General features: G+C 33.7%; 9 protein-coding genes and 2 pseudogenes across 19 annotated transcripts; 3 read left to right on the top strand and 8 right to left on the bottom strand.

The window, feature by feature from the left end:
• LOC114725266 (transcription factor bHLH13-like) overlaps positions 1-508 on the bottom strand; it is a 2470-nt pseudogene extending 1962 nt beyond the window's left edge.
• Positions 509-18888: 18380 nt separating this feature from the next.
• LOC114725282 (ethylene-responsive transcription factor ERF023-like) lies at positions 18889-19664 on the top strand. The gene has a single exon (XM_028911779.1). The coding sequence runs from the start codon at positions 18900-18902 to the stop codon at positions 19494-19496; it is 597 nt and encodes a 198-aa protein (XP_028767612.1). The 5' UTR covers positions 18889-18899; the 3' UTR covers positions 19497-19664.
• A 6369-nt stretch (positions 19665-26033) lies between these two features.
• Positions 26034-59805, bottom strand: LOC114725277 (uncharacterized). Of its 4 annotated transcripts, none has more exons than XR_003738406.1 (17): positions 59247-59805; positions 55911-58610; positions 55171-55603; positions 53292-53520; positions 52788-52952; positions 52210-52482; positions 51845-52090; positions 50781-51167; positions 49280-50686; positions 49126-49182; positions 46562-46990; positions 45628-45851; positions 45024-45157; positions 44367-44609; positions 44109-44287; positions 42864-43375; positions 26034-26048 (listed from the first exon to the last, which is right to left on the bottom strand). XR_003738406.1 is itself a non-coding variant. In XM_028911771.1 (17 exons), exons 1-16 carry the CDS (start codon positions 59638-59640, stop codon positions 43259-43261), a joined length of 7617 nt encoding a protein of 2538 aa, XP_028767604.1. In that variant the 5' UTR covers positions 59641-59805; the 3' UTR covers positions 42694-43129; positions 43213-43258. The 4 variants fall into 4 exon arrangements, 3 of the variants coding, with proteins under 3 accessions (XP_028767604.1, XP_028767603.1, XP_028767605.1); XM_028911771.1 differs by lacking the exon at positions 26034-26048 and having other exon boundaries at positions 42694-43129; positions 43213-43375; XM_028911770.1 differs by lacking the exon at positions 26034-26048 and having other exon boundaries at positions 42694-43375.
• LOC114725280 (uncharacterized protein At4g00950-like) lies at positions 30581-31799 on the top strand. Of its 2 annotated transcripts, none has more exons than XM_028911775.1 (2): positions 30581-31227; positions 31433-31799. In XM_028911775.1, exons 1-2 carry the CDS (start codon positions 30619-30621, stop codon positions 31514-31516), a joined length of 693 nt encoding a protein of 230 aa, XP_028767608.1. In that variant the 5' UTR covers positions 30581-30618; the 3' UTR covers positions 31517-31799. The 2 variants fall into 2 exon arrangements, with proteins under 2 accessions (XP_028767608.1, XP_028767609.1); XM_028911776.1 differs by having other exon boundaries at positions 30581-31221.
• LOC114725281 (uncharacterized) lies at positions 33187-35488 on the bottom strand. Its single transcript, XM_028911778.1, has 3 exons — positions 35319-35488; positions 33855-33937; positions 33187-33459 (listed from the first exon to the last, which is right to left on the bottom strand). The coding sequence occupies exons 1-3, from the start codon at positions 35395-35397 to the stop codon at positions 33424-33426; spliced, it is 198 nt and encodes a 65-aa protein (XP_028767611.1). The 5' UTR covers positions 35398-35488; the 3' UTR covers positions 33187-33423.
• Positions 36432-39348, bottom strand: LOC114725279 (uncharacterized). 2 transcript variants are annotated; one of them, XM_028911774.1, is made up of 4 exons: positions 39121-39348; positions 37962-38155; positions 37219-37721; positions 36432-36978 (listed from the first exon to the last, which is right to left on the bottom strand). In XM_028911774.1, exons 2-4 carry the CDS (start codon positions 38124-38126, stop codon positions 36495-36497), a joined length of 1152 nt encoding a protein of 383 aa, XP_028767607.1. In that variant the 5' UTR covers positions 38127-38155; positions 39121-39348; the 3' UTR covers positions 36432-36494. The 2 variants fall into 2 exon arrangements, with proteins under 2 accessions (XP_028767607.1, XP_028767606.1); XM_028911773.1 differs by having other exon boundaries at positions 37219-38155.
• A 5032-nt stretch (positions 59806-64837) lies between the features above and the next one.
• LOC114725275 (LOB domain-containing protein 25-like) lies at positions 64838-65783 on the bottom strand. Its single transcript, XM_028911768.1, has 2 exons — positions 65622-65783; positions 64838-65423 (listed from the first exon to the last, which is right to left on the bottom strand). Exons 1-2 carry the CDS (start codon positions 65781-65783, stop codon positions 65046-65048), a joined length of 540 nt encoding a protein of 179 aa, XP_028767601.1. The 3' UTR covers positions 64838-65045.
• A 1514-nt stretch (positions 65784-67297) lies between these two features.
• On the bottom strand, positions 67298-72684 carry LOC114725274 (protein KINESIN LIGHT CHAIN-RELATED 1). Of its 5 annotated transcripts, none has more exons than XM_028911765.1 (4): positions 71647-72684; positions 69554-70462; positions 68723-68961; positions 67298-67752 (listed from the first exon to the last, which is right to left on the bottom strand). In XM_028911765.1, exons 1-3 carry the CDS (start codon positions 72216-72218, stop codon positions 68727-68729), a joined length of 1716 nt encoding a protein of 571 aa, XP_028767598.1. In that variant the 5' UTR covers positions 72219-72684; the 3' UTR covers positions 67298-67752; positions 68723-68726. The 5 variants fall into 5 exon arrangements, with proteins under 5 accessions (XP_028767598.1, XP_028767596.1, XP_028767599.1 ...); XM_028911763.1 differs by having other exon boundaries at positions 68720-68961; XM_028911766.1 differs by lacking the exon at positions 68723-68961.
• A 10518-nt stretch (positions 72685-83202) lies between these two features.
• LOC114725273 (laccase-6) lies at positions 83203-86201 on the top strand. Its single transcript, XM_028911761.1, has 6 exons — positions 83203-83322; positions 83431-83582; positions 83664-83908; positions 84195-84323; positions 84630-85571; positions 85650-86201. Exons 1-6 carry the CDS (start codon positions 83203-83205, stop codon positions 85778-85780), a joined length of 1719 nt encoding a protein of 572 aa, XP_028767594.1. The 3' UTR covers positions 85781-86201.
• A 795-nt stretch (positions 86202-86996) lies between these two features.
• Positions 86997-89190, bottom strand: LOC114725272 (pyridoxine/pyridoxamine 5'-phosphate oxidase 2). 2 transcript variants are annotated; one of them, XM_028911759.1, is made up of 7 exons: positions 89046-89190; positions 88918-88967; positions 88784-88841; positions 88286-88318; positions 87943-88038; positions 87432-87599; positions 86997-87343 (listed from the first exon to the last, which is right to left on the bottom strand). In XM_028911759.1, the coding sequence occupies exons 1-7, from the start codon at positions 89157-89159 to the stop codon at positions 87242-87244; spliced, it is 621 nt and encodes a 206-aa protein (XP_028767592.1). In that variant the 5' UTR covers positions 89160-89190; the 3' UTR covers positions 86997-87241. The 2 variants fall into 2 exon arrangements, with proteins under 2 accessions (XP_028767592.1, XP_028767593.1); XM_028911760.1 differs by lacking the exon at positions 87943-88038.
• Positions 89191-103644: 14454 nt separating this feature from the next.
• LOC114725269 (myb-related protein Hv1-like) lies at positions 103645-105283 on the bottom strand (annotated as a pseudogene).
• Positions 105284-114461: the final 9178 nt, after the last annotated feature.

A 114461-nucleotide genomic window follows, 5' to 3' on the forward strand; every position in this document is an offset into this window, starting at 1 on the left:
CATCTCCCCAACCCAAAACCCAATCCCCAGATTTCTTCGACTGTGATATTTGCCAGAAAATCGCGTAGTTCCAGCTGAAATTCGACGCGTTTGGACGGTCCACGAGATCCGAAAGCTTGTTCTGCAAACTTTCGTCGCTTCCGACTGTCATTAACAAATTGTCGTTCGCCGCAGGGTTTGTAATCAAGTATTCAAAAGCTCGATTTCCCAGAACCGATGCAACCATGCCTTTTTCTTCATCATTCCACAACACGCCTCCTAAACCCAACTCAAGCTTCATATCTAATCTCCAAAAATAAATCACCCAGGAAATAAAAAAATACTCGTAATCTCCAACTTTTCAACTCTCATTCAAATCTCAAATCATCAGAGAAATCTTTCATCAGCTCCTTAAATTCAATAAAATTACATCCACGAATGAGAAACCCTCGTAAAATACTGAACAGCGCCTCCAGTTTCAGTTTCAGATCTTACAAGTATAAACTCTGGGTTGCCGAGAAAACCCAGGATAAAAAACAAAGAAAAAAGCAAACAATCGTAAAAAGAAGCCCGAACAACAATTCAAACCAACCAGGCAAAAGACGAGGACGAGGCTATGTTGGAAGAAGAGAACAGAGCGAAAACCACAGTCCGAGGAGAAACAGACATTCGAAGTAGGTTGGAGAGTTCAAGGAAGCTAAAGGGAAGCCTCCGAATCAGGTTTCTCAAATCAAAATGAAGGGAAAAGGCGGTCTTGCGTCGTTTATGCAGAGTGAAGAAGGGCAGTGTGTGAAAATTGAAGAGACGGAGAAAGAAGAGAGAGAGTTTTGAGAGAGAAACGAAACGGACCAAACGGGCATGCGACATACTCTCTTTCTAACTTCTAACTGCAAACAATAAACCATGGTTAGGTTAATCGTGAACTAGGGTTGTTTTTGTGAGTGAGGAGGAGGAGGCGTCATTGGCTTCTTCACATTTTGTTATACGAAACACCTGAAATATTAATTGTGCCGCGCCCACTCCCGTGTTTTGCCTTTTTTTAAAAAACAAAATGTGTTTAAAATCGTGTGTTGACTCGGTATCCAATATTTTAAAATATTTTTATATTAACATTTATTATTTTAAACTATTTTTGTGCATCGATGCTCTAAAATATTTGTTCCCTAATACTAACTGTCTTAAACTAAATTGAAGTGCATCATGCACACTTTTTTTTTTTTTCAGGAGCACTCTATATAAGATGCTGATTACTATTGAAAAAATATTTTAAAGATAAAATGTCAAAATTATATCAAACATTATTTTAAAATGATGAGCATTATTCAAAAAATATTTTAAAATGTTAAATTTAGCAGAGATTAGTTTAAATACTGAGTGCTGTTAAATAAATTTCATGAACAATACTCCCTCCGTCTCTTATTATAAGGTATAATTTTTTCAATAGGTCTATTCCTTTTTATAAGATCCTCTTTGAATTTGTCCGAGTATTTAATATATTATTACTTATTTTACCTCTAATTTAATTCGTTTAATATATTTTTTCATTTATCTCACTATTATCCTATCACATTTACCCATTTATATATAAGGATATAATTGGAAAAAAATTGTATTTGCTACATATTAATTGTTTTAACTAATTTTAACTGTTTTCTTAAACCACGTAATTAGTTAAAAAGATCTTATAATAAGGGACGAGAGAGAAAATGTATTTTAACTCTAAAATCTTTGGCTCTATATAACTTCTACTAAACCTAACTCTTATTGCTAAAATTAAAGGGGTGTTTGGGTAATCCCAAAATCACTTTTCAGAAGTACTTTTCCACAAATCAAGGCAAACTCCTACACATATTTACTTTGTACACCGTAAAAGCACTTCTGAAACTATGATTTTGTTCTTACCCAAACACCCCCTAAATTACTCCCTCCGTTCCTTATTATAAGAGACATTTGATGCTTATGGTATGTTTCTATATATAAGAGACACTTAAAAGTTGTCTCTACTTTTTTGTGTTGATTTCCTATTTTACCCATATTTATTATCTCCAACTCACACTCTCTCTCCCTCCCACTTCTCTTTCTTTTAATATTTTAATTATTCTCTCTCTTGCTCTTTCCTTATTAATGAGGGCATTTTTGGAAAACAAATTATACTTTTTACACATTAATTGTTCTTAACTAATTTTAACTGTTTTTTTGATCAACGTATTTCGTTATTTGTCTCTTATAATAAGGAATGGAGGGAGTATTTTGCTAAACTTAAATGTGCTGAGGGATAAACTATTTTTGTACGTATCAAAAAGGTTACCTCATATATTACCCAAAAAAAAAAAAAGGCGACCCCATGGGATGAGAGTTGGGTCACATGGGCGTTGTGGATAGGATTGGTTTTTTTTTCCCCTTTTACTTTTGATAATATATTATCAAGAAAAAATTCATCAACGGTGGAAAAAAAAAATAAATAGAGATAGGTTTTCTAAATTTTGTTTAAAACTAATAGAAATTTAAATATTTAATATTTATAAATCTTAAGGTAAAAATATTTACAAATTGACATGCAAATTAGTAGTATAAGGTAATGATGATGACTGAGAAAGTGTTATCTTAAAATTTATGAAGGATTACATTAAAATATATAGACATGCAATGAGATTAATAATTGTATATGATACAACCTAAACATAATTTGGATGATGTGAATCTTTTCTGCCCACTCGAGAAGTTACCTCGAATAACGAGCCCTTGAAAAATAAATAATAATATAATAAATTAGTGAGTGAGAAGCAAAGTAGTAGTATTTGTGTATTCTTTGGCCTTCGTGTGATTCACAGCTACGCGTGAATTTCCTCATGTCATGTGCATGAACCCATTCAGCTTCTGAATTCACTCCGCGCCATCCAACTCCAACCTGTTCCACCAAAAACAATTCTTCAACGTCATACATATTCATTTTTCGTAAAGTTTGGGAATCTAGTTTTTTCTTTATCTTTGTTAAGTAAGTATCAAAATGCATTAATACATATGCTCTAAAAAGTAACAAAATCAAGCCCCTTTGCCTAAAAATATAGGACAAGAGTTGAGTAATATAAAATATTGGAACTCTATCCTGTGTGCTAATTTAACATAAGAGGCGGAGAGGAAAAGAGTAAGAAAGAAAAGAAATATTCTTCTGGTCCTATTTATAAGTCATTTACACAGATAAATTTTTTTTTAAAGTTTATTAACTCTCATTTAAAATTCAATAACTTCCATTTAATATACATTATATCTCATGTAAACAAAGTCAATACACTAATAAAAGAGAGATAAAATTATACATCTATATAAAAAATGTCTTATCTCTGTCCCGTAAATAGGACCAAAAAAGTATCTTGATGCAATATGTTGGGTGAAAGCTTACTGGCATCATATCTTAGAATGAATTGCTTCTTTAAACAGTAAATTTGCAAAACTTGCAAGCTTTGTAGTTTTGCAGTGTAAGTTTGATCTGAAATATTGGACATGAAAGTAAGAGTTGTGATTAGATGGTTTTGTCCAAAGAATTTTTATATTGGTCCTTATCCTTGGGAATCTAGTCTTATCGGCGGAGACTGGAAAGGATAAATTAGGAAAAACATTTTTTTTTAGATATAAGGAGTGTATTTTATCGACAACCGAGTGTGATGTTTTCCCATGATACTAACGATAAAATATAGATCCCTCTTATAAAGTCTTCCTCAAATGTGAATATTGTTGTTGGCCGGGAAAAAAAAAAGGTGAATACTGCCCAGAAAATTCTATCTTCTGTTTTCCGAATGTTGACGAATTCATAACTCTCTCATCCAACATTTGGTGTAATATATGAGTTAGTTGAAAAATTAAATTTAATTCTAAATAAAATATTTAAATTTATTTTGTTTCTCATATTTAATTATTGTTTTTCCTGACTAATTCATCTCTAATTTAATTATAAAATGATATATAATTTAATATTATATATGAATATTATTTAGAGGAGATTATGTCATAATTATTATGATTAGTTTATTGATCTTACTTTCCTATTTATTAAAATTAGTTATGAATGTGTTGTGCTGCCTCTAGTTCTTATTATCAGATATAGGTTGTACATTATAAACTACATTTTGTTGTATATTAAGCATAGGAAGTACAGAATTATATGAATTGGATAGGAGAAAGCATTAGGGATAATGGATATAAAAGCAAAATGGTAAGGTTTTGGATGTAATGGGAAATTGATTGTGTTAAGAGGCAGGTGTATCTTTTGTTCACATGCGGTGTTAGCTGTTAATAATGAGGTGGGAGGACAAGTAAAAAGAGAACAGGGTACGACAAGAAGAAAGTGAAAGTTGGATTTGACCACCAGGCTTTGTTGGTGGGTTGCAACTGCACTGGAAACCTTAATCAATCCTAAACGTTTCTTAATTAATTAAAAGGACAAGCAAATCACTCTGTACAGCTCATCATGATTATTACTACAATATGAACAGCTAATAATAATAATAATAAAGAGGACAGGGATTCCTTCCCAGGGAACCAAGCACACTTTGATTTGTTTGAGGTTTATGAGGCTTTAATTAATCGTTAAATTAGGGGATAAGAAAGCAGAGAGATGCTTAAGCCTGAATGGATGATGAGTCATCATTTACAATTAGACATGGGGTGGCCTGGTTAACTGGAGTGTAACCTAAGCCAAATCAAATTCTCAAAGTGATTATTCGTTACCCTTACTTGCCACTTTGGTGGATCCTTAATCTCTCACACCCCCGTCTTTTAGGTCTTCTAATTTGCTGTCATGCGTGCATGTTTTTATCAAATTCATATGTAGTTATACCTGCAATGCGTCATTATATATATATAGAGAGAGAGAGAGAGAGAGAAACTTGGATATTAATCATGTATAGCATACCACATGCTACAGTGATTTTTGATATTATATTTTAATATTATATCATGTTTAATATTGTTACAAATTTTTACAAAAAGGATAAAAATTATTGCTAGAAGAGCTCCCGTAATAAGGAGCACAAGAGTATACTGCTAGGAAGACAATGCAGAGCCAGAGACCCATATTTAACGCAGGAAAAAAAGCAAGAAGGCTGAAAGGATATAGGATAGGAAGAATTACAATCAAGTTCCAAAAAAATAAATAATTACTTAAAAATCTTAATAATAACATGAGTAGTAGGGCTGCATAATAGATAGACCAGAGTCCAATCCGAAGTCTAGTCTGATTTTGGTCGGGTTTGGTTTGACAGTCTATAGTCTGATTTAGTTTAGTGGTGACCCGAGGTCGAGTTGGATTGGACTTGATCCACCAAATCGGTAGAGTGGTCCGAGACAATCCAAGTTTCTTTTTTTAAAAAAAAATTTATGAGAACTAAGGTTTCAATATGGTAAATACAATTTAAGACAATAAAATCATATAAAACTCATCCTAAAATAGTAAGACTCATCACACATACATAAAAATCTCTAAAAATATTTTTTTAAAAAAATTAAATGTAACATCTATATTACAAATTATTGAAAAATAAAAAATTCATCTAGATTGGACTGGGTCAGTCCAGATGGTCTGATCACTTGGTCCGAAACCCAGACCAACCAGTCTAGGTGAATTTTTATTCCAGTCCAAATAGTCTGACCACTTGGTTTCAAATCTAGGCCAACCCGACCAACCAGTCCAGTATGGTCTAATTTCATTATATAGTTTATTTGCACTGGATTGAATAGGACTAGACCACTTCTGGTTGGATTGGATTGAACCAAATCACTAGGTTTTGACATACCTCTACTGAGTAGCATGTAATAACAAGTTGTAAAGTGGAGAATTACTCGAGTAACCAGAGATCAAAAGAAGATCAAAAATTTTGTGAACAACGCGAGTCTCCCCTCTTTCTAGTATTTTCAGTATTCCAAAAATCAGGAATAGAACATCCACATCAAAGAAAGTTCTAAAATTTATTTTGTATTTTTTTTTTTTGGGACCGCGTTATAATACTCCTTATGTCATATGTTAGGAAACACGTAGATGATACTTGAGCATTGATATCATCGCCATTAACTAATCATAACGTGCGTGAATCGGGTTAATGTTAGGACGCGCGGAAGCGCGTGATAACAGATTTAAAAAACAAAACAAAAAGGCACGCTCACGGATGGAGGGCCAGCTGGAAGTTCACACATTATGTGCAGCTCACGTCATTAGCCTCTTCCAAAACGAACACGTTTTGGCATAGCACATGTCGTATTTCCACGCGTCGCCGTATCGAGCTGAGACTGAGAGATTTATAATTATGAGAGGCGAGGGTGTCGCGTGACGTTCACGTGGACCGGGGTCCGAGGAGCGGCATGTGAAGCGCATTGCTTCGTCCGTCTGCCCTTTCTTTCTTTTTGACAAGGAGCCGAATGGTTGAAAAAGAGAAATTTGGTTGGCAACGTGTCCCGCGTGCGCGTTCTGTTTTCAGAGACAATAAATAAATAAATAAATAAGCCACCTTCATAGTGGGACCCACGTGTGTCTTTTTTTTTTTTTAAAATATATACTCCTACATCAATTTAAAATAAAGATTTCAATTTTTCAAATTTTTACCATTTTTGATACTACCAATAATTAATTATTTGTTAGGCAGGATATATTTAATGCAGGATTTTACGAAACATGCATTGTATTTAAAATGAAAGGAGTAATTAGGAAAATATATAACAAACTACAAAATTGATTGATACTCCTCCGGTCTTTAATATAAGACCTATTTAACTAATTTGATTAGATTAAGGAAGTTAGGTAAGTTAGTTAATTATAAAAATGTGACATATTTTTCCTAAAACACCATAATTATCTTTCTTAATACCCCCTCCCTCTTCTACACTTGATTATGATTGAGGGAGTATCTATAGGGGTAATTTAGAGAAAATTGATAAATATGAGAAATGGGTCTTATATTTAGGACCAAAACCAACTCACCAATTGGGTCTTATATTTAGGACCGGAGGAGTATTATTTATCAAGTAAAATTTCTTGATAGAAAAGACAAGTTTTAAATGATGAAGTATTTTGAGAGGATCAGTCTTTTTTCAGTTGCTGATTATTTTGTTTTGTAAGCATTTTTTCCCTCTTGGTTTGAAATAGCACTCTCTCGTGTTGTTATTATAGGGACACACTAACTACTTTACTTGAATGTATCGGAAGACCCGCGCAAGGAGATTGGTTAAAAATAACCAAGTGTCAATGAGCCAGAGACTTTTATAGTTCTACAAAATCACAGTCGAGGATGATATTTAGATTACATGCATCATGACAGTGGTGATGAAATGACAATTTTAGGAAAGTCGTCTTGTTTTAACTACTACTTTCGGTATTTAATATAAAAATTAGTTTGATATTTAAGTTAATTATGAATATAAGATTCGAATCCACTTTATATTTTTTATTTTTTAAAGTAGTTTTTGTAATAGTTACGCATACTAAAGGTTCCATGAAATGATAATTATAACCAATACGCATAATTAGTAAGGATATTCTAAAGAAGACAACACTCGCTAATAATAAATAATTAACTTAACTAATTCTTTTAATTTAACTAAGTCTTATTAAAGACCAAAAATAGTACTGTTTATAAAAGAGTTTCGTGTTAAGAAACATAATTTTATCAGGATGGGTCTTATAAATATGAACTAAGGGAGAATAACATAGTTAATAACCAGATCCTTCCCAGGTTCACTTCATTAACTTTTTCAACCTTCGTTTCGATCCGTGCATGCGTACGCTGGGGTATATCTTTTGGCTGTCTTTAAGGGGGAAATTGCTATTTTCTCGTAGAAGGTTAAGAATAAAATTTCCGGAGGCTTTAGTTGCTTAAACATGGGGTATTGAGTTTGAGTTTATGGGAATAAAAAAAAATTTAGAAAAGCCGCCTTTTATTGGGCGAACACTGCTCAAATTTAAGCTAACCAAGGCCTGTTTGGAATGGCCAATTAGGTATAAATTAAATCAAGCGGAATTAATTTTGATGTTGTATTATCAAGGGGGTTGGGTCTAACAAAAAGAGTAATCTTTTATAGTGTGGCAAATTAAGGTTTAAATTCCTGTTAAAAGAGGTATCATATTAATATCTGATAGTACTTTGAATAGGATTGTTTATAAGAGGATGCTGCTTAAGCTCAAAATGTTAGCTATTGGCTCACAATTGGAACTGAAAACCCTTCACGCAGATACCCGATGGGCCACGATATGGTTATTTATTTAACTTGAGCCCAATATGAGTCAGCCGACAATGACCCAAGAACAAACGAAGAGGACCAAGACCAAAATTTTCATTATTGAAAGAAATCAACAGACGAGAGCCCAATTTGATGATGTGATGCATGGTGGGCTGGGCCGGGTTGTCAGAGACTCATTAGCCCAATGGATACAGGTAATGAAAAGCAGAAGATTATGGGCTTTCTTGGCACCAAATTTGAGTCTTACTTTGTTTTAGAGATGACGGGTTTTTGTCTTAGCGGGGTGGAAGATATTTTATGTGTTTTGAGGGACCGTACTTATGCTACAAAGTGCGTGGAATTCTTTTGTTGATCCAAAATCTGTGAATATATTTTTTGCCCCGCCTCTAAAAAGAGTGTATTTCGATGAATCTTCGGAAAATATAAGCAAAAACGGAAATGCCAATTGGGATTTGCTGTGGGGAGTTACGGTCTGGAAGCTCTGACTTCGGAGAAATGAGGCAGTTTTTAATGATAATTTGTTGAAAACCCGAAACCCAGCTACTCTGATTAACTATAGTTGGAAGAGTATTGTTGATATTCCTGAAATGACGAAGCATGATGCAGCAGCAAAGTGTTCGGAAAACTCAACCATTTGGGCTCTTTCTCCTGAAGGTTGAGTGAAAATAAATGTTGATGGAGTTGTGGCAAAACATTCTAAGAAAGCTGGATGCCGTGGTGTTATTCACCTGTTTAATTAGGGGGTGTGTGCGTGTGTCCATCATTTGGGTCTTACGAAAGTGTAAATTTGTCTCAAAAATTTTCACTTAGGAGTGTTAGGTTTTGAAATTTTTTTTGATACAAATTTATTTCCAAAGTTCAAAATTGTAATAATATTGTCATCCACTCTTAAAAAATTAATATTGACTATTAAAATGATGATATTGATTATTAACATTTTTAACTGTAAGAGACAATGTTACTAGAATGTTAAACAACAGGGTAAATTTACATCTTAATTTTTTTTCCTCCCAACACACGTTAACCTTGTTTATTTTCATAAGATTTGTATAAAAGACTAAAGAATCAAGGGGAGAAAAAATAAGGCGGAGATTTTTGTGGGGAAACAATAGGCAGTGGGAAGGGAACAGTTGGGGGGGGGGGGATTGGAATCACATAGGCAAAGGAGCCACGACAAATGAAGCAGCTGGAGTGCATCCACGTATATATATATGTACGTACTCCTCCGATCCTAAATATAATACCCTTATACACGTGAATAAGAGTATTATATTTAGGATCGGATGCGTATTATAAAATGAATACAAATGCCAACACTTCTTTTTTTTTTTTTTTCTGTTTTAAATAACGAGTGGTTCTGAATAAAATGAGGTACAAATAATTAAAAGGTGAAGGCGAATAGTACCAATAATTGAGGCAAGGTACTCCCACGAGTCCTTCTCTCTTCATTTCATTTTGAGGACCCATTTTAGTTGCGAACGGTCCATCTCTGCGTGTGTGAGTCTATGGAGTCCTTTTTTGTATCATTCCTTAGTTTTACACTTGTACCCTCTCCTTGTTCTGGGCTAACATGTTTGGTTGCTGGAATTTTCAGTGCTGATATATCGAAAAAAGAATGGAATTGCCTGTGCGGTTTTGTTTGGTTCACTCTTTCCATATCCCATTTCTTAATTGGAGCTGCAACGAGGATTTTGGGAGTGAAAAGAATGTGCATTGCATTGACCAACTGATAGAATGGATGTGATCCCGCCGGAATGGGATGGAGGAGAAAGTCTAGAATACCCTTCGCCCCCACCATAAAAAACACCTGTGGTTTAATCAATCAATTAATTACCAAAAGGAAGATATAATAATAATTGAGTGAAATATAATGGAGAAGGTGAAGAGAGGGAAATTGAGTGTGCGTGAATTTATGGCAGGGTACAGAAGGGTGTGATGGAAATGAATGATGTGGACTCCAGCAAAAATAAGAGGTGGATATGTCATTTTAACTCTTTTTGACATGTTTAGCGTTTTCCATGCACATGGTTTCGCCATTTAATTAAATGTGTGAAAGCAGCATACAGCTTTTTTTTTTTTTTTGGGTGGGTGTGTGCTGTAGAAGCTTCTATATTTACCCATAAATGCAATAAGAAATATGATCTTCACTGTAGTTACCTCAGTGACAGCATCATCCGCCACACTTGGATGAAGTCCTTGATTGAAGCCTGGCATTAGCATGTTTGGATGCATGTGTGTTTAATTTTTGTATTTGGGGGGGGGGGGGACATAACATGGGAATTTAGATGCTATTTTTCAGTAACATTTTAATATCTTTATAAGTTAATCTTATTTATGGTGCATCCAATCACCTAATATTATTCTCCTAATGCATTTAGCAATCTTTGATGTTTTTCAGATGCATTTAGCACTCTAATTTTATTTATGGTTCGTGATGCTGAATATATACACTATCAATAAAATGACTGTGCTAGAAGCTGAAAAAAAAAATCATGATGCTAGACGTATCATGAATAAAATCAGCGTATTGAATGCAATTGAAAAATAATACCAGGATTATGGATGTGACTAATCAATAAAATTAGGGTATTGAATGCAATTAAAATTACTATTACGCTGCTTATTAATTTGTTAAAATACTAATCATTTTTCTCATTTAAATTGAAAATTATCTTTATTTTTACACATTTTCAGCATCCACAAAAAAAATGCTACCTCTGGTCCTAATTATAAGACCTCATTTATAGTCTACAAATGAGGTCTTATAATTAGGACCGGCTGTAGTATATATATGATGAATAAGGGTAGTCCACTCTTGATGAGAGGGAGTAACAATTTTAACTTGTTACAAATTGATTACTACATCTAGTCCTAACTATAAGGGCTACTTGGAGGATTGGATTTGTCTTAAATATAAGATTTCAACTCTCCTAATTTTATTCCGGTCAAAAAAAAAAACTCGCCTAATTTTATAATATATTTTTAAAAAAATATTTTTATTGATTATAAGAATTTCTACTAAAAGGTAATTTCAATATACATGATTAAATGTGATAATTTAAAAAAATCAACACGTATTTGTTATAAATAATCAATTTAATTAATTTTTTCAATCTTCTCAGATTAGTTATTTAGATTGGAGCAGTATTTCGACTGGTTGGATGATTTCAATACTGTAGATTGGATCAACCGTAAAAATGACATGCGATGCATCATAAGAATATAATTTGATTGTGTCATTCACTCATTTGGCCTAAGTGAGAAACCGTTAATTAAGCTATGGAGACTGAATAATTAATGGTATGACCAATTCATAACATGGGTTTGGTTGTATTGTCAATTATTGGTGTTTAACTTATATCCTGAAATATATGAACCTGAGAGGTGCCCTAAAGATGTGATAATATTTGCTCAAAGTTAGTTATATATCTTCTAAACACTACCTTTGATCTAATTATAAGATTTCGTTTGTGGACTCATTTATAATCTACAAACAAGTCTTATAATTAGAACCGGAGATAGTATGATTTAAAGAGTTTGATTACTTTCTTTCTTTTTTTGTTGGAGGGGGGTTGTTGGGAGGATGCATGGCGTGGTCCTTGCTGTTATATTGCATAGCCAAAGCTGGCAATTACATCGGGGGAGGCACATCCCATACAGTTTTCATCTCACTAAATCAATGATAGCAACACCAAAACAATAATTCATTTGCAACCTTATTATACACGCAAGTCTTCGAAACAATTTTTTTTAATAAAAAAAAACAACTATAGATAGTTATAATACTACTAGTCCTAAATATAAAACTATCCAGCATTCATACAAAATACTAGCTAGTTTTCCCATCATTATATAAGAAATGATTCAATTAGAAGTTGAGGTATATATCTTCTATTATAATATTGGTTAACGGGTATTAAAAAATGTATGAAAAATAATAAACTGATTGAATGGAGCACTCTTCAATTTTTTTTTGAAATTATAGATAGTTATAATAGCAGTGGTCCTAAATATAAGACTTTCTAGCATTCATACAAAATACTAGCTAGTTTTCCAATCATTATATAAGAAATGATTCAATTAAAAGCTGAGATATATATCTTCTATTATAATATTGGTTAACGGGTCTGCAAAAAATATATGAAAGAAATAATAAACTGATTGAATGGAGCACTCTTTCGTTTTCACCATCTTATAATAAACTGATCTCAATCAATAGAACATTTGGGAGTAAAAGAGTGCGTGTGTCTTTTTAAAAACAACTTTGGAATGTTATATTTGGGTGTGCAGATAACATTAGAAAACAACAAGGGGAAATGTTTTTAAGTGAAAACTGTACGGACAATACTTTAAAGACAGATATACAAGTTTGATGATGGAGTTCCATTGATAATTACTTGTTTAAATGCGCGCACCTAATAAACTTTAGCCTTTGCTTATTTGCGTACGTGTAATTTTATGAAATATTCTTGTTCAATCCTTCTTATGGATGAAAAGAAGGAAAAAATAATTAAAGATCGATTGCTAAACACAATTTGATTTCTTTTTTTTTATTTTTTGTCTATGAAAGCGGTTAAATTTCATGTTCCGCATATACATGCACCAAAGATAACCAAATAGAAATAATAATTACTCACAATCGATGAGTGAATGTCCTTCCATTGAAAAGTGAAAGCAAAAACTATTACACTGCATATTAATTTTTTAAAATACTAATCCTTTTCATTTACATTGAAAATTATCTTTCTTTTTACACATTTTCGGCATCCACAAAAAAAAAATATACAACGAATAAGGATAGTCCATGGAGGGAGTAATAGTTTTAACTCGAATTGATTATTACATCCAGTTCTAAATATAAAAGCTATTTGGAGTGTTGGATTTGTCCTAAATATAAGACATCAACTCTCCCAATTTTATAATTTTTTTTTCAAAATATTCTTATTGATTGTAAGAATTTCTATTAAAAAATAGTTTCAATGTACAAAATTAAATATGATAATTTAGAAAAATCAATACATATTTATTATAAATAATCAATTTAATTAATTTTTTTAATATTTTCAAATTAGTTATCTAGAACTGAGGTAGTATTTTAAATTATTGGACGATTTCAATATTGTAGATTATATTGGATCAACCGTTAATTGATTGTGTCATTCACTCAGTCATAACAATGGTTTGGTTGTATTGTCAATTATTGGTGTTTAACTTATATCCTGATGTGATAATATTTGCTCAAAGTTAGTTATATATGTCCTAAATATATATATATGTATATGTATATGTATATATGGTTGAAATGAGGCAGCGTCCCATACAGTTTTCATCTCACTAAATCGATGATAGCAACACTAAAACAATAATTCATTTGCAACCTTATCGTACACGCAAGTCTTCAACTTTTTTTTTTTTTTAAAGTATGGATAGTTAGAATACCCCTGGTCCTAAATATAAAACGTCTTAGCATCCATACAAAATACTAGCTAGTTTTCCTATCATTATATAAGAAATGATTCAATTAAAAGTTGAGATATATATCTTCTACAATAATATTGGTTAATGGGTCTTCAAAAAATATATGAAAAAGTAATAAACTGATTGAATGGAGCACTCTTTCGTTTTCACCATCTTATAATAAACTGATTTCAATCAATAGAACATTTGGGAGTACAAGAATGTGTGTTCTTTTGGAAACAAGTTTGGAATGTTGTGCTTGGGTGTGTAGAAAACATTAGAAAACAACATAAGGGAATGTTTTTAAGTGAAAATTGAACGGACAATACTTTAAAGACAGATATATGAGTTTGATGATGGAGTTCCATCGATAATTACTTGTTTAAATGCACGCACCTAACAAACAGTTGTTAGTCTATTCTAAAATATTAAACTTTTTCATTAATGCACTGCTAATGATTTTTATCTGTTTGCCGTTGTTTAGGAAGATGGCTCTGTTTGAAATACTACTTCCGGTCCTAATTATAAGACCCAGTTAACTTATTTGAGGAGATTAAGGAAGTAAGTTAAGTTAGTTATTTGTAATAAATAAGTGTTGTCATTCCTAAAATATCCTTGCTAATTAAGTATGTTGGCTATAACTATCATTATTAGAAGGATTATCTTGGAAAAAAATGTATAAACATGAGAGACAAAATGGATTGGGTTCTTATAATTAGGACCAAATAAAAAGTCAAACGGAGTCTTATAATAAGGACCGGAAGTAGTATATCATAGCATTTGATCAAGTTGTGATGGAATATTATATATGTGTGTGTGTTTGTGTGTATATATATGTTTTTCGTTTTGTTAAAATTATATACTTATTTATTTCTAAAAGGTACACGACTTTATCTCGAAAACAAGAGATAAATTAAAAAAATATTAAATTTAGATCTCTCATATTTCAATCTAACAGTAAAATTGGATGATGAAAAGGAAGTGGGTGGAAAGAATAGACGAGAGAAACCATAGTTAAAAAATACTAAGATCCTATTTGGTATGAAACATTAAAAATGAGGGATAGGGATTGAAATTACAATTAAGAAAAATTATTAAAATAAAATTCAGTATAGGTAATTGCTTGTTATATGAGATTCCCAATCCCATAAACATAACTTTTGTCTAATATCATGTAACAAGGAATTTCTCATACTAAACATTTCTTTAATGAATTCCCTCAATACCAATCTCAATTCCTACCCCTTATTTTTAATACTCTGTATCACATAAGACCTAAGGTTTCATTTGGCATGAAGTATTGAAAATAAGGAATGAGGTTTGGGATTGTAATTGAAAAAAAATTAAAATAATATTTAGCATGAATAATTGCTTGTTATATGTGATTAATCAAACCCATGTATGTGGGATTAGGGAATACCACCCGATTAATCCCATATAAAAAGCAATCTCTTATGCTAAATACTCTTTTGATAGATTTTATTAATCTCAATCCCAATATCTATTTTTAATTTTTAATGCTTCCTGCCAAATAAAACAGGACCTAATTGTAAACTTACAGTCTCATAATTAAAACTAAACAAGATTCAGTGGAACTGTTAAGGAGGTTTTAAATGGGAAGCAAAATGACTTGAGTGATGGGAAAAGAGAAGGATAAGATGCTTCGTGGGAGGAATAGAAGAAGTGGTCCTTATCAATTCGCTATCTGGAAGCTCTAAAGCCAATTGGTCGGTCGGATGACACATGACGGGCACAAGGACACTTGGGCCTTTTTTGTCGTTGTTGTCCCTTTCAAACCCACCAACAGGAAAAAAAGCCCACCGAAATTTGGAGTTAAAGGGCAAATCACTCACCCTAATCCCGTGAGCTTACCCACAATCTCACACACCTCAAGCTTCCCCATGTTTTGTTTAGGCCTTTTAAGACCACCTGGATTTTTTGCTCATCTCATTTAATGCTCTTCACCCTCGAGCAGTCGTTTAATATCTTAATTTCCAACTGCTGGTGAAAACTCCTCAGCCAATGCCCAATGGTAGGGTCAAATGAGAGGCCCTCAAATTGCATAAACCAAGAAAATGTGAGCAGGGTTTTGTCTTCTTTAGAGGAATCTTTTACCCACTAAGATTTTATATTTTTAAAACTTTGATTAAACAATACAATCGTATTAAATTACTGTATTGTCCACATCTTTTTTTGTTCTTGCATATATGATTGGATGAAGAGTACCGAGACCACTAAACCTTTTGGAAAAACAACTCATCAATCTATTATTCATTGACGTGATTGTTAATTTTTTAACAACCAAATTATTTTTCAATCAAGTTTATGTATAAATGTACAGAACTTAGACTAATTTATTATGTGATTAGTAGCTCACATGCAATATCATATCAAATATATTTTGAATGTAATTAGAATAATAGTGTACTCATTTTTACCTAATTTTATGCATCGCACGACACCGAAATAACAAATTCAAAAAAAAAAAAAGGATTGTACGGACGTGGAAAATTATAAGTACAATTTTGTCTTTTGATTTTGGATTACAGACATTTGATTGATAGCGAAGTAGAGGGGACGAGTGAGGGGAGGGGGGGTTAAACGGAAGGAAGGGCATGTTGGTCATTTTGATGCCAGCGCATCCACCATCCATCCCCAACCTCTGTTCCCATTGGAGACAGTTTTGACAAAGTTCGGGGCTACGTCACCACGCGTCTATTCACGCTGTGGACCCCACGCCCCTCAGGACGGGTTGATTTTTTAAGAGCTGTCACGTTTTCTGTTGTCATTACGTACTTACATTTACCCTCGTTTGTTAAATCCAATGGTCAAAATCATCCAGCATCGTTTATCAAAATTCCTTTGTTCTTTTATTTTTTTTGGCCCTCCATGTAATTGTCCTCCAACCAATTCCTGGAGTTGAGTCCTATATATTTGACACGTGGCTAAGTTATTTATAGGTTATTTGTATTTCAATTTTTTTAATCTTTTGTCTTTATTAAAAGAATAGTATTAAAAATATGTTTTATATTTTATCCCACATATTTAAGTCAAAATGGGCAAAAATAAAAAAGAAAAACTGAGTAATTACTTTGTAAGTGACTTATATTTAAAAATAAATTTTTTCCCTACAGTAGACTTATACTCCCTTCGGTTTTTTTTATAAGAGTCTGAAATTTGAATTATTTTGGTCTTTTTTATAAGAGCCTATTTGGAATTGTTAGAATATTTAATGTGTTTTTACCATTTTTGTCTCTAATTAATTTTATTTCATACATTGCATTTATTGAAGGGTTAACAATTTCACATATTACCTTCTTTTTTATAGTTTCTCTCAACATTATTCTATTTCTCTTTCTTACTTGTCCCCTTATAAATGAGGATATACTTTAAAAAAATAAAAGTCATTCTTCACATATTTATTATTTTTAACTAATTTTAACTGTTTTATTAAATCACATAATTTAGTTATCAAAGAAGGATTTAGGAATAGAGTACGACAACCTCCATTCATTTCATTTGGTCCCATTTGTAAATTTTTCCAATATATGTTCTATTTATAGAGCATTTTTAGTAAATTTCATATAAATTAAGAAAAATTTTAAGTTATATTAACTCTTTATTAATATATAATAATTTTTCAACTTTATCCCTGTTAACTCTCTATTAACATATTTTTATACCACTATTTAATATATATACTCATCAAGAAAATAACTATATATGCCATAATAAATGAAAAATAAAATAGTAATGAGATAATTTACAAACAAAACAAAGAAAAATAATTTATTTTCTATCTAATAAATAAGATCAGAAGAGTGTTTTATTAAAATAAAAAATTAATTTTATTAACTTTATGTTAAAATTTAATAGCTTATCAAATTTATTTAATAAAATGACTTATATTAACAAAAAATTCTTAAAATCATACAATTCAATAATGATAATTAATCGATTGAGATTATTATGTCAACAGTGGTTGAACGTCGCATGTTTTCACTTGAACTTGATATACCTTTTCTTTCGAAGAATTTAAACCCAAATTAGTAGAATATAACATTGCGGTGTCTTAGCAAATCAACTTTTTTAATGTAATTTTATCCCTTTTGCACAGTAATGGTTGAATCTTATCAAAGCTAACCTTGTTATATATATATATTAAAATGATTTTCTTTCAGTTTTTAAAAAATAATATTTGAATATATATGTATACCTACATATATTTTTTAATGCATTAAGAAAGTTTAGAACATTTAATATCTACTCATCCCCATTTCATCCTTATTACCTAAAGCTGTTATTAGTATTAACAGTATGCTGCCCTAATAATAACGTTATTTGCAATATTTAGATAGGGCCTCGAGTTTAAATTCGATATTAACATATTTGTGTTTAAATTATGCTACTACATAGAGCATTAAAAAAAAGTTAAAATGCTATCTTTAGTAATTAGTAGTGCCCTTTTCCATTGTCTCAGTAATTGTTTCTTGTCATATATTGTGTTCAGCGTGACTCAAATAAACTGTGCGTTTAACGATTATTTTTGTCGTCAGTTGATTTATTTGTTTTACGAAAGTCTTAAATTTCGTCTGTAATTTTAATGTGATGTTTCAAATAATATTACACACACACACACACACGCACCTCCCTCAGTTTTATTTGATATTTAAAAATAGTTCTCTAGGACCACACAATTTAAATTACAATTAATTAGATCATATCTTTAATACATATGCCGTGTTTTTTAACCCTTTTTTCCAACACATCTTTTTACCTACAATGCGGGTTAATTTTTGTTTTAATTTTTAATTTCTACATGCCATTTTTTTGTGAATTAATTTTTATACGTTAATGTGATGTATTTGGTAGCTTCCTGTATCATGCATGACTTCTTCCTAACTTTATGAATATACTAACGTGATATTAATTACAATTAAAAAAAGAGGAGACACAAAGAAACACAATGCTAAGCCCTACTAGATTGTCACTTCAATTTCAGGTGAAATCATTTAAGAGACACTTATTTTATTTTATTTTATTTTCAATGACCAAGAGTCCCTCATTCTTTTATTTTTTGTTAAGAAGAAGAATACCCCCCCTTTCCACTAATCTCCGACGTCTAGGACTAAAGGGACAGTTCCGTAATTTCAAATCCATCGTCATCGTAATAATGTCTGCTACACATTATAAATGTTGAAGATACTCAGCAAATATCGGTTGACGCTGTAACTCTGTGAATGGAGCCAACACCTCCCTGCACTCGCGACGATGACCTAACAGCCGCTGTCTCCTCCGCCGCCATCGAGCCAGTTGACAAATCTGATAACTCAAGAGTCGGAGGCACGCGCCACCCAGTCTACCGGGGTGTTCGTAAGCGGCGTTGGGGAAAATGGGTGTCGGAAATCCGAGAGCCGCGCAAGAAATCGCGAATATGGCTGGGGTCATTTCCGGTGCCGGAGATGGCAGCCAGGGCATATGACGTGGCGGCGTACTGCTTGAAAGGCAGGAAGGCGCAGCTCAATTTCCCCGACGAGGTCGAGCTGTTGCCGCGGCCGTCCACATGTGCCGCGAGAGATATCCAGGAGGCGGCAGCTAAGGCGGCTCATGCAATGAAAGCCTCCAAGAAGAAGAATAGCATCATGTCCGACGGATACGGAGACGGCGACAGCGGGGGAGATGATTTTTGGGGCGAGATTGAATTGCCAGAGCTGATGAACAGCGGGTGTTTCTGGAGCTCTCCGAGTGGGTCATCGTGGGCTCAATCCGGCGACATCACGGCGTGGCCGGAGATGGAGGTTCCGACGCAGCAGCAACCATTCATGGCGTGCTTATAATGTGTATTAATGGTGTTCAGCGGTTGGTATGCTCCGTATATATTTGCCAACTGTTCGTGTTCTCATGAATAATAAATCGTAGTTATTATCATTATTATTATATCATGTTCGCTGCACAGCATAAATAGTTAAAATATTCAATAGCTGCGCTTGGCCACTAATTTGTGTGAATCAGTGATACAATTACAATCGTGTGCTTGCTTCTTACTGTCCAGGGTCCAGTAAATTGCAAGAAGGGTTTCAATTTTACATAATATAATTGTGCTCCAGCCCCATGTAATTAAATTGGTTTTATTTTTTGCAATTCTTATTGGTAAGTTTTAATGTTTTATACAAGAAGCTGTAACTTTTCTTCATCTTCTTTTTCCCAATCGATGTGTTCTTTCCAGAATGCTCACTTCTGAGTTCAATCCTGAAGAATTTGTCCATCAAGTTTGAAAACTTTCTATCTTCCTTTCCTTCTACATGCTTTTCTGGTAAAAAGTAATTAACTTTATTTTGATGAATCTTCCCTTTATTTGCATTTAAAGAGCAATTTTTTCTCCACAGACTAACTAGAAGTCGATAACTCTTTTTTTTAAAGGATTGTATAAATTTTTATTAACTTAGACCCAAAAAAGAGAGTGTAATTTTTTTTTACTATTTATTATTTATTTTATAGATAAAAATGTGGAAATCTTTTTTGCCAGCAAATAAAAATGTGGACATATGGCTGTGTTTGGGTGACACCCCAAACCATGGTTTGGGGAATAAATCACCCAAACACCCACCCAAAAACCAAAACCATGGTTTAAAAAAAAGTAAAAAAATTTTGCTTTTGGAGAAAATGGTTTTGGAAATTTTTTTTTTTTTTTTACTTTTGGAGAAAAAAGGGAGAGTGTGAGAGCCTATATGATATGTATCTTGTAAACAAATTTTTTTATAAACATATTTAATCTTATATTTTATAAATATATATACATATTAATTATATTATCTTATGTATTATTAATTATGTTAATAAAAAATATATTATTAACAATTTTATTCCTTCAAATTAAAATATATCATAAAATCTATTTTTTCTGTAATTATCATATTAACTTATGTCTTTTTTTTAGTAATTTGTATATATAAAAAGTACTTATGATAACAACTATCCAAACACTCTTACTTCTCAAAATCACTTTTTCATAAAATCTATTGTTTCCAGAATCTATTCTTCCCAGAATCTATTCTCCAGAATTACTTTTCCAAACCACGGTTTGGTTTCATCCAAACACACCCATAATCAGTCCTTTTTGTTATGCCAGTTTCATCATCTCACAAGGAGTGGAAGTGTTTATTAGTGTGTACCTAATTATTGCTGAATTTTCCAAAATCATTTATGTGATGAAAAGCTACCCTTTGGTGGCTTCAAACATAATCTAATAACCTAATTAATAATATATATACTTGAATCTTTTATTTTAGGCGATGGTAGGTCAAAACTCTAGCAGTGTCTACCCACTATAACATATTATTATTGTTAAAGGAAATTTAAAAAAATAGGAAGAGTCTAAAATGCTAGGTATAATTTGGGCATGAAATAGCTAAAGCAAGGAAGAGATAAAATAAAGTCAAATTGGATACGTCATGGACTACTATGGGGATTTTCGTGCGGCAATGTGTTGATGTTACGTTTGAACTATTGAGGAATCTTTAATTACATACAGAACAGAACATAGTTACAACAAATTATGATTAATTATGAAGCCAATCAAAATCTACTTAAAAAGGGCAACACATTATTCTTCTTTGGTGACATGACGCTGTCGCCATTGGAGCTTAGTTCCCTTTCGTATCAGGCCCGTAACATTCTTGCTTAACAACAATATGACAAATTATTATTTTTTAATTAAAAAAACCAACCTTCGATTTTTTAATGAATATGAAAAAATTAAAATATTTTTTTTACTCACAAAAATCATAACTTTGTTGAAAAGATTAAAGTTTCGATCATCACTTAGTTAATATAGGTTCTATATAAAAGTCTAATGTAATGTGTTGAGAGCATGAAGAATGTGAAATCCTTATATATTTTGGGTCTCTCTCATAAATCTCTAAAGTTTGAATCTGTGTATCGTCCTTGTGTTACAATGAGATGCGGCCAAGAAAGATTGGTTCCATATTAGGGCTATGATTATTTTCAATAATAATAATACTCATTGTTATAACATATTGCGTATATGTTTTTCCTCCATGCCATAAAATATAAAATAAGTTATGTTATGTTGATGATAAATAAGTCACAAATACTATGTCTCTTGTAAATTCTATATTGAGCGCTGAGTATTTAAATCATCCTCAGACTAGGCAATGCCACTTTTATGTTATACTATCTCCGGTCTTAATTATAAGAACTAATTGACTAATTTGAGGAGATTAAGAAAAGAAGTTAAGTTAGTTATTTGTAATAAATAGGTGTTGTCTTTTATAAAACATCCTTGCTAATTAAGTATGTTGGCCAGAATTATCATTGTTACAAAGACTACCTTGGAAAGAAATATATAAATATGAGAGATAAAATGGATTATTATCTTATATTTAGAACCAAAATAAAAGTCAAACAAGGTCTTATATTAAGGACCAAAGGTATTATCTATTAATTATTAATTAACTCATGGCACATTAATATAAAAAAATTGAATACCTTTTCGTGAACAAGAATAAAAATTTCAAATAATTCTTTTTTATTTTCTGACGACGAACCATTTGGTATCTAAAATTATGTTGAAATTAAATTTGAGTTCGGTCCACTTATGCATACTCAAACTATTGTGTTTTTTTTTTTTACATGAATATTTGGTTGGATTGGATTTGAGCACTGTTAATCCTAATTAGGAGTAACTCTCCCAGATATATTTTCTTTATTTACATAGACTTAAATCAATGAATATTTGTAAAAATAATGTACTCCTCCGGTCCTAAATGTAAGACCCTTATACACACACTAGTATAAGTGTATAAGGGTCTTACATTTAGGACCGGAGGAGTATCTTTTTAGGAATGAAAATTAATCCACTCCAAGTTAGTAGTAAAGAAAGAGGATCTCTATAAGCTAGAATAGCCCCATGAAACAAAATATGTCTGAAAAAGGGATTTCATGGAAAATCCAAAATGATGGGATGTTGGCCAATTTCGGTTTGTATTATTCAGAATCAGGTGACAAAAAATTGACCCTCCACTCACTGTTTTCTCAGTGTTTATTTGTCATTTCACTCAGTAAGGGTGGGCTCAACATGGATCAAAGCACCACTCTATCAAACACAACACATTGTGGTGAAGGTGGATGAATAGATTCTTTTGGCACTAAAGCCTATCAGGTAGGCAATTTCCATGTGGCTGCATCTTATTCTCAATCCCGTTCTTATCACAGCAAGCATCAACAACTCAACACTACACATTGATATCATAAATAATTTGAGAAAACAACTATTTTTTGACAATCATGCCCTGAGATATTGTCATCACTCATCAGTGATTCATGCTGAGAAGTAGGCTGAGAGCTTCCTTGTTCCAACAGATTTGCTGAGACACAAGGCAGAGAAAGATCTGATCAAGTTATGGAGGAAAAGGAAAAGTCGAAAAGATCAGAGAGTGAGCAGTGAAGGTACTTTTGGTCCCATCCTAGTTAATGTCACAGACTATCATGGGGACACAATGTCAGATGTCCCTGGAAAAAGTATAAAGTCATCCTCTTCTTTTCCTTTTGAGGTGGTAAAGTTATGAGCGTCAGGGTCAAACTTTCGTGTCAGCAAAAGTTTCAACCAAATTAATTATAAAGTGGCCCAGAGCCATGAAGAAGGAACTTGCTTGATCAGAGCGGGTTAGCCCTATAGCAAGATGCATTATCTTTACGTGAAGAACAAATACGATTATTTGGAAATTTTCTTTTTTTTACATGTTTAGATCATCAACAAAATGACCTCAACCATCAAAATTTGTTAATAATGACTCATTCTTTTTAGGCAATCATACGAGAGATTGTGGGCAATATGAATTTATGAAATGCTCTTATGAGTTTATCTCTGGTCCAGGGTAGGACTTGTGGCCATTCCGCCCGGTAAAGATGTCACCCAGCCAGACAGAGAAGGGAAAGACTAAAACACAAAACAACACTGTTTTGACTATGAGCAAATTGGAACATGACAAAAAGTTCCAATCCATAGTGAAGACTAATTTACAAGTAATATCATTGTATATCAAGGCCTCCCTCCCTCCTTCCCCCACACAATGTAACCAAGAAATGAATCAAATAGGCTGATAAGAACATGTGAAACTAAGATCTTTACGTAGATAATTAATCATCACTCCTTCGATCCTTAATATAAGACTTTTTTGACTAATTTGATTAGATTAAGGAAGTTAGACAAGTTAGTTAATTATAAAAAATATGACATGTATTTCCTAAAACACCATAATCATCTTTCTTAATATCCTTCCTCCCTCACTTACTTGATTATGATTGAGGGAGTATCTATATGGGTAATTTAGAAAAAAATTGATAAATATGAGAAATATGTCTTATATTTAAGACCAAAATTAACTTAACAATTAGGTCCTATATTAAAGACCGGAAGAGTAATATAAAAAGGGTTTATGTATGGCAGAGAATCAGCAATTTGGTTTTTCATGTCTCACAGTCTAACAGAAACCTCAATCATAATTTTTGCCTTAATTGAAAAATCAATTTTTCTTAGTTCTGGTACCTAAACAGGGTTCATTAGCTTAAGCAGCTGCTGTTGTTCTGGGAACTTTCAAAGCAGAAGAGACAAGTTTTAACACCGATTTGCTCTAAGATTCCTTGAAGAATAACACGAGTGCCCATGCCAGAACTGCAATTTAGATATGCAAAAACATAACAAGAGGTTGCAAAAATTCAATCCATCAACATCTAAGCGGGGGAAGCAAACAAATTGCTCAGCAGGACCACTGTGTATCTTGTCCTTTAAGTTAATGAGGGCAGCAGATAATTGACAAGGTTCGATTTGTGAAGGTTCTAAAACGTTCCTGTCAATCTTTATGTTCCGTGACCTCATTTTAACCCCTTCCTTCTCATGTAGCTTTCAGTGGCCACAGTGGGTCTAGCGGTTATCTGCTGGAAAATATTTTAAACGCATGTCTAGGGTATCTCATATCTGTAAATTGGTCTTTGACAGAAAATCTAACCGATCAAAACATCACAGTAATTGTCCCGTAACGGATTTAGGTGCAGGGCAAACCACAGTCAAATGTGGTGCTTCGAGTGCATTTAAGTATTACAACTAAAGTCATAAATTCGACTTTTAGGGAAACGATTGCCGAGAGAAAGACAAGAGAAACTACTAGGCAAAATATAACTAGACTGGGCCATTGTCAAAATAGTATTCTTCCGGTCCTTAATATATGATCTAATTGTTAAGTTAATTTTAGTCCTAAATATAAGACCTATTTCTCATATTTATCAATTTTTTTCAAATTGCAGTCAAATGTGGTGCTTCGAGTGCATTTAAGTATTACAACTAAAGTCATAAATTCGACTTTTAGGGAAACGATTGCCGAGAGAAAGACAAGAGAAACTACTAGGCAAAATATAACTAGACTGGGCCATTGTCAAAATAGTATTCTTCCGGTCCTTAATATATGATCTAATTGTTAAGTTAATTTTAGTTCTAAATATAAGACCTATTTCTCATATTTATCAATTTTTTTCAAATTGCAGTCAAATGTGGTGCTTCGAGTGCATTTAAGTATTACAACTAAAGTCATAAATTCGACTTTTAGGGAAACGATTGCCGAGAGAAAGACAAGAGAAACTACTAGGCAAAATATAACTAGACTGGGCCATTGTCAAAATAGTATTCTTCCGGTCCTTAATATATGATCTAATTGTTAAGTTAATTTTAGTCCTAAATATAAGACCTATTTCTCATATTTATCAATTTTTTCTAAATTGCCTTTATGAATACTTTCTCAACCATAATTAAGTAAACGAGACAGGAAGGATATTAAAGAAGATAATTATGATGTTTTAGGAAAAATATGTCATATTTTTTATAATTAACTAATTTACCTAACTTTCTTAATCTAATTAAATTAGTTAAATATGTTTTATATTAAGGACCGGAGAGTACTTCACATAATTCGTTGAAGTGAAAAACAAAAAGTAATACCTAAACAGTGCTTTCACCTGCTCGTATATGAAATCACAAGTTCCGACCGCGTATTTGACAGATATGGAGACAAATTCGTCAATCCTAAGCTTGTTGGTTTCAATACCAATTCACAGCAACAGAGCGCCCCTCAGTGCCGGTGGGATATTCTATATTTTATTGGTCTATTTTAGAAAGAATATAATCTGAACTCTCAGAAGATTAAACTTTTGATGAAGTAGCTGAAAGAATTGAAAAATAAAAGTCACCATCTCTATATGCCTCTGATAGTGGGACCAAAAAAAAAAAAAACAACGAACCAACGCAAATGGTTGAGCCTACTATAGAGCCAAGTATGGCCAAGAAAAACATCAGCTTTTTCCATTAAAAAAAACACCAGCTGCTGCAAATTGCGGAAAAGCACGTGTATTACTTGGAACAAGTGTTCATAATAAAAGATTTTTTTCACCATCAAACTAGCGTCAAGGAGCTGCGGGGGAGGGGTTGTTCCTCAGTCACCCTCAGTTTCTTTCACCTTATCTAAGGAATGACGTCTTTTTAAGAATAAGTATCTGTAGTCTGTACATTCATTATTAAAAAAAAAAACCCAAAATGATATGTGGAAAATCTGAATTACTTTCTCCCTACCTATTTACTTGTTTTAATTCGAATTTTTATTCTGTCTTTATATTTATACGTGCGTCTTGTTCTAAATTTCAATGTACAATCATACCATGTAAGTTAGACGAAGGACATTAAATAGAAGTAGGTAAGGGTTACAATAGCATGGCATTCGGTGGAGGCTGAAACTAAAAAAATGATAACTTTGTACATAACACATAAAATTTCTCCTCTTTGGTCTGTGCTAAGTAAATTTTGCATCACTCTGATTTTTATTGTTAGTCATTTCTAGGGAGCATTTTGATCTTAAATATAAGTTACTTGAATTCTATTTAATGCTTCTTTTTCAATTTTGTCCCTATTGTTTTTTTTTTTGGGGTACATTGTCCCTATTGATTATAATAAACAATTAATTAACTCTAACAATGTTTTGGCTCCATATCTCTTTAACAAGGGTAAAAATGAAAGATTTTATCCATTCAATGCTTTTCTTAATATGTGAAAAACTCTTACAAGTGACTAACAATAAATTAAAGACCAGAGTGCTATATGGGATGATTGAATTGACAATCACTCAAATTTCACGTAATAAGCCACTTGTACAAAAGATGCCATTTCTCTTTTCCTTCAAACATATTTTTATCATATCAAACCGGCTCTTAGATTGTGACGTGAATCTTTGAAAAAAGACATAACTCATAAGGCAGAGGAGCTTAGCGTTCTGTTTGGTATAAGCGAATGAAAAGAAGAAAAAATTTCAATGCGTTCAATTTAAAAAACAAAAAATAGGATTAAAAATAGTTTTTAATTAGTTTTTCTTATTCTTTTACTTCTCCGGACTTAAATATAAGACCTATTTTGTGGGAAGAGTATTTTGTATCTTCTATTTATCAAAATTTTATTTTCCCACTTCTCCAATTTCTGAAATTGAACTCATTAAAATTTTGCCACTCCCTCCCCTCCAATTCCTTCACATGCCAAGCATACGGTAACGATTGATATGTCAGTGATCTCAAGTCCAACGGTTTGCAGAATTACACATGGGTCACAACAGTCAAGGAATCTTCTATAGTACTGCATGAACAAATCTCCACTGAGAAATAACATCGAACATATCATGTGCAGGTGGGAGAGGGGGAGCTTGGGGAAAGAACAGTAAGAAAATCTAACCTTTTGAAGACACAGAGACAAGGCATATCCGAGATGGATGAATCAAATCCTGACATGTTGGGATTGGATTGGCAACACGTGCTCCAATTTCGTTGTCGAAAGGCCGTGACTTTGCAAGAGTGAATTGGCATCTGAGAAAGGAGACGAAAGAAGAGCAAGTGGGAGGTGGAAAAGCATAATTCAGTGGTTTTTGTTTGGTAGTTCATATTGATAAAGAGGTCTCCAACATTTCAGCCCTTAATTGGACACCACAGAAAGGGAGAGATTCGCTGATAATTAGTAACAAACGTGACAAAATATTCATACCAACGGCGTCTGTGCATGTATGGAGGGCAATGAAAGGGGGCCATGCTCCTGTTACTGATGGTTTAAGCATGGCATGTGATTGTGCTTCCGCATTTGCCCCTTTCATGTTCATATCAATGTCCCTATGCATAAATTAATCTCTTCCTTATTAAGCTTAGGGTGCTTTCATCATGTGAATGAATAATGAGCATTATTAGGTTTTTTAAATCCTTACTTTTGTGCATGGGCCATTTGGTACGTATATATAAGTGTATAACAAAACGAAAAAGAGAATTAAAGAACATGTTTTCAGATGTGAAATTTCATTCAAGCCTCCGAATAAAAGAAGAGCAGTAAAAAGAGACAAGTACTAACGACAATAATAGTGAATAATAGATATCACAAATTTTGATTTGCATGCAACGAAAAAAGAGTCTTTTTCCACAGCTTATTTTTAAGTCAAGTTCTCTTGATATAATAAAAAATGGATGCATATACATAGATGTGCGAAGCATGTGAGGGAGGAGAGGAGGACAACGAGCAGCTATTTCCAACCACAAGATGAGGATGCGTTGTTTTTTTTCGCCCCCCTTTGGATCATTTCTCATAATTTTTCCACTGGAAAATTCACTTCCCCTGCCAACTAAAAAAAAAACCTAGTTGATTGAAAAAAAAAACAGTGTTTATCATAATTTTGGAGGCAGCTTTCTTTTCCCACACAAAAACCACTTTAAAATTGAAGTAATTTTTTTTTTTGGCTTCCAAATTGTGTTTTTAAGCTTTTCTTAAAATTTAAAGCCTACCAAACGACACTTTATGTCATTGCCTCGAGGAAGTGATAATTCCTAAATCTTGGGATGAATGCAGAACCATTTCGTTGCTTATCGTAATGATGAGTATCATGATGCTTATCAAGTTTTAACTGTTAAAATTTATTATGAACTGCCAAGATTTAAATTTTAAATTTTTTTTTTTGAAAAATGCTTTTATTTAATATATACATAATCCAAAATAAATAAAATTTCTTAACTGTAATTTTTTTCAAAAAATATTTTTTATTAAAAAATTAGTAGTTAAAAATTTTAAAACTTGGTCATTAAAATTGTACTTAAATGGTATAAATTAATGATAAGCACAAAACTGGTTCTGGAGGAATACCCGTTTCCAAAAATATGGGCACGGGACTTGGTGGAGAGGGCTTTTTGTTTTTTCTGGAAAAAACCTATTTGGAAAGGCCCATTTTGCCGATAATGCAGCCCGTAAAGCGGGAAGGGAAAGCATCGAAACAAAGTTGGCCCAAATCATGAGGAGAGGCCCATTTAAAGTTAGTCGAGCCCTTCAATATCGGGCCGGAAAATGGACTCATGTCCACAACTATTACAAGGCGACACGTGTCTTTTCATTGCGGCTCTTTTCGTCGCCGCAGAATAGATTTCACACCACAAGATCCCTCCCCTCTCTCACACTACACTTTTTGCTTTCTATCTTCTTCGTCCTCTTCGTCTTTGCTTCGAGTTTTGATTCAGTTCCATTAGTTTCAGTCCATCCATTTCTATTCTGGGGCTTTTATTTTTCTTCCAAAATTTTAGCTCTGATTTTCACGCGGCAAATAGAAAAATGAATCAAACAAGGGGGTGTTTGGCATTCTCAAAACCGTGGTTTCAGAAGTACTTTTTTACAAAACGAGATAATCTCCTTCACATATTTACTTCGTAATCCGTAAAAGCACTTCTGAAACTATGATTTGATTTATATCCAAACACCCCCAAATCTAAAAGAAGCCCAATAAATGATGTAACATTTTCTGATTTTTAAAAAAAAAAAAGATAGGGAGGGAAATGAAAATGGGTAAGGTCGATCTTGCTTACCCTTTATTTTATGACCTGCTTTTTTTTTTTCCACATTTGTCAATATAATATATTAATTTGTTAAATATTGCATACATATGAATTGGGTTTGTAAGGTGTAATGATTGTTTGTAAGCCGTGATGAGGATTGATGTGGTAAAGTTGACAACTGTGAGGAGCAAAGTGAATGGACTTTAGGTTTCAATTTTGTTTGGATTTGCCTTCATCTCACCGACGCTTTCTTTCTAATTTTTCAGCCATCATGTTGATATATTAATTCAACACTTGAAAGTGGGTGTCGTGATCAAGTGAAATAACTAATAAGCGTGATTTTTATGTTTTTAAGCTTTTAACTGTTTTGTCGGTCAACAAAGCTTTTCTTTATATTTTATTCCCACCATTTTCATTTTCGGCCACTATGTTCCTCCCATCAGGCAACCACCACGTCGCAAGCTGCCAATTCACAGTGACCATCAAATAATGAGCTGTTGGCGCCTTTTTACTTTTCACATGATTCCTTTCGTTTCATTTTCAACTCTCGGATTAAGTGCTGCTAAATTGAAAATGTATTTACTGTGCTCAAATAATTTAGTTACATATATATACATATTGATTCTATTGTAACCAACAATTCCTACCGGTCATAGGAATAAGTTGTACTTCTCTGATCCTAAATATAAAACTTATTTTATCGTGACACTACAAAATGAGTTTTATATTTAAAACCGGAGTAATATTTGATAAACAAATCCTATTTAACATATATAATAAAAGCAGATCCTCCATAAATCTAACTACATATACAATATGAGTGTTATATAAAACAAAATCAATTAAGTAATTAATCATAAAGTATTTACAAATATTAATTTTTAAAGTTAGGGGTGTAAAAATATTTATCTGTAAAAACATTTGTTATCTTATTTTACTATCATTATTCATTGGCCATTTTCAAAAAAATAAAATGAACAGAATAAAAAGCGGGAGGGAGTACAGACAAACCAGCCTAAAAGGCTAAACTAGACGCATGCTCGCAGAGAGACAGCGATGGATTCCGAAGCAGAAGCAGCAGAGCAGAGCTCCACCACCAGTATCCCTGTTCTCCCCTTAATTCTCTTCTCCTCCTCCTCCGTCTCAACACCGCCGTCTCCGGAACCCTCCGGCACCGTCACTTCTCCCCTCCACTCCGCCGCGGCGGCCGTTCCGTTCCGATGGGAAAAAGAGCCTGGAAAGCCCAAACACTCCACCGCCATCGTCCCCTTCTCCAGCTCTTCCCTCTCCACTACGGCCTTGTCCCCAAAATCCTTAGAACTCCCTCCCAGGCTCCTCACTGTAGAGAATCCTCCTCGCGGGTTAGGCAGCAGCAACAGATTTCGCTCTCCCTCTTGGAGAGCGGGTCCCGATTGCTATGGTTCTTTCCGTGCTGACAGAGGCCGGATTCCGGTCCGCGCTGTGGTTCGGAGCAGGAGGTGGGTCGGGTTCGGGGCGAAACAACGGTGGTTTGGTTCTTGGAGGATGAAGAAGAGAGAGGTGAGTGGCGGTAGTTATGTGTTCCCATCATGCGGCGCTGATAACAGAGAGACTAGTGATGTGGATGCCATTGGAGGCACTCGGAAGAACAGAGGGAAGACGAAACGCTCTGGCCTCTGGGTAATAGTGGTCATCTTTATAAAGCATTGTTTTTTTTTTTGCCCGATCAATTTGGATTTGGTAGAGCTGAAAATTCTAGTATGTTATGGTTGGATAAGCGGACCAAATCTATTATTTGAATATATAAAGTTTAATGGATTTGGGTGATGGTGAATAAGATTATTTAATTTGATGTTGGAAGATTTAACTCTGGGGTGACTGAATGTTGCAGAGAAGAATATGGGAGGGGTTGAAGCAGATGGGGGTACGGAGGAGCAAGGCACTGAAGAAAGATGAGTATGCACTGAGCCTCTAACGAAGCATACCAGCTTTCATGGTCACATCCAACTCAATTCTAAATGAGGGGAGGATGTATCCCTCACTGTATTTGTAGTTTTATTTATTTATTTCTCATGAGCAGAGCGTATGTGTAGTTCTTTAGTCTGTGCCATATTTTTCATCATGAGTCAGTATGTATGTATATGGCTGCTTGTGTGGTTTCGGCTATCCAGCTTGACGGCAATGTACGCCCCGATTAAGTCCTAACTTTCCAACCAATCTAATTACAAGGTATCCTTAAGAAAACAGATTGGCAAAAATATACCTTTAATCGTTTAATTTTAGATAAAGTTTCATCTTTGATTCTTTAATTTCATAAGATGCTTCTTTTCTTAACTCCTTTAACCTGAACATCATCAACCAAAAATTGACCATTAAAACTATAATTGTTGAGGAAACAACATATTTAAGTTTTTTTTTTTTGTGGGGCCTGGGAACATATTAAGTTTAATCTTACAAAATAATGATTGCTAAAAAAAAAAAATCATTGTTTTTAAGATTATAAGATAGAGAAATGCCACAGAAAACTTAGAAATTACTAAATTTTAGTTTTAGATTAAGAAATCGATAAAAGTATATTATTATTTGTAAATTAAGTGTAATTAAAATCTGTTAAAGTTTATGAAACAATCCTAATAATCCTAATTTGAGATTTAGTAATTTTCAAGTTTTTTTGAGGGATTTTTGCTTAAAAGATTAAATACATATCTTGCCATTGTTTCTCATCACCTCCACATCTGTGGTGAACCGTGAATGCTGACTCAACAACCACTTGAAACTAGCCACGATGCGCATAAACCCTACCACTCCAAAACACGCCCATTGTCTGAGCAGAGACAAGAGGGAACTTGTCACCGATGAAGCTTGCACGATCGGCGGAGGAAGAAGGAACACAGGCGCTTTCGTCCTTTCACATGACTTTGCCGCTCAGGAACAAAGGCAGTTTTGCGAGCCACGTTTCCATGTTTAAAGGAAAATGGACTGCCACAGGAATCACGGGTATGGCAACCAGACGTGCAACACGAGGGCCATGAAGATTATTTCCTTTTTCATCGCTGGATTTTCTACCCATCAAGCGGCCCTCAGGGAGTGTTTGGTTATATCCAAAAATACTTTCTAAAAACATCTTTCACGAATCAAATAAACTTCTTCACATATTTATTTCATATATCGTAAAATCACTTTTAAAATTATAGTTTACTTTCCTTCCAAACATCCCATTAGTAAAATGAGAATATCCCTACCAATCCTATAAGTGGGCGTGCTCGAAAGACTAACTTTCCGTAAAAGGATGACTAAAATAACGTGATACGTGTTTGGATACTCCTTTTTCAAAAAATCAGTTTTGCATGTAGAGAAGAAAACCAAGAAAAAGTAGCTTCAAACTTTCTTTTTTGGGCCAAACCAAAGTAGCTTCAAACTTAGACTAATGTTTTGGGACCCAAAGTCGTTTGGGTTAACTTCTTTCCAAACAAGAAAAAATAGGCCTCCAATCAGCTTTTGGGTTGCTGACCCAAGTTTTTGGCTTCCAAAAATTAAACCGAACAAACCATTATATCTTCCTAAAATCCACTCCATAAGGAATTAAACGTAAAAGTATCCCTCACGTTGGCGCCATGGAATTGGTAAAAAAGGGGTCAGAAACCGTGCTGGCTAAATAAGACGCAATATTATTGAGGCAAATAAGCTGATCGATATTCAATTCATCCCCTAAACTAAAACCAGTGACAGGGAAACCGCTGAAAATGCTTGTAAAAACAGGAATATGTTCACAATGGAATGCTTTCAATTCATGGATAATATAGTTGTCTTATTCTCTCCATCCCACTCTATGAAAAATGAGTTCGAACAGGAAAGTAGTTAGAAAACCTGCCCGCGAGTGGATCACCCTTGCTTTTTACCAGTCATACCTGCGACCACCTGCAACATGCAAGGCATCAATATCAGATGAAAACCGTCAGATGAAAGGGAAGAAAAAGCAAATGCTAACTCATGGTCATGGTTGGTTGCCATCTATCGGTGGCATCAGTGACAAGGCAGTGCTCTGTGTGAACTAATAAAGTCGAGGGAAGTGGAACATGGAGGTGGCCCTAAAATGCCAGACTGCAACCTTCCTATTGATAGCTCTAGTTACAAGTTGAGCAGGGAATAGCATAGTCATTCTCCCACCAAACAACAGAGTCAACAAATGTTGTATTTCAGTGAAATAACCAAGTACATATTTAGTATGTAATCAGGCAACAGAAATTAGCATCAACATAACAGTTTTGACGAAATAAACGATATTACAGGTTAGTAACAACTAAATCACTCACATCACTTAAAGCAGGTTGGGGGGGTTGCTTGGAAGCTTGATAGGAATCCAGCATTGGCCTCACAACAGCTGGAAGGAATAGGCCTGACAATTTTAAACGGCATAGCAAGTTAATAAACTGTCAGTAGAGAATGAGTAATTTCATAAAAATACGGATAGCAAATCGCATCTAATTTTTTGTGCTAAAGGAGAAAATTTTAAAGAATATCAAGAGAAGAATATAAGTAATCAAAGGTAAACAGCCCGCTAACTTGAACTTCAGCCTTTACCCAGACAGGGTGACCAGTGAGAATCATGAACTTAGACTGAATCCCAGGCTGAAAGAACAAAGAACTATTTCCATCTGCTGTGAACTGAACATTGCAAAGCTAACCTTGGGATCGCTTGAGCCTGGTTTTAATACTGAACCTTTCTCTGATGCAGATTATGAGCCACTTGCAATAATGTTTTAAAAAATGCACTTGTTACTACAATGCTCATAACCTCCCATTTCTTTTTGTCAGAGTGTATTGATTAAGATACCAAGTAACATGTCACAAGTCGACCCTTGCTTGCATAAAATTAGTACCCCTCATGCATGCCAGACAGACAAAAATCCTTCTCTGGGCATCATTTTTTAATGAAAAATTTTATTAAAAAGTTAAGAGAAACATTCAACGTAACTAATGAAGGTCACTGGAATGTGGAATGCCAAATCTATGTTTCCGTGTAGATTCTTTGACGGTACAACACCATAAAGAACAAAGAGATAAAGGCACATTTCATTACACCCCCTCCTCCTAAGAAAAAAAAAGGGAAAGAATGAAGAGGTAAACGACACTCCAATAATCCATTGTCACAAACCACCATATTCATTTAATTTTCGAATTCGAATTGTTTTGTTACGGCACAATCCACAATATAGACAACTTGCTTCATGAGCCAGCATGATGTAGCATGAAAATGTTAGGCAAACATCCACAGGTTTGGAACTTGGGCATCTCAAAGAAAAGGCATTTTTAAATATAAGCAGAGGATTAGGCGTTGGATGAGGCAGATATTTCAACCGGGGGAGAACCATTTCAATTCAACCTACATAGTCCAGATTCCTTTTATGAATCATATTTCTCTTGAAGTATCCTTCTCGATGCTGAACCAAGATTCAATTTTAATAAATCCTTTCTGTAAGATCCAACAATCCTAATGTCACAAGCCATTGCCCAGGAAAGGTTGAACATAAAAGCTCCACCGTTTAACTATAAAATTATTTATTTAAAACCCAGGTGAATCGTTAAAAACAGCTGAAATTTATCAGATAAATCCAGATTCTTGTCAAATCAAACAGAAATAGAGACCACAATCTGAGACAGAGAAAAATTAAAAGAATAAATCGCTCAGCTCCAGAACGGCGAGGGTTAGAATTTTAGAGGGGAATAAGATTCGAAGATTAGGGTTTTCACTGATATGCAAAGAGGTTGAAACATACCAAAGCCAGCGATGAGGCAGGAAGCTGCGACCACTGGTTCCTGAACGACGAACATCTTCAATCTCTCCATGACAGCCATTTTGGCCTCCTATGCCTCTCTTCTTGTGAGACGATGTAGTTCTCTGTCACTCACTCCGTTCTGTTTTCTTGGGGAGGGCTTTTCAGTTTTTAATTTTTGAGATTTTTTGGGGGTGTTTTTTCCTTTGTATTTTTCTAATTAGCCTCCTAGAGCTATATTTGTAGATACTATCTCCCGTCCTTAATATAAGATTCCGTTTGACTTTTAGTTTGGTTCTAATTATAAGATCTCAATTCATTTTGTCTCTTATATTTATGTATTTTTTTTCAAGATAGTCCTTATAATAATGATAATTCTAGCTAATACACTTAATTAGCAAGGATATTTTAGAAATGACAACACTTATTTATTACAAATAACTAACTTAACTTACTTTATTAATTTTTTTAAATTAGTCAACTGACTCTTATAATTAGGACTGGAGGTAGTATATCTTTAGAAAAATTGCACAGTTGCAAAGCTAGGTAAAATGATGTAAGTATAATTGAATATACTTCCTTTATTGGAAAGTGTAACTCCATTCAACAGAAATGAGATACAAAAAAGTTCAGGGTTACCTAATTGTCCTTTTCTTTTCTCTGAATGAATGAGCGAACCTAATTATCCTTATAATTGTATAGTTTTAACTCATGGCTTCTGCCTCATACGACAGGTTTTTATTCTTTTTTTTTTTTTTAATTGAGGACCAAGTCAGGTTTTTAATTGTCAACACTAAATTCGATCATAAAATAAATGCATCAATACATTCACAAAATTGTTCTTTTATGTTACTCACTTTTTATTTTTCCGTACAAGTGAGCTAAAGTGGATAATCTAATTTGCTTGTTTTATCAGGTCAAAAAAAAAAAAATGCTTGTTTTAGGAATCTAAAACCAATGACCAAGAAAAGCTGTTCCACACGAACTTCACTCAAGAAAGATCTATGTACATCATCTCATTGACCCATTCATTACACAAAAACACAGCAACAGAATTTACATTAGGACTCACAAGTCTACAAAAGTAAATACACAATCTGTTAACCAATACCCTCGTTTGCCACCAATGTTCGTGGCAAGAAGGACTATGTACCAAGCCTTAAAAGGGGAAAAAGAAAACTATAAACGAGGTAACATCCAACCGACAGTCCATCCTAGAAGTATTCCAGCCCCAACAAGACTTAATCCTAAGGCAAATGCAACAGCGTATGTTGTAATATCAGGTTTTGCCTGGTCTTGCATTTCTTGACTGTCTGTAACAAAGTTCTGCTTTCTCTTCCGTGGTTTCCTTGACATCGAAGAAAGCGCCATGGGGAAGAGAGTGGAGATCAGCTGATCCTTACTATTTACTTTATTCACCTGAAAATACAGAGTTTCCAGCTGCAACAGTTGAAGCCATTGCTTATATGCAAAAATCTGCGAGGCCTGTTTGAAAAAAAGCTTAACAAGGTCCTCCTTTTCAGCATAAGCTTGCCTTGCCGCCTCTTCGGCTTCCCTTGCACGTTTTTGAGAGTGACATAGTGCTTCCATAAGTTCAGCTCTGCTTGGATCTCCCCCAGGAACTTGTTGCTCCTCCATGATATTATCTTGGATTGCAGTAGTGCTGTCACAAATTTCAGACACATGAATTTAAAAAGACACTAAGGATAGCATGTACCAAACCAAGAACACATCCACAATCCAACAGACGAAAAATTACATAATTTAAACAAGTCTCACTCACTCATCCGGCTAAATTAATTTTCTGGAATCCATGAGATTGGGTGAAAAAAGCCATGAAAAGTTGAACCTATGCAAATTGCAAAACAGCACAATCAATCCTAAAATATTCAAAGGAAAATACCTAGAAGATTTGTTGGAAGCAGAGTGCAAAATTTCTTCTTTGGCCGAAGGTCCCTGTTTGCCATGCATTAGATTAGGATTCAAACATTCTTGCGCGTGAACAGACAAATTGGAGAAGTCCCTTGATTTGGCTTCCCAGTCAAAAGATGTTGTCTTGGTTTTGTGATCATTAGCATTAACACATGGGTGGCTTCTAAGATACTTCTTCTGAGGTGGAGGGAGGTCACAATTCTCAAAATGGTTTAGAGATTTCTGAGAAACAAAGAAAGCTAGTTCATCTCTATCTGTAGTCCGCCACCAAGGCTCAGTCCTGTCACCTTCAATCCAAGAGTAGTCCGAACCCAAGCAGGAATCACTTGTTTTCTTGGACACCGAGCAGCTAACAGGATCCATCTCTACTGTCTCATATTTACTCATCATATCTGATAATTCAGAATATTCTTCAGAATTCTTACTATAAGCATCTTGCATTTTGTTCTTGAGAACTTTCTTCATATCATTGGTCTGGAAGTCACAGTGCATATAATGAGATGAATCATGGCTCTCATCACCAAATTGAGTAACTTCTCCTTTATCAAGAGTTTTCAAGGTTTCCAGTTCATCCATTAATGATGAATTTAAGTTTTCATATGTTGAGCTCTTTTGATACCCGTAATTAGGTTGTGAATGCAACCACCACCTTGAGTCAGGCGATACATTGGAAAATGAAGATTTTCTGTTAAAAGGCATGGCATTAACATTAACCTGATTTGATTCATCAGCTGCACTGGCAGGTCCAGCATCAACTGATTTTGATGTTGCACATGAAGATTGGCAACATGCTAACTTGGGAGCCCTTTTAGCATCTTCTTGAACAAAGCATCGATTAGCAGTTCGCTGCCACAGAGCCCTTGCTTCTGCTGCCGCCATCTCCCTTACCTATTATTTCTTCATAGATTCTGTGTAAAACAGGAAAAAAGGGATAAAAGTTGAATAACGTAAGGATCTAAATATTTTGTACAAAAAGGTGTACACCTCAAAATCACTCAGAAGAATGTGAAATCAATTGACCATCATATGCATTTTTGTTAAAAATACTATGGGGCAAAATAAATAGAAAAGGCAAGATTCAACTATAATGTAGAATGAAAGGGAAGATATGCCATTGTGGAATAAATATCCTAGCAAATACTGACATTTCAGAACACCGAGAACATGATAGTTTATAAGTTCTAGCGGTCATTTAAACAGATCAACGACATAATATAATGATGCATAAGCAGCAATGACAATAAATTGCTCCTGCACCACGATAACTCTTGCCAGTAAAATATCTTTCAGAGTAACATGAGATGAATGCTTGCACTGAGTTTGACACAAATCAGAAAACTATTTAAGATCTTTCATAAATAATAATATTTTCTCCGGCTAGAGTTGATTATCAAACACGAGATGCAGGAAAATATTAAAAACAGAAAATCGAGATCATCTGGAAAAGACAATGTAAAAGCCCACAGCAAGAAAAAAAGTGCTTCACCTTTCACACATCACTCAGTGAAACGATCAGAGAATAAATAACATAGAAGTAGCATAATCCACTTCAGGGCGAAACCTGATGCCCCACTTAATGATTTGATCAAATCTGATCAAAAGGGTCAACGCCAGGACCAATATTCATAACATGCATGAAAATTAAAGCAACAGCCAAAGAAAATAGGAAACAAATACAGAACAAGAGAACACAAAATCACCCAAAAATTGCAATCTCCGAGAACATCATAATCACTCAAACAAGCCCAAATATACATGACAAATACCCGCCATTTACTCAAATAATCACTACAAAGACGCTTAGTGTTACAATCCTTCGATAAAAAGTGAATAACAAAATATAGGAAGAGAAAGAAGGGTTGTAAGAACGAACCAGAAAAGGAAATGGTGGCAAAGTGGAATGAAATTCGGGAAGACATGCAATTGGATAGTCCTAGATCAAGCTGAAGAGAAGCAATTAAAGAAGATGGAGAATATGGAATTGGGATCTAAAAGAATCAGAGGAAAATAGCAAATGAAGCTTGTCAAAGACCACAGCTGTTGTGCCTTTGTTTTCTCGTTATCATCCGACGCTGTCGGTTTCCGGGGGCAGCCTTTTGCTCCAGTCCAGTGACAGTTTTCAGTTTAGAAATGCGACGACGCCGTTTAAAGCCTCCTTCCCCAGCACAGACTGACATGATAATACATGTTACAGTTATTGCAATTTTTAGAATTAATAATAATAAGCGTCATAATTAATTTTTGAAAATAAGGCAATTTAACAATTTAGTATTAAAATTAAGGTGAAGATATGACTAGTGGAAAAAATCCCAACATATTATATAAAAGAACAAATTTATTGCATATCAATTTTTCGTCCATAAACTGGACTTTTTGCTTTTGAAATTGACATCAAAAATTAAAAACGCACTAATTCCAAAAATCTAATCATCTTTCGTTCTCTCGATCGATAATTACTCATCGAATGAGATGTTTTCTTTAGTTCTTTAGCTGCATGTGTTAATTTTTAAGTAACATTTAGGTTAATTAATTTAAATTTATTTTTAATTGAATATTTTAATTTTTTAAATGATAGGGTCAGGAAAAAAAATTAGTTGTTTTTCAAAAACATTTTGTACAAGTAGTATTATTTTGATTAATTTATTAATTATAACGATTTCATAATCATACTTTCGAGTTACTCTTCCGGTCCTTAATATAAGACCTAATTATTGAATTGACTTTAGTCCTAAATATAAGACATATTTCTTATATTTATTAATTTTTTTCTAAATTAACCCTATGGATATTCCCTCAACCATAATCAAGTAGAAGAGGGAAAGAGGATACTCCTCCGGTCCTTAATATAAAACCCATTTAACTAATTTGATTAAATTAAGGAAGTTAGGTAAGTTAGTTAATTATAAGAAATGTGACACGTTTTTCCTAAAATACCATAATCATCTTTCTTAATACCCTTTCTTCCTTTTCTACTTGATTATGGTTGAGGGAGTATCCATAGAGGTAATTTAGAGAAAATTAATAAATATAATAAATATGTTTTATATTTAGGATCAAAACCAATTCAACAATTAGGTCCTATATTAAGGACCGGAAAGTATTAAGAAAGATTATTATGATGTTTTAGGAAATACATGTCATATTTTTATAACTAACTAACTTATCTAACTTTCTTAATCTAATCAAATTAATTAAATAAATATTATATTAAGAATCCAAAGAGTATGTAGTACGAGACTGAGTCATGATCTCGTCAAATCCTCCCAAGTCTTTGTCAAATAGGTGAGCAATTCTTGGCAGCGGTAGGGTCCACAGTAATAGAGATGGAATATTTGAGGTCACTCGAGATTGCTGATCCGTCAGATTTTCGACGTGTAGCAAGAGTAGCCGGGATGAACGGTAGAGTGATCGTCCACGTAATTGTGAGGAGATAAGACTTCAACTCTTGGTGGATGGAAGAGAGATGTCATATGTAAGGGAAGACATCATATATGCAAGGGAAGGAGCACATAGGAAAATCCCATGCTCCCAACCACCACTTCGGCCGCTTTGTCATTTTATCATTTATATTTATTATTAATTATTAATTACTAGCTTCTCTTATTAACATAAAAATTAATTAACTAATTTAAGTATATAAAAAATTAGTTATTTATAATAAATAGGTATTGTCTTTCTTAAAATATTTTTGCTAATTAAATATATTAGTTAGAACTACTATTATTACAAGGACTACTTAAAAAAAAGAATAAATATAAAAAAAATAAGTAGATTGATTTCTTATATTTAGAATCAAAATAAAAATTAAATGAGCTCTTATATTAAGGACATGAGGTAGTATATTCTTTCTTTTAATCATCATGAAAGTTCATAAATTGAAAATATTTATTATGAAGGACTTAATAGACTAAAGAATTTTGCTGGTTAAAAAAAAAAAAGACTAAAGAATTTCATATTTTTTTCCCACGAATTGCGATAGGACAATAATGCATGGATAAACTTGGTAAATTCGGTATCTATTCAAATGTTTTAAAATTACACATAATTTTTATTAGTATTTCTATTTAATACTCCTCCGGTCCTAAATATAAGACCCTTATATACTCTAGTATAAGGGTCTTACATTTAGGACCGGAGGAGTAGTATTTTTATTAAAAAAAACGGGTTAAATAAAATTCACCCTTACATTTATAGCGGCAGAGCTTAAGGTTAGAGAAAGCCTTGGATATGTATAATCCAATGTTTATGTTTTTATTAAGTGCGTATAAACACTTTCATATAAGTTGAGATAAATTCTTTTTATAGGTTTATTTTGTATTTCATAAATCATGATTTAAATGTTGCTTTTAAAAACTACAATCGCCGTTCCAAATAAGTCCAAGACATTAGTCCTAATAAGTGCTGCACACAACATATAAGTTTACTTGGTGAGTTTCCCACAATAAATTTAATTGGTAAGATTCATATAAAACATGATTAGGTGTCAAATCTTGTCAACTTAATGCTCAACCGCAATGATGGAATATGCATGCACAAAAATGATTTCAAATATGAAAAGGTTCCGCATTTTGTTTTGGCAGCGAAGCAAGCAAATGAATACCTGTTTTGATTTTAAAGAGTTAATTAATTTGTAGAGATAAAAACATTCATAAAATTAGTTATTTGTAAAAAATATGTGTTGATTTCTTAAAATAACACGTTTAATTATTTATATTAAAAATTAAATTTGTAATAAAAAAGTTCCCAACATAAGCAGTTGATAGAAAGAGTTTTGGAAAAAAAAAAAATGCTAGCTGGCAATGTCATTATGCCAAATGTATATTTTCTTCGCAAGAAACTAAAACTAAATCCTTGCCTAAGTACAAGATATGACCCATTAGGGTTGCTAGTTAACTCAATTTTCCTCGCAAAAACAAGTTATTTAACCCTTCTTTTCTTTATGATACTAATTCAACGAGTTCTTGCTTGATATCAAGTAATTGTATAAAAAGAATTCAATTTTTACCTGACTAATCGATATCAGTAAAACTTTTAAAATTACTAGAATTTCAAATACAATCTAACACTGCTTATCTTACTCAATTTTTTTTTTATTTTATCATTTTGTTATCGGAAATAGCTTAGCTACGATTCCTCTTACAATGCATCTGAAGAAAAGTTAAAAGAAACAATACAGGGGAGAAAAAAAAAATTTCATATTCATGCTTTCATCTCACTTTCTCGGGGTAAATAATTGGAAAAGGTTCAATCTGTAAGAAACCAATGATGCTAAGATGCAAAATGTACAAGGAAGTTTACTTTAAGATAACCAAAGATAAAGAAAAATGTTTTAGAAGGAACACTGCGCTCAGCTAGGGAGAAGAGCAAACTTACTATAAAGCTTATGCATCGATCAGTGTCACCATCTGGAATTCCACCCCCTCACTTTCAAAGAATTAAGAGTATATAATCAAATACTATAACTTGAAGCAAATGAAAGAATTCCCTTCTATATATGGATCGTAAGGCATGAGTACAAATGTACATAAAACCTAGTCAATTAAGAAGCCTAATAGTCAAAAGGCCAAACTAGAATTCTGTTTCTTTCTACGTATGAGCTCCCTTAACAATGTCAACCAAAACCAACAACAAAAACACCAGCGTTCCCTCAAAATCTCGTCAGGCTCGGGGTTTCCTTACGTTGAGAGAACTCCGGTTTTTCTCAGAAAGGAGGGACTGAAGTCAAAATCAATGTATATTCTGTTCAAAGAAGCAATGCGTTCACATAGATGAGAAGTTCATGATACATGATCCAATGCTCGTCCAAGTTAAGGACTACTTCCTCTTTCTGTAGGAGCTAACGCATCTTTGGTCTCTGAAGTTCTGAATATACTGGAGAATTCCTTCATGCAAAAATGGCAGAATTTAATGCCAAGAGATTGAGTCAGTTATCCATAAAAGTTTAGAAACTTCTCGTTGATGATACCTTTGTGGAATAGATTTGCAGCGTGGGAGCATGTGCCTCAGAAATATCATAATTTGACTTCATGACGAAGCATGTTCCTATTCAAGGGCACCAACTTTACAGTTCCATCCCCACCACACGAAAGGAAACCATGAGAAACGACTTGGATATCTGTAACAGCCGCCTGTAGCATTACAAGCAAAAAGCCTTATTATTGCAAGCATGTAATCAAGAAACTTAATTTTATTGGAAGAAATTTGAAGGAGGCGCAAAACACGATGACTAAAATTTGCAAGATAATGGATTGTTTTAGCTCCAACCAAAGATATTATGTGCTGAGAGTTGCTAGTGCAAGTGTTTCTGGCAAGTGTTCCTAAGTGTTCAGTTGATTAGTGTGGCTGAGCTGAAGTAGAGGTTAGTAAAGTATATACACCCGAACTTGTACTCTATTCTGGTTGTCTGGTGAAATTTCCTGCTTCTTACACTTTCCTTCAACATAATACAATTAGTGGATACCTAATTCCAAGGACCATCGGAAAAAATTGAACCTAGGACATTTTTTTGTTTACAAAGTTTAATCTTAATAATAATTGAACCAACCCTTTTTGTCCCTAGAATAGAGTACTTTTATCTGCAAAGTACCACTTTTTTCTTGGTTTAATTAAAATCGATGCTTGGCACAATTTATATAGCCAGAGGCACTTTTATTAAAGAAATGTGCTAAGTTTGACAATCACCAAAGGAAACAGCTCTGAAGCAGCTATGAATTATGATTCTCACAGCCACCAGGCTCTCTAATGGTATGGTGCCCGTAACATCCAAGAACAAACGGTTTGGTCAGCGTATCGAGTCGAAAAAACGGAGGTTCAAGGGAAAAATGATATAACATATACTTTTATGCAAAAGCAAATCATTACCCGAACAACACCACCAAATCCACGAGAGCTTGGCTGCAGGAAGGTGTGCTTTTCATGTAATTTTGACCACTGACAGACTAACTGAGTGCTCTTGACATCCCAGAGTTTGACATCTCCATCCTTACTTCCAGTCAAAAACAAGCTGGTATTTGGGATGGCAGCTATTTTTGTGATGCTCCCTGTAATTGGAAAAGTTAGCCAGATGATTAGATTGAAGAAAAAAAACATAACTATAGGGGCATAGAAACTCATCTTTACCTGAGTGAGCCTTCGGAATATACCAAAGCATCCCATTTACATTCTTGTCCCTGTCAGAATTCAAGGACCTGGGGGTGCTTTGTTCGCCATTATCAGCATATCTGTGCCTTTTAGCTTTTCCAGTAGCTATATAACGGAAGTCATGAATTCCAACGTCACCATTTTTACCACCAGTCACAATAAGAGGGGAAATAGAACCACTTCCCACGTCATTATCTAATACAGAAAGGGAGCGAGCACCACCTTCACAGGAAAGAGCAAAGTCAGCACCATAAATACACACAAGCTAATCCTTATACATGAAATAAAACAACTAATCTCAAGTCAGTAATTCTTTGCATCCACACTGACAAAAAGACCGTTGCTACCCCTCAAGACCCCCAAAAAAAGAAAGAAAGAAATATTAGTCACATTCAGAGGTAAGCCAAGTTCAGGGCCCATCCAAGTTTATGACTAAGATTTACCTCAGGGCTAAAGATTTGCAGCATATCAACAAAATACAGCTATAAAGAACATGATCAGTTCATTAGTTAAAGTGTTATGACTCTACATATTTGCATGCTTAACCATTTTTATTAAGATTTATGGAAGTTAAACTGTGAAAATTAACACATATAAGACTATAAGAGTTTAGTAACAAAAAAATTCGAGCAAAACCTTCATGACATAAAATTGAAGCTCGAGAGGTTGTTGCAGGAGCAAGAGTATCCCATATAACCACATTGAAATTGTTTGAGCTATATCCAGACACAGCTATTATTGATCCACTTGAAGGAAAGTAAGTTACATCCCTGAAAATACACACGGAATAGAACTTAAGCTTAAGTAAAGAGAAAGGGAAACCTTCTGACAGAAGAACTGGCAAACTTGACGCACCTTAAACTTACAAAAGAGGAATTAAGAGGTTATTCATCACATTCATAGTTGTGAACGAAAATTTATCATTAATCCCATTTCCGATGACAATACAAGTCCTGAATTTGTTGTCATCCCTCGGTTTCAATCAACATATTTGATAACTAACACTACTATAATCATGGCTCAGAGTTTTAAAGCTGAGACAGAAAAGCATTACATAAAGAAAGCAGACTTGGAAAGTTTTCATCATATATATTGGATATTGAAGGATAAAAGGAGTAACTTTATTCACAAGGTTACGTAAGATGTGCAATCCATATTCTCGATTAACCTACTAATCCAAATGCAGCTTCAAGTGGGGCAAAAATTATAAATGGAAGTTCCACAAAAGTAAAGTACATACGATGCATGACAATTGAAGCAGAGGGATGATTCTGTTGGACGAACATTGCTCCTTCCTCCTACCTCCAGCTGCCATGCACAGACGGTTCCATCTAATGCTGCACTTGCAAACCGGTGTCCATAGTGATCAAACTTTAAAGCTGATACAGAAGCTAAAGCATAAGGTGGAGGCACATTAGCAGCAGGCAGAACTCCATATGTAGCTTTAGCTTTATCCTTGTTGAACTGCATTTAGAGCATTCTCCATCAGCCAAATGCTAGGAATATTAATAACAAATGCAACTGGCTTAATGCACCAGAGTAATTCAGAAATTACATGTTCTATTATTGTATCTGTATGCCAGAATGCCTCTAGCACCAACAGAAAAATAGATTTCCTTCCATTTTAAAAAAATTCCCCTCTTTTCCTTCATTTTTTAATGATAGGATCTCAAGCATACCAAATATCATAGTGGGAATAACTGGCACACTTCACACGAAGAACAACTTTTATGTGTGGAGAGCTGCTTCAAAGTGCTCCATACACAAGCACTGAGAGGGAATTTATGATGTTCAGTTAGTTTTTTTCAATGTCTCGGTCAGAAGGACGACCTAGAGCATCATACTATATGTATTCGGCTTATGGCTGGACAGGAGGTACACTTCTTGTGGAAAGGAAAGAGTCCAGAACAAAATAATATTTAGGGGTATGGAAGTTTCATTTTATTTCTTTAGTATACTGTTGCAAGAACATTTAAGGCTGTAATGAAAATGAATTTTGAATCCTAGTTTTCGAACTTACTATTTTGGAAAAGGTAAGTACTAGTCCCTATTTAGGAACCTTATAGAAAAAAGTTAAGGAGGGGAAAAAGGACAAAAAAGATTCACACCTGCTTGTGATAACACATGCACATACAGATTCAGCCACATTAATACATCAACACAATATTTCATACCTCCCACAGGTAAATGTGTGTATTGCTTGAACCAACCAAAAAGAGTGGCCTCAATGGATGATTGGATAACGCCCTTGTACTTATGTTTTCCACAGTTGCTGGTGGATCGACTAAATCTTCAAAATCCTCTTGAATTTCCCAACCTAATCTAGCAGCCCCAGTTCCAGCATATCCGGGAATGCCAAAAGCTCCACCAACTGTCAAGTCTCTGCTAGGCCTTGCTGAAAGGCCCACGCCAACTGTTGCTCCACCCAGCCCAAGGTGTTCCCCTTTCTTGCTCCCAAGACCAACACCAGGGGAAACACACGTTGGAGCTGGGGTGGATTCTGAACCTGCCCACCCATTTTGTGGCCAATCAGCCTCAGACCACAAATGAACTGATTTATTACCAGAAGGTATCCCACCATCCATATGAAAGAATAGTATGCCCTGAATTAGATTTAAAAAGAAAAAACAAAGACACGACAATTATGTACGTTTCACATCATTTTAAGAGAAGGACCACATACATTTGTAAACTTACAGCAATTTTAAATGACAAAGTAAAATAAACATTGCAATAATCATCATTATCTCCACTGGGGAAAAAGTAACTGGGGGAGGATAAGATAACCTCCCAAACAAAAAACATAAACAAAAAATGAGAAAAAAATCATGCAAAATAAAATTGATCAATTTCCTGTATATCAGACAGTAAATATCTGTTAAACAAACTGAGCACCAAACGCAAGCCACTAACACAGGACAATTCAACATAAAAATTGCATGCGAGAATTGCTGGAAATGCCTGCATTTTCTCTCCAACTAGATGCATTAGAGAATCAAATGAATGCGTAGTGCATACTAGCACCAATTATAACAAAAAAGGAGGCAGTTTGCATTGTAATATTCTCCACCTACACAAACACACAGGTTTCTAATATATCCAGCTTGAGTTTCATAACACCCGCATCCATACTCATGAGTATCACCACCATAGGTCACGTGTTTACAGGTGCACATCTGCGGCAGCCAGAGAGCGTTGAGAGGAGACAATTGTTCTCATGACATCTTGATTCCTGAATGCCATTCGGGCCCATGGCTTCTATTTCCTTCTCGAACCCCACTCCCATCCAAGCATAGAGCAACCACACACATCCTGCGGTTGAACTCTCCCACAGTGATGGTATTATAGGAGAGGTCCTACCCAAGTAAATGCTAGCTGAATTTTACCCTAGTTATCTTGTAATTCACACAATTTTTCAAACTAAAAAATTACTAAACCTAATGATTGATTGACTATGGCTGTACTTATTTATGATTATATGCAAGCCTGGTATTTCCTAGAAGCATGTAGAGATATCAAGTAAATTTGAGAAAAAATTGATTCGTTAACCACCAAGTTGATGAAGCGGGCTTGCTTTACAAGAAGTTTTCCAGACTCGCAAAAGCACAGGGGAAATATGGAAAAGGCTTGTGAGGAACTAGCCCCCTTTTATCACATTGTTGAATTGCCACAATGTTATGAAGTAATTCAGTTGAAATTCTTTGAGAATTCTAGGCATGCCCTTTCACCTTAGAGGAAGCTGTTAGCACGTTTTTGGAACTGGACTAAACATTGAACCATTGAGACAATCAGTCATTGGATCATTACTAAATTGGTTGAACCTACTATTTTTAAAATATATATTTAATATTGTAAAAGATTTCAGCTAAAAATGTTCTGAGAGTTCACATGGCATGCAAAAATAAGTAAGCAAATATAAGCCCACATCACTGAAAGCTCAGGCACTTGACTATATAGGATCTCCCATTATGGGGGTATTGGGATAAAAACCAAACCATAGTTTTAGAAGCTATTTTATGGAATTTGAGATAAGCATGTGAAATGAGTTTTGTCTTGACTTGCATGAAAGCACTTTTGCTTCCCCGACCTCCCAAACGCCCCCTAAGTCTACATCAGTCAAAAATAAGATATGCAAAAACCTACACGAATGTGCAAATGCACTAGACTTGCCCATTCCGAGTTACATGGAGGACGTTGTGTCTCACACACTTCCAAATGCATTAATGCTATATACAAAATAGTTAAAGCCTTCAAAATTCAAATGACTTATGGGTAATCAGTGTCACAGACTTCCAAATGTATCGATGCATTGATGCTACATTATGCTTTCATCTCTTTATTCTCTGATAAAATTTCTTCCTTTATAAATTTTAAAAATAAAATGAAAAAGAAATCGGTTGATGACTATTCATGTTACTTTTCAAGTATGATAATATAAATGAAATTTTATTAACACTGTCCATTTATGCCTGTGATAAATAATTATAAGATTTTTTAACATGTTAGTTTACACTACATTACAGGTCACACTAACATTCACAACTGTTAGATAATAACATGTTATTCATTATAAGTTATATATATATAAATTCGAGCTTCAGATGAGAAGGAAATATATAAAATTTCCCGCACATTATTCCAGGATGCATGAAATTCAACAAAAATGCAATTGGACATCTAAAATTTAGGGCTTCAGAGGAAATAAAGAAACTAAAAAGAATAGTGAGCAGGAAATAACCTTCCTATTGGTAGCAAGTGCAGCTTCCCATTGATTAGTGGAGTTTATACACAATGCCTGCTCGAATGTAGCAACATGTCATGTTGTGATCTACATTATTGTGGACAATAAAAAATAAAAAAAAAGCCCCAGAAAGATCAGGGAAAAAAATCACCTCAAACAGTTCCCCATTTCTCTTGTATATTTCTCTAGGGCTCTGGAAAATTGTAATGCTTTTACTACTCGTATCTTTCTGGTGGGAACTTACAGAAGCATGGGCACCTTGAAATACTCTTTTAACAGGTGATACAACTCCATGACCAGAAGAACTATTGCCAACTTTACATCCATAATCATGTGTATCATCAGTTTTATGTAGCTCTGTCAATTTTATATACACGTCATTCCATCCTTTAGCAGGCACATGATCCAAATAATTTGACCAATCAAGTCTTTCATGAGCAAAGCAGTCAGATATCAATTTTGGATCAGCACAATGATCCCATAATAGTTGATAAACCAAGTACTTATCTTTTGTATTCACCAATTCCAAATTGATAATCCCTTGACCTTGATCCTGATTAGATTCTGACAAACTAGGTCTTTTTAACCATTCAAGAGTCATTGTACTCAGATCATTTTCCAATTTCTGCCAGAGAAATGCTGCTAGTTGTTTAGTGTGATAAGAGGAAGTGTGTGTAACAGTTGTCTTCAGTAACTCACATAAGCTCAATGAAACCAACCTCATCTGCTCCAGCAAGTAGGTACCATCAGAACCCATACTCAGGAGAGTTGATGCCTCACAATCATACTTTCTGTGGAAAGAACCAGGCAAATGACCATCTTCAAGTGTATCCAGAATCATATTCAATTTATATATCATGAATCTAGACATTTTCTGCCATAAGCAAGCCCCCAAAATCATCGATTTTTCATCATCAGGAATCAACTGCTTTACATTCACAACTTGTATATCTTGCCCACATTTTGAGGCATGGTCTTTCAAAGAATGTTGAGCCACCAATTCCATAATTTTTGGGATGACTTTCTTCAGATTCAACATATCAACCTCATAAGGGTTGTGGCCATCAACACGTGCAACCAAGAAAGGTTGAAACATTAAGAAAACAGCTTCTAAGTTCTTTTGAAGCCAAGCTAATGAAAAGAGCAAATAATACTCAAACAAATCAAGAATACCAACAATTTTGTCCATAATATTTTTGCTAGAAGAACCAAACCGGATCTTCAAAATGGCTTTTAAATACCAAAGTGAAATCAGGAGACTTTTGACAAAGGGAGACTGCCAAGCACTTGAAAACTTCAATTTATTTTCAATACATACATTGTTCTCAAAAGAGGTTATACTTTGTTGGGAGTTACCCATACTGCAGGCAGAAAAGAATCTTGAAAAAAAATGGGAGATATCTATTGTAGACTTAAAGAGAGGTCTAAGCCAGGAGGAATACAATGCGGAAGCACCAACTGTATCACTATTCTTATGAGATTGATCTCCTGGAACAAAACCACATGCTATATCATATCCTATGCTCAGTAATCCTTGATGGCAAAGGGAGAGTAAAATCTGCAGGATAGGAGGAAAGGTAAGACTCTTCCCAAGAAGAATAAAGTTTACAGTAACCATAAGGTTTAGTCAAGAATAAAGTTGAATCACATACCATTCTTAGTAAACAGAATTGAGCCAATGAAAACCTCTGTTCAAACAGAGCAAGCCCGGAATACAATTTTTGCCTCAAATTTTCAAGTGATTTATCATACTGCACAATTTTTTCGTCAGAATACGCCAATTCCCCACTGCATCCTGCAATGTTATCTGGCCAGCCTGGATGCTCTCTTGTCAATTTTGATAAATACTGAAGCGCCAAGTTCAATTTAGTATGAAATTCCAGATGCACAGACACATCAGCAGATAGCCAGTTAGCAGATTTTCTTGGCAAAGGATTAAAAATATTAAATAGCGCCTCATTTCCAGCACCCAACTCACTCCCTTGATCTGCAGTTTCGACTGTGCTTGGAGAAGACGAGAAGCACTCCAATGCTTCAAGCTTGAAACAAGAAACACATTTCATAAAATTACTAATCAGAAGCATAATAGCATACACATGTAAGTTATAATGCCACTAATAGCATTGGCACTACTGACACACAATATTTCAGGGCCTCAGGCATGACAAAGTCATGATCAATCAAATTTAAACTCAGATACCAAAGGGTCTCAATGATTTACATGAGACATGGAAAGTTTGAAATATTTCAAAAAGTGGGAATTTATGCTTTTGAGAATTTCCAGGATGGTTGGTTTTTTGGCAGGCACTAGGAGCCTCTAGAAGACATCTTCACTATAGAAGCTTTCTAGATTGACTAAACTGATAGATCCATGGATGCACTTGAGAAAGGCATGAAAATCATACAATAAAATGATAAAGAAAGAATTTCTTCTTGAAAGAATTGAATCTATAAAAATAGAACATAACAAACTGGCTTTTATACAATCAGTACTAATAAACCACTTGTTCGAGCAGCAACACATGCAAGGCTACAACAGGTTCAATGAATTGAACAGTGTGACGACTTCCTCAAATGAGGACCATTGTGGAAGAGCACACACGCTGTATATCAACCAGAGCAAGACAAACATAGCTTGAATCTCATTTGACGTGCGACTGAAATTTTAACATGTTAGTTTAAACTGGTAAAAATCAAGTCTCTGGGATGAACTTACAGGAGTACCACATCTGTTTAAGGCAACTGCTGTCATAAGAGTAGCCCATCTTAGAAGCATAGCTGAATTTTGCTCCCCTACAGCATTCTTCATGCTATTCTTTGTCGCAAGCATTTGGCAGTAAAAGCCAACATTTGGGTCCAAAAACGGATCACAGTTGGAGAAAACAGTGGGGTCTTGAGCTTCAGGATTTATTGAAACATCCAGCATTCTCCGAAACGATTGATAGTAATTACCCAGTTCCCACTACATATCATGTAAAACTAGCTGTAGTTGGAATATGTACAAAACAAATATAGATGCAAAATATAAAAGAAAACTTTTAATGATGAAAAATATTAATCAAATTTCTTTATTTTAGGTACCTCCAGTAGGCTTGCAAGCCAGGAGTCCCCCTTTTCAATTGCAGATGGAAGTATATAATTTGATATCAGGTGACGCTCCAATGATCCGCCATGGCCCTCAACAAGTCGACAAATAACTAATGCAAGCTGTTCATCCCCAAGGTTCTTTGCACAAATATTTACAGCAGAAGAATGATCACCTCCAAGCAAAAAGAAAGCAATAGCCAGTTCCAGCTGATGCTTCCCCAATAAGACATAAGCATTTTTTAAAGCAGCTGCCTTATTTTTCTCATCCTGTTATCAACTAACTGTGATTACCGAGATAATTTTTTGGGGTATCAATAATAAAACAAGAGCATGTTTAGAAGGAAGTTTCACACTTATATGATATACATAAATAAAATTGATACAGGGCTCCAAATTAGAAACTAACAAAAAGAAAAATTACAAAAGTAGCTTGGTTCCTTACTATCTAATAAGTAGTCCCTTATTGGCTTTACTGAACAAGAAGAAGAAAGGGACAAAAGTCCCAGACAACCAAAAAGATACTCAAAAGATTACTGTCATTGCAGCTGTTCTTAACAGAAATTACTAAGTACCTGAAAATTGCGCGAGAGAAATCCCACTAAAGGCTTGTCTTTCTCATCCTTACTAATTTTGAAAAGGCCAGCCAATACTTGAGTCCTATTTAGTGCAATATATAGTAGTGCACAGTCCTTCGGATTTTTGTTCTTCAAATACTGTGCCCTTGCCAGTTTCTCCATCTGGAGTTAAAGGGGGTAAAAGGGAAGTATCAGAATTTAGAACTGTTTCTGATGATCTTGGCCTTTGATGTGTACATTAGATATTCAGAACTATTAAAAATAACAGAATTGCAATGGAGCAGGTGAAAATTTATAAGTTAATTAAATATAGAAATCCTGTCAGTGATGCCTTGAGGAAGTGAAACTAAACCGTATTTTCTTTCAATGTCTTTGTGAGCTAGTACCATAATAATAGACACTTAAAAATTTAGTTTCAAAGCTTGTATCAATAAATTTAAAATTTGATTTTCCCCATATAGCAAAGAGAACATTGAAGAAAAGAACAGGACCAAATATTACCTGAGAACGCAGTTGAGGTACATTGGCAAACCAAAAGCCAATACCCAAAGCTCGCATTTCTTTCCAAGATGCTTCACTAGGTATGATAGAACTAAACAAACTTTCTTGGCAATCAGAGTGGTAAGCCCATACAAACAACCTCGAGTTAACTATCAACTCTTCCGCAGTTGCAACTCTACCAGAAGTCTGGACAAACAGCAGTTGCTGAAACCTTAATCCGACCCAAAACCTACAAACACAAAAAATCATTTTTTAGACTGCACCATGACGGACAACTTTCCCAAGCACAGGTTTTCTACATATGCAAGAAGTTAAAAACATCTTTGTTGACAGTGCCAAACACGCCACATTGCTGATTTATTTTCATTTTATACTATATTTAAGTTTATTATCTCTTATTATCTAAAAGTTAGTGGAAGTACTACCTGTGGATTTGCTTGAAGGTAACCCTTAATTCTAGGACTCTCCAAGCTATCTGCATCATCTTAATTGTAACCACAGAGAGAAACCATGAATCTCACTGTTTTTTCACTCTCACTTCTGAAATCTTAGTTTATTGCTCTCATCTATGCAGGGAGCTCTCAAGTTTTGCAGTTCTATCACACAACAATCTCAATTTTAGTAAATTCTTTACATGCGAACACACTACAATTAGATTATTTTGCAGGCAATGTAAAAACTAGTGGACATTATAGTTCCTAAAGGGGCAAAGGATATAAAGCTCTGTTGTCAACAGTTGAGGTTAGAATAATTTTAAGCATAGCATGCAAGCTTTTAATCAAAATTTTCTATTTCCCAGTCCATAACCAAATACTAGAAAAGGAACTACTAATTAAGTTGGTTTTTTCCCCTTCTAGCATCAAGATTAATCATCCTTTATCCTGAATTAAGACTGAAAATGCTGGTTCTTCTTGATAGCCAAAAGAACCTCAGACATCTGATTACCATTCTGCATAGGCCCTACCACAAGTTCCAAAGGTCACAGATAAGTTCAGTTATAAGCTGATAGCTCATTTCTTTATAAATGAATTATTCTTATGCAAATGCAATGGTGCAAAACATATAACTATGCAAATCACTTAGTACTACGAGTTCCTGGAACAAGGTAACGTCAAGAAGGTGCCACAAAAGTTTTAATGCAATAACCAAAATATAAAAAGCGATGCAAAACACCCACGCCACTAATGTCTCAGAATTTAAGCTTGGTGTAGAATTTGAAGGATTGGAGATAGAGGGAAAATAGAGTCTCTGAGTTATTATTAATCCTTGAATTAATAAGAGTACAGATAAGCCTTTATATGGGCAAACCATAAGCTAATAAGCTAAACCTAGAATCTTATCTAATCCAATCTAATCCTAATATCTCAGATTTATTCTTCTAAGATAGATAATATATAATGAGAGATTAATATAGGATATGATATCCATATCTAGTCCTAGGACATAATAAACAAATATCAAAACCTAATAAATAAAATTAATTAATCCTAAGCTAGCTTGTCTCAACGCTTAGTTTGCCAAGAGTATTCCTCTTAATGCACATTGGTTTTCCTCCTTTGAGTAGTACAGGACAAGTAAAACTCCAGGGGCCATAAGACCTGTTACAAGAGATTCGGCGGAGATTAAACTCAATTTACTTTTTCTTCTGCTTAGCTTTCTGTTTCCAAATTGTCCATTGTAGAGTTGGCTGATGCAGGTTATTCCAACTCTTTTTCTTCTGTCAATTCTAGGGTTTCCTTTTTTTCCTTACGTTTAGAATAATTGGGCTATATGCTTCCTTCATGTCATCCAAAGGATTTCACTCGTAAAAAAGAAAATAAAAAAATTTATAGGAAAGCTTAACAGAGAGCTACACATTACTACACTAACTTGGGAATACCTTCGTCCAGACTCATCAAGACTTTGATATGCAGAAGATGAGTGTAGATTATTAACTTCACTGAGCAGATCAATAACTGCAAGAATCTGTGTCTTTTTTATGTTAATAATAGCTTCTAAGCCAGGCAAATTTTCAAGGGATCTGGTGAAGCCATCGAGCTCAGATTTTGTTGAGGATGTATTTTCAACAGTGAAGCCTGAAGGATATGGAAACTGCACGAAGCTACTTTGAGAGAGGGAGATCGAAGCAGCATCCCCACTCCATTGGAATTCCCTATCCTGGGAACCTTTTGAAACAAGTCCTTCTAAATAATTTGACAGTAAGATCACTGGAGGACCAATTTTTTTGGAGATACAACTGTTTTCAGGAGCATAATTAGAATTCAAAAAGTCAAAAAGATGCCTCACTGCCACATATGCACGTTTCCAGTTGCCTGAAAACATTAGAGATAAACAGCATGAATGATTTTATGCAATCTCCATTTGCATGCCTCATAAGCAAATTCTTTCAAACACTATCAAAGCAGATTGGGAACAAAACTTGTCTTGCAAATCGCAGCATTAACTGTAAACAGTAATTAGCAGCAGATAAATTGGAACACCATAAATTACCTACCCAAGGAATCCTTTTATAAAGAAAGCTCTTGATAGCTTTTTTAATTTCATAATTTGGATAAAGTAATCATTCATATACCAAAGAGGAAAGAAAAGGTGGGAGAACAAGAAAGATTCATTCATTACCTGAACTTATATTAATAAGGAGTAAATCAGGGTGATAAATAGGCAAAGATCCATTTAATTTTTCCACAATTTCAAAGATGCTCCATACACCAGTGTGGGTACTAAGTTGAGCTTCCATTTGAGACTTAGCTAGAAGCAAGCTGGTATCTAGCTCATTGGTCTTCATACTACTTTTGATAGGATGCATAGACTCAGGGTCTCCAATACTATCCCCAGTTGACAGCTCACTGAAGGCACCTATGTCACCATCAGAGAAAACTGTAGAAAGCATGTCTTCAAATGCACCGCCCTCATAGTTATAGAGATTTGCCTTTGACTCACATGAATGAGGATTACTTTGTTGCTTCTCATCCACATGGAACAACCAACTACTAAATATAGTAAAGTAATGTCTATGAATTACCACTGCTGTGGTTCTGGGCCCCCACAAGAAGTCATGAATGGGAATGGGGGTATGAGCAGATGCTATGCAAACCCATATATTCATTTTGGAAAAGTTTCCAGAGGTTAAGAAAGCTGAACCATCATAACGCCTCTGAGAATATACTTGCAATTCATTTCGCAAACTTACTCCAAGCAATAACTGGCCAGTTCCCAAAGTGAACCAGTTTAGAGTAACAACATCACTATCAAAGGTTAGCTTATCCTCCAAAATAAAAGTCCCCGCACTGGTCAGGTTTACAGCATGCCATATATGGATGGCACTAACTGCATTTGAATTACTCCTGTTGCAGAATGTAGCGATCTTCTGACCACAATCAGTCAAACCTATACCATTGACGGGACCTTCATGTGCAGCAAACATACCAGCAAGCTCCCATGGCAAGTGCAAGGTTGATCTGTTACCATGCTTACTTTTCCACAGTTTCAAGCTGCCATCAGAGCAGCCTGTGATGAGGATATATGCAGGATAACAGCTACAATGGTCATTTGCAAAACAAAATTTTTGTTGTCTCTGGCTAAGAGTAGCTGGACAAGCCACAGCAAAGCTAGTAACCGGATCATTATTAAGAGTACTAGAAAACTCAGATGAACAAGGATTGACACTAATGCAGTATCTTTTACCAGCAAAAGCACTTTCAAATGCCCAAATACTGTGGTCAGCAAGACTCTTAACATCAAAATTGCATTCACAATAGCTTGTTGACATGTCAAATGAGTGCAAGGTAATTTCCCATGACAAGGCCTGAAATCCCCGCATCCAAATTGCCAAAAGCATAAGCTTATTGTCAGAAAATGTTTTGTTACAAGTGGAGTCCAAAGAAATTGCAAAGATATCAGTAGGGCCATCCTCATAAGGACCATGACCGCTGAAAGGTATAGTGCAAAAGTAGTGGTGTTGTATATTTTCTTCTTCAGTTTGACAAAACTTGACAATAAAGCAATCAATCCCTCTGGCATGTCCCATGAAAAGAACCTGTTCATCATCCAATACTGAAGGTGCCCACCTCAAGCTTGTATACATGGAACAACGGTCATGTGTTACAAGCTTTCCACACAGTTGCCAAGTGGGAATCAAGGTTGGACATCCCACAGTGCAGTTTGGAATCCTAGAAAGTGACCAAAAAAGGAGCAGTCCATTAGAATCCAGAGAAGCAGCAATTTGAACTTCACATGCAGAAGGATGAATAGAAACCTTTAAAATTCTCCCAACATGACCATCCAAATTTAAAACTCCACCCTTCAAATGTGAGATGTTCCCAGTGTTGGTATCATCAAGGGAGTTTTTTACAGCATCATGTAGTGTTTGAATATAAACAAATGACCGGATCAAGGAATTGGACGTCAATAACTGGACTGGAGAGCATATAACTGGCGGACCAGACCAGCAGTTCCTCAATAAAATGACTTTATTCAGAAGTAATACCTTTTTGTAATCAGATGAGTCAAACCTATATAGATTCCCTGTTTCAGGGCCACAGAGTTCATGTCTCCTCCATAACTTAACTCGGGGAAATCTAAGTGGGCAGAGATCATCAAGACAGTGGATGGCCCATAAGCTAAGCAACATTCCAGGACCAAATCCAACTAACCAATCACATTTTCCAACTTCATGGTCAAATCCTTCTTTGGAGAAGACTTGGCTGGTCCCTTCAGAAATTTTAAATATCCCCCCACTTTCTGTCCCCCATGTCACGGATATATCTACACCAAGAGTTCCATTCAAGGCTTGATTAATCTCAATGACAGAAACAGCGCAGTAACCTGTTTTCCTCGTTTTTCCATTATCACCCTCACTCCATAACCTTAGAGTTCCATCTAAGCAGCATGTCAGTAATACATGCCTAGCTGAGTGTCTCCCTTTTCGGTTTGGTGGCATTCCTCTCAATGGTCTCCATTGAATCATTGTGACGGGTAAGGGATGATGTAGCTTAGATTTTGTATATTCAGAAAGTCCATTGCTTTGACACACCAACACGCATTTGCTTACCTTATTAGCTAAAGACTCTCTTTCAATATGTTGTTTACTAGGATGTGCAGCAGTTGCTGAAGGGCCATCAATGGACCAGCTTGCACAAACAAGAGTTTGGGGTTCATCTGCTTTAAACTTCCAAACAATTTCCCAACACCTGTTGCTCTTTTTCCACAAAACCACCTCTGTTCCACCAGATACTAATCCATCGCCAGATCCTGTCCATGTGATAGCCTCAACCTTCATACAATGTGTAAGCACTGCATTCTGGCTCCAACAAAAAGAACCTGAATATGAGTAACAAGATTGTGGTTTTAATATCTGCAATTCAAATGGAACAGAAAAGGGAGTAAGAGCAATTGCTCATTCTACAATTAATCCTGTGCCAAAACAATATAAGCACAGATAATCGCGATGTTTGAAAGATTTTCATTTTTCAAACTTAAGCTGGAGAACCCTTGACACTTGCAATGTTATTTTGATGCCCACAATATTCAAAAGGAGTTCATGTTGATACTTGCATGACTAAATGGCAAAATAAGGAGATATCTAAGGTTATAAATGCAACGTTTGTAATTTAATAATTTAAATAAAACAACATTGAATAAATTTAGATAGCCACACTTCCACATTTTCTCTCCAATTTTCTGATTTTCCTGCGTTTATTTTTAGACATGAAATTGCAGTTGGCACACCAAGTTAGCACCAGCCTCACTTCTAGTAAATATTAAAGAAAATCAATGACATTTGATCAATTAAAAATCCTATACCCTTAAGCAATGCATATGAAAAGAACAAACATTAGCACATGCCAACCTATTCCAACTTCGAATTCACATTGTTCAGTCCGTTCTATATCCCTCTTCAGTCTTCAAATTAAAAATTCTCAACAGAAAACAGAAAATTTTGAAACTTTAACTCACCTTTACCCTTGGACGAATCATGCGAGAAAAGCCAGATACAATTTTCAGCTGCGGCCGCCAGCTCCCCAATGGATGGCACCCCCGGAGACCAAGAAACGGCGGCCACAACAGATGAGGGGTCGCCAGAGAGCTCGAAGACTTGCCGGAAGATGGGACCAATATGAGATTCTTCGACAGAAAGAGGAGAGGGGAAGTGGGAGATGACTAAGAGTGAAGCCGCTCCGTAGGCGATCCATGAATACCCGGAAAAATCAGGAAGCCAGTCGATGGTGCATTGGGAACCAGTGGGAGCAGGGATGACGATCTCGGATCTGTGAAGGCGGAGAGGAAAGTGATCAATGGGATTGACGGTGGAAGAAGGTGGGTTAATAGAACCAGAGCTTGTCTCCGCCATGGTGAATCTTCGAACTCTTTATTAGCCACACTGAGAGGAGTAGCATCTAGCAACGGGAGAAACCTGAAGCAGATGATGAACTCCAAAGCATCATGCAAGCTAGTTCGAGGAACCCTCTATAATTCGCGTTAGATTCAGAAGTAGCATGATTCTACAGGACTATCCCGATGGATGAACCGAAGTGGGAACACTTATTTCTGAAAAAAATTTGATCTTGGTATTCCTAATACAGTTACTTGGCATGAGATGCTGTGCGAACTGCGGAGAAAATTCCCGCGTGGCCACATTTATTAGAGCTAACACATGTTGTTGTGAGGTTAAAAAAAAAAAATTGACTTAATACGAATTTTGATTTTTTAAATTTATTTTTATTTTAGTTTTGATTTCTTAAATTTTGAATTATATATTTTTGTTTCTCAAGTTTTATTTATTTAAAATACTATTCTTATAAGTTAATAAAAATTTAGATCATTTTATCTCTTAAGAGAGCAGGATTTGAAATTTGAGAAATTAAGATTAAAATAAAAACAAATTTAAGGAATAAAAAGTATATTATCCCATGACAATTTTATATCTTCAAAAAATCTTCTATGTATCCAAAAAATCTTTACTAAATCCAATAAAACATTTTTTGTAATTTTGTTACGGTGTCTCCTTTTCGACTTGTCTGCGTTGTTACCATAAATGAAAATATAAGTTGATTTTTTGTTGGGTTATCTCGTGAGGACTGAATGAAAGAACTTCTATGCCCAAAAAGCCTGCATGCTTACACTTTTGTAATATTTGATCATACATTCATACATGTGACTTTCGTTGCCCATTCTTATTTTAAAAGTAACTGTCACGGATATTTGTTTTTTTTGTGTGAGTAATTGTTACTTTAATTTGTTGTGCCATTGTTTAAGAATTACATAAATCATGATTAGCATAATTCATTTCTTTTTTTTTCCGACCAGGGAGCATAATTCATTTCGGTACCATACAAATATATAACCATTATAGCTGCATATTAATAATATATTCGTTTGGTGATTCATTGTTATGTTAATACTCCTCCGGTCCTAATTATAAGACCCAATTGACTTATTTGAGGAGATTAAGGAAGTAAGTTAAATTGGTTATTTATAATAAATAAGTGTTGTCATTCCTAAAATATCCTTGCTAATTAAGTATATTGGCTAAAACTATCATTATTAGAAGGATTATCTTGGAAAAAAATACATAAATATAAGAGACAAAATGGATTGGGGTCTTATAATTAGGACCAAATAAAAAATCAAATGGAGTCTTATAATAAGGACCGGATGAGTATTTATATTTAGCGTCAAGGTACAAAATGAACATAGAGATTAATTAATGTCAAACTCTGTGATGTTGAATTGTTGGTTTAGCGTCAATATACAACCATTATAGCTGCATATTTATTTTTTTTTTTAGGAATTTTCTTGGAAGGAGGGGTGGAATTCTCTTAAACCCCTGAAATTTTTTTCTTAGTTTAGTCCAAGTTTAGGCCGGACAGCTTCAAAATTAGGCTTTAGCCTGAGTTAGCTTGAATTGAAATGTCTTGGTCTAACGTAAGCCTGTAATCAGTTCCAGACTATGGATCTCTTATCAGTGGGCTCAACTGGGCATTACAAAAAAATATATGGGCTTCGTCTGATTCATTTCATTTGTAAGTATTTTCCACCACTCCACAAGGGCCAAAATCAACTTGCAAATATACTAATAGGATTGGGTCTAACAGAAAAAACTAATCTCTCATAACATAGCAAACTAAATTTTGAATACCTGTTGGAAGAGATACCCACATTTAGTGTCTGACAGTGTCTCAAATAAGATTACCTCCAATAAGAAAATACCTATGCTTTAGCAAAAAAATAAACAAATCGACTTGCAAATATATCAACCGAAAAAGGTTAGTCTCCTCATAATATGATTGACTAAGGTTTGAATATTTGTTGAGAGAAATGACTACATTTAGTGTCTGATAGTGTTTTGAACAAAATTATCTTCAATATAAAGATATCTTTGCGTAACCAAAAAAAAAAAATCAATTGTAGATGCTCTTAATTACTAAGGAAGGTTTTTCTAATTCTCCCCTTTATATTCTTGTTGCCTCACCTGCGGACTTTGGCCTTTGATGAATGTTTGGGATTTAATTCCCCCATTTTAATTTCCTGTTTTTTGGGCTTTAGCTCTCTTTAGTATAAAAAAAAATTCCTATTGCAACGGTATTATCATTTCACATGTAAATTATGTTTGAAATAATTTAAAGGGACATTTAATTGATTGATCCTGATGTTTTACAGTGAAAATATAGGTTTTTTTTTTATGATCTCCAGAGTTATGATAAACTGGGATCAAGATTACCTTAACTTTTTTATTAATTAAGAAACTAGTTCTTAAAATTACCGGAAACTTTGCTTGAAGTATTTTTGAGATTAACATAATGCTAATGTCTGGTGTGATGATGATAACGATATTTGATAACAGTAAAAATTTCGACTAAACTTCACTACAATTTCAAAATTTCTTTCTTTATTTCTGGCAAAAACTAAAATTTTATTTCTTTATGTTAAAAAAATTCCCGGATCTCGATCCCAGAGTTAACCATAATTGCATGTTCACCCTTGAGTAACTTGCATCGTTACATTAGATTGTTATGTATGATTGATCACTGATTTTGATATCTTGATTTGATTAATTATCGGTGGAAGAAGTGTTTTAACGATATATAATAAAAACTAATTTTTGGTGGCAAAAAAATGATAATAAAACTAATTTTTGCGGTGGGGGATTTATGACCCTCTCATTGAAAATGGACTGGGAAGGGAAAGAGGGAGAAGGTTAATAATTGGGGGCAAGAAATGATGAGTCATTTTTCATCGTGAGGTCATATTTTTTTCAGATAGCCTACGTCAATTTTTTGCAAGCTAAATCAATATATAATAACATTGTTTTGACCTCTTGGTGGGCACGTGGAAGGCTAAAGGATGCCTCTGATAAATCCAGAGACCAACCTCCATGGAAATTATATATAAGGGCTATTTCGTAAGTTCCTTTAAGAATTTAAGGGGCTTCAAAATAAGAGGTATGTAAAGCATAAGGACTAATTGATTAATTTTTTTTTTTTTTTTGATAGGTGCCCTTGCAACAATGGGATCATAATTAATTTGATAGGAATTTATAATTTAGAGAACTATTTCAAAACAATATTTTAAACTGAAGATCGATGATCTAAAGTAATGAATGAAGTCAGTAGATTAAAACAAAGTCGTTGATGATTAGAAATACATAGACTTTTTTTCTCGTATACGAGAGCTAGAAATGAAAAGACACTTTATTCTCAAATATAATACTACCTCCGGTCCTTAATATAAGACCTTATTTGATTTTTATTTTGATCTCAAATATAAGACCTCAATTCATTTTGTCTTTTATATTTACGTAATTTTTTCTAATAATTGTAATTTTAGCCAACACACTTGATTGATAATGATATTTTAGGAAAGACAACATCTATTTATTATAAATAACTAACTTAACTTTTTTTCTTAATCTCCTCAAATTAGTCAACTAGCTCTTATAATTAGAACCGGAGGTAGTAAATATGAAGATCCTATTTTACATCAAAGATATACTCTTTTTGGTTATCTTTTGATCTGTGTTACGATTGGCTCTTTTTGTGATGAAATTAATCAATCACAAAAATTTCACATGAGGCAAATGGAGACGATAACCTACAGAGGGAGGATCCAAAGTTTCTCCATATAATGTGGTTTACAGTGTGAGGCCACTTTCATGGGTATGCAAGAGTCATGTTTGTATACTAATATCTAATAGGTATGGTTTTTATTGAAAGGGCTCTGAGTACTTAAATATAAGGTCTTAAATTTGAGTTCGTGTAAATGTAGAAAATAATTTTAGGAGGCTGCTATCCCAATAATACTTGAATCTGATGCGGTCAGAGAGCCATATGAAAAAAGAAGTCGTGTTTGTGTAGTATCCGATAAGCAAGCAGTCTATAATTAAACAAATGCGTGCTAATTAATCGTATGGATTATAAATACAATATACATCTGCATGCAATGAAACTCCATACCAGCAAACAAAGTTAGGCACAGGTTGATTTCCATGAATAATTTTCTTGTTTTTAGCTTCCTATGGTCCACTTGAAATGAATTTTCAAGAAGAACATTATTTGAGAACAAGAAGATCTTTTTCCTTTGCAAGAGTTTTATTCCGTTAATTTCAACATTAAATATATCTTCGTTGACCCTTTCAAAATTATCTGCGTCAATATATAATTATAACCCATTTCTGTGATCTAACAACCCTACGTACATTTCCAAATATTACAATACAAACAATAAAAACATGAGCAATTATATGTGCCACACTGCTAGGATATAGAGTAAAGACAAAAGTGATGTGCTACACGATCATATATATGATGATCATCCAATGTGCTACACGATCAAGATCATGAGTTTTAGGGTCCGTTTGGTATGAGGAAAAATAAGAGGAGAGGAGGGAAGAGAAAATTTTAATAAGCTCAATTTAAAAAATGAAAAAAGTGGGGTTAAAAGCTTTTAATTAATTTTTATTACTTATGCTACCTCCGGTCCTTAATACAAGATCTCGTTTAATTTTTATTTTGGTTCTAAATATAAGACCCCAATCCACTTTTTCTCTCATATTTATGTATTTTTTCCAAAATAGTCTTTCTAATAATGATAGTTCTAGCCAATATACTTAATTAGCAAGGATATTTTAGGAAAGACAACACCTATTTATTACAAATAACTAACTTAATTTCTTTTGTTAATTTACTCAAATTAGTCAACTAGCTCTTATATTTAAAACTGGAGGTAGTATTATTTTTTCTCTTTATTAAAATTTCCAAACCCTACTTCTCTAATTTTTTAAATAGAACCCATTAAAATTTTCTTTTCCCTGCCCGCTTCTCCGTTTCCCTCGTACCAATACCTTAGTGTGTGCATTCCCTCATGGCCTTTTTCTTAGTGTCCAGGAAACTAGTCCAATAGTAAAAGCGAGCGTGTATATTATAATCTATTCCAATTTCGCAGATTATTCAGCTTTGGTTCATAAGAATATATATATATATATGTGTGTGTGTGTATTGTAATTCTCTGATTAATCTGGTATTCGGATATAGTTTGTTGACTGGAGAAAGTACGAAAAATTTGTTAATATATATGCACAAGCAGGTACACACATGGCCGACAACAGAGAAAATTCAACGGGATTACAGTATGCTAACTTGTCTGAATCCTAAAAAGATCAAAGCGTTTGAATTTGATATGACTAACACTATTACACTAATCGACCACTTTCTTTTCTTTTTCGAATCTGGCTTAATTAGTTTCCAGCAGATCGATGCACTACAAGACCCAATCGCCTCGCAGAGGGAATTGATCCATTGGATCTAGCGAAAAAGCATCGTAAAGATCATCAGAGAAAGGGTCTTGGACATTGATGGGAAACTGATGATGGTGATGAGGAACAAGATCAATAACATCATGTTGGTGGTGATGTTGAAGAAGATTCGTATGAGCAATATTCATGAGCAACTGATCTCTCTGTTCTTGCACCTCTGAAACCCTAGCGTTCATGGTTTCCACCTCCATCTTGAGCTCTTGAACCATCTTCTGCAACTGCTGGATGGCTCCTGCGCTGCCATACACCGGATCCCTCACCCTCGCCATTGCCTCGTACACTATCGCCTTCACCGCATCCTCCCTCTTCGTCTCCTCCACCATCTTCATCATTTACAGAAGATACATGCATATATATCAGAAAACAAATCAGACAAGAACGTCTGCGTGCATATATATATTTATATATATGTATATAGTCACGCTTAACGGAAGATATGTGTTAAAGCTTTGCAGATTCAATTGTGTGTGTGTGTGTTGGAACTTGGTAAGTGCATGGCAGGGAGGTGTGCGTATATATACCTGAATCATTTTGATAACGTTGCTGGCGCCGAAGACTCTGTGGACGACGGCGAACTTGTCAAGCTGGTCGGCCGGGAAGTATGGAGCGAGGAGGCACTTGGCGTCACATCTCCGGCGAAGCATTCTGCAAGCCGCGCATGGTTGGTGGGGTTTCGCCTCCATCTTATCGGGAATAGCGCTGAGACATGATGTCTTAGAGAGAGGTATATATAGAGGGAGATTAACCGAGGTGAGGTGACGGGAATACGAAGTTGTTACGTATCGACAACCATAATTAGCATTTATGTATCTTTTCCGGAAGTTTCCTTCTAAGTACATGTATATAATACTTTCACTTAAATAGATTTATTTAGTTCAGTATTATTTTAAAAAATAATTAATTAGTAATATTTCTTATTATCATTTTATATGTCAAATAATATAATGAACTCCTGAGGATCAAACAGGACATATATATACATATACATATATATAAGAACTTGAGAAAAGGCATTCTTGTAAAATGCATTATTGAGCATGCACCGACAAGGAAATTAGTTAGAATATGTCCATACCATCATATTTTTTATTAAAAGAAAAAGTGAAGAAATGAAGAGGAAGGAGAGAATAATGCAGGTGAAAAAGGGAATGAGGGGGTCGGAGTTTTCAAAGGTGAAGTGGAAATGAAAGATAGAGAGATTGGACTGATGGGGCTCGTTGAAAAGGGGGAGGGATTACGTGGACAGGTCATAGTCTCACTGTTGGGACCGAGGACACCTAACCACAGTGACTCTATTTGAGTTTTTCTTATGAGAGGCTGGACGAATGGCCTCTCTTGCTAAGTTGCCATTAAGCTGCTTTGTTCAGTCACTTTCCACCATATATATATAAATATATATATATATATATATATCCTGCATATTCAAAAATCTCCCACTAGTTTGGACTCAGATACACAATATAGGTTTCATGTAATTGCTAAATGAAATTTTTTTTTTAGTGTTTCTTTAAATCCGTCCTTTCCAAGAGAAAAACCAATACTACATTAGTGGTAATGCATTAATTACTTATAATATTTAATTTTATAAAGATAAAAACAGAAAAAAGATTTGATAGACTTATAATTTGAGACGAGTAAGATTAAGAGAGAAAATATTTATATTATGAATCATATTGAAAGGTCGCCCTTCTCATATATGGGGGATCCCACTATTAACTATCATTTTCAAGGTGTCCCACTTCAAAATAGTTGGAACTAGGAACTGGTGATTATCTAGAAAGATTGCAGGCGTAGAAATTCATTATTCTTTGGGTCAGACTTCTCTTTTTACTAGATATCCGACCTAAATGTTTCCAAGGAAAAAAAAAATTGGAAAAGGCATGATGCCACATAGAAACAAGGACTGATATAATCGAAGACAGCAGTGGTCTCATTAGTCATTACATATATACAAAAGGGGAGAGAGAGAGAGGGAGCTAACCAATTAGCTACGTGACTAAATTAAGATACGGTCAAATATGAGCATCTAGTCCCTCATCATATGATTTTGAACGAGTATAAACTCCTCAAAATAATGTCATAGGAGTATATTGCATTTGGCTTTTGCCGGCACGCCCCCAGATTCTCTAGAACAAATAGGGAATTAACCAATACAAGAGTTTTCAAGAAATACGTATCTGCTATTGCCAAGCAGCAATTTCGATGTCATAACGAAAAGTTGTTCGGCTCTCTGAATAACTTTATTATTTCTGATAATTAAACTATACGATATGAAACCGACCAGGTATAGGTGTACAATAATACAAGTAAGAGTATTATTGTGTAGTAGTATAGTATATCATCTTTTTCCTCACTGTTCATGTCCTATCATTGAAAATTGAAAAGAAAAAACAAAAAAGTTAGCTAGCTACGGCTTGACTCAGCTTCATATTACCATCTCGTTTGCTTACTACCCCTTTAATGACTATGACCCTAACCAATCCTTGACTGCAACTTATGGAGAAGAAATCTCTTTCATTGAATTCAAAGCTTCCATCAATAATCAGCTCTCGTTTCTACCTTCGTGGTCATCATCTTCAAGCTGAACATGTTCCGTATTAGGACTTCTTTCATATCCTGTCTTAATTCTTCTTCGCTTCGTTTTAGAAGTACCTGGAAAATTACGTATTCGCATGTTTAATCAGTCTGCATAACAGAAAAAGAATGCAAAGAAACAAAATAAGAATAATGAATCATAATGCTTTAAGAGCAAATTGACACCACCACAATCAAATAAACAGAAAAAGTAAAATTTACCAGCTGGTATTTGTTATTAAATTCTACAATGAAATTTACATGAGGTGATGTAGCGGAGAGCTTTCTTTTTAGAAGGCTTAATTATAAAATGCTAAGGCTTAAAAAAATTCTTTTATAGTGATGTTTTAATTGAAGAATCAGATCGCAAACATCTTTTCTCTCAATATATATGAAATGATGTAATCTAAGTGTCTAACATATGCTGAACACGAATATAACTCATCTTTCAAGATACTGTTATGAGTAATAGTTAACAAAACCTAGCTTGAGCATTGTGTTAGTTTTCTGTTTCTGTTGTATAAAATGAAATGGATTAGTCCAGAAGATATGGGAGCGCAAACAAAAGTCGGTATTTTTTGCTCTTTTTAATGGTACAAGACTCTTGCTATTTTTCCCCCTCTAAAACAAGATCGAATCTGCACCCTGAGCTTCTTTCTCAGGCACAGTTTTATTCTTCCACAGGGCCTCAGAGCAGGGAACAGAAAAAGCAACATATTAACCAATAAGGTGCAGATGCAGAAATTTGTTCACTCGTAATATAGGTTTATCTTCGGGTGAAAAACAACCGCATCACCGACAGAAAAGAGTTTTTTTTTTTTTTTTTGGGGGGGGGGGTGTAAAAACTAAAACAGAAACGAGTGACAGCTGACAATAGGAAATATAAAGCTAAAGAAACATATCTCAATCTAAAGCCTTTACATGTTCTTCTAGAGACCGAATGTGAGAGAGGTTTTATTTATTTTTTCCCTTTATTTATTTATTTGTAGTTTTTTTCTTCACAAAAAGAACAACATAGGAGAGGAAAATAGAGTTAAGACAAGACCACTTTTTTAAGTTCTCAAACCAAATGCAGCCCTTCTCTTCCTTCCTTCTTTCTTCATCTTTAGAAAGTTGGAATCTATAAGATTTTCAAGGGATTTTCCCTTTTTATTCCGAACTCTTCCTGTTTCTTTCAAAAGCTCATATAGCCTCTTCTTTTCATCATCAACATCTGGATTTGCCGTTCCAAGCTTTTCTTCCCTCATCTTCAGTATCTGCTCCAATATCTCAATGGCATCATCAACCCTGTGCGTTTCACACCAAAAGAGGGGGGAAAAAAAACTAATTTTAACCCAACAAGAAGTAATCAACATCACCACATGTTCAGAAGTTCAATATTCCACTGATCACTAAACAAGCTGGCTTCAATTCATCCATGCGAAAGTGCAAAAACTGCTGGAAGAAGAATTGCACGGTTTTCATGACATGTAATGAATGGGAGATTTCCATATTCAACGGTTGAAAGAAAACAACTATGGTGGTGTTCGGTTTGAGGAAATTTTGGATTCCCGGACATTTTAGAATTCATAACGAATGTAAAGCTTAAAATGTATTTGTTGCATAGATGTCCTCAATAGAAGGCTATTGGATCGTTTTTTAACTCAGCTCCAAGTAGCCAAGCATATAGAAAATAAGGATAATGACGTACCAAGGATCACTTGCTTGATAGAAGTCCGTGTAAGAAAATTATCAATGTGCTCGAAAGAAGGTATATGCCATTGATAAAGAAAGGGAAGGACCAAGCCAAAACAAGTGAACTTAAGAAACATAATCGTGTGAAAGTGACAGAGAGAGAGGGAGAGAGACAAATGACTATGAAAGAATGATTACGAATTACCTCCCCAGGGCATCATAAGTTGCTGCAAGGTTGCTATACACTCCTAGAGTGTCCAAATGATATGTCCCACACTCCTGCTCCAATATCTCTCTTGCCTCTTCAAAAAGTTTGGCCGCCTCTCCTATTTTGTACAGCTGCACACAAGCCAGTCCCATTTGGTTCAACAAAACTCCAAAAAAGGCAGAGTTCCTCTCCCCACTAGCCCTCAGCTTAGTGATAGCGCTTTGAAAAGAGTCCTGAGCCTCCTTGAACTTCCCCACCATGTAGAACAACACAGCCATTTGTGCTTCAATTCCTGCGATCGTCCTATACTGTCCAGGGTTATCCTCCAATAACTTCATTGCCTTCTGCAAGAGCTTCAGTGCCTCTTCAGGCTCATTCAGACCATCATAGATGGCAGAGATTTCAGTTAATCCACTGGCAATCTCTTCAGAGGTGGTTCCAGGAACAGGTTTGCTGTATATTCTCAAGGCATTTTCACAGTACGATTTTGACTCTCTTAATTTTCCTGTCTTGTAGTAAAGGTCAGCAAGGCGAATGTATACTAATGCCACAGAACCATGGTTCTCGCTTTTGGTGGATTTGAACACAGTAAGAGCTTTCTGATAGGCAAAGACAGCCTCATCAAAACGACAGAGTGACAAGTAAATATCGCCAATGCTAACATCAATAGCTGCAACCTCATCGTCTTGTCCATTGGCAATCATTGATACGCTGGCCAGGACGAGGTGCTCAAGTGCCGATTCATAATCTCCCTTTGCATCACATATAAGAGCCATAAGGCGCCGATCAGCTGCTTCAGGAAGGGAAGCTGGGGAGCTATGCTCCCTGTGAATTTCAAGAGCCTTCTTGCAGAAGTTCTCTGCCTCATCAAATTGCATAGCCTGAACATGTGCTTCAGCTAAGTACCTATCAGGAGCCAATTATTATGGGCAAAATTCAACACCATCTCAATAGGTCATCTAATTATTATTCATAAAGAATCATCAGGCGCACGAAACAAATGTTGACCAGATGAAAACAAATAAACAAAAGGATAACAAAATAAATAGATATGCACTGCGAAATGACCTGATACCTGGGTCGATCGGTAGTATCAGAGTGGAGTGGAGATAGTGATCATTGTATGGAATGGCTCTCAAGAATGGAATCATTAATTAAAAGATTGTCTGAGTAAAATCATGTAGTCAAGTACACCCAATTATATTGTCTCATCATGTCACTCTCTCCATATACATTATCTAAATTCGTTTTGTTAATAGAGAGGATTAAAAGACTTAAATGATAAGGCCTCTGTTTTAAATTACTCAAAAGGTAATTAAATTTGTGATAATTGAATACTATTATTGATACTACGACAACAACAAGCTTTATCTTACTAAGTAAAAAATAACATCCTTAATTAACAAGATAATTCAAACCACAATGCTACCTATGAATAAAATTATTTTTTTCTAATCATACGGGCAAAACATGATTAACCAAATCTTAAAGCTAACACCATATAAAATTATTTCTCCGGATCAGATAGGCCAAAAAACCAGTAATAAAATAAACTAACAAACATGTCACCGCCAAAGTCAAACTCAGAGGAAAAAATGGCGATAAATCGATTGGAAAGAAAAACAAGGCCTAATCTATGCGAATTCACAAATCCGTATTTTCATAATTAAATTAAAATTCTAACAACTCTTTATTCTTTAGTATTACCTCCGGTACTAAACATAAAATACACTGTGTAACATAATTGGTAGTATTATATTATCCGCTATGTGTACACTTTTTTTTAATATTTTAACAATCAACATATATATATCCACCGCTTGGACCAGGGACCACCGTCTAGCACGGATGGATAAGGTGAGGCAAAGACTCAAGATGAGCATAACGCATACCGCCACGATTGATAAAAAATAAATAGTTTCTAATTACCTTTTTGCCCCCAAAAATCTGTTATTGTCGTGATGTATAGAAAACCGAATACATCATGAGATATACTACTATTTTTTAAATTCTGTGATGTCTTCCGGTGAGACGGGTAAGTGAGAGGGACAGCATGGACTTTTTGTTCGGCCTCATTAAAAAAGTCTTACCTGCAAGTCTCTCCGACTCGCGGGTCGGACTTTCCCAAAGCCTCCGTTTGGATCTCCAATCCCGAACCGTAACACTTAATAGACCGTTGCAGCTGCCCAATCATCGAATATGTATCCCCCAATTGCATGTACCCGGAAAACTTCGCCATGGCATGATCCGACCCTTTGCCAGGATCCGGAAGCTCAATGGACCGCTCCAATTCGTGAATCGCCTCCCCGAACCGCCCCAAACTACTGTAGATCGCCGCCACAACGTGCAAACACATGGCAAGCTCCAGGCCCGGACCGGAACATCGTTCGAACGATTTGGACGCCCGGATCGCAAGGTCCAACGCCTTGTTCGGGTTCTCGCCCGAAGCTATCGCATCTCGGGCTAGCTTCAGAAGATATGGACCTACGTCCGGGTTGTCGAGGGAGGAATCGTCGGTGATCGGCTTTTCTTGTGACTTCCTTAAGCTACGCTTCACGATGGGCGAAGAAGGTCTTTGTCCGCCGCCATTGGAATATTCGGTAACGGAGACCCCGAACGGCGTCGCATGAGGTGGGGTTTTCACCGCAACTAAACCCGGCATGGCGTCAAATTGAAGACGATCCACAATACACGATTCAATTTCTCGGACTTGGGCTCTGATAAATGGGGATTAGGGAGTTTTGGCAATATAAAATAGCCAAAATGAAACAGAAACAAGGGTGAGATTGCTAGGCTATGGCGTCCTAACGTATATATTAACAATTTAACATGAAACAAAGATGGAATTGAGTATGGAATTATGGAAAGTGTGGTAAAGTGAGGTTAGATGATGGAATCGATTAGTGAGGCGGAGAGTGGCGGAAGGTTGCTTGAAAGAGACTCCTTATGATCGTTGAGTCTGGAAACTTTAATTTGAGAACAAGCTTCACAAAGAAAAAAGGTAAGAAGAGAGACACAAAATCCATGATTGAATGCAGAGTATGCGGGTGTCCGAGTTGCAGAGAAGCCTCGATACTTTTTCAGTTTCTTTCCTGGCAAAATTGGTTAGAAGGACCGAAGGACAAAAATGCTTAGATAAAAGGATCAGTGTTTGAATTAAATATTTTAGGAGATGATGGTCTTGGGAGAAATTATATTTAAACACGAAAATACTAAATTATGTTGGCCAAAAAAAAATGAAAAGACTAAATTACTCCTTTAAGAAAACTTAGAACAAATGTGAATCCAAGACAACTGTGCCTCCTTTAAAGAAAATTTACAAAGTACGAGAAATTGGATATTTGCCTTACATGGCATAATTTTTCAGAACATGGCATTAAGTTTTCAGGAAAGTTTTGCTAAAATATTTGGATACTTGATAAATTATTCAAATAATAAGTAAAATATTCAAAAAGTCAAGGAAAAGAAGTGAAAAAAAAGGGTTGAAGATTGAAGATTGTGTTAAGTTATGGGGAAAATTTTCTCAGCATAATTCAGAAAATTGTATCTTCAGTTAAATATTTTTGAATTTTCAGAAGTCTTTCATTTTCGTTTAAAAAATTCTAAAATGTTCAAGAGTCTTTTTTTCAGTAATCTTGTAAGTTTTAAGCATGATCCTTGCACTTCATTAATTAATTTAAGTAGATTAAGAATATTAGTTAAATTAGTTAATATACTATTTTTTTAAATATCCTAAATATCTTTCTTAATTTTCTCCCTTCCTCTCCTATATATAGGACCAACATTAACTTTCTAATTAGATTCTACATTAGGGACCGGAGTCTTTTCGAGACCATTCAATAAAAAGAGGAAGACAGACTTCAGATTTAGTTACCCTTCACATTTCTTTGAAAGTTTTCATTAATCTTCAGAAGGCTTCAACACCTCTTCAAGAAAAAATTTTGTAAGTAGCTTCAATTATCTTCATGAGTCTTTGTTCATCTTCATCAAAACTCTTCAACATATCATTGGAAAATGAAGGAAGAAATTTTTTCTGAAATTAGCTTCAGTTGTCTTCCTTGTTTCTAATAATCTGCAATTAATAGAAAAAATGATTGAGGGTTATGGTAGCCAATATTCAAATAAAACTGTCACCTTTTCCTGAAAAAAGCTTGTCGTCTTCGTGAGGACCTTGAGTCAACTTTATTTATCCTGAAAAATGTCCTTTTCCCATCTGAAAAACAATTATGCAATAAACAACTTTTTCTGAATAAAATTACACGTTTATCTGAAAAGGAATTTGGGGAAAAGACACTTTTTATGAACACTTTGTTATCATATTTTAAAAAACGATGTATAGAACAACCTTTTTCCGAATAACATTAACACATTTTCCGAATCCTCCATCCCTTGAGGCAAATATCTGAATAAATGTCTCATATTCTTCTGAAATTTTTCCTAAATTTAGACACAGTCTCGTGTTCATATTTTTATTAAAAGGGTAATTCAGTCTTTTGACATTGAAACATGATTTCCCATAACAACCACGATCTCTAAAATGTTCAATTTAAGAATTGGTCCTTTTACTCAAATATTTTTGTCTTTTGATCCTTTTAACCAAAATTTCCTTCTTTCTTTCTTCTTGTTCTTCTTTGCTCCTGTTCTGACGCTCCTTTGCAAGAAGACTTGCTTAGTCAGCCATTATCTCTATGGTGGAGCCGTGGAGAGCCTAAGGATTATTGGATGAGGTGCCAAGTTCCTTAGGCCAATAAATACCTCAATCGTACCCTCTCGTGTCTTGGTTTAAACATAAAATTTATTTTAAGTTTTAATTTGATTTTAATATATATATTTTTCTTATATCAATTCTTCTCATCATATCTCTACTTATCGGGATGTTTTTTTTCTTTCCATACTGCGTCAAAGAGATTTAAAAAGTTAAAAAATTGATTATAACATATTTTGTATGATTTATAAGTTAAGCAAATTGATTTAGAAAAAAATATAAATATTTTAAATAATTTTTTAGCTTTTTTTGGAGGTATTTTGAACTCGAAGGAGTATATATACTTGCCGTATGATGGAGCCTGTGATCCGTGTAACGGTGTAGGGTAGAATGTTCGGTTTGTTTGTCACGAATCATAAATCCGTATTGATGATTCCTTAGTATACTTGGAAAACTTAATGCAATAATTTTCTTATTCTATTTCTACGATGATGTTACGTAATAAAATGAGATTTATTTCATTGGATTTATATAAATAAGATGATATGTGTGTAAACTTAACTTTTGTAATTTATTTTATTTTATTTTATCGCATGAAAATCGTGTAACAGAGAAAGTGTAGGTAAAAATTTATCATCTTTACATGCCATTTTTAACAACAAAAATTCTTACAGCTTGTTTGGTTGAACGGCGTGGAGAAGGGAAATATTTTAATGATACTGTATTCAATTGGAAGGGAAATATGATAAGGGATTTTTTTTTTTTTTTGGCTTGTCAAAAGATAAAGGATTCAATGTTTTTTTATTTTTTATTTTTTATATTTTAAGTATTTTTAAATTTTAATAAATGTAAAATTTAAGTTAAAAAATTAATGGCCACTTTTTTTAAAAAATAAATTTATCAACTAAAAACCAAAAATTAAAAATTATAGATATAAATGATTCAACCTAGATTTAAATATTGATATATCGAGTGAATATTAATGAGTGATATTGATGGGGACATAAATAACTATAACTTAAGCGGGCCCCAAAAAAAAAAATGTGTGACTTAAAGTGGAAGGGAGCTTTCATGAGGGCTTGGATCGATTAGGAACACATAATAATTTAGTATGATGAGAAATGTATGCTTATGAAAAAGAAGCCAAATTTTCTTTGGGAGGAAGTCATCAACATCATGATGAAACAAATCACTGAAGAGGGTCCCTCATCCACTAAGTTACCATCAGATCGCAGAGACTTGCTCCTCCCTTCCTTCAAGCCAGCGATTTCAGTTGTGTGTTAATATTGTAATTAACAACAGTTTTGGGTCGGCTTGTGATAAATTTAAATAGTTAGGTATGAGTTGAAGTTGCGGCAGGCATTAGATAGATATAAGGGCTGGCAAATAATGAGAGTCAGAGGATAATGGAGACAGATATACACAGGGGCTGCAACAAACGACGGAGGATAAAGATGAAGATAATGGAGAGGCCACTAAGGCAATTTTGATGAGAATGAGAATAGAGAAGAAGTTGATGAAGAAGGCATTTAATTCCATGGGACAATGATGATGAGGTGGTGGAGGTGATAAAACTAGATCACATTTTAATTTGATAGGTGGTAGCATGTGAGTGATAGTTGGTGCGTGGCATTAAAACTCTTGGTGGGGAAAATATCAAATACTAAAATGGATGCAGAGGATTTATCGGTTCAATTTCACTTGTAAACTTCGTACTGTTAATATAGTGCCTCCTGTTTTTAATATAAAAGCTATATAATTAATTTGAAGAGATTAAAAAAAATTAGTTAAGTTAGTTAATTTATAACAAATATGTATTGGTTTCTTAAACTATCCTCTTTAATCATATGTATTAAAACTATATCTTGGTGATGCCTCTTGCTATCAACAGGGGTCAATGTTTTAGAAAAAACATTATAAATTTGAGAAATAAAATAAAATGAGATCTTATATTTAAGATTATATCCAATCTTTAACTGCTTCTATAATAAGGAATGAATATACTCCTCTGGTTTTAATATAAGACTTAATTGTCAAGTTGTTTGGTTCTAAATATAAGACTTATTTATCATATTTATCACTTTTTCTTAAATTATCTTTATTGATACTTCCTCAAGCATAATCAAGTAAAAAGAGGAGGAAGGATATTAAGAAAGATGATTATGGTGTTTTAGAAGAAACATGTCATATTTCTTATAATTAACTAATTTACCTAACTTTCTTAATCTAATTAAATTAGTTAAATAGGCCTTATATTAAAGATTGGAGGAGTAGCATTTAGTGTAATTCAAAAGGAAGAAGGAACTTTTTTGGCTGTCACATTTGAAAGGAGAGGCCGAATTGGTGGATCTTAAATCAAATGCAAAGGTGCTAGTAGATAGAGCCGGTAATATGGGTTGGACCCGCGGGTCGGACCCGCCAAAAGAGGCGGGTTAGGGTTGGCCTTTGGCCAACCCGCCACCACCTGAAAAATATGAGCCCGCACCGCCATAACCCTAACCCGCGACGGGTTGGCCCGCCAACCCGCGGGTTAACCCACCTATTTTTTTTTTTTAAAAAAAAATAGATAACAAAGACAAAAGTAAAGCAAATTTTTACTTCAAACTTTATTGTCATTAGAAATAATTAGATAAATAAGGTTATTCAATATTGCTCATTGGTTTCATTGAAAAAAAATGTGTGAATTTGTGTATTATCATATTGGAAAATTAGACAATCATATACTATTTGTATTTTATTGTGTTGTAATTTTTATTTGGATGTTTCTAATATTTTATATCATTTTTAGTATTTTTATTTTGTATTATATATAATTGCTAACATTTAAAAAAATAAGAAAATTTAAAAAAAAACAAAAAAAATAAAAATAAAAATTTTGGCGGGTTGGTGGGTTGGCCCGCCAACCCACCTTGGCGGGTTAGGGTTGGCAAAATGCCAACCCGCCAGAAAACGGGCCTTTTGAGCCCGCACCGGATAACCCGCCACGGGCCAACCCGCAACCCGCGGGTTGGTCCGTTTTACCAGCTCTACTAGTAGAAGAAGGTCAAAGGTTGCAAGAATGTAACACAAATTGAAACATGAACTAATTAGAGGATTGATTAAGATTATATAAACTCTGATTAATTAAGATTATATAAACTCGAAGTGAGTCTATTTAAATTATTTTAGTGACATGACAACCCCCAATTATTTTTACCGCAGAACTCTAATGAACTTGAGTAGGAAAAAAAAATACTGTAAATTTATTTGTATTTTGTTCTGGGTATAACCCAAAATTCCAATGTTCTGTGCATTCTGGACCGCCTAATTGGATTATTACATTATACAGAACTCGACCACGGGACACTATGGTAAAAATCCACAATCATACGTTGGCCCAAAAAGCCATTCCAAGGTTACAGGAACTCCAGGACCCAAGTATCCAGCCCTTTTTCTTTTTCCTTTATTTGTGGTCTGTATATTAACTTTAATTGTTAAAATTAATTATCAGCTTAATTAACGATATTTTCAGAGTAAGTTTTGTCTCAACTGAGGAGTGAAACGGAAATTTCCTCCCAGTTTCTCAGTTTCAAAGTTTCAGCATATCCCTTCCCTTCCATTTTCTCTCTCTTCTTCACCAACCTGTCAAACCCAATCGCTTCCATTTTCTCTTTTCCGAGCTCATACTGAATTCCGAAATCTTGCCATCTTTTAAATGGCTGACAATTGTGGCTTCATATCCTGTGAGAAGCTGGATCGTGCCGCCAATTGGCTCGGCACCAACATGGCCTCCGCCTTCTTCTCTTCCTTGGAACGATGCTCTTGTATCAACCTCAGCACCATCGATAACGACGACGATGACGACGCTTCCGAACGCCCTCTCATGATTACCAACCCCATTTCTCAGGTCGCCTCTGAATCCGACTCTAAACCCACTGATTCCGGCCAGCTTCGTGCGTGATGGCTATTCTCATGAGTAGCTCTGTCAGTTTTTCTGTTTTCACAATTCACTAATCTAATAATTTTCTCATTTGTATATAATGTCCGATTTCGCTTATGGGTTTTTACTTTTCCCCCTTTCTTTCCTGTTTGCGGAGGTGTGATGTTAATATTGTATATGCCGCCCCTCCAATGTGAATGACTTTGTTTTTAACAAATTAGTGGGAAGAGTTTATCCCTAATTTCGGCAATTCTCTCTCTCACCAACCAATTTATGGCTCGTATGATCGGCGTGTTTTGAACAATAATCTCATACCAAAGATCCTTTTGTTCCTTCGAGAGGAAGTGATACGAGATTTGGAGTCTTTTAAATAAGAGTAATCTCAGTAATCATGGATGGAGGTTTTAGACCTTACTTCACTTATTACATTTGCTCGTTGTTGCTGCATTCAAAAATTTGTGGTGATTGATAACTTTTTTCTACTCTGAGTACACTGTCAGTTTGTTTGTTTTTTTTTTTTTTTTTTTCATTCTTGAAATTTCAAGGGAATCGTGGAAGCACCGGTGCTACTATGGTGAATGTATGAGATCTCATATTCTGATAACTAAACAGTTCATCTATCTAATCCTTTGTTCTGAATATAAATTATCTCGTTGAAAAATGGCTGTGCGTAATTTGATTTCCTACAATTGCCTTAGGATTTGATTGAGAACGGGGTGCTTTATTTGTGAGATTGACACATGTATCATGGTTGGAAGTTGATTTCAAATTTAAGCCTGGAAGTAATGCTTTGAAATCCATTTTGTGGGTGGGTCAAGGGGCCCCTCATTCCTATTCTATTTCTTGTGCAATTATTAAACAGAAGACATGCCTAGCAGTGGATGTGAAATGGCAATACTGGAAAAAAAAGGTTGACTGGAAGTTTCATGGAATTTTTCTTTCCTGACATTTTCTTCGCTGTCGTGATAAATTCTTATAATCAGTGAGAACCGTTCATACAGGGATAGCTTCAAGATTGAAGCCTGCAAAGAGTGCTGTGAAATTGCATGTTCACTGTCCATGGCTGATCAGTGATTATTGTTGAATTAACATTGGTTCATAACTCTTTTTTTCTTAAATTAATATTTATCTCGTCTTAATGCGGCAAGTTGCTGCTAAACGTGTTATTCTTTGATTGTTGATGCAAGAATTCTTTTACTGCGTAACAAGGTATTCTTTGATAGTTGAAGCAAGAGTTCCTTGAAAACTCGGAAAAATAGAAAGAAAATTCTTTGACATTAATATCACTGTTCGAATAATATGTTGCCCAATTGTGACGTCCATGTTCTAGGTCATTCGGTCAGCTAAAGGGGAAAAGGGGGAAGGAAAAAGAAAAGGCATTCGGGCAATTCCGAACCTATTTAAAAAGCATGACTGAAATTTGTTCCTAATTCTCTCCTGTTGGTGATTTGGAGATTGTCCTGCAAAATCATCAGGGATAAAGTTGAAAAGATAATAAAATAGAAGGGAATGACTGTATTTGATGTGATATGAAAAATGAATACACCTGTTTAAAAAAAAAAAAAAGAACAACGTACGAATGCACATCATCCTCGGTATTAGTTTGATTAGATTTAAAATAGTGGGAAAAAGAAGTACAAATCTATATTGGTGTTCTTATTTCAAAATAACAAAAAACATTAACAGTTAAGTCCTTTTTTCTTTCCCTTTGAATGGTAAGTGGGTGTTTGGCATCATTTTGAAAAATCATTTTAACATTTTACGAGATGAAATATAGTTCATATGTTTACCTCATACAGTATAAAATTATTTAAAATAAGTTAAACCAATCCCAATCATCTCATCGAAATTAGTCAAACCAAATTGAAGAGGGTTGGAGGAAATGGAGCGTTGCTGGCACAGATGGGTCATAATGTGGCTTAAGAATCCCACATCATTATAGAAGGCATAATGTGGACTTAACAATCCTAACAATTAATAATGCATTAAGAATTTAATAAGATTTGATAGATCTTGGACACGTGAGAGGTCGACCAAAGAATTAGTGCATTTGCATAGGTATAATCATACCTATGCAATTTTTGTATTGATATTTGATAATAAGGTTGCTCATGGCCCAGGAGCAAGTATAATTCAATTTCTTAAAAGCTAAAATATACATTTGATCCTTTAATTTTGTATAAGGTTTTAATTTGGTCTCTTAACTTTAAGAAGTATACATTTAGTCCTTTAATCCTAAAATCATTAGGCCTCAATAATGGTTTTTTGTAACAATCATGAATTTTTTAAAAATTAAACTTAATATGTTAGTATTTGAGAATGTTTTCTCAACATTTAAGATTTTAATATCATCATTTTTTAAAAAAAAAATTTAGGGTTAAAGGACTAAAAATATACTTTTTAAAGTTAAGAGACCAAATTGAAATTTTATAAAAAGTTAAAGAACTAAATGTATACTTTAGCCTTTCTTAAATGAATCAACATATATAAATAGTCAGGTAAAAATTTGTGCCTATTCTATTCACCACGTAAAATGTCAAAATATATCAAAATATTGGTTTTATGAAAATTTAAATTTATTTAACTTTAGCTTTAATCTTAAAAGTTAAAACTACAGTGTATGAGTCAGTTTCTGGAAATAATAAATTCATTGCATAACAAAGACAAAACTAAAACATGATTTTCTTAGAAAAAGTAACTCACATATACCCATCAATGTCTTTAGAATAGGGGAAAACATTTAGGCTTAATAGTTAAGGGATTACCCAAAAAGAAATACTATTATTATGTCTGTTGAATCATTTGTTGTGCGTTTGTATTGGAGCATTATTATGTCTGCAGGTTTATGATAAAATAACATGTTATTTCAGCTCTGCAGGTGTCCACAGCGTTGAAGAGTAGCCATGAAGCAAAGGTAAATCACTGATTCAAAATCTGAAAACAATTGTAAAATATATGCATATATAAGTAATTAAAACCCAGGAGCTTTTCTCTTTTTCTTTTTTAAAAAAATGAAAACCATGATGAGTGTTCCATATCACGAGCATCCTTTTAATTTCTTCTCACCCAATATCCTAATTTGCATAATTTTTATTTTTTTAAAAAAACTATTTTGAATGTCTGATAAATTTTGAATTAAGAGTATTAAGTGTTGGATTATCTTTTTGATTGGGGAGGGTTTTGGCATGGGAATCCATTCCCATTCTGTGCACGAAGAGACTAATAAGCACTGACAAACATCACACGCTCACCAGCAGCGTGTTTCTGAAGCCCCCTCTGTCTCTCTCTCTCTCTCTCTCTCTCTCTCTACATATATATATATATATACCCCCCCCCACACACACACACATGCATGGCATGCATCAGACACAATCATCTTCTTGCTTCCACCTTTGTACCCACCAAATAGCTGGATAAATTCTCAATTACTCTTTAGGGTAAGTCCCAGCAATTATTAGTTTCAAGTACACTTGTATACATAAACACAACAAGTTTACCAAACTTTACTTATTAAAAGTAGTCAAACACCTACACTAATACACATCTATCTCCATTACAAGATACTTTTGATCTTAAGTACCAAGAGCTACATATATGAAGATAAAGTAAGAATTCCTCGGATGTCAAAAGAAGGCAATTTTAACTTATATATAGAAGTTAATTACAAATAAGCATAACTTCTTTTCATAAAAGTTGCGGTTGTTGTAGATATTTAATCATGATTAATTGGCCCACTTAAATGTTTTGTTTGGACTAGTAAAACAACTGTCAATCATTAGCTTTTCACTCACGTGATTAAGCAAATTATTGGAGCATAGGGGCTAGATTAGGTTAAGTTAGGTCCCTAATCAAATCAGTCCTTAATGTTTCAAGTTTCGATATAAACAATTACTCTCCCATTTATCAAAGGCTCCAAACTAAACGAATGAGTTTGACATATATAATTTCAAAATCACAAGATCTCTTCTATGGATGGTCTCTGTCCCATCACACAATGTTTTTGCTTCTTTAATTTCTAGTTTGAAATGTTTTGATCAAAAATACTTCTCAGGATCAGGAAATGATATTAGTTTCCTAATTACAGTGGGGATAAATTAAAAATTAAAGCATAAATGAAGTTATTTGAACGACACAGAAATCAATCTCAACGCTTCTTGAGGGAGTGAGTGCTGTAAAATTCACCAGCAATAGTGGCCTTGGGATGTCAAGGCGTGCAACAACTTTGCTTATGAGTGAGGAGAAGACAATGCCTAACAAAAGCAGAACAAAGGAGACCTACCTTGGTCTCACCTTTTACCTCAAATGCAAAGGCACGAATCAACCTTCTGAGCTGTCTAAATCTTTGTCTTTTTAGTGCTTAATATAATCTCCTCTCCTCTTGAGAAATCAACACCGAACCAGAAAAAAAGGTACGGCCACAAAAAGGCACAATCAAAATATGGTTGCTCTGCAAGGAGAACTCCAAGCACTTTACAGCAACACTACCAGTTAAATCTGAAAGAAGAATGCAGCTTTGCAATTTGAGTTCTACGAAGTGCTTTGTACGAGTCCAACTTAGACCAGTGTTATCATAAAGCAAAAAAAAAAAAAAAAAAGAAGAAGAAGAAGAAAAATCATAATGATACAAAATAATTACAGCAGAAAGAGAGCAGCAGATTGCGGTGGGTTTCAGATATAAAACATGTTTATGAGCGTGTGTGCCCTCTATATTATGAGTCAAATGACATAATTTGCAACAGAAGATGTTGACAGGAGAGGTTGAGAGGAAAAAAAAAAGATAATAAAACAGAGAAAGTTACGCTGAAATCTTGCCCACCAATGGGGTCGTGTTGAATAATCACTTTCCCAACACCTTATAATCACCAATCCACGCTAGAGGAATCATGAAAGCTGACAAATAGAAGAGAAACCACATAATCCCTTCTATTTTCCTTCCATAAAATAAATCAACCCACAGAGAGACCACCAGCTCTTTTTAAGGGCATCCCTTCTACCTCAAGCCTCCAACACTAACAACCAAAAATGGCCAAGCTGGTCACCTTGTTTCTTCTGGGGCTAAGCGTAATGTCTACTCTCTACAATGTGAAACTTATGGCAGATGGAAGGGCTGTGGGAGGGCCAACCAGGTTCTATGATTTTAAGGTCTAATTTCTTACTCTTTAAGCATGCTTTATACCATCATATCCAACATCCATTGGATTTCATTGTAATTCATCTCTATTTTGCTAATGGAGATGGTAATGTCTACAGGTACAAACCAAGAAAGTTACCAAACTCTGCAGCTCGAAGGACATTGTGACAGTCAATGGCATGTTTCCAGGACCTGTGATTTATGCTCAAGAAGATGATAGAATCATCGTGAAAGTTACCAATCGGACACCTTTCAATGTAACAATACACTGGTAATCCCACGTCAAACCTCATGCATAAAATTAAACATTAGAAAGAGTGATGAACAACAGATTGGAATTTTGAAATCTTAGGCATGGTGTTCGGCAGAGGCTTTCGTGCTGGTACGATGGACCTTCATATATTACACAATGTCCAATTCAAGCAGGTCAATCTTTCACGTACAATTTTACAGTGGTGAAGCAGAAGGGTACCTTCTTCTGGCATGCTCATGTTTCTTGGCTCCGAGGAACCGTTTATGGTGCCATGATTGTTTACCCAAAGGCCGGGTCATCTTACCCGTTCAAGATTCCCTATCAAGAGCATATAATCACACTAGGTAACCTAAAAGATGTTCTTCCAGCTTTTTTCATTTTTGTCACAGCTAGAGATATCCTCGGGCATTTTGGGACTAAATCTCTCATCTGGCAATTTTTCAAAGAGTATTTCCCCAACATCAACTTGGAGCGTTTAGGATTATATTTCTAAACTGCTCCTGGAAAGAATTGAACCTAAGTTTTCACAGAGATGCCATCTCCTTCATATGCTTTTGAATTTAGAGTATTTAGTTAGGTGTGTTTTATGACTATAATGCTGTTCTTTTGACTTGGTTGGAATAATGGCAGGGGAATATTGGCTAAAGGATCTTGTACAGATTGAGCAAGCCACTTTAGCAAGTGGAGGACCTCCTCCTAGACCAGATGCATATACCATTAACGGTCATCCAGGCCCCAACTACAATTGCTCCATTAATGGTACATTAGATAGCAAAAAATACTACCACCTGACTGTGACGAAGAAGATGATATATTGTTATCTAGACTTCTTTAAATTATCTCACAATTAGCTTTAATAATAGTCTCTAGAAAACAAACTAATTCACAACTTTAACCTAACATAAATGCACCTGACCATAAATTACTGCTCTTCGAATATAGTCTATCATAACTTATAACTGCTTGCACTTCAAAATTTATCTCTTCCCTTTTCCTCTTTTTTTTTTTTTTGGTTGTTGTTGTCCTCGTCGTTCTCATAGGTTCTTTTTTTCCCCAACATTTCAGATGTCCATAAAATCGATGTGATTCCTGGGAGGACCTATATGTTAAGAATTATTAATGCGGGTTTAAACACGGAGAACTTCTTTGCCATTGCTAACCACAAATTAACAATCGTGGAAGCTGATGCTGAGTACACCAAGCCATTCGCAACAGATATAGTAATGGTGGGACCAGGCCAGACAATGATTGCCCTAGTCACAGCTGATCAACCAGTAGGCAAATATTCCATTGCTGTGGCACCTTACAAGTCTGGAAGGATTGTTAATTATCAAAATATTTCAGCCATTGCTTACTTCCACTATGTTGGTGCAGCAGCTCATAGTTTATATTTACCAGCTAAACTACCTAAACTTGACGATAGTCTGCCTGTCAAGACAGTCATGGATGGACTAAGGAGCCTTAATCAAGTCAATGTTTTCAAGGAGATTGATGAAAACTTATTCATCACCATTGGATTGAACGTCCAAATGTGTCATTCAAAGACACCAAAACAAAGCTGCCAAGCCATTAACAACGGGGTCATGGCTGCTTCAATGAACAATATAAGTTTCAATCAGCCCAAGTTGTCAATTCTGGAAGCCTATTATAGAAAGATAAATGGATCATATACTGAAGATTTTCCTGATGCACCCTCAAAACGCTATGACTTTGTACATGGGGCACCTAATAACATTCCATATGACACGCAGTCATTGAACGGGACCAGAACAAAGGTCCTTGAATATGGCAGTAAGGTGCAACTTATTCTGCAGGACACTGGAACAGTAAACATTGAAAACCACCCAATGCATTTTCATGGTCACAGCTTTTATGTCATAGGTTATGGCACAGGGAACTATAACCCGCAAACCGCACAACTCAACTTAGTAGATCCCCCTTGCATGAGCACGGTTGGAGTTCCAGTGGGTGGATGGGCAGCAATTCGATTTGTTGCTGACAATCCAGGTATAGAAATATAAAACGACTATTTTATTTGACTTTTTAGCTACTTGGTTTAACATTTTCGTCCTATTTTTTCTGCAGGGGTATGGTATATGCACTGTCACATTGACATACACCAGTCATGGGGACTAGGAATGGTGTTTATTGTGAAGAACGGAAAAGGAGAGCAGGAATCCTTACCACACCCTCCCACAGACATGCCACAATGTTGAGACTACCAGAGGATCCTAACAATAGTACTGACTACTGTTGTGGCCTTTCTTTATCTTGAGGATTCTTTAGCTCTAGCCTCCAAGTGCGAAATCTGTGGGCCAGTCCCTTTCTTTAAGGAGCATGAGTTAACAGATGTAAAGAAGCAAAATGAACTGATCAAGGGTGCTCTTTTCCATTGGTTTGAATAAGTTATATATGACTCGTACATCAGAATTTAGAAATAAACTAAGGACAACTTGCAAAATTGGCATCCAATATTGGAGACCAAAGTGATACATAGTTATTCTAGTTCTCACAAAAAGCACATTGAACTTAGTCGAGAGCTAAGGTATTTGTTGTTAGCCTTTCTATTGCATATTTGTAGCATCGTCAATGACCTGATACTTTCTGTGCAATAAGATCATGAGTTGAAAGAGAGTATCCATGGTTAAACATTATTTAGTAGCCTTTCAAAGAAAATCAGCATTTGAGATTTTTTTTCTATGTGGATAGTGTGAAGAAAAAGAAATTATGGAAAAATCATCAAAATAGGAAGTAGATCTTAATGAAGTCAATGCAGACGTTCATACTAGCTCTAACGGTTTTGCATGCGTCCGTTCTCAACATATTCTCCATTAAACATCCATGGTCACATGAATCAGTTGCAACATTTTACATGACAAAATGTAGATCAAGGATTTAAAGTACAATAACCGGCATAATGAAGCATAAGATGTCTTTGGGCAGCTAGATCTATCATATACTAGTGCAAGAAAGGTCAGTCAGTTCTTAGGAACCAGGTCCCATAAGCAAGATCAAGTTAACTATTATGCGATAGAATTTCTTCAGAATCGGCTGAATTTTTTCAAAATGAGATGTCCACTTCAAGTGTACAATGAAACTCTTTCAAGACAGTCACTATGTTCAGAAGAATCCATTGTTTCAAAGGAGAAAAATTGTACAACCAACCAAATCCATTAATAATTATTTTTCAATAGAATCATAAATTTATTTAAAAAAAAAAAAAAGGACGTATTTCTTCCCCAAGAAGCCAGACGACCTCGTATTGCAAGCCAGAAGTTACATATTAATTGACTTTCTGATCAGAGCTTCTTATTGATGCTCTGCTCCATATTTTAAGTGGGAAGAGGAAAAAGTCCCCCTAGTAGGATTTTCCCGCAAATTCCTATCTTAGTTTTCACCATATTATAAATCACAACAAGATAATCATTTGCTAAAAAAAAAAATGTAGTAATGGGACTAATTTGAATCTTATATTAATAGCTTTTGTATTCAACAGATAAATACAAATTTCAATCATTCAGACTTCATAAACTTAACGAGCTTAAATTAATAATCCTGATCTAGTACACATGGTACTACAATGCCATGGGAATCAGATGGGCAGATTCCTGGTGACCTCTCTCCTATACTTTTAGATCATGCAACTTCCCATTAGAACTTGTATCAAAGAGAAGATGTTATGGATTGACCCTCTCCACACTCCAGCTTTTCTCTGCAGTGGCACTGACACTTGATTTATATGTCAGCCTCAAGTTACTCTTCAAATTCAAATAATCAACCTGTAAATTATGGAAGCCAGAGTGACTAATATGTCTGGGGGAAAGCCATGAATGAAGCCAGACTCTAATAGATATCACAAGTCACAACCTGATCTGGGTCTAGAATCAGCAAACAAAAAGCATCAACTGGACCAGTAGAAGGATCTAAAGATATTTCTCGCTGTGTTTCTTCACTTAAACAAGGAAGTCCTGGGTTAGGCCCCAAATACTGCAACCTTGATCTCAGTGAACTAGCAAACCAGGACTTCTCTCTTTGCTGCATGTGGTATCAATAAACTGAGAGAAAGATATGAAGCACATATAGTACTCTAATTTGGAGAAAAATGAAAAAGATATGTGATGTGATATGACTGTGGCACAACATATTCATATGAATCAGATAACAACGTCACAGTGAATATTTGCAACAGTAATATAAAAATTGATAATTAATCATTCTCAAGGAAGAGATTCTCCGTAAATCTCCTCTTCCTTCTAATGAGGCACGTATGAATAAAGAAAAACGTCCATTTATGTGGCTTGAAAAGGAGTCACAAATAACTTGATGGACAAATTACACAAAATATGACTTAGGCATCACCAAAAAATCCCCATCAAACCTGAAGTTTTAAAGGGCTAGGATTCAATCCATCAATGACATCTATTTGTCCATTTATCCTGAATTGCTCCCAGGAATCCGTGAAATACCAACATATCTAGAACAAGAAAAACAACATTTAGACTAACCGTGTACTCTGTCAGGAGTGAAAATAGAATTGACAAGTGAATGAAAATTGACATGGCATGTTTATGACTAATGTTTTTAGAATGCATCCCTTATTTTCACTCCATTTTCGTTCTTCTCACCTTCACTCCTAAGCATACTACAATATGAACCCTTTCTTTCTCCTTCTTCATGAAGGTAAAGGAAATAAGTAAAAAGGTGCCTTAGATATAGATCACCTCGCCAGAGGAACAATGCTTGAGCTCTTCAATCTGTATAAGAGAAATCCAAGCAAGTGAATTTTCAATGAAATACAAATCATAGAACAAAATACTCATGGCAGCAGCGACTATGATACAAAAACCGACCAGTCATATGAGTAAATAGTGATTAACCAGATATTAAACTAGCATCATCTAAGAGAAGTCCAATCACAGAAACAAATTCCAAGCAAACAGGAAATCCAATTCCATACATTGTTAGGCCCCCCAAAAAAGTAATCTCTGCACGAGTTAATCCATAAAAGAAGCTTGCTGCATGCCAATGTTTCTAATATTTTCGAATCACTAATGAGCTTATACTTTCACCTAATAACTTGCACATTCACTAATTTTAAATTTGAAGGATGCTAAAACAGAATGCGCCCGCAAAATGATGACTCTGCTCTGAGAAAAAAATTGAAAGATTACCAATTTATAGATTTTAAAATGGATTGAGAATAAAAGACGCATATTAACCTTGCGACTGCGTCCATCAGTATTTATCTGGATCTTGTCAGTGTTGTCCTGGAATCCTCTGAAAGCCACAAAATAGCTCACATATCACAATAACTCCAAACGAGCAAAATAAAGAGTGACTTACTGAACAGAACCTGAAGACAACTGTACGATTCGAAGGTCTTCCATTAGTTCCAATCGTTGCCTGAAGCACAAAGAAAACGATGTATTAATTCAGCAAAATGCAGCTGATGCGAACAGAAAAGAATCGAAGGGCACATACCAGCTGGAAGAAAGTAGAATGCTTTAGGTGACTGTTGGATTCCAGAGCGTTCATCAGAAGCTGCTTCCACGGTGATATTGCCATTCTTGTTGCTTGGGAATTTGTTGCAGACATGTTCACTGATCAGCGTGTCTTGAAATGGATTCATATTTATATCTGTACATAACAGAGAATTATAGATTTATCCGCAAAAAAAAAAAAAAAATCTTTGCAGTGATTCGCTGAAAAGTAACCTTTTGTATTGGTAATATTGGGCCTGAATTGTTATGAGAAAACTATTGGGTCATAAGCCCAAACTAAAATGCGGTTGCCCCCAATTAGCTGCTGGACTTTAGTGGCCTGATTAATTCAGAGAAATTATTCCTTGTGAATTGTGAAATATGTACATGCCTAATTCATATGCCTAATTCATATGCATAGTTGGCAAACAAAATTATTGTTTGTATAAATAAATGTTATATGATTTTCATGCAAAAAAAAGGTCACAGTTTCATCCAAGTTATTATGGAATTTTATGGGTAAAATGGGCTTAACCCTCGAGATTTAAAGAATTAATGAAAAAGGATATAAGATTGAAGTTTATTACCAAGGGAAAAATACTTTTATATTCACCTTAGTTTTTCGCAGGAGAAAATCTTATTGCTTTTATGTATTTCTAAAGTCTAAAGATGTAGATTATAGGGTCTACCTATGCCTTATAAATTATATCCTTAGGCAATGAAATGAGAGAAACGTGTTACCAGATATAAACAAGATTACAAGTTTCCGTGAATATTTATTTATTTTTTTTAATAAAAAGATCATTTTATATTCAACCAGGCAGTTTAATCTTTCATCTTCACTTTATATTGATCACCCAGCCACTTCATGTTCTATATTTAATGGGGTAAATAAGAAAACCAGCATTTTTTTTTCAAACATTAAATCATTTATTAATATGTGTGGTTTACCTAGCCTTGTCCGATCCGTTGCTTATATTAGGCAATAGGAAATATCATTTCTTTTTAAATATTCACTATCAAGTCAAGCATACCAGCTAGGCATGAGCTTTACGTAATGAGGGAAATATTTTCTACAGGAAGATTTGACTTTTAGTATTCAAATCAAATTCAACATGTATGCATGCTTGAGCTATAGTCAAAGGTTAGTAAATCAAAATAACATTAAATGAAAGACAAATGAATTCAGCAATGGAAAGAGCATGTGACGGCGTAAAATTAAAGACTAGAAACCAAAATTGAATTGGGATACTACCTCCTTTAATTTATAGCATGCTTTAGATTTTCAAAGTTGAGTCCATTATATTACATATACTCCTTCCATTCTAAATGTGAAGGTTAGTTCACAAATTTATTTTGATATTAAATATAAAATTTTAATTTATTTTATATTTCATATATAATATTATAACGTCATTCGAGTATTGCTGCGCTCATAAATGAAAAATGGTTCTTTTAATTTTTTTTTTAACCTCCAATTAAAGTCTGCAAGGCTAGGGTTAGTTTCAAAAATATAGCCAGAGGTTTATTTTTGAGCCTCGCGGCGACCTCACTTCAGCATTGGGCGTCTCATTGGATGAAGCCTAAACCCGTCGCTAGGCATGGGTGTTCTTATCTAAATCAATTCTGTTTGTTGCACCCAAAAAAAAAAATCTGTTTGAAACACTAAGTATAAGAACTTCTCCTAACAGAGATTTGAATATTAATTTACCACGTGAGAAATTAACTTTTTTACTGGACCCAATTCTCGTGAGTTAATTTATATATATAGACACACATGCATACATTGTAAGTATATGTATATAAATTTATAACTGCATGGGTGTGTAACCATATATTACTTCCGATTCTTAATATAAGAGATGGTTTAACTTTTAATTTGATTTTAAATTAAGACCTCAACCTATGTTGTCTCTCATATTTATCCTTTTTTTTAAAGTATTTCTTGTAGTAGTTACACATGTTAAAAATCTCATCAAATGATAGTTTTAACTAATACATATGATTAATGAAAGTATTATAGGAAAGACAATGTATATTTACTGTAAGTCATTAATTTTAAAAAACTTTTTTAATCTACTTAAATTACTAAACTAGTTTTTATATTTAAAAACGAACATACAGACAGAATGTGTATTTTGGTCGAGTAGAAATGGTTATAAAAAGGGCAGAAGCATAGAGGCACGGTGGTATGGGATGACGATAGGCAATAAGACTTGACCAAAAAATGGAATGGCATTTGCGATTAGCTTGCGTCAATGTTTGATCAGTCTTTGGGTTTGTCCTCAAATCAAATCAAACCAAACAAGTAGTTTGTTTGAAATTCTCGTAATGATCAATATTTGGCATGCATCCCAATTTCATTATTATTCTTTTCCCACCAGGTGCAGCTTTAATATATATATATATATATATATATTGCATTCAGATGCTTTTCTTTTTGAGATAAAATATTTAAAAAAAAGTTTGATTGCAGGTGCCCTTAATTAATTTCCATTAGATATCCTTTCAATTTAGTCAAACGTATTTTATCTATAATAATGGAAAATATCAATATTGTCAATTATTGTTGGTCAAAAAAAAAATTGTCAATTATTGATGCTAATTATAAAATGCAAAGGAATAACGTGTAAATATGGCTCGTTTCAAACCCCGTATTTTATTTTTTATTCTTTCAATATTCTTTTACACGATTTAACTGATTTTCAATGTTAAAACAACAGTACCGATTAGATTTCTTAAAAACAGCTTAGAAGATACTCCCTCTTATCCTTAATATGGGATTTAATTAACTAATTTCGGTGGGTTAATAAATCAAGCAAATTACTCTTCTAATCCTTAACGTAAGACCTAATTAAGAAGTTGATGTTAGTTCTATATATAAGACCTATTTTATATATTTATTAATTTTTTTATAAATTAACCCTATTGATATTCTCCCAATAATCAAGCAAGAGAGGGAAGAAGGGAATTAAGAAAAGTATTTAAGCTGTTTTAGGAAAAAAAATATTCTATTAACCAATTTAACTAACATCTTTAATCTACTCAAATTAGTTAATTAGGTCTTATATTGAGAACTATATGAGTAGTTAATTATAACAAATATGATATGATTGTCTTAAAATATGCTTATAAAATATTAGATTACTTATATTAGTGCATAAAAATTAGGTTGGGAAGAAATGATAAATACAAGAAATAAAGTGACGGAGATCTTGCATTTAAAATTAAATTAAACTCTCTACCTGAATTCTATGTTAGAGAATAGAGGAGTATTGTCTATCCAAATATACACACATAGCATGGGAAAAACATATACTCTTTGTCAGAAATTTCCAGAAAATACACACATATATATATATATAAATGAATGTATTTAGTGATATGATTATGGTGAGAATTATTAAGAAATTTAATTGTTAAGAAATCTCAATGACAAGTGACTAACGTGAATCTGTTGTCATTATAAAACTATTATCATTGCGTACTTTTTAGTTGTCAATAAATTTTAGGGTAATTAAATCACTTCTTTAAAATTTTGATTGTAATTCTCTCGTGATTATATTATCATTGCGCATTGCTGCCCAAAGGGTTTGAAGTCAATAGTTGTAAATGGCATCCAACCATCCAAGTGAAGTAATCAATCAGAAAAGAACAAATTCCAATAAATTAATCTGAACAGAATAATCAAATAATCGACATCATCCATCTTCTTATATTCAACGACTTTGAATAAAATAACTAAAACCTGTTTGACTCACTTCCCCACTTTGCATTAATAATTTTGCATCTGAAATATGCATATCCTGCACTAGTATATATTACTCCTCCGGTCCTAAATATATAACTCAATTTATAATATAATTTACACTATAAAAAGGGTCTTATATTTAAGATATGAAGAATAATACATAATCAAACAAAAGATATATATATCTTATGAGAACACTATATATTAAAAGCATTTGGTCAACTTTTTCTGATGATGGTGTTCTTTCAAGACAATCTACACTTTGCAGGTTTCATGCTTATGGGGTAAGGCAGTAACTTTGAAGTTTGAAGCAGATGTGTTTTATGGCGGCTTTAATTATATAACTTTTATCTATGGTGGCTTTAATATATACACATAAATACATGCATACATATGTACGTATAGTATAAAGTATAAATTATAGAAAGCTAGTTTTCCAGTTATTTTTATAGTGTCGGTCTTACGTTCTTGCCTCTTTGGACTTTGGACCTGAACTTGTTCTCTAAGGCGGTGCTATAATATCTTAGGGATTATTAATTAATTAAATGTCCCAAAATCAAAGCTCATTCTTTAATTTAACACGATAAACAATTACTATTATGCTGGTAAAAAAAAAAGAAGATAAACAATTACTATTATAATGAAATAAAGTATTTCTTCCCTAGAATAAAAAATTAAGGCAGGTTTATCCATCTTGATTTCTAAGTTTCTATATCTATAATTGATAATGCAGTTGGCAGTTGGCAGTTGGCAGTTAGGGCTAATTCAAGTGATAACGATGAGATGCGGTGAACATAATTTACATCTTTTTTATTTAATAAAAAATAGTATCAATATGGTAAATGTTTTAGTCTGTCAATAAAGGTAATAACATATTTATTGAAGTTTAATCCAATTGACTCAGTTGCAGGTTTTTTAGTCACAGAAACTCATCAAAAGAACAAAAGTTAATAATACATAAACTGAGCTGAATTTCAAGTATTAAGAGAATATATGGAACCCCGCAAGCATTGATCCGTCTATAATCTCAAATATAGTCCACTAACTTCTATCTCTCTCATAAAATATATATTCTCTAAAAACAATATTTTAATCCTTGTTATAATCCATTAAGATATTGATAAGAGTTTCAACTTTGTTGGAATTTTGATTCTTTAGGATTCCTTTATTGTAAATTTTTTGGTGAAATGTTTAAAGGAGTAATATTAACAGAGAAGGCAAAGAGATAGAAATAAATAAAATCCCTTAAGGCGTTTTTGTCATTTTACGTTACTTTGTCCATCAAAATTTTGGGGGGCAGGGTCTTAATTTCGAATAAAACGATTTATTTTGAACTCATTTAAATTCATAAAACCCCTACTTTGTTTTCTTATAAAATAAAACGTATGTTTAATGTTCTCGGGGTTTCATAGAGCATGAATCCATGCATAGAGTTAATCAGCTGAGAATAAGAAAGCATATATTTTTGCGGCATATAAATGACAGCTAGCACTACAACAAATATTATACTAACTGAACATGATTATTTCAAATTCAACCACTAAAACTTAGATTCAGATCATCAAAGTCTATGCTTGGAAGAAATTATATCTTAATATACCATCAAAGTCTTACTTCAAAGAAATTGGCTCATTTGTTTTCTTATGTTAAAAATCAAACAACGTTTAGTCTAAGAAGTGAGTTATGAAGGAAAACGAAAGGACAAGTTGCATATATATTTTCTTGATGTCTATTGTTGATCACTCCGTTGATGTATAATATAAATGAAATTTAAAAAATTATTTAACAAAATTTCCATGAGAATTGTTGGTCCCCTCATAAATAATAAATATACAGCCAAACCCAAACCTCTATTCAACGTGGCCCCTCAGGGATATATTCTTATCTTCATTTTTTGATTTATTATGTGGAAGAAATATAGACTTCAAGTGAAGGGGAGCTTAGTTGTGAAAGGGAGCTTAGTTTTACATTTATATATTTGAACATATTCGTTTTTCAGCTCCCTTGAGTATAAAAGAGTTGACGAATTTCACCAAAATAATGAAGTGACAACAACGTAAAGATTATCTAATAACGCAGATATCGTTTGACCAATGCCTTTTGAAAATAACTCTGTGCGTATGAACATGTGCAGAATATTGTGGGGAAAATATTAAGGGATCAGAATTTTGTTACCCAATAATATCGAATAACTTGTTGGAGAATTATCTTTTAATTATATGAATAATGCAACTTTCGATTTAACAAATTTATGGTTTTATTCAACCGCACGTTTGCAGCGAATCTAATTATTTAGAATATCACGAGCAATATATTGCCAGTTGAATTTTACGACCAAGATGAATTTATAAGAAACATGTCTTATAAGTAAGTCTTAAAATATTAACTACTAATTTTATTCCAAATATATAGTACCTTATAAATTATATGCGTGTATGCATATATCACCAACCAATAAGTTGTGAGAAACAATATCTTAAATAAGTAGAGTCCCATTGTATTACCTCTAATCCTTAATATAAGAACAAGTAGAGAATTCAATTTAGTCCTAAATATAATATATTAATTTACTTTCTAAGGAGTTCTCACTAGTCTCTAGGAGATAATTCTAATAACCTAATGCACATAATTGAAAATGATAGTTAAGGGAGACTAACACATATTTAAGATAAATAACCAACTTAATTAACTAATTTTCTTAATATTCTCATATTAGTTATTTAACTCCTATATATAGGTTAACTTGTAAGAATAAAGAGATGCAATAAGCTTACCTCATCCAACAATTCTCGATCACTGTTTGATGAGCAGATAAGGATGAGGGACTTATAATGTTGAAACAATGATAAAACATATCTTATCTTACCCTTTAATTTGCTACAGCTAGTTTTCTTTTTCGATTACCTGACTTTGCCACAACCAGTTACAACAAATCGGATTATTTTTTATTTTTTACTTTTATTATAGTACTATTAGAAATATTTCTATTTTAGTAGATTTTTTAATTAAAACTGTATTGATAATATATTATCAATATTTATTATGATTTGATATTTCAATATTTTCCATTATTTGGTTCATAATGTCATAATTCTGTTTTTCTTTTGTTGTTTTCACATCATGATTCATTAATAATTATTTTTAATATTAATCTGAATTCTTTTTATTATAACATATTGATCTCAATTAAATTGGAACAACATGCATGCCAAACTCTAATTTTCAAAAAGTGGGGAACAACATGCGTTGAAATTATAATTGTCCTTTGCATGTGACTAGATTCTTATGCCGAAAACACACACCCCACTTGTTTGTATGGACTGATTCCAAAATATGCCAAAACCAACAGGAAGGTTTTATGTAGAGACAGACTCATTGTTCCCTCTAATTGTTAAATTTAAATTGATCATGCGCTAAATTCTGAATGTATAAAGACTTCAATTAATAATTCATTTTGTAGAGATTAAGAAAATTAATTAAGTGTGCGATTAATATGAATAGTTTGAGAAAAATTATAAATATAAAAGATAAAGTGGATCGATATTTTATGTTTAGGATTAAAGTAATTAAGTTTGCTGATTACCTATTGTATCAAGGATAGGAGGGGGTAATCCCCCCCCCCCCAAAAAAAACTCTCCCTATTAAGTGCATATATTCAAGGGATTTTACATTAAAGGAGTAATTTGAATGTAAATAATTAAAAATAGTATTTAAAAAATATATCTTTTTATAAATAATTAATTTAATTAATTTTTTAATTTATAAATTAGTTATGTATTCTTCTATATTCATGATTGGTGACACCGAGACATCGTTTTAATAACTGATTTGGTGTAATCGTTTACCTATAGTATATATATCATATATCGCAGTAATAAAATTTTAATTTATTACAAAGTCTGTGGAAAAACTAAAACTAAAAAGAAAAAAAGCTGTGAATAATACATCCAATAAAAAAATGAATATCGATTCAACCAATGAGAGTGGTGGGGGTAATTCAGGTTCACTTCACTTATCAGAAGACTTGATTTTTTTTTTTTAATATACAAATCAGAAGACTAGAGATCATTGCCTGAATTCTCTTATTTTGTGCTTTGTGGTGCCCTTATATAAGCCATTTTAAAAAATATTAATGAAAACGTTAAAGTATTTTTTTTTTATCTCCATCCTTAATTAAGTGGGGAGAGAGGGACTAGTAATTAGATGAGGGGGAAAAAAAAAAGATGAGGACATACTTGACGGAATAGACGAATTTTTACGCAAGGATAAATTTGAAAATTTTAATACATATCAACTAATTTTTTTTTAGCCAACATATCAACTGATTTTTGATTCTTATGAATTGGTAAGAGTACACTTAATAAATATATGGGATGAACTTATTAATTGTATAATAATGACAATTGTTAATTTCAAAAAATGATGATTGTTTCTGAAAAAAATTTGGGAAAAGAGAACTTTTGATCCTTGAAATTTCACCAGGTTTTTTTTCGTTCTTTTTTGGTTGGTATTAATTCTTTCTCTAATTAAGGTTTCAAAACTAGTGAATGCCATTTGTACTTTTCTGTCTGGATTTAGCATCAGTTTGAATACCGCATAGACATCAAATAATAAAGCTTCACCCAACATGTGGTGTTTTATTTTTATATTATTATTATTATTTAAATTGATATTAATCTTGGGGTTAGATTTATTCGATGTTTTGAATTCATTTATTCGATATTAGTTTAAAAACATAGAAACGAAATTAGTATCAAGTAAAACCCAAGGACGAGATTGTAAACTGGGGAACTCTGAGGGTTTATATATGTTTTAAAGTCCTGTTTCTTGATTTCCAACATTTGAGTATTATATCTAATTACTAGGCCGTGTCTAACTAATAACACACACTCTCTACTAATACTAATGACCATATTAGTTTCCCTACAAATAGGCGTATCATGAACATTGGGTAGTTACATTATCTGTCTAGCATCAAAATTCGGTGCAACGTGTACTGCACCATTAAGATTTGCCCAAAGGTCAAATGCCATTGGAAAAAAATGACAATAAGATCATGTCGATGGAATAAAAAATGAGACGGTAATTATATACGTATAAAATTATGAATGATTAATGCTAAATTGGTAGTTAATTACACATATTTGGAGATATTTAAACGAACGAAATTAATCAGGGAGCTCCAACAGGGAAATCTAGGGTAATACGATAATTAGTCAATTAAGGAAGAAATCAAGTTGGTGGATATATATAATCTAATTCTCAGATTTGATCATTATATTATTGGGTTCTTCATCTGTTGACTAGTAGTTAAACTCTGATGCTTATACTCGAAAATTATGATTTATGAATTAATCATTTGCCAAAAAGTACCCTATCACACAGGGGGCTCATATAAAAAATAAATGGATGGAAAATTTTGAAAATATTTTTATTCATGGGTTTTTCAAATTTTAAGGAGTTAGTTGATAAACATTAAATTTCAGGAACCAAATCAATAATTGAACAAATGTGAGGAATAAAATTTTTTATTATCCCTAAATTACTAGAGGTATGCTAAATTTTATTTTAATTGAATACACACAACCCCACAAACATTACATGCAGGTTTTATTTGTGTGTGTGTGTGTGTGAGTGTGTGTGTGTGTGTATATATATATATATATATATATAATATTATATTGGATGGGCCACATGAGCAAGAGGCGTGCTTAGCATATTCGCATCGAGGAGAAAAATTCATCCACCAAATTTGGAACGTAAGTTAGTCATGAGGCTATCTAACTCTCTCGATAGATGTCCGAATTAATTATTAGCATACATTGGGTTATGTGATGTTTTGTGCGCGTGTGTGCGCAAACAAATCCTTGATCAAGGGTTCCATATTAAGCTAAAATCCGAATTGTTTAGAGTATAATGCCACTTGATGATTGTTTTAAAAATAGAAGAAAGAACAGGAAGCACTTTCTTTGAGTTGGGATCCTGGAAAATAAAGGAATTCAAGAATAACCTATTAATTAAAAATTAAAGAGAATTAAGATAAGAGAAAATAGAAAACGATACAGTATGTATGTGTGTGTGTGTGTGATTGTGTGCATATTAAGCTTTCTAAAAAGAAAAAAGCTAAAATATTGCTAATTTTATGAACAAGTAGTATCTCCCAAAATCCCAATAATAGCCATGATAGGTTTTTATTACCAATATTTAAGCTAGTAATATATAAATAAAATAATCACAGTGAGCCAAAGGAATTTAAGGCACGCCCCAGTCAAATTTTGTAACATTCAATTTTGCCAAATAACCCCAAATTAAAGGGCAACGAAGTATTGTGAATATTGTCAATTAATAATAAGCCCGAGCAATTCTCAAATTTAACTGTAGGAAGAGGCTTAAGCACAGTATATTCCCATTGAAATCGTCATGCCGCTTCATATAGATATTTTCAAGAAATTCATAATTGCTAAATTCTCATATTTGAATTTGTAAATTAAATTTACCTTCTTTGGGTGCTACATTCCTTTTTATGGATGTATAAGTATGTGTTCTCTGAGTGCTAATCTACACTGACTTGCAAATTTGTATTTTCTGAGCGCCGAATTTTTTTTCTAGCTTAAAATACAGTGATTTCAGCCAAAGATTCACTATGCAAGTTTGCTTTGGGAAAGCGTTAAATTCTCTTATGCTGTGTTTCTTCAATTCTCTCTTACTAATAAATACTACTTCCGATCCTTAATATAAAACCTCATTTGATTTTTATTTTAATCCTAAATATAAGACCCCAGTCTACTTTGTCTCTAATATTTGTACATGTTTTTCCAAGACAGTCCTTCTAATAATAGTAGTTCTAGCCAACACACTTGATTAGCAAGGATATTTTAGAAAAGACAACACTTATTTATTATAAATAGCTAACTTAACTTATTTTCTTAATCTTCTCAAATTAGTCAATTAGCTCTTATAATTAGGACCGGAGGTAGTATATAATTTTAAAAACTTTGGTCAAATTTCATCTCTTAATAACCACTGGAAACAATTGTCAATGATGGCATGGCACTGGCGTTGGAAAAAGTCTCACCGACGAAGGGAGGTTTGCTAAATTTTGAACTTGATCTTATTGTAAATTTGTGTTTTCTGAGTGCTACGTACATCCTCTTTATCTGGAAATGCCAATTTTCCTTCCCTGAGTATATTAAATCCTCGAATATTAACTTGTAAATTTGTGTTATTGGGTGCTAAATTCTTATTTTTAGCGTAAGATGGTTTTTGTTAGGGTTTCACCATGAAAACTAATTTGCTGGAAGAGTGCTAAATTCTTCTATTGTTAAATTCCCTTTTTTTGACTTGTAAATATATTTTTTTTAAAAAAAAAACTTGCCTAAAAGTTTGATTGTCAAATGACCCAGGGTCATTTTAGTCCAAGCATTTTTAATTATTTTTTCAATTAAAAAAGGGAGAAATTTGGTTTAAAAAAATTCTGTTTGGAAACTTAATTGGCTAAAAGAACTTAAATTTTAGTGTGTGTAACTATGATCTATGAGTGCAACTTTTCTTCCACTATGTGTAATATATCTTCCATTGTATCCAAATGACTTTCACATTAATAATTATTGCATATCATTAATAATATGTTGCACATAATAGAAGAAAAGTTGCACTTACGATTATAGTTATACTGCTCAAATTTGGGTCTTTTTAACTAATTAAATTTTCAAACAGGAACTTTTAACCAAATTTCCCAAAGGACTGAGGTATTTCAGAATATTCCAGAGATTTGAGGCCTTTCTAAACAGTTAACTTTTGAAACTACCTTGGAATATAATGTTTCCTAATTCATTGCTAGTTAAAACCAAAATTCCAGGAATGTAAATCATGAATGGCAATATTAAACGTGATCATCAATGTTTTTTTTTTGGGGTGAAGGATAATCAATTTGACTTTGCCGGCATATAAATTTTTTTAGGGACTCTCAAGGTCATGCAATTGTTAAAACTTGTGTCTTTCTACAATAAAATATCATTTTTTTAATTAATACATGAATAACCGATTGTTCACGAGACATGCTAAATATGTACTACTTATAGCTTGGACCTACAAATTTTGCCCACTTAGATTTTGATGACGCTAGCTATATGGATTTCTTGTATAATTTTTTTTTAACAGATTTCTTCCACAAGTTAACGAATGGAAAGTTTGTTCAAATATGATTCCTTCGTTTGAAAATATGCGATACCGGACAAAATAAATGCAATTTTTAAATCAATATTGAAAAGTAAATAATAATTTTTTAACTTAGAAAATTTGACAAAAAGATAAAAACAAATAGTTGTTGAGAAAAAAGTGAGTGATTTGACTAGAGTCGATCCAAACTATGAATAAGGTGATCATGTAAATGGTTCAGTGTATTAATGGAGTGGTTGCAGAAGTGTTTATGTTTCCGTGTATTAACAAAGCGGTTATAGAAATGTTTGGATAAAAGCCAAATTATAATTTTAAAAATAATTTTAAATGAATGAAATAAATATGTGAGAGAAATTTTGTCTGACTTACCTGAAAGTACTTTTTAAAAGAATATATAAGATTTTACCAAATTTCTTCTTTTATTTATGGGCTTCGGAAGCGTAATTATAGACCAATTTTTTAATTTACAGGTTTTTAGTCAGCTTATTTTATTAAATTAAGTATGCTAACCACGGTCAATGCTGAGAGAAGAGTAGAATTTGGGGGAACAAATACATCTTATGTAGTACTTATGATAGTTCAACGCTTGTTCGATTGATCAATACGTCAATCAAAGGGAAAAAGAAATCTCTGCTAACACACACACACACACACACACACACACACGACTACCTGTTTTTTTGGCAAAGAAAAATAAGTTTTTGTTTTTTTGGGTGAAAGAAAAACTTGTTTCTGATATTGAGATTTTAAATGTTTATAAAATATTATCAAATTCTTACATCTTAAGTTTAATTTTTAAAACAATTATGATTATCACAAAATACTATCATTTAAGATTAAAAATTTTTATAGTTAAATGACTAAAAATATATATTTTTAGAACTTAAAGGACTATATTAAGACATTGTATAAAGTTAAAAAATTAAATGTATATTTTGACTTTAAAGTAATCTCCATTAATTTATACAAGCTAGGGATTTAAACTCTGCTAACGTAATTAAAAATGTAATATACTTATTTGTTTATAAGTCATATTTAACATGTTTTACAAGAACAAAAAAAAATAATTGATGTTATCTTAAAATTTAGCAACTTTACTTGTATTTAATATATAATTGAACTTAAGAGTATAAAGTCAGCATTACAATAAATGAGAATAAAATTATACATTAAATAAAAAACTTAATAACACGACTTATATATAAAATAAAAAGAATACTCTTTCTTTGCCTTTTATATATAGGATCACAGGAGTATGTTTTTAACGAATGCTTGATCCAACAGCCTTGGATCGAATAACATTTTTATTATAAATGTTTCGATCTTCATGTATGTTAATGGCATAGATTCTTGAAATACCCCGCGCGAAGTACATAAAAAGTTGGAGGAACAAATATGGTAAAAAAGGGAGTTGGGGAGAAAAATCAGTTTTTTGGGCTGACAAAAAATTTAAAAATGTTTAACGTTGTCAGTAAGTTGTACTTAATTTTAACAACTCACAACTTTAACCCTTTCAAAAATTGTAGAAGAGTCAAACATGATTTGAATTTCTTGAAGTATACTTTACCTCAAGGGGACAAAAATAGATAAATAAGTGAGCTTCCTTTGTATGAGGTGTCCATCATGAAAAGTGATGCCCACCGTTCTTCCTCAATTTGTTTGTTTATATGTCAACTTCATTTGTTTCAAAATACAACTGTTTTCGTAACGTTTTGGTTTTGTTAATTTTTAAATACTACATTTAATCTTTAATATAAGAACTAGTTAATTAATTTAAGTTTGTTGAGTTAGTTATTTATAATAAATATGTGTTGTCTTTTCTAAAATATTCTTGCTAATCAGATGTATAAATTAGAACTATTATTACCACAAGAACTGTCTTAAAAAAATAAATAGATATGAAAGATAAAATGAATTAGAGTGTTATATTTAGAAACAAATTGAAAATTAAACTAGTTCTTATATTTTAACAATATATGAGCTAATTTTGTACCATTTTATCTTTCACTAATAAAAACAATGATTGCAAGTGGAGTCTAAATACTTAAATATATAATATTTTTAGTTAAGGAAAAATATAATTTTTATGTTTTAATTTTGGCCCCAAACATACAACTCAATTCCTATAGTTTGTTAAATCAGTATTCATGATTTTTTTTTTTTAACTCTATGCAACGCAATCCCCGTAATTCCTTAACTAGCAAAGTTTAATTAGAGGCTAAACTGAGAGAAAGTAAAGTTTATTAAATTAGTCAATATCTTCACATGAAATTAGTCAATTCCTTTAGTTATCTATTGCTAAATTTTATTATAATCTAGACTATTTAATAATTGTTTAAATTTATATATGTGAATAAAATAAAATAACGGATATCTTGAGATGGAAGAAGCTTAGTAAATCTGTACATTCAAATTTAACCGCACATACATGCATGTGATCTGTAAGTGCCCCCACTTGCCTCCACTTGCCCCAGTATCGATAATTTTGAGCACCCATTTCTAAAGTTTGGTCCCTTATTTCTTTGACTAAAAAATGAATTCACCTACGTACTATATTCTGAACAAAGAAAAAAAAGAACAATTTACTTATTATGAGAGCTAAACTTTTAAGAAGTCAATACCCGTTATCGCTAGATTAGTTTAAGATACATGCATAGAGAAATACAGGTTCAAAAAAAAAAACAATTAATTACTTCACTGTATGTGTTTTACACACAAATCTCAAATCTACCAAGCTAGAATGGACTAGAAGGTAAGCACGCGACAGAATTAAGGCCTTTCCTTTTCAGTTTACATGACATTATTAATCTTATTTACTTTTCCAAAATGTCCCAAAACAAAACAAAAACCAAAAAACTAAGAGAGGGTGTGAGAGAGGAAGAGCGAGGACGAAATTACAAGTTCTATATTAACAGAGAGGCTGGCTAGCTCAAATTTTATTCTAGGATATTAACCTATTTGCATCTTAACGGATCAAACCAGCAAGGATTCAGCAAAAGACTCTAGCTCATCTCGGCCTTCTTGGTTATTCAAGAGCTGGAAGTATTCCTCGTACAGCTTCTCCAGCGTGCCGTGTTGCTCCGCCGACGTTGGAAACTCCGATTGCCCCTCCATGTCGGACCCGTTGACTAAGTCACGGTCTTCCTCAAGCAACCCCGCAAAGCCATGATCTTCTTCGTCACCATAAGCATAGTTATAACCATAGTTAGTGTAGTTATTGTTATTATTCTCTCCCCATACAACGTTCCCGATCTTCTCTCCTCCTTCTCTTGGCTGGTAGATCCACTCGCAGAGTTGGAATCAAACGAGTTCAAGTTCTGGTTACTATCACTTCTGGGAATCGAAGAAGACAAGCAGGCCGTGACTCTGATTGGCTTCGGCAGATACACTATTGTCTTCTTGTCTTCATCTTTCTCTACTTGTGCTCCATTCTCGTCCGCCTTTCCTTTCTTCTTCTTCTTGCTCGCCTTCTTCCTGGAAGTGTAACGATCTTGAGAATTTGGCAGGGACGATAGCTTCTTGTGAGTGATTGGATCGGTCCCTTGGTTGCGCAGCCTTTTGCTGAGATGCGTGTTCCAATGGTTCTTGATTTCGTTATCTGTTCTCCCAGGCAATCTTCCTGCAATGAGAGACCATCGATTTCCCAAAAGAGTATGCATTCGGATTATGAGATCGTCTTCTTCAGGTGTTATGTTGCCTCTCTTTATGTCTGGTCTCAGATAGTTCATCCATCTCAGCCTGCAACTTTTTCCACACCTCAAAAGCCCTGCACATATATAATATTATAATCAATACACTTCGAAAATAGCGCGCAGAGAGAGAGAGAGAGAGAGACTGTTCAAAAAATGAAGCTTGTAAAATTAATTAAAGTGACACGTGGGTGTGGGATCTAGCATAATACTTGTATCAGTACGTCAAAGAAGAGCAATTCGGAGGAAGATAATGGAGTTAGGAGATGAATCAGAGATTGGTATGTGCGAAAAGAGATGAGGTTCAGATATACATATAGAAGGAATCGCACAAGATTTAGTTGCAAGTGAGGAGGAAGAAGAGGAGGAGGAGGAGGAGAGAGAAGTAGTAGGAATATATAATACCAGCTCGTTTGGGTAAGGATCGCCATTGGCCTTCACCATGAGCTTGGATATACTTGGTGAGCAATGCGTCTTCTTTAGGAGTCCATGGACCTCTGTGCAACCCAACTTTTGCACAGCAAGGAGCTCTTCCCATCTTCTTCTTCTTCTTTGTTGTCAACACAGAGACAGAGCAGAGAGAGAAGGGAGAGAGAGGAGAGAGAGACAGAGAGAGCTCTGTGCCTAAAATGGAACAAGAGCACCTAATGATCCCAGCGCCCACGTTCCCCTTTTAAATGATGAAGCATCCAACTTCTTCCTTCACCCTTTTCTTATTTTCTTTTTCAATTTTTTATTAGAGCCACCACCGCAGAATTACTACTGGTTCTCCATAGCCCACTCTGGCTGCCATTATTATTTCTTACGTACTTGTATCCAAAATATTGATGACTTAATGCTTTTAATTTTTTAACATTTCATTCATATATCATATTTAACATGACAGTGAATATCATTAAGTTATTTTTCTTTTTAAAAAAAAAATATTGTGAACATGCTATTTTAGTGGTAAAGATAAATAATAATTAATAAAAATTATGGATATCAACATAAAGTTTATACTATTTAAAATTACGAATGGGGTGCTTGTTATTTTTTTAAGATTTCATATTATGGGCCCAATCTACAGTCTACTAACTAGTACCTATCTAATCTAGTCTAGTTTAGCAGTAATCTCTAGAGAGAAGTCATGTATTGCTTCCAAGTAATAAATAATCATTTTCTCAGCTTCATGTGCTTTTTATTTTTTATTTTAAAAATAAATTTTAAAAAATTAAATAGTAAAAATATATAGGTGCAGCATTTTTTTTTGGCCAAAATATAGGTGCAGCATTTAAAAACACCTTTTCCCCCTTCTAAATTTAATTTGGTATTTTTTCCCCCTGAATTTATCATTTCTTCTATGGTACATGGCACCAAAAAAGTAAAGAGTTTGATGTGAATTGTCGATGATGGTGATTATAGTATAATAATAAAGCTGAGACTCGTGCACGAAACTCAACAAACGTTCTTCCACCTGTCTTTCTTCTGCATGCCTACTTGTTCCGTCCCGTCCCGTCCCCTCCCCTTCCCCCCCGCCAAGTGCTTCTTCTTCTTCCGTATGTATGCGTCTTCGTGTTACATTCTTGACTCTGTCTCTCTATTCTTTTTTGTTTCCTTAAGAAAATTTTTAATTTTGGGGGCCCTAGTCGTGTACATACATGCGTCACTTTGAATCTGAACAAAATACTTAGTTACGGCCGCTTCAGGTTAAAATATTTTCAACATTTTTGAAAGTTATAGTAGTCAAAACTAATACCAAAATTTAACAAATACGCAGACTCATCAGAGTAGACTATGGAGGCTGATATTTATTTTTATTTCATAAGAACTCGCTCCAATCCCATTTCTACGAGGATCATTGAAAATTCTATATAGTTAAAACTGATTAATCTCATTGAAGATATTTTAACAAAAGTTACCTCATTCAGTGTAGATTATTAAACTAATGCGTATTTCTCTCCTTCTTAGATAAAGGGCGGTTTAATTAGAGTGACGCAAAAAGACCAATGATTTATTAATTACCATCTGTTCCCCTACCGTACACGCAAAACTTAATTATTTTTTCCTCCTACGAGTACTATATTTTTTACTACATAGTTGCGGAAATATATTTTTAACAGATGCAAAATAAATTAATTATGTTGCCAACAAAATAAATTAATTGCACTAGTTGAAACTGTGTGAAAATTTAGTATTTGAATAAAAAATTATCATAATCAAACGGATCTTTTGACTACAATCGAGTTTTATTGCACCAAGGCTTGGTATTTTCAAGCACGAGTTTAATGGCTCTATAGATCACTATCAATAATAATAAATATACGTTGAATAAGTTGAAAAAAATCGAAATTTTTAATCCCTGTACTATGACTTAGTATAACCTATATATCTAGGACATTTTTAAAAAAGCTGAAAAAAAACAAAAATGTATTTCCATTGGATGATCCGTATGGACTACACGTATTTAACATGATAAATTTTGTGTAGTCTGAATCTGTATCAATTAAAAAATAATTACTGGCATAATTAAGGGAACAAAAGAGGTAACTAAAGACGGAAAGTCATCTGACATGTGGTTGGCTGCGGGTTGGCGATCTCGTTGGTAATAAAGGTAATGAATATAATTTCTGAGACCCAACATACCCCACATGTTCCGAATTAAATATAAACCTTATTGCTAATAATTAATTTAAATAGTAAAATCAAACACAAATACAAATATTATGGAGCTTCAGATCGTCAGATATTTTAAAAAATTATTTGGTATGCTTTTTCATTAGACTCCGAGAGGACATATAAAATTGGGATTAGCACACCATTTTTTTCACTATGTGTATATATATGTATATATATGGCATTTGATGCATGTGAATGCTTTTAGACTTACATACTTGTTTTCTAATCTAATCATATAGTTAATAATGTGACTTACTTTCGAATCTTAATTCACACTACTCGAAGCCATAATACAAACACATGCATAATCCATCCTGCATTAATCTACATCTGCATAAAGGGGGTCATATCAATTTCGTCATATATATGTTGGAACTATACAGGGAACATCCAAAAAACGGGAGCAAAGAACAAATAGGTGATAAAAAGTGAGGAGCATCACATCACTTAACCTTATGAGTCTTTTTATTTCATTATATATTATTTATTAAGCTTAGATTTATTTGATGTGGGGACTTTTCGCATCAGATCAAGTTCACTTGAAAATCCTAACACTATAATCTCTCCAATGAAAGGCCCATGTTTACCCAATTCTGTTCTTTCTAGCCAGATGGAATATATTTACCATCGAACAAGTACTATTTATTTTATGTACTGTCCAGCTTTTAGCACTTGATCATGTTAATAATTGCCTGAAAATGCAGAAATCCCCAAAGGGTTCACAGATATGTGGCAGAATCCTGCCTGTCCATCTGTTCGCGGGGAAAACAATAAGAAAAAAAGAGAGGTTTCTTCTTGATTTGATTGGGTCAGAGTCAATTGTGGTACGTAAAATTATATTCTCAATAACTTCAATAAGTCAGGGTCATGACTCATATCACCCGTTATTCTATTGTAGTTTCAAAACTATAGTAATAGAAAATTGGAAAAGTTTTGGAAGTCAAGAAAATCAACTTTATTTAGCTATCTTTATTACGCTAATTAAGATGTTAACTTCTACATATTATATGAGTTACTTTCATGCATACTGGGATAATATATTTATTATTGCTGTGAAAATGTTTATTATATTCTTAAGCTCTCAAAACACATTGCCATATTCGCACGAATATGCACCCTGTGTATAGTTAATAGCATATAGTAGTGTAATTATAGAAAGATAAAAGCTTATAATTAATAAGTATAATGAAAAAAAGTAGTTAAATCTTGATCAGTACAACTTTAGTGTCTTGTGTCACTTTTTCTCTAAATACATAATTATATAATCTAATTTAGATATCAATTCAGTAATATAATTTATATAGAAAAAGTAAATTATTATCTCTTAAACACCATAAAATGTTTAGATATCTTTAATTTTTTTTTTTAATCGAGCGTGAAGTTGAAAAGCTGGAAAAAAAATACTAGGAATTCGATACTCTTGATTTTGTATGTAAACAGAAAAAGAGAATCCCAGAGTTTTAGGTCATCGACCTAACATCACTTTTGGACTTTCTATACAGTAAGTAGGGTGTAATCGATGGGAAGGGGGGTCTAGTGATTTATGAATAATTTGAAAGATATCATTTTCATTAATTTCTATATTATATACATACATATTAAAAATTATGCGACAATAAAATATCCAAGTGAAATATATATTGAGTAAATCAAACATAAAACTCCCATTAATTTTGAGCCATGTGCAAATAATTTCTCTGATATTGTGTAAATATATTGCGTAGTATATAGAACTCTTATCACCAGCACAAAAGGACAAAAAAGGATATGCTCCTCCCATTCTTAATATAAGATTCAATTAGAGAGTTAATATTGATATTATATATAACACTTGTTTCATATTTTATTAATTTTTTTCCAAATTAACCCCATTGATATCCTCTCAACAATAATTACATAGGAGAGGGAAGAATGGAATTACATGGAATTAAAGAAAATATTAAGGGTATTTTATACAAAATATATTATATTAACTAATTTAACTAATATTCTTAATTTATTTAAATTAGTTAATTAAATCTTATATTAAGGACCGGTTAATTTTAATTAAGTGATGCGTGCCTCCTCTACCGCATTTTCCATCGTTGAAATTATAGACAAATTAACGATATAAGAGCGTTTGCGTAACCTTAGTTTGTATAAATTCATTATTAAATTTTAAACATTATGGAGGTCAAATATTTGCATGCTAATATTCTTGACTTTAGGATATTATGTATAATTTGGCCTCTGAATTTTAATTGTGAAGTGAAGGATGCTGTGGAGACACATTCGAGAAAGAATTAAACAAGTAATTAGATACTCTTTCATTTACCAAAACTAAGGTGACATATACCGGGTGAACCGGATCTTACTAAGATCCAATTTTAGATTGTTACTCCTCCGGTCCTTAATATAAGACCCATTTAACTAATTTGATTAGATTAAGAAAGTTAGGTAAATTAATTAATTATAAGAAAAGTGACACATTTTTCCTAAAACACCATAATCATCTTTCTTAATACCCCATCTCCCTCTTTTACTTGATTATGGTTGAGGGAGTATCCATAGGGGTAATTTAGAGAAAATTGATAAATATGAGAAAGGGGTCTTATATTTAGGACCAAAACCAACTCAAGAATTGGGTCCTATATTAAGGACCGGAGGAGTAGATACACACACATAACCGGATCTTACTGAGATCCAATTTTAGATTGTTACACACACACACATGTAATCATGAACCTGAGAAAGAAAATAGGACAGCGTAAATTATGTTTATTCTGTTTATATTTATAATGTTTTATTTTACTCCTCCGGTCCTTAATATAGGACCCAATTATTGAGTTAGTTTTGATTCTAAATATAAGACCCATTCATCATATTTATCAATTTTTTCTAAATTATCCCTATGAATACTTCCTCAGCCATAATCAAGTAGAAGAGAAAGAGGTGTTATTAAGAAAGATGATAATGCTATTTTAGAAAAAACGTGTTATATTTCTTATAATTAACTAACTTATCTAACCTTCTTAATCTAATCAAATTAGTTAAATAGGTATTATATTAAGGACCGGAGAAGTATATGTTTTCAAAAATATCATACGTGCATACATATATATTGTTTTGGTGACTATAGAATATCAAATGATAATATGGTAACATTTTGGGGGAGTGTGACCCACAAAATCGAGACCTAATAATTAATATAACTTTGACCTAATACTTCTTGAGACTAGAAGCTGCCAAAGGTTGGTGGTGACACCCCTCGAATCAAAGTAAGTGGCTCCTTTCGATGACACGTTCTACTGTCATAGAATGACACATCGATTTGATTTTAATCAAAGAAAACAATTCGATTTCCATTTTTTCTCTGCCGTTTCTCCCAAGTTAGATTATAGTCGCGGTAAAAATTTGTTTAATTAATAGACTGGGGATACAAAGGAATATCGGTGGTAGCAGAAATTAAGGTTGAAGTTTAAGAAATTTGAAAGAGCCATCGCAATTACACACATTTTTTTAAAAAAATAATTCAGAGTATCATCCAATTATTTTGGGGTTTAAAACTAATTTTTGTTATGCTGAGAGCGTTTAAGTTAAAATCCTCCCAGTAAATATATGCTTTTTGAGATTCAAATTTATATTTTTCTCTTTACAAAGGTGAGGCCACCTACCATTTTAATCAATAACTTATTAGTGTGGTTGCAGACATTTACTAATACAATATATATAACTTCCACAATATCAGAAAGGTACGTATATGGAATTGGAAAGTATCAGGAGGGTGAAGAGATTTTGTATTTTATATTTATTATCGATGTTGGTATTAATTCTATACTATAATGTGAAATTTATAGTTATAATCATTTACAGGAGAACAATTTTCCATCACTTCCAATTGCAATTGATGTTTATATAAATATATTTTTTTTGATTCTCAGAGATTTCAGATTTTATTATTTTGCTTCCATGTTGTAAGACTAGAGATTAAGGTGGCTTTGTATTAAAAAAGAAGAAGAGAGATTAAGGTGGCTAAATACAATGTCCAGCGCTTGATAATGCGGTTGGTGTTGATGATTGCTGGAGAATACGGCCAATTTAATTGAGAAATTTTTTTTGCATTGAGACGTATATAGGAATAATGATGTCAGCTTGTCGGTTGTGACAGTTAATTGATCTATGAAAATAATATTAGAATTAGGAATAAATCGTAATATAACTGTACTTTTTCTTTGAAAATATAATGAAATTAACAACACATATTCTTCTTCAATTAAATAGCTTGCGTATGTGATTACGTCTAGAGTTTAATGAAATGTTCCTTAAAATTTGAAGGAAGATGTCAAAATGGAATTTTTCTTAACGCACCATCTATATTATATTGTTACTCAAAGAACGACTAATAGAACTGTCTCACTTTTTATTCAATTTAAATCTTGTAAAACGAATAAATTTTTCTTTCATATTTTTAATTTAAACTATCATTTTTAAATTAAAAGTTAAAAACCTGTTATTACTTTTGGGAAATAAAAGATCCGAATATCGCAACACTCTGTATGTACAGATTCAAGAGTTTAAGTATGAATTCAACTATCGGCTCTATTTCTAAAAAAAGAAATATACACATTCATATGCGAGGAATGAAGTGTATATTTAAATAATATAATGAACCATATAGTCAAAGGTTGAAGTCGTACGTCTGACACTAAATTCTGATTGAAGAGTTGAAATCACGAAACTAAACCAAGTGTCTTTATTACTTCGAAATGCATTATATTTTCAACTCTTCCCCACTGACTAAATAAGCCAACTTTTGTATCTGGCGGGTTATATACATAAATATTGCATCATCCTTAAGGATTTATAAGCTTAAAGGTCAAGATTGTCTTGTGGAGAAAGTGAGTTAAACCTACATTTTCTGTGGCTTATTTAAACGACACAAGAGCAAGCCAATTAATCTAGACTTTACCGTGAGTTTTTAAGCAATCTTTCTAATTAAATGTCAACCCTCTTACTTGCTTGATTTGACAAATTAAAACATAAGAAAAGAGAAAAGAATAAAATATCTTTAGAAGCTAGCCAGTCTTCTTCTTTATCATGATGGGGCCTTTAATGATCACAACTTTGATTTGGAAGAGAACGCAGGCACGCGCACACGAGCCCTTTTTGTTTTTGGTACCGAAGTCTTCGTAACTGGTCGTGTTAGCTTTATAAGCTCTGGCGTTTTCTACCAGATATATATATGTTTGATTAATTCATTGAGAAATTAATCTTTGTATTTGTTTCTCTTTTACTACTTATTATATAATATATACACATTTTAACAAAATAACTTTTGCACGTTTCTTTATGATGATGGTGATGTCCACGGTTGTCTCTGTGCAAAATTTTACAAAGAAAAAAGTTATTAGAATATTGCTTTGAAAGCATAATCAAGCTTCCGGTACAAGTTATTTTCATTACGATATTGATCGGGTAAAGAGATTAACTATGTTTTTGGATGCTAAGGTAATAGACAATACTTTTGACAAGATAATTGATGAATATTTTACCTGGAAGTAATGATAAATGTGTATATATATTTCTTCACTTATGCAGAGAAGGAAAGTATATATGTGAAGACGTGCGCATGCAATGGATTAGAACGATGATTTATTATAATTATTATCCCCAGCGTATTGGGTTGTTTCATAATCCACGTGGCTAGCCAGCTCTCGAGCACTTTTAAGTCCACATTTGTGACGAAAGAGAAATTCAAAATATGAAAGGCAATGAACAGTCACCCCTACTTGACAGAGACCAGCAAGATACAATCAACTTAGGGTTTCAACTTTATGAAGCAAATCAAGTAATTTGCTTCTTCATTTGGGTCATCATGCTTATACCTACCCAACTTGATCATCATATAATCTCTTTTTAGAGTTCCCACTTGTTGGAATGTCTGCAAGTTTTGGGCATAAGCTAGCCCGATATTTTCTATCCCACAGAAATTCACTCTTTGTTGTTATATTTAGATATCTATTATGTCAGACTGAGATAGGATTTTATCATATAACTATCTTTCTTCTCTTACGTACACTTCCCCCGGAATTTGATTGATTTTTACACTGACCTAGCTATACGTGGATCCCCCAAACCATTCTTGGTCTCATGAAACTATTAATTTTTGAAGTGTCGTACATGCCAATTACAGCCAAAACTTGTTTTACCCCATTCAACAATTAACGTCACGCACACACCTGTAGTATTATAACAGTATGATATCTGATAGTGTCTGTTATTTTTATATATAAACGTGTTTTGCCTTACTCATGATAATTTTTTATATCTTAATTAATTAATAACCTATTGCAAGAAAATGTCGTAACATATATGTCATGTATTGATATATAATTCCCTGTTTGGATCTGATGAACTGTATATTAATTTGTTTTAATTTGCATGCAAAAGAAAATTCAAATATTATCAGACATAAAAGCGAATCCCATCATTTTGGTCCAGATTGAAGCAAATGCACTGATGACTTGTTCTTGTACGCACATAAGACGAGCAGATATAGCAGATCATATTCAATGCATACGCATGGAGGGGACCAGAATGCAATTATATTTATATATGACAAGAGTTACGTTGTTCCTGTTTTAATTTATTTGGCCAATTAGGCTCACAAATATTTAATGACTCGCACGTTATATGCAGTGGGGACACACTTGTAGAGATCAATATAGTTGCTCTTTATTCCCCCCTCAATCAAAGAGAAGTATCACATGAGATTTTTATGGATCTATATAAATATAAGTATTATATTGAAACTAGTAAACAAGTAAATTTGAGGTGATCTAATAAGTATTATATTGCTAGCGGTCTGATGGATGATCCAAATTATATATGTCACTGTCTCATTCTCACCTGCTATTCCCTACCACTAAGTCAGCCTAATAACTTGGATTAATAATGCCGCAATAATTAGTATTTTATATTAGTACGGGGATCAATTGTTGAGATGAAAGTCAAAGTGTAAATATACATGGTAAAAGGAAAGTTGATGCTATAAGAGCTAGGAAAAATGTTTATGTTAATATTTAAATATAAAATCTCAATTCATTTTGTCATCCAAATTGTAAATTCTGTTTTCTGAGTATCCTTACTGATTATGCATAGC

The sequence above is a fragment of the Neltuma alba genome, unplaced genomic scaffold, assembly GCF_004799145.2.
Source record: "Neltuma alba isolate B1F8T4 unplaced genomic scaffold, ASM479914v2 tig00012238_pilon, whole genome shotgun sequence".
Taxonomy (NCBI): domain Eukaryota; kingdom Viridiplantae; phylum Streptophyta; class Magnoliopsida; order Fabales; family Fabaceae; genus Neltuma; species Neltuma alba.

Excerpts from the sequence above, each read along its gene's own strand:
- LOC114725282 (XM_028911779.1), top strand. The coding sequence starts at position 18,900 with ATGGAGCCAACACCTCCCTGCACTCGCGACGATGACCTAACAGCCGCT.
- LOC114725280 (XM_028911775.1), top strand. The coding sequence starts at position 30,619 with ATGGATTCCGAAGCAGAAGCAGCAGAGCAGAGCTCCACCACCAGTATC. Across the intron at positions 31,228-31,432 it reads GCTCTGGCCTCTGGGTAATA|AGAAGAATATGGGAGGGGTT; the intron begins GTGGTCATCTTT and ends TGAATGTTGCAG.
- LOC114725281 (XM_028911778.1), bottom strand. The coding sequence starts at position 35,397 with ATGGCTGTCATGGAGAGATTGAAGATGTTCGTCGTTCAGGAACCAGTG. Across the intron at positions 33,938-35,318 it reads CTGCCTCATCGCTGGCTTTG|GCCTATTCCTTCCAGCTGTT; the intron begins GTATGTTTCAAC and ends TAAAATTGTCAG. Across the intron at positions 33,460-33,854 it reads CCCAACCTGCTTTAAGTGAT|GTGGTCGCAGGTATGACTGG; the intron begins GTGAGTGATTTA and ends TGCATGTTGCAG.
- LOC114725279 (XM_028911773.1), bottom strand. The coding sequence starts at position 38,126 with ATGGCGGCAGCAGAAGCAAGGGCTCTGTGGCAGCGAACTGCTAATCGA. Across the intron at positions 36,979-37,218 it reads GCTTCCAACAAATCTTCTAG|CACTACTGCAATCCAAGATA; the intron begins GTATTTTCCTTT and ends AATTTGTGACAG.
- LOC114725277 (XM_028911771.1), bottom strand. The coding sequence starts at position 59,640 with ATGGCGGAGACAAGCTCTGGTTCTATTAACCCACCTTCTTCCACCGTC. Across the intron at positions 45,852-46,561 it reads CACACATTTACCTGTGGGAG|TTCAACAAGGATAAAGCTAA; the intron begins GTATGAAATATT and ends CTCTAAATGCAG. Across the intron at positions 44,288-44,366 it reads TATTCCGAAGGCTCACTCAG|GGAGCATCACAAAAATAGCT; the intron begins GTAAAGATGAGT and ends TTCCAATTACAG.
- LOC114725275 (XM_028911768.1), bottom strand. The coding sequence starts at position 65,783 with ATGGAGGCGAAACCCCACCAACCATGCGCGGCTTGCAGAATGCTTCGC. Across the intron at positions 65,424-65,621 it reads ACGTTATCAAAATGATTCAG|ATGGTGGAGGAGACGAAGAG; the intron begins GTATATATACGC and ends TAAATGATGAAG.
- LOC114725274 (XM_028911765.1), bottom strand. The coding sequence starts at position 72,218 with ATGCCGGGTTTAGTTGCGGTGAAAACCCCACCTCATGCGACGCCGTTC. Across the intron at positions 70,463-71,646 it reads CGAGTCGGAGAGACTTGCAG|GTACTTAGCTGAAGCACATG; the intron begins GTAAGACTTTTT and ends GGCTCCTGATAG. Across the intron at positions 68,962-69,553 it reads ACTTATGATGCCCTGGGGAG|GGTTGATGATGCCATTGAGA; the intron begins GTAATTCGTAAT and ends TGAAACGCACAG.
- LOC114725273 (XM_028911761.1), top strand. The coding sequence starts at position 83,203 with ATGGCCAAGCTGGTCACCTTGTTTCTTCTGGGGCTAAGCGTAATGTCT. Across the intron at positions 83,583-83,663 it reads TTCAATGTAACAATACACTG|GCATGGTGTTCGGCAGAGGC; the intron begins GTAATCCCACGT and ends TTGAAATCTTAG. Across the intron at positions 85,572-85,649 it reads ATTTGTTGCTGACAATCCAG|GGGTATGGTATATGCACTGT; the intron begins GTATAGAAATAT and ends TTTTTTCTGCAG.
- LOC114725272 (XM_028911759.1), bottom strand. The coding sequence starts at position 89,159 with ATGTCTGCAACAAATTCCCAAGCAACAAGAATGGCAATATCACCGTGG. Across the intron at positions 88,842-88,917 it reads AATCGTACAGTTGTCTTCAG|AGGATTCCAGGACAACACTG; the intron begins GTTCTGTTCAGT and ends TGTGGCTTTCAG. Across the intron at positions 87,600-87,942 it reads CTAGCCCTTTAAAACTTCAG|CAAAGAGAGAAGTCCTGGTT; the intron begins GTTTGATGGGGA and ends TACCACATGCAG.